The 144179-nt window shown below is 40.5% G+C and overlaps 1 protein-coding gene across 1 annotated transcript; it reads left to right on the forward strand.

Annotated features, from left to right (window-relative positions):
* The first annotated feature begins 10832 nt into the window (after positions 1 to 10832).
* On the forward strand, positions 10833 to 113004 carry LOC122805607 (ependymin-like). The gene is made up of 6 exons (XM_044075848.1): positions 10833 to 11000; positions 17470 to 17504; positions 63469 to 63606; positions 79136 to 79322; positions 80430 to 80517; positions 112688 to 113004. Exons 1-6 carry the CDS (start codon positions 10925 to 10927, stop codon positions 112752 to 112754), a joined length of 591 nt encoding a protein of 196 aa, XP_043931783.1. The 5' UTR covers positions 10833 to 10924; the 3' UTR covers positions 112755 to 113004.
* The last annotated feature ends 31175 nt before the right edge of the window (positions 113005 to 144179 follow it).

The raw sequence follows: 144179 nt of genomic DNA on the forward strand, positions 1-144179 counted from the left end.
CCAGTCACTGTGCATTGGTAATGTGTTTGAGTGCATTGTCACAGTGTTGTACATGTCACTGTGTCCTTCTCCATATCTGTAGCTGTCATGTGAGGTACATACCGTGGCAGCCATTGTGTGGTGTGGAGGGGTACACTGACCTACATATCCATAGCTGACACACCATGTCTGCTGACACATACCATGTGCAGGTATTCCAGGAATAGTGTGCCACTGTGACTATAATTGGGGGGACTATTGTACACATTTATGACCCTGTTCACCCCTGACACATGCAGTGGTGGGCAGCCAATCACATATCTGGTGGTTACTGGTGTAGGTGATTTGAAATGGGGTATGGTACTCCAGTTTCGACACTGGTGTTCACTCCATGCCTTTGTCACCAGGCACCTGTTGCAATACATCTGTACACATGTGCCTCACTCAGAATATATATACATTTCTCTCTCTCTCTCTCTCTATATATATATATATATATGTCTATATATATATATATATATATATATATATATATATATATATATATATATATGTCTGCATACATATACACATATATATATCTCGATGTACATATATTGCTATAGATATGGAGAGAGGGGGGTGAGAGTGACAGAGGGGGTGGGACAGGGGGAGTGTGAGATCGTCATATACAGTCATATCTGTAGATAGTCAGATCTGTCTGTCTATGTATATGTATCTACATATATCTTTATCTGTATGTGTGTATTACATATATATGTTTCTACATATTCTATCTACATCTGTCTATGCATTCCTACATCCCTCTCTATGTATGTATACATATATGCATATTATATATATATATATATATATATATATATATATATATATATATATATATATATATATATATATATACATACATCCATATATTGACATACATACGTATCCATATGATAGGTATATCAACATGTTTGTTTACAAAACTGTATACACACACTAATATACTGCTAAACATACATAACTGTGAAACCTACTTTGTACATTGCACTACAACCTACATTCAACCTACATTGATATGTGCACATAGATGCCCTCACATACATATGTATGTACAGCCTTCACTGATAGTTGCTGTATGTCCCCTGCCCTATGCACATCTTCATATACATATGGATACAGACCAATGACACATATGGAGGGTTCACAGTATGTAGACTTTTAAAGTATTACTTTACATTACCTGTGTTTGTCACAGCTGCTTGCATTGGCATTTGGTTTGGTGTCCTGCTGCTGCTCCAGTTGGCAGATGTCAGCTTTCTAGTTGGTTTTGATGAGTGTTTTTGTTTGTGTATGTTTTGTCTCTCTCTCTCTCTCTCTCTCTCTCTCTCTCTCCCTACCACCAGAGGGTGCAATGAAAGTATTGCATGTGTGGACTGGGAGTACAGCATACTTTTGTAGGTATCTGCATATGTCCATGTGATGGCCTCTGCACCAATTGTTAGCCAGCATTTGCTAATTGCATGCAGCCAGTTGTGTACTGATTGCAGTTCTCACTGTGATTTTAGGACAGTGCTATAAAAAGGTATGTGAGATAGGCATAGCCCTTTCAGAGTTTAAGGGCAGGGACCATGCTGGTATGCTGTGAACACTGTTCTGTGAGTGTAAAGGTTAGTATCTCTCTCATATTTCTGGCTGTGTTGTAGATTAACATTTCTCCATTCATTTCTCCAGTTTCCTGTACTAAGTGTGTATGTACACTGACACCTAAGACTACTACTACTGTTAATGTGGGTGTGTGCTTTCCTGTGGGACATGTGGTGTAACTGGTATATAGCAGTGGCTCTTGCACTTTGTTGCTATGGCTTCAATATTTGCCCTTTACATTCACTACTTGTATGCCTGCTAGGTGTCTTGACTGTAGTGTGTTGCTGTGGCTTTCCTATTTTCCATGTACATTCACACCTTGGAATGCTTGCTATATCTGCTAGGGTGTTACTGCATGCAGTGTGGTCTGGCTATGGTGTGGGCCTTTGAAACGAAGCACTGAAACAAACAATGAATCCAAGAACAACGATAGTTGAGTTGAAAATACCTTTATGAACAAGACAACAAAGCTTTCAGGTTCAAAAACCCTTTCTCAATGTTTACAACATAATAAGCGCCCACTTTTATATACATTAAAATAGACCATATGACCTGCAGCCACCATCACATGACCATAAAATTTAAAAACATGTAAAGACTTTTTTCTTCAAAATATGCCATATGCAGTAATAGTTATGATGACATCAAACTATATAGATTTTAACTACACAAATATATGTATAGATTTTACACAAAACAACATGCACGTAGACTACTTATAACCTAATACAGAAATAATTTGACATAATGCTAAATATAAATAGCATACACAACATGAAAGAAAAATTATATAATAAATATATGCTATACATAAAATCAAAACTACTTTAATCTTGTTTGCTGTATTCTCTGCAATATAGGCTGTATTCATGCATCACCCAGGGGAGGGGATTTGTCCAATCGTTTAGATCTAAGGGAATATGAATGGATAATCAGATTGTCAGCTGACGCACCCCCTGGCTTGAATGCATCGGTATCATTAAAGCCTATATTGCAGAGAATACAGCAAACAAGATTAAAGTAGTTTTGATTTTATGTATAGCATATATTTATTATATAATTTTTCTTTCATGTTGTGTATGCTATTTATATTTAGCATTATGTCAAATTATTTCTGTATTAGGTTATAAGTAGTCTACGTGCATGTTGTTTTGTGTAAAATCTATACATATATTTGTGTAGTTAAAATCTATATAGTTTGATGTCATCATAACTATTACTGCATATGGCATATTTTGAAGAAAAAAGTCTTTACATGTTTTTAAATTTTATGGTCATGTGATGGTGGCTGCAGGTCATATGGTCTATTTTTAATGTATATAAAGTGGGCGTTTTATTATACCTGTTGTAAACATTGAGAAAGGGTTTTTGAACCTGAAAGCTTTGTTGTCTTGTTCATAAAGGTATTTTCAACTCAACTATCGTTGTTCTTGGATATGGTGTGGGCCTTGACATCTTTTAGGGTATTTGAGTATGCTGCTGAGCAGGCCCTAGAGACTCTCAGGTGCATCTTTTATCTGCCTCATGGAATGGTACATATCAGTGGGGTACACCCATTAAATTGCCTGGTATTCTGCAGTTGTGACTGTTGGTTAGCATGAGCATATGTATTACTACATTATTTCTGACGTGCAAGTGGTGCATACTTTCAGTACTTCATAATTACCATTGCATGTGTTGTAACACCTTTTTGCCTACTGTTTGTACATTTCACAGGGAGTCTGTGGGGCATCCCTGTAACTCAGTCACTGTTGCTATGTCTAGGCTCTTAACTATTCAAATATGGCAGTGTCAGACCTCTCAAGTGTACAGATATTTGCAGGATGTCCACATTTTTGCCTCATATTTTGGTCCACATCTCATAAACAGCTTTTTCTGGCAAATCACTCTGGGCTCAAGTCAGACTATAGTGACAAACATTTCAGTTTCAGACTTCATACCCTTCCAAACATCCAACATAATGTGAAACCTGTTACTCTCTCAACTGTCTAAGTTTGTTGGAGCAATATTTGGAATGTGTCCCTGTTTTTGGGCCTTTGCTCCACATTTTTTATTACTTAGTCCGGATGTGTTGCTGTAAGAGGTTGTGGGGTATGGGCAGTGATTATCCTGCTGTGAGTATGTGTGTGGCTTGCAAGGTGCTACAGTGACATTATTACCTACTAGCTACCAACTAGCATGGCTGTTTCTGTTCACACACTACTATTATTGAAATCCACTACATTTGACAGTAAATATACATGACATGCTTTGTGTACTACACATCCTATATTCCCTTTACATTCATTCCTACTATTACATGATATATTTATTGTAGCACAATGCTTTTGTATAACAGTCATGGCTTAGTGGTAAGTCATGCAGACTACTGTTTCCAAGGTCCTGGGTTCAGGATTGACAGTGGGATTTTATTTTGCTTTTGAGCAGACTACAGGCCTTGTCATTCAGAGTGACTAAGGCACTTTTAAGCAGTTATAACCGGGTTAGCGCTGGTTTGCGTGGAGCTCACGCATGCGCACTGGTGTTCAACTCTGCGCACACCCGCTTACAACTGCTTAAAAGTGCTTACTCTTGCGCACACCCGTGCTAATTTCTTTGAAAGAAATGAAAATGGGGAGACAGGAAAGTGGAGAAAAAGGGGTCACAAAGAGGGTAAGACAGTAGGGAAACAAGCTCGGGTTTTGCAGGAGGGATGTAGGTAAGGCCCATAGCTGCCCATTTCTTCATCAGCAACAGCTGTGCATATGTTTGTAAGTTGGTGTGACATTTGAAACCTTCCACCCCTGAGAGAGGTGTAAGGACAACAATAATACTTGTTGTACAGCCAATTGTAATTGACAGTTTCCATGTCCAGCAGACATGTGTGCGAAATGGGCAGCTATGTATGGGGTAATTTTTGTGGGTACAGAGTGCCCTTTTTTTTCAGGTGAGAGTGGTATGTCAGGTACAGGAAGTCAGTATAGCTGGGGAGGTAGGTTGGGTAGGTTAACAGACAAGACAAAAAGATGCATACAGGGGCGGTGTATGACACATGTGGGGGGGTTACACAATTGATGGGGATGGATGTTTGGATATCTAGAGCCCATGAGCCCACAGATGGCAACAGTGGAACTGATATCCCCACCCATGGGCAGTTCCACTGTGCCTTCACTGCCCAGGATGGGGCTGTGCTGGGGGCTGTGTAGGCCGGGCAGCAGGCATGCTCGTTATTTGTGCCACCCATGCCTCAAGCTGGTGTAGGGGCCCAAGAACAGCATCCCGGATCTCCCTACGCACCACAGTCCAGACATTACGGAGGGTGACTGGATGTTCTCCTCCGGCCACACTTGCAGAGGGGGGACGAGCCCCATCCCCTGCAACGCTTCCACCCGCAGGTGGCACAGGGCCACCGGAGGAGGGTCCGGCCTGGGCACTATTGCCAGGTGCACTCGCCAGCTGAGGAGGGAGAGGTGGGTCCGCTGGAACCCGCCTTCCCTGTCGTCCTATGTTTTGCATTATGTCATGACAGTTTGGGTTAGTAACGTACAATACCATTCACAATTAGTTGTAACAGCATGCATTAGTATTCCCATTAACCAAACACCCAGATATTCAAACCATTGAATAGCAAGCATAACACATGCATATTTTGAACAGCAATACACAGTCCAACAACATGCAGGGTTGATTGATGGCAACAGACCATCAGGTTTGGATATATGAACAGGGCAGATGCATCAACGTACATGCAAATATGTATGAACCAACAGGACAAATGTCCAGGGGTGTTAATTGTGATTGCACATACCAATTTCACGTGGAATGGATTATATGTGGTTATAGGGTAGGGAGAAGAAAATTTAAATAACAACTTCAAATACCAATACATATGCTGTACATTTCTAATAGCTGCAGATATATACACACTACAGTTCTGCCTACAGTTTCCTATGTGATAACTACTTCAAGTTGGTGATAGGAATGTTACTGCTACATCAATATACATTTTCATTTTTATTCATACACATTCATATCTGGCTCTGTTCAGCTACATCATCCTGCTACATTTGCTTTATATAGCTATAGACAACTGTGGATGTTTGGTATTTCAGACAACCATACTATCTGCATATTGCAGACTGAGAGCAACATATCCAGATTTTGGGATACACATTCCAACCGCGGTACAGTTTTCAACACATGTTACTGTTTGGTTCTGCCTGTCACATTCATTTCATTCTGTACTGACTGCAGTATACTTTATTCAGGAGTTATTACTACTTTATTGGTGGATTCATAACTCTTTCTCACACTCTCTCACTTGTTTTATTTTTACAATTCAGGATGGTACTTAATTCTAGGCTTTATTGACATGTTTTACCTGTAGTTCTAACAATCCTTTCCAACAGTCTCACTTCTGTCATGTTTCTGTATTTCAACAGGGATATATTTCACACATGTGTTTTACTCAGCTTCTGCAGCTGTACTTTTCAGCCTGCTGCAGGTTATGTACTATTATATTACAGGTGGGACATCTTTATTTCGGACTTGTTTCATTTTTATGTTTGGATTACAGGCTGCATCACACTTTTGTAATCAAGCAATATTTGCAAACCCTCTTACACTGTTACTTGCACATTTTATTAATTAGTGACTACACTGCACTCATTTGCTAACTGTCATACTTATATATTTATTTACAGTTACAGGGAGAGAATTACTGACCTGCCTGGTGGCGCAACCGTGCCAGCCTATCGCCATAGGCTCTATGGTTCACAGAACGGACACCTGCAGCTGTAATATAAATAAAGTAATATTGGAATACACATCTCCATAATATCAGCTAGGTTAATTTCTTACATAAATAATTACATGTAACTTACTCAGTAGTGGGGCTTTGGGCATTTGCCGGGCCTCCTGGATCCAATGGTTCAGTTGGTCCTGCTTCTGTCTCTTCAGGTCCGCATGGTGGTGACGGACCTGCTCACCAGTCCTTGGTATTCCTGTGGCTCTGGTGAGATCATGAGTCAACCGGTCCCATGCCTCAGCCCTATATGCTCCCCACAGGACCTGGCCCTGCATGAGTTGGGCCTCAAGATTGTGGACAAGGAGCCAAACCATATATTTGGACTCCTCAATGCTCCACCTCTGTGCTCGGAAGCAACTACCCTCACCTACACCTGACATTCTGGCTGCAAGTCGGTTCTACAATCGGTTATGCTGTGTATTCCCGCCTATGGGGCTTATATATGCCATTTTTCCCGCACTTATCTGTGATTGGCCATTTTGGAATTGTATCAGCTTCACAAAACCTGCTTTGTCATGCTCCTCTTTCTATTCATTCCTATATATATGCTATTACTGCATTCCTAAGTGCAACTGTCATGGCTTAGTGGTTCAGTACCTTGACTATGGTGCATGGTATCCTGGGTTCGAACCTGACCACTGCTTTTTATATTTTATGACTGTCTACACAGGCTAGGAGGTGTGTCTGTGTAAAGGCAGTTTTGTTACAGCTTGCTCAACGTTGCCCGTCGGTTAGCTTGTTGGTGCAGCGCGCAGCTCCGCACAAATGGGTTACACTGGTTTACGTGTCATTTGGCTGTCAGCACGCATATTATGCTCAGCTTAGCTATGGGCACACAGTTTCAGTGTGTTAAACCACTGCTCACCTACGGGCACTCATTTTATACCTGTTAAACCACTGCTCGCCTATGGGCAGATGTACTCAACTTGTTAGACTGTAGCTCAGCTATAGGCACATCTGACATTTTTTTTTTTTTTTATCTCACATTTCTTCAAAATACATGGCCCATTTCATTACATTTTACATAAAATATAATTTTATATGTGTACATATATGTCAGGGACTTGTTTCGTGCTTATTTCACTAAAAATAAAAATTGATGTTGTGGGGGCTCGAACCATGACTGCCTGCTCTTCAGCCAACATCTCTACCGCTACGCTATTGCTTTTTGGCTTACTTTGCATATTTAGTTCTTATATGCTTTTCCACTGACTGCTAACTGTGGCTAAGCTACGGGCATGCCCGCGCAAACGAGCGCACTCACGGGCAAACATCTTTACAATTTAAAAAAAAAATTATAAGATGTTCATTTCTACATTTTATGGTCGTAGTCTGTGGGGGTATGTGTTGTGTTGTGTTTATTCACATTTACATGGGCTCTGTCGTGGGGGTTTACTTTCGGGAATTTTACTCTTCTGGGGCCGTGTCCGTTTGCAGGGCTCGGCCTACGGACACGTCCCTACTGTCTTCCACAGACCGTGTTAGCCTTAGGTGTGATTCAGCATGCCCTCATGCATATACATGACATGCTGACGTCACACCGTTTAACTGCAGCCTCCGTGTAAGCCTTGTAACTCTTACTTGGAGGCTTCGTGAATCCTGCCCAATAACTGCCACACAGGAATTTCCTTTCTTAGCTCATTGATACAGTAGGCAGCACACGGCACTCCCAAAAATCTCTCAACATCTTAGCACAAAAATCAAGAAGAAAGTTAAATAATAACATTGAACTAAGGACCAAAATCAGGGACAAATATTTCCTTTACATACTTAGAAATTCTGATTCTAGAATAATAGGCTTAAGCAATAACTGATGACGTTGGTGTGGTATATTAAGATTTACCCATGGTTGGTGTGGTTTAATCATGAGGGCGAAGCCCGAGTGATTAAATAAAGCCAACTATGGGTAAATCTTAATATACCATACCACGGAGTCGGTTATTGCTATTATACAATGAAATTATTTAAAGAAAAAAATACTTACTTTTCTTAAATAATGTCTTTGTATAACAGTGCTGTGCTGTCCTTCCACGGCTGGTAGATATCCTGTTGCCTTTTTTATGTATGCGCATCCATATGGGACTTGTGTTCTCATGCATACCCAGTACATCAGTGCTTTGGAAAGAAAGCAACGGAGGAAAAAAGGTCTCCATTACTTCGTTTTTGTTTTCTTTTTTTTTTTTTTTTTAATTAAAAAAAATATTTTGGACAGTTTATGGGTAGGAGAGAGACAGAATGGAGGAAATGCAAGGAAAATCAGGTACGTATCTTTAGTTTTGAATAATGTACCTGATTTTCCTAGTATTTTCTCCGTCCTGTCTCTCTGCTATGTCCGGAGTACAGATTAGAGATTTTTTTTTTAATTTTTGTAAAAATAAATAAATAAATAAACGTTGCTGCATATAGCAATGGACTGGAGATCAGAGGGTCACCGGACCTTTTTCCATTGGTATATGCTAGGATTTACAACGGGCACGCTGATTGGTCTGACCAATCAGTGTGCTCGTTTTGGAATATTAATGACCAGTCATTGTATAATTTACATTAACTTGCTTTTTGTGAAGGCTATTAAAACTGAAACTGAAATGTCTCTCTTTGTTTAGTAACTGCAATACTTCCTGACATGACAGAACATCACACATTTTACTAGAAAAGAGATCACAATATGAAGCAAAATCAGGGACACTTTTACACTTTTGAGCTTCCGGCTTCTATGTCTCCTCCCACACATATTTCTATGTGTGTGTGTGTGTGTGTGTGTGTGTGTGTGTGTGTGTGTGTGTGTGTGTGTGTGTGTGTGTGTGTGTGTGTATATATATATATATATATATATATATATGTGTGTGTGTGTGTGTGTATAGATATATTAACATCAAACACACACAGACACACAGACAGTTTAAGTACTTATCTTAATACATGCTGGAAGTAGCAAGCAACATGCCTATGAAAAAATACTTCAAAAATGACTTCTGTGCTCAAATTCCTTCATTTCAGTCTCAGGCTGTCTCAGTCACCTGAGGCAGCCTGAGCCGTAGGCAGGGCTCCTCGGTGCTTCCTACAGCAGCCCAGTAAGCTGCTTTCTTGTGATAATTCTGCATTATAGAGAAGACAATAAGACTGTAATAAAGTGTGATTGCCTTATTCCTAGTGTAGAGTAGACACAGTGTGTGACTGGTTTGAAAACAGGCCAGCATGCAGTGTAAGCTGTTTTTTTTTTTCTTGAAGGGCACCTTGGAAAGTCTTGGAACTTTGTATATGCCTACCTTCTCCTATGGAGCAGCTCTAAAATTAAATACCCTGTTTTACTCCTCTCTCCCATCTACACCCCATCATTGTGAAGCATTACAGTCAAGCCAATACCACCTTACCAGGGTACAGCTGCTGGTTGCCCACTCACTTCTCTATGTCAAACTGTTATGCTCTAAACAATATCCTAGACATGTGCAGTCCTTCCAGTTTATAAAATTATTTTGTTTCTGCTTTGTAAAAATACCAGCCACCAGAAATTGCTGTGGTAAATCTGTATTTTTGTGATTGTAGGAAATCTACAGAAAAAGCTCCCCTTAAACTTAACGAAAAACTCTACTAAAGCAGTTTTCAATTCACTTTTCTTTGAAATGGAAATGTTTGTGTGGAATGACATAACATCAGAATTGCAGGCACACTTTTTCCTTTAGCTTATATTTAAATCCTACTGTGTGACCATTTAGTTTATCTTTTGCCTCTCAGTAATCCTGTATCTCCCATTTACTCTTTCTTGCTCATTTATTTTCAATCTTGTATTTGATTTTTCTCTTCTCTCTTTTTATTTTGTCTCTTCCTTCTCTCTTTCACTGTTAACCTCTTTATGCTGACACATTCCTTCACTTTTGGGTGACACCTCTTCAACCTTTGCTTGGATTTGTAGCTTTCATTTATAATGCACATTACAAAAAGCTGTTTCGTTTGTAAACAATAACATGTTTATTTTTTTTAATTTACAGATTACATTGTACTGGGATAAAACTTTAAATTATATGAAAGTTCTCACTTGTACCTGTAGGCTTTTGTTGTGTGCAAGATATTTCTTTCTTTACTTGCTAACACCTTTATACTTTACAAATTGATTTGAAACTAATCTCTGAGTTTTTTTGTATTCTGGAACTCCTCTGTATGGAACTCCACTGAAAATGGTTATTGTATAGTAGAAATGTTTCAGTTTAAATAACACATACAATCACACATGCAAGTACACATGCATATGACAGTGCAGAACACTGTGTTAAATGTTAACAGTGGAAATGCTTCCATGACAAGGTTATTCAGTTTGTCTTGTAAACATTGTCTTAACCTTGAGCTATTGAAACTATTATGCTATAAACCCCGCCCTTGTCATGCTCTTTCATTGGTGTCATACTTCAGTACCTAGTCATTTGAGTGAACCTTACCCTGAATCACCTGATTACTAGCTGGAATTTAAAGACAAAAGCTGAATTTCTTCAGCTGTTGAGCTGATCGATACTTGGACAGGCAACAAACTGAAACATCATGCAGGGGTTTACTGTTTTCATTATTTGCTGTTCTCTGCTCTTTGTGACTCACGGGCAACACCCCAGGCCATGTGGTAAGTAGTTACATATTTTTTTGTCATTACAAAAACTGAAATATTGAATTAATTTGTTATTGCTTTTGTTCCTGTCTCCAGTACTCTTAAATCTCACAGTCAGATGGAGGCAAGTACAAACCACAAACTCACCAAATCACAAGCACCAGTGGAGGAAATAAGGCCCAAGTCTTTTCTTTTTTCTTCACTTTAATGTAAATCCAAAGAACGACAAGTAAGTTTAAGGTTTTAGTGACATTGGATTCTTTGTGGTGCTGGAGTTACTTGTCGTTCTTTGGATTTACATTAAAGTGAAGAAAAAAGAAAAGACTTGGACCTTATTTCCTCCACTCTTTTAAATCTGCTTACTTTTTCTTGGTAAATTATAGCATATGCTTCAGTTTGGAAATATCTGTGCAACATATGAAAAGGTTTATTTGGGAATTATGTGTTCCTGCTCTGTGGTAACTCTACCTAACATGTCCTGTGATGTATACTGAAAGGTGTGACCTGTAGGAGGATGACATGAAGTGTACAACCCATTCTTCAAAACTATGTTTAATTGTAAAATTGCACCTCATAAATTATGTTGGAGAAGAGGAAGGTGTTTTACAAATAGACATTAAGCTGGTGTAAGGTCTACAAATGGAAGCCCTCTGAGGACAGACTGAATGCACTCAATAGATACATACTTAGTCTGCAGAATAGACATTGACATATGAGTCCCCCACAGCAGTGGAAAAAGTACTTGGGCAGAGAGTACTTTCAATCAAGATGAGCTTCAAAACTAGGAAGTTTGCAATATCTGTAGAACAGCGAATGTCAGAAAGAATGTGAGGAAATGTTGTGTTATTGATGAAACAGCAGAAGGTGGGACGTCAGTGACTAGCTCCAGGATAGTACCACATTTCACTTATATATAAGAACGCATGTTTTAGGGAGGTAATGGTTATATTTCTAGTTGTAACACCAATGAGTAGTTATGTGTGCTGACAGGACTACTTGGAGGACACACCAGGATTTGACTGGATTCAACAGCCACTAGATTTTTTACTTCCTTGGGAGGTGGGATTTGAGATATAATTAAAACAATGGGAGTGATGGAGGCCACATTAGTCTCAATATCTAGATGGGACATTTAGCTTAATGCTGCAACTTGTTGGGGAAGGTGTCTGCAAGTCCTGTTGCAGCTAGCTTGATGTTGTAAGAGGATTAGTCATTAGATAATCTTGCATCAGAGGTAGCACTTGGGAAACCAACTTGTGTCCTAATGTTGGGGGCCAAAAATATGATACTTGCAGCTGTGGAGCCAGAGCTTAGTGGGAGGCAAACTATTCAACTGCTTAGCATGACAATTCTGGATAAAGCCAAAGATAAGGAGGGAAACAAGGGCCCAAAATCAGCAACTGATTTTAAGCATTGTTCATTTTATGAGGAGCAGTTCAAAAAGATGGAAAAATCTAGACATTCTGAGAAAATCTGAACAGCTGAATGGTGTAGAAGGATCTGACCAGATACACCTGCTGAAATCAGGTAAGTGTCATCGCTTGATAATTACAATCCATTTCAGTATACAGTGGTGCTGGTGTCTAGTGTGTGTGTGGAGCTACGGGAAAACAAATTAAGGAAGCCTAGCATAAACAACTGTGCTAGGCCAGGGAGGCCAATATTTACCAGCAACGGCACTATTGTTACTAATGCATCTGCTATCCATTAAGGTCAGGGTTTCCACTTTCCACAGAAGTCATTGAGCATGAATCTGCACCAAGGCCCTTCCATGTCATTTTATCAATGCAAACCATAAACATAGCAACAGCAGTACTACCCTGCAAGAATCACCTGTCCATATTAGTACTCATGACAACAAAACATAAGAATGAATAGCACCTTTACAAAAGATGTGTACAGCTGTCAGTGATGAGCAGTAACTCATATCTTAGTAGCTCAGAGTGTTGTGTAACTTATTCAAATATAGATAGTAACTCAAATAGCAAGCATGTTAAACTATGAACCAGATATTTATTACATAGTTTTGTGGCTCTACTAAGGAGTTATATAACACAGGAGGAACTCGCCTTTAGATTTGTATTATGGACCTGACAGAAGAAAGGCAGGATGTGAGACAGGTGTCTTGCTCAGACTATATGGTTACTGATGAAAAGTATGACGTTTGCCAGGCAGGAATGAAAGGGTCAGTAGGGCATCTGGGAGGGATAGCTCAATGGTCAGAAAGAAGATTAAAAAAAAAATAATAATTAAGTTAGCCAGTTTTCAACAAATTCAACCAGAATTTCCACTACATGCATTCCACTGATGCATGGTGTCAAAGTCATGGTCTCAAGCTAAATGCAAAAAATTGCGTAGTAATCCCCTTTGGAAAAAACAGAGTACCCGCAAACTACAACATAGGAGGTAATCCCCTGAAATCTGAAGAAGAAATAAGGGATCTAGGGACCCAAGTAGATAGTCAGCTTTTCTTTGATAACCATGTTGCCAAAGTGGTTAGAAAATCCTTCTATGTGACCCATCTGATCACGAAAGGGTTTGCATCAAGATCTAAGGATGTAATGGTGCCCCTCTACTCTTCCCTCATCAGACCCATTATTGAGTACAATGCACCAATTGGAATGTACCTGGCTAGACATCTACAGCAGCTGGAGAGACCACAGAGGTACCTAACCAAGAGGATTACTGGCCTCAAACAGTTGCCCTATGCAGCACGATTGAAAAAGCTAAGACTGTTCTCTGTTGCATATCGCTTTCTCAGAGGCGTTCTCTGTCTAACGTACAGAGCCATGTCCAACCCAGAATTGTTGAACATGCTCCATCTTAGCAAAACCAAATCTACTCGAGCTACACACTCTAGGGATATAAACCTCAACACAACAATGAATAGGACATGCTAGAGGGATAGATTCCCTTCGCACAGACTTCCCTTACTATGGAACAGGGTCCTGATCTACATATTATTATTAGGGAAATAAAATGTTTTATTAGATCCACATATGCATAATTCTCTTTTTCTTTCTTGTGTCTTCCAAGTAGCTTATAAAACATACATTTCTAGTACTGTAACCCAATATTTGCATATTTTATTCTCTAAACATTATTTGCATAATTTTTGTTGCATTTTTCTACACTCTGAGATGTTGGATATGGCACACGTTTTACACTTTGTTTCAGTAAATGCAGTTTAGTGCTGAGTATCCAAATGGTCTTAATGGAAATATCTAAAATGAATGAGTCAATTATATTTGCTAATATTGTACACAAGATAACAGGATACAAGGTGATAAAAAGTACTGTCGCATAAATATTGCATATTAAATGTGTTTGTGTGTATGAGCCTGCGTGTGTGCATGCGCATGCATGTGTGTGTGTGTGTGTGTGTGTGTGTGTGAGACAAAGGGAGCTCATTCCAATGAAGATATTTTGTATGAGTATTTTTTACTGTAAAGTCATGTAACTTGAACATTTTGTGATTTTAATCAACATCATGATAATATACCTGAACTGTTATTAAATTTGCAATGTCAAATAGCATTCAAAGCTGCAGATTGTATTTTGTGTGAAGACAAAAGGGAAAAGAACCTAGATTTCAGAATTTATATGATGTAATACATGTTGACATGGCAGCAGAAATAATTCTTTGTCCTTCGACTAAAGTGGCTCCTAAGTCACCAACAGTACTTGGTGATATTATGCAGCATTTCTGTGTTTGCTTCTTTACAAATGAATTGTATAATAACAGAAATGCGCTGTACATCTGAAGTGTTGTGTAGTAACACCACTCTTGAAAGACACTGTGGCACTCAGCTTTGCTTAGGGCTCCAACTCCACCTCCCTAGGAGTGATATTAAAGCTCAGTCTCACATTATGGCTGGAATTCATAGACATGTACTTTGCAGCTGGATCTCATAAGGTGATGTGGCCTGTGGCCTGTGGCTGCGTTGCTTAGGTATGAATCAAGGATCAGCTGGCAGGGCCTTGGCTGAAAAATACTAAAACTGAGGCTTTCGTTTTACAGTTTTAGTATTTTTTCAGCCAAGGTAACCACTTTTATTTGTGTTTATGAATCGGGGCTCACATAACACTGGTAGTTGGCAAAATGAGTGCATAAGAAAACAGTGGAGCCACATTATGAGGACAAGTGCATTAGTCAGTCTCACTGGTGGAATCATGTTATCAAAGTATGCATGACAAGAGTGGGTGACATCACAGAAAGCATGCCGAACTATGTATTCTCACGTGTGCAATATCACGCTTCATAGCAGCCAAAGGCACAGGGCCAGACAGGAAAAGGAGGGCTATCACAGAAAAGTGCTCACCAGTTCATTATATAAATGGGGAGGAAAGGGGGGGTGAAAAGCAGAGGAAAAGACTCAAGGGTAACCATAAGGAATAAGTGTGTGGGGGGCAGATCATTTTTTTTTTTTTTGTGGTGCAAAGGTTCACATCTTTCATGTAGGAGAAAGATAGCTGGGAAAGGTAACAAGGAATAGTTGGGTGAGGGACAGGGAGAAAAAGGGAGGTTGTAAATGCACATAAATATAAAACACAGACACACACAGGTTTGATAGTACCAGGGGATGGACACATACTGACAGAGGTTGGATACTTGGTGATGAGAAGATTTGATGTCAAGCATGGAACAGAGTGACACATAAGGTGGGGAAACATAGGGATTTGCAATAGGTCATTTTAAATGACAAAAGCCACACTGGCACAGAAGCCAACTCACACAGAGCAATCTCCTTTATGACCAATACCATATGTAGGCTATAGCTCTGACAGCTCAATGATTAGGTCTGCCATTTGCACAACTCATCCAGCCATGCCAGATGCTCCACAGCTGCATCCAGCTGTGAACACAGCTCAGATGTAACCGGCCTATTCAGCTGACACCATGTGTCCACAGGTGACCCCTCTGGGTCTCTGTGAGAAATGAACCCTCAAGAGAAGGGGCTACAGATGCCACCAATACGTCTTCCATGTTACCTTTGGCAGGAAAACCTCCATTCTCCTGGTCATCCACTGATGCCCTAGCACCAGAAGCGTTGACCACTTTAGGCTATTTTTCCCATAATGTGACCATGCTGCTTATATCTCTGAATTGCATCCTCTCTGTACATTGTCTCTCTTCATGCTATTTTTCACAATTCAATATGCTAATTTTCTATGAATGTCAACCTCTGTCTCATTTTATTATTTAAATGATAAGCACAGTAGAGTCATCTTGTCATAATGCAATAGATGCCATAAAAATGTGTTATTGCTTCATCATATCATTCTTACATAGAAACATATCAAATTCCAATAAGTCTGGTTTTGATTTAAGTTGGGTAGGAAAACCCCACTTGTTTTTAGAATATGTTTTACATTTCCTATGCATCACGTGCTTATCACTACTCACATATCTATTTTCTGATCATTTCATTTTGTTGCGATGTCATACTAATGTAACATTTTTCTGCCATATAGTTGTATATTGCAATATTAGAAATGACTAAATCAAACCCTTTTTCAATTATGCTGACTGAGGGCACATTTTGTGTTTAGCCATATATGTTTTGTTTCTCTTGCTATTTGAATTTTTTTTACAGATAATGTAACACTTTCTCACATCTCTGTACCTCTGGTCTGGATCCAGTGTATGACATTGAATCTCACCCTTCTCTTACCTGAGGACCTAGTGGCCATAACAGCAGCCTGCTCCATGTATCAGGCATGGATACACTTCATTACTTATTGCCCTTTGAAAGGAAGGAAGGTGTATAAACCTGATTTTTATTAGGAAGGTATGCACCACAGCACTGCCATATCCACCGCACACCTGCATTTTCTCATTGTACTAAAATAAAATATTTACCTGCCAAGTAGTTCCTTTAAATGGGTTAACTGAGATCAGTGGAGTAGAAAGAAAAATGCATTGGTTATGTACAGCATATAACATATCAAAACTTGTAGGCCTGCTTGTTATGGGTACACTCTGGGTTAGTCCGAGGTCTATTAATTTCATTGTCCACCTATCCTACACATATTCACTGTCAAACAAAGAGACACGGCTAAGTATCACCCAGCAGATCTTGCATGATTTACTAGAATGACTCCCCTACTGCAGTCCTCCGAACACTGGCATGAAGATGGTAAACAGTACGAATGAACATTCCCCCACCTATGAACTGCAGAACATCTCTTTGACTGATCATTTCTCACAGCCAAGTGACCCTAAGATAAATCTTTAGCACCCAGCAGGACAGGCTGTTCTGTTGTCACCATATTGTGAGGTATCTTAAACAGAAGCTTCTAAACACTGTCATAACAGTATGTTTAATAGCAAGGAAAGATTAAAAAAAAAAGAAAACTAATCTACTTAACATGGGAAATAGTACAACAAACTTCAATGATGTACCATAATGAATGCCTTTAAAATTAAGGTCAACAAATACTTTCTGAACATCTTATAATGACATTATTTTTCTATTTTCAGCTGCTCCACCACTTTTTGAAGGCAGACTTGTAACTGTAAGTAATATTTTAAAATTTTGTTCTATTGACAGAATAAAGATAACTTCTGTTGTGCTATGGTTATCTCTCTTTGATTTCAGCTGGTAAGAAAGAAGGACTGACAACAGTTGAATACACATTGTAGATTAGCAGTGGTTGTGATCCAAAGTTTCTATTCTGGAAACATTAAACATATTAATTAATAAAACATGACAAATGTTAGCATTCTGAAATTAAATAAGGGAGAGACGTCTGGCTTCCTTCTAACTTAAATTACATGGAATAGCAATCTGGCTGCCCTAGCTTCTATTTCTAAACATCTTTTGAAGTTGAGAGATTTGCAGGAAATTGATCCTAACTGCAAGAGGTATATGGTACAGCTCCAATACACCAAGTAACCATAATTTCAAAGCCACAACAGCAAGAGTTAGTCAGCTGATCGGTAACAGACTACGTTAGGAAGTACTTTAAGTTTACATTGTATATTTAGATGAAGATATGTAGATATTTTAAGTTGCTAGAGTTTAGAATTGCTGAATATCATAAACTGTGAAAAATACCTGTTGCTAAAATCAGCTTGTCTGTTACTAATAAGGACAGGTGAGACATCATGATGCTACACATAATGACCAATGTCACAGAAAATGACTACAATTTAATAGAGACCCTGGGCAGGTGGGTTAGAAGGAAACTTCTGCAGTTGTCTAATACTCTGTAACAGAAGGTTATTAGATGAGAAAAGAATGTACAATGTTACCAAGCAAAATACACCAACCTGTTGTTAGATAACATGTCTTTATCTTACGAGTAATTTATTTATTTTTATTTTATTTTACATAGATAGAGAGTACGACTGGGCATAAAACCCTTTTTCAGCAGAGGCCCGGGGAGAAAAGTTCCATTGTTAGTAAACTATTTTGTTAGTAGAAAGAAAATTGTATAATACAATAAAGAAAAAAATAGTAACAGACATTCATAATGGTGTGTGTGTGTGTGTGTGTGTGTGTGTGTGTGTGTGTGTGTCTTTCGGCTTTTCCCGGTTAGGGGTCGCCACAGCGGAACTCCGGTCTGCTAATGATTGGCAGTTGATTTTTACGTACCGGCTTGCCAGGCCTGAAGCACAACCTTCAACGAAGGTATGCCCATTCATGCATGTCTCCACGCAGAAGACGCTCTAGCTGAGAATCGAACCTTACAGCGTCTTACTGTGAGGTGACAACGCTGCCGCAGCACCACCACAAAAAGACTAAAACAGAATAAACTGGTCAAGTGGGAGACAAGACCAATAATCTTGTATAACAATGCTTCTAGAAGACGGTTCTTACAGTAGTAGCAGGTAGTGACATTGTATATAATAAGAGTGCAATTACGATACTTAGTCTTATATACAGGTAGCATAGCAAACTGACTACTTAAAATCTGGTAGATATTAACAGTGAGAAAGAAGAAAAAATATAAGGTAGTCATATGGCTTAAATTCAAGCCATTATATCAAGTAATCCATTATAGATAACTGTCTGCACTATGAGAATCTTACATTAAATTACCGTCTGAAAAAAAGTGGCACTGTTTTTCATTACGGGTCAAGGGACAATGCAGTATATAGACTTCTGGAGGCTCAAAGACAACAGAAACAGATTCTAGGTCACTGGAGAATGAAAGTTTTTTTGACTCCCTAGGCAAATGCTTTTCTGTAAAACTAGATCTTTCCAGGGATCAGTGGAGTATGAAGACTTAAGAAAGAAAAGTACAGTATTGTAAGATCATGTGTTATAACAGATCTTTGAAAGAACTGATTGTAACCAGAGGGATGGCAAAAAAGTTTAGGCTACCTTTTCAAACTGTCAACTTGTGCATCACTGCAGTCAGCCAGTGGTGGACATTCTGTGTGACGCACAACTAAAACAGAAGGTAATACATATCACTGGAGAAACAAGATGCATTTAAGAAGTTTGTATCTGAAAATTCTAGGAAGGATCCTGTCAGATGTTTGAGACTAGTAATTATAAATCCTGTAAATATGAAACACAAAGTGGGATTCGTAATGAAATTCAGCAAATCTTGAAACTTATTGTAATGCTAATAAATCATTCATTCCCCTTCACACCCTTCAAGTACAGGGGGCTAGTTTGCTCCCTCCAAACACCCTGCAACTTATCTGTATCTGTAACAAAAGTGCAAACTGGGAGTAAACAAACACGGTTCTCTTGATATTAAATAAAAGACAAAACTTTTATTCAGGTACAAACTAGTGAGCTACTTGAGTTACTGAAGAAGTGCCAGGAGGCATGACAGAGCTCACTAGTTTGTACCTGAATAAAGGTTTTGTCTTTTATTTAATATCAAGAGAGCCGTGTTTGTTTACTCCCAGTTTGGACTTTTGCTACTGCATTTTGTTTTTTTTGGGAGAGCTTCATCCCCAGCTGCTTTTGGATTTGTGTTTTGTATCTATATCTATATCTATATCTATATCTATATCTATATCTATATCTATATCTATATCTGTCTGTCTGTCTATCTATATACTAATTCTGAGCTCATGCCATGTCACCTTTGCTTAAGGGTAATACTATATGCTTCTGTATTGTTTCTCTGTTCTGAAATTATAATTGTGGTCCTCAGAATTTCAACAGGAGATGTGTAGGGTGAAGTCTCCATGACACATATGCTTCCTAACAACAATATATATTAAAAACTTGAGTTGTTCAGCTCTTGCCTTTTTCTAAAAGCATCAAAAACTCTTAACAAGCCAACTAAAAGTAGTCAGCATGAAGGCATCATTGGATAAACCCTAAATATATCCCAGACAACTGAGGTTTATGTAACAGCGGTTGAAAGAGCTCACTGAGGGGGTGGAATGAGATGCACATGGCTGCTCTCATCCTTGGGGGAGGGAGGGAGGTGGCCCAGTCTGCAGTAATTACAGGGTCTGGCCTGTTGGAGTGCAGGTAGAAAACACCTAGGTACACAAAGACTTGGCTTTACCAAGCAGCTATGTATTATTCTGTGCCTGAGTCTTGACACAAATGTAGAAGCAGCTATGTACCACTATGTTGATGATGTTACAAACACAGGCCATCAGGTAGGAGAGATATGGATGAAAGGAAAAATATAGCAGAAGTTTGGTGACTTAATGTCCAAGCAACATATTTTTTTATAGAAATTGATTCAGCTTGGGAAATAGTGAAGTATTATGTTTTAACTTACTTTCCCAAGATGTTGTTTACTATGAGCGTGCTTCAGAAACTTAACTTCTGATTAATAATTCTGTAAAAATACTGAATATCTCCATTAGAATGATTTATCTTTATCTGTTTAAGTATTATGTCTAACATTTTGAGTGGAGCACTGTATTATAATAGCACACATTTTTCTGCATGTTCATAGGTTCATAGGTTCATAGGTTCATACTAGGCTATCTGCCCAAGGGCATTTATAAGCCTAGCCCATAGTTATGTGGCTTTCGCCACCACCTTTAGTTTGAATAAAAATAATTATTATCCTTTTTCATGTGTCTGTCAGTGACACTACACTGAAGTAATCCTCTACCATATCTGCGATCTCCCATCCATTGGTCAAGATTCCTCTTACTCAACCTCAGGTGGTGCTCTGCCCTCACATGTACCGGGATTTTGTTTTTGTCTGGGAGTCTCTGGGTGATGAATCTGTCCTCCAGCACGTTCTATTTATAACTATATCTAAGTCTTGTTCGGTCTCCGGCCTGTGGTTCTGAGTGGATTTAGATTTTGATCTAGATTTTTTGACAGGTTTGATATTGGCCATATTGTCCTCCTGAGTCAACTCGGTACTCAGCGAATAGAGGCTGTATAGAGCTGTGCAAATTCAGTAGTAAGAGACATATTTACAGGACCCTTTTTCCCCTTTTGAGACCCTTTTGAACTTTTGGCAAGCTTTAGCCAGGTTTGGGGTCAGGATATTCCGAGATGGGCATTGTACTCAATCTGGGTGGTCTGATGAGCAATGCAGAGGGGGATGAGTGATAGGGAGATGTGGTCTAGAATCCCTTAGGTATCATGATCCCTCCATGAATAGTTTCCTAAGCACAAAGGCTTAGGTCAACCCAAGCCCTTTGCTATCGCTTGGTCCCAAATCCTGACTGTCAACTTTCTGTGCCATTGCCTGGACTCTTTTTTCTGTGCTCAGTGGATTGCCACTCCATGCATTGTTTTGTTTTGTCTTTCTTATTATAGTCCTTTTAGCATGAGTCTAGGAACCTTTAAGAAGAGTATATTTTCACAGATGATATTTCTTAAAAGTTTTAAAAGGCTTAAGTATTATTCTGAGTCCAAGAAATGTGTGTTCAGAGCCCTGTTCTCTGACTGGGCTGACACTGATTTTAAAACAACAAATGGTGAAAATGAATGCTTTTGGGATATTTCTAGATGTGTTGGTACAAAGTCTATATTATATTTTTACAAGTCCTTATCTAAATAATGTCTTCCAAACCAAATATTACTCTTCCTTCAGGGTTTTAAAATCTGTCACTCTAGTTCAAGAACTCCAAGGTATTTGCTTACTACAATGGCTGTCATTTTCCTAGAGTGACACTAGGTGTGACGATAAGAGGTACTGCTAGCCATGCCAGGAGAAGTAAGGCACTGGATGCATGACTTGTGCCAGCACAGCTAGCTGGAATTTTGTAAATAATTATATGTCATTTGGATATCAAACTGATTTGTACAGATGCTTGTGCTTAAAATCTATTTGTGAGGTTTGCTTGTGTTAAAATGTATCAACAGTGCACCCTGCTGAAATGAAAAGAAATGTACATGTATTTTCCACTCCATCCTCTGCAAACCCTCCTTCTGCTCTAACATTTCCAACATCTTAAATTACTACCTCCCAACCAGAAAACTTAGAAGCACCAACCAAAACCTCCTTGACATCTATAAACCTAAAAAACACTCAAAAGGGCACCAAACCAGCAGCAGAAAAGAATAAAATCCAGTTGAGTAAAAGGATTTAATAACAGTTTCCACACAAATGATGAACGATCCAGCACATAAGTACACAAAGCACAGTAAAAAACAGTTCATATAAGCGCTTTCGTCTGTCTCAATACAGACTTTATCAAATCTAGCAATGCTTGTAACCATTGCAATTTGAAGTGTTACCAATTAACCTACCAAGTATTTAAAAATAAAGTGTCCTAATAATAATACATGAAAAGTGAAACATATAAAAATGTTTTATTAAACATGGGTTAGGAAGCATTTGCGGCTTTAAGAAATTAATTATTTAATTGATTAATTGAAGTAAATTAATTATGTAAATGTTTGGATGATTTATAAGTGGCTGTATTTTGCATTAAATTTATTCTATGAGAAGGCGAAGGCCGAGGTACCAGAATTCATTAAACGGATCTATTCATTACAGTCTGGCTGTTACTTTTGTTCATCGACTTGGTTGTTTTGGAATGATGTCCATTATCATTAGGGTCACTGGAAAAATATCCCAAACAACAAACTAAAACAATGAGTGAAAAGGTCACTTAAAACCAATCAGTAAAAACAAAATGAAAATGCCAGCAAAGCTAGAACTTCCACTGAGTGACCTCCCAAACCTCTTGTATCAGAGGCACATGGGATATATGCAAATGATCCTTATGAAAATCAGGTGTTTCAGCTAATTGGTGATTCTGAATGCCCATGACTTGTTTCATCGTTTTTATGGACAATTTCAGGCCAATAAAACCAAACCCCACTAGCTATGGATATGCATATTTCAGCCTTGTTATGACCTCATAAGCACAGCACAAACCGAGTGTTTGACTAAGCATAAGAAACACAGGGCTGTTATACCCAACTGATGTCCATTATCATTAGGGTCACTGCAAAAATACCCCAAACAACAAACTAAAACAATGAAGGTCACTAAATAAAATCAATAAAAACTAAATGAAAACTCCAGCAAAGCTAGAACTTCCACTGAGAGACCTCCCAAACCTCTTGTATCAGAGACACATGGGATATATACAAATGATCATTATGAACATCAGGTGTTTCAGCTAATTGGTGATTCTGAATGCCCATGACTAGTTTCATTGTTTTTATGGACAATTTCAGGCCAATAAAGCCAAACCCCACTAGCTGTGGATATGCATATTTCGGCCTTGTTATGACTTCATCAGCACAGCACAAGCAGAGTATTTGACTAAGCATAAGAAACACACCTGATGTTCATAAGGATCATTTGCATATATGCCATGTGCCTCTGATACAAGAGGTTTAGGAGGTCACTCAGTGGAAGTTCTAGCTTTGCTGGTGTTTTCATTTTGTTTTTAATGATTGTTTTTTAGTGACCTTCTCACTCATTGTTTTAGTTTGCAGTCAACAAATGTCAAATAAATAAATACATTAACTGTATATGTTTTAATAGTGGATACTGGGACAGTTCAGTTTAACCAGCTAGCTTATTTTAAGAACAATAAGGAAAATGTAAATGAGCTGTTAAACCATTAAAATGGCACTCACAGTGCTGAATAGGACTGGAAATGGTGGGTCTGGAAGAAGCCTTTGTTCATTAGCTTAGTAAAAAGAAGGGAGTCTCAAGGCACTGCCATAAACATTTAGATGTGTATTGTAGCTGTCTATGGTAAATTCCTGTCTCAGCTTCAAAGGAGGTACTGTGAGAACCTAGAGTCAGGTGACCAGATGAGGTCATTCTGCAAGTTATCTTGGATATTATATTTTGCAGACAGTAATCTCTCAGTACTGAGTATTCTGTTTTGGGGAACCTGACTAGAATGACTGCTCACGTATTTCATTGTGCCTTGCATTATCAAGTAAGTTATTAGGGAATAGTAATTCTCCTAGATTCAGTCAGGAATATAGTGAAGCTTAGTTTAGAGATTGCTTTTCTTTATTTGTACGAGTCTGTACATCATTGTTATTTTTGATATTTCCTGTGACGTAAACTCTGTGTTTTATAGTAAATGTACATTTAGTATTTTCTTGTTCTTTTATTATTTATTATTAAATATATTTAAACTTTTCATTGTGGCTGGCCCTTTTTAGAAAATATTTAAGCTTTAAGAGTATTTGCACATATTTATTTGGTGATAACACTGGCCACTCCTGAAAGCCTTGCTATTTGGTTATTACCATTCGTATTAATATTAACTTCACTCAGCATAATTGGATACCCTTTTAAGAGCCCTAAAGTAACTGACTGGTGGCAGTGTATCTATCTTTTAGTCTGAGCAAAGTTGGTAGAACAGGTAATCTGTGCCAGCCCAGGTGTGTGTGTGTGTGTGTGTGTGTGTGTGTGTGTGTGTGTGTGTGTGTGTGTGAAAATTAAATCTCAGAGAGTGTATGTGTCAGCTACTTGGGGGAGGGACACAAAGCACTGGTTTCACAGTGCCAGTGGGGAGCCTTATTGGGGACCTGGGGAGAGACAGATAGAGACACCTAAATCCTGGGCTGAGGTTGTGCCCTTTGTGCTCTTAAGGGAAATTCTTTTTAATGCAGAGATGTCTGCATCTCAAAATACTTAGTGTATCCATTTATATTCCAAGTGCATGTCCTTTCCAGTGTCAGTGGTGAGGATTCAGGCTCCTTGATTACTGGTCCAGCATGGGGACATCATACATTAGTGAGCAGTGGTGGGATATTTATTGAACTCCTGTAACCTGTAAGCGGTGTACTCTCAAGCAGCCACAAAGTAGACATTCAGATTTTCTATCACAATAGCTTTATTTATTCAGTTTTTGTTGGATTAGTTACTCAGGAGGTCAGCATAGGATTATAGCAAGCTGACAAGGAGCCAGTTGGCCGAGATGTGCCAAGCCAAAGGACTGGTGCATGCCAACCAGGAAGACAGAGAGGCTGGCATTGGAGATATACAGCTCTCATAAACAAGACAGTTCAACTTTTCCTCAGATGACTTACAAATCCACCTGGAGTTAAAGAGACTTGAACTGGAGGCCAAAGGTTTGGAACTAGACTCATCAGAGAGACTGTGGCATTTGGAAGCTGAAGAAAATGAGAGACTGTGGCATTTGGAGGCTGAAAAATGGAGAAGCAGCATCAACATTAGAGGGAGATGCTGACTCTTCACTAAGGTCATGGAGGTAATGGGGAAGGGAATAACTGAACCCCAAAAGCAATAAAGATCAGTACATTTCTTCCACAATTTACAAAGGGTGATAATTTTGATAGTTTTATTCATATATTTGAAAGGGTATATAAGCAGTTTAATGTTGACCAAGGGTTCTGAGTACAGTTCCTGACACCCTTACTCCATGGTAAAGCAGTAGCTGCTGTTTCTAAATTGTCTGATACTGATTGCTTAAACTATGATGCAGCTAAAAATGTTTATTGAAATGTTTTAAGTTAACACAGGAAGTTTACAGAAAACAATTTCGTGAGCATAGAAGCAAGGCAGATTAAAGTGTCTGTGATTATATTGCTGAGTTAAGCATGTACATTGCTTTTTATTTGTTGTATTTTGTATTACTTTATTGCCTTTTTATATTTTGAATACTGTGATTTGTTTTCTTTGCCTTGTATTTTACTTGTATTCTGCTTTTAACTGCATATTAAAACTTCAGAAGAGACCACAGCTCTGTCTCTTGTGAGTCAGGCAGCAATTTTTTTCTCACCCACCCACTTACTGTCGTGTTCTTAAATACCACTGTCTTTCTAGTTGCCTGCCTCTTATGTTAATTTGACCATATATTTAATTTCCTCTCTGCCTTCAATGGTTTGTGTGAGTAAGCACAAAATTATCACTTTGTGAAATCACTGCCCTTCAACTCTTTACATTTTTTGGCCATCCTACTGTATTCCATAGTACCAGAATACAAAAGTGACCACCCCCCTTCAATCTATCTTGCTGTTTTAAAAAATAGTGACTCTCCACTAAAACTTAACTTTTTAGACAAGTAAAACTTAAGTTACCTACTTTCACATCTAACTTATCTAGTGCACACTGCAGTGTTTAGGATAAACCATTTTTTTCATCTTACCTTTAAGCATCCCTGTGACTAGCACTTGCTCTAATACCTACTGGAAAGCACTAGGAAGCCTTAAACTGATACAAGCATTCACCTCTCCTTGCTAATAAGGAGAAATTAATCATAGGCACTAAACAGCCTATAATTGCAAAGTACCTTGCTAAGGCAAGGGAAAACATCCTGTACTTTACAAAAAAAGCACCAAACCAGGCATGTCCAAGGGTCAGCTTCTGGTGATTTCTCCTGTCCACCTGGTGAATCTGGGCATACTGGGGCAATGCAGCAATTGCCTCATGTACACAGACAACTCTCTCCTCCTACCACCCAACACTACAACCTGTGCGAGATGCACTTACATAGCCAAACTAGAAGCAAAGCTCTCTTCACCCAAGATTGTGCTAGACAGTCAAAAGGAGAAGGTTAACACCCGCACTACACCTCAAGCAACACATAGCCCTTCTAAACCCACACCACCAGCACCCACACATAGCAACATTAAATTCACATATGTGGAGGCCCTTAACTGTAACCTGTCCAAGCAACAAAGACCTCCGAAGCTGAAATGCAAACAAACATCAGTCACAACCAAAGTATCACATAGCTCACAACACCAGTGTGCCACCCAGCAATAGCCCTTAAGGCAAGACAACGTACCTAACACTTTAGTCATAGGTGATTCTATAGTCAGGCACACTGATATCCCACTCACCAGGCTGAACAAGGAGAAAATTACAGTCAGCTGCCTGTTGGGTGCCAGGATCCGCCACATAACGTATGCACTCAAGTCACTCCACATCAAGTACAAATATGACTTTGTCATTGTCCATGTTGGAGTGAATGACTTGAGACATACCTCCCAGGACTACATGAAAACAGCCATGGAAGAGCTCTCAGATCATGAGGCCCAGGCAGGTATGACCCTAGCCCTGAGTAGCATCCTGCCTTCGCCCAGAATTATACCACAATATAAAGACAAAATGATTGACTTCAACAATTGGCTAAGCTTCTGATGTCATTCAAAGGGGATCCAGTATCTGTCTGCCTGGGACGACATGATCGACAGACCACGATGCTTTGCCAGAGATGGTCTACACCTGTCTCCCCTGAGATTCAGGTTACTGGCTAAGGCTCTTGCCACCCCTATAGTGCCTTTTTTAGGCAAAGATCAAAGGACAAAACCACCACTGTAACAGGTACAAGCATGCAAATTCTGAAGGTAATGCTACTCAATTCTAGTAGTCTAAACCTCAAAATGCACTCTCTTGCGGCACTCCTAAAAATGGAGAACATCGATATCTGTGCAGTAACTGAGACCTGGTTAAAGGCTTGAGAGAGCACCCCTGCAATACCAGGCTACAACTCTTACCACACTTTTCGGCCACCAAACCAGGACCGAAACACTAGAGGTGGAGGAGTGTCCATATTCACCAAGGATATTCACACCACCAGGCAAGTTGCCCAACACAATGCATCTGAAATTCTCCAGGTGCAACTAACACTAGGTAAGACTGCAATCCAAATTGTAGCTTGCTACAGATCCCCCAGCATGCTCCAAGATTTTCACTACACCTTTCTAAACATACTAAAAAATATTAAGATACAACCAAACATCCTAATACTGTGTGATTTCAACTACCCTACCATTAACTGGGAAAACTACTCATGTACCAACACCTTTGCCCAATGGTTCTTGGAATTCATAAATTCCAACGCCCTGGATCAACTAATCCATTGTCCCACCAGAGGCTCCAATATCCTAGACCTGGTCATTACCAACATGGGAAATCGATGCTCCACACCTATGGTCACCCCCTCGTTGGTCAGGTCTGACCATAAGCTAATCACCCTTAACATCCATATCCCACCCCCACCCCCCAGTAAGGAACCTCCATAAAGAACTTCTCCAAAGCCAACTTCATGCTACTCAAGTCAGAAGTGACAAACTTCATGACACCCAGGAAGACGGGAACTGAAAGTTTGACTGCTGAATCCTACACTAAGGCACTGTACAAGCACATCCACTCATGCAAGAATTGTGCCATCCCAAATCAAACCAAGATGCTCTCCTCCAAAAAAAGGAAGCCAATCTGGTGGTTTCCTGCCATAAACAAACTTTAAAACAAAAGGAAGAAACTGTTGCAGAAAAGAGGAAAATCCCAGGATGCAAAAAACTCCCTTACCAGCCTCAGTAAGAAGCTGAGATCCTTCATAAAATCCTCCAAAGCTAATTATGAAAATAAAATTGCCAAAGATTCCAAAGACAACTACAAGGCATTCTATAACTATGTCAAGAATCTAAATGGCAATGCTCAGATCTGCTCTGAGCTACAACAGAATGGCATTAAATATACTGATCCCAAGGATATTGCCAATATCCTGGCAGATCAATTCAGTGCCAACTTCACCCCCTCTCACCCCCTAAATGGCCCATCTCAGTACTGGAAGATTGCCAAATTCCGGTAATAATGGCCACACAGGTAAAAAATATATTCTCTAAAGCTAAGAATACAGCATCCATGAGACCAGATGACATCCCAGCCTGTGTACTACATGAACTACAAAATGAACTGGCACCTCACCTAAGTGTCATGTTTAATCATAGCCTCACCTTAGGCTTTGTACCCACTGAGTGGCACACAGCTACAGTTATCCCACTCCACAAGGGGGGATCCACCTTCGATCCCTGGAACTACCACCCCATCAGTCTGACGAGCCTGATCTGCAAGGCCATGGAACATATTATCGTGGAACTTATAAAGAAAGACATTGGCAACCTTCAAACACTGGACCCCACCCAGTTTGGGTTCGTGAAAGGCCGATCTTGTCTCCTGAACCTGATTGACTTCTTCGAATCAGTCTCCAGAGCCGTGGACTAGGGCAAAGCAGTCCACACAACCTATCTGGACCTCGCCAAGGCCTTTGACACCATCCCCCACTCTGGAATTATAAATAGACTTACTAAGCTGGGCATTAATCCCTACATCACTCGATGGGTTGCCAACTGGCTTACTGACAGAACCTGCACTGTAAAAGTAGCCGACTCCAAATCCAGCTCCAGTCAAGTGACAAGTGGAGTACCTCAGGGTTCAGTCCTGGGACCGCTCCTGTTTGGCATCTACTTCTCTGAAGTACAGACCAACACTAAGGGACTCTGGCTAACAAAGTTCACAGATGACTGAAAACTGGGAGCCATTAATGAATCCCCAAATGATGTGGATACTCTACAAAAGGGCCTTACAGAAACAGATGCTTGGTGCCAGAGCCATGGGCTCAAGGTCAATGCCAAGAAATGTATAGTTATCCCCTTTGGGAAAAAAAATGTTCCCATGAATTACCACATAGGTGGCAGTACACTAAACACCGAAAGTGTGATAAGAGACTTAGACCACAGGTGGACAGCGGTCTCACCTTCGATAACCACATCGCCACAACAGTCAGGAAATCCTTCTATGTGGCACACCTCATCACTAAGGGCTTTTCATCCAGAAAAAATGGAGGTCATTATCCCACTGTACTCATCCCTTATTAGACCCATTATAGAATAGAATGCCCCGTTTGGCATGTACCTCTCAAGACATCTGCAACAACTGGAAAGGCCGCAGAAATACCTCACTAAAAGAATCACAGGCCTAAAGCAGATGCCCTACGCTGACAGCCTTAAAAAACTCCAGCTATTCACTGTTGCATATCGTTTACTCAGAGGCAATCTCTGCTTAACATACAAGGCCATGTCAAACCCAGAGCTATTGGACATGCTACACTTAAAGAAATCCCAATCCTTCAGAGCCATATGCTCCAGGGATCTAAACCTTGTCATCACAATAAACAAAATATGCTGGAGGGATAGGTTCCTGATGCAAAGACTCCCCAGACTCTGGAATAGACTGCCCATACATGTCAAGCAGAGCACCTCTTTGGCCCTCTTCAAAAGGAACCTTGATGATTGGATGGGAGAAAGAAAATTCACCCCGGGGATCACGTCAGTCGCCCTGCTAGACAGTGGTCCAAGGAAGTAAATAGTGTGGGAAGAAATAGCCAGGGAATTGTTATGGCTAGGCTTGTATAGGCCCTAGGGCTGATAGCCTAGTACCAACCTATGAACCTATGAACTTATTTTCATAGGTGGGTGAGTGGGTGTCATGTCACCACTTTTCAAGGGCTGACAGACCTTTTGGTGAGGGAACAAGCCCTTTGCCTGAGGACATAATAATCTGGTTGGCAGACAGGGAATGCAACTCTGCAGATGATCTGGGGAAAAAAAGGAGATCTGTACTCAGCAAGCACAGCATCACTGCACAAGAAAGGGATACTCAGTGCTACACATGGATATAAGGGAACCCGTGGTGGTCAGCTTAAACCACCCCAACAGAGTCTGCCAGTAACAGGGGAAGCCATTAGTTCAGGTACATGGCCAGGGTCAAAGGTTAAATATTTCAAATGTAACCAGTGGGCCATGTAGCATATATATGTCCACAAGGGTAAGGAGGAGAACAAAGGTAGGGGAGCCAGCAAGTGGGAATAACAAAATACCAGTGGTAAGTTGTCTGGAGACAAAAGGGATATCAAACTACCACCTGTCTTGATAGATGGAAAATAGGGAAAGAGAGATACAGCCTTTGATATAGTCATTCTGAAGCCTGCAGTGGTTAAACAGGAGCAGCATTTGCTTGGGCAGTCCACTCCAGTCAGTGCTTTAGGAGGGATCTCAATCCAAATGCCTTTGGCCACGTTTCACCTTGACTGGGAGGGTGGCAAAGGAAGCAAGTAGGTGTGTTTGAGGATATCCCTGCAGATGTCCTGATAGGGAATGATTTTGATCATGCTGTACCTTGTCTGCATGCAGTGACATGTAGTCAGGCTTGGAGACAGGCATGTGGGTCTGGTAACATGGGGGAGACCCAGACATATCACATCCCTGAAGCCAGGACTGGTGATGTGGCTAATTCAGTGAGGGAGCTGCCCTGTAGCAGTGAGCCTGAAGGTGAGCCAAGGCTGCTGGTAGGTACTGATGTTCCCTTGGACAGAGTGAGGGCAAGGGTAGAAGTGAGAGGTAGTACACAGGCTGCCAGTGAGGCACCTCTGTCAGAAGATACCAGACTTCCTGTGGAAGGGGAGCTGGGAAAAGTCACAAAGATGGAGTCAAGTCAGGCTCAGCTCTCAGACCCTACATTACAAGGCTTGAGGGAGGTAGCTAGGGAAGCACCTGATTCTCAAGGAAAGGGGGAATTGGTTTACTGGAACAAAGGGTTACTGTATTGAGAGAGGACCCCTGAGGGAAGGCTAGAAGGTGAGGTAATACAGCAATTGGTAGTACCCAGAGCATACTGTCTGGCACTTTTAGCCATAGCACATGACATTCCTTTTGCAGGTCATATGAGCATAAAGTGTGCAGAACTTTTATTGACCTGGGATTGCAAGGGATGCAACTGGGTACTGTAGGACTGTGAGCAGTACCAAAACATAGGCAAGGCAGGAGCCAAGGTCAAAGCTCCTTTGATGCCTTTGCTTGTGATTGAGGAGCCATTTCAGAGGGTAGCTATGGATATTGAGGAGCTTCTGAGTACCCCAAGTTCCACAGTGAAGAAGTATATCCTAGTGGTAGTAGCTTTTTCTACTAGATACCCTGAGGCAGTAGCTCTGTCCTCCATCGAGGCAGAGAAGGTGGCAAAGCTTTGCTAGAGGTTTTCAGCAGGGTGGGTGTCTCAAGAGAAATACTGACTGACAGAGCTGCCAGTTTCATCTCAGACTTACTGGCTTGTCTGTGGGAGTGCTGTGGGGTGAAGCATCCAAAGACAACCCCCTACCATCCCCAGACTAATGGCCTTGTGGAGAGGTTAAACTCTACATTAAAGACCATGCTACAGGCATTTGCAGAGCAGTTTAAGAGACAGCGGGACACATATTTGCACCATCAGTTGTTTGCATACAAGGAGGTGCCCCAGGAATCCACAGGTTTTTCACCCTTTGAGTTGCTGTATGGGCATAGGATGAGGGGACCTTTAGATCTGATTCATGATGAGTGCAAGGGTGAGTGTGAATCCCACAGGGAGTCTGTTGTGGTATATGTCTAAAACCTCAGAACAAGGCTTAGGGAGCTCATGGGTTTGGCCCAGAATGAACCTGGGAGTAGCCCAATAGCAGAGAAAGGTCTGGTCTGACAGGAATGCTCCAGTCAGAGAGCATGCTGTGGGACAGCAGGTAATGATGCCTTATTGGGGACCTGGGGAAAGACAGATAGAGACACCCAGACCGCGGGCTGTGTGTGTGCCCTGTGTGCTCTTAAGGGAAACTGTGCTTCATACAGACAGCTCTACATCTGGAAATACTTAGTGTATCCATTTGTATTCCAAGTGCACGTCCCTCTCCAGTGTCAGTGGTGAGAATTCAGGCTCCTTGATTACTGGCCCAGTGTGGGGATGCCACACTAGGCAGGAAGTTTAGATGACTAGTGTAACCCATTCTTGGATTGCACAACAATTTTCTCCTGTACCAAGAAGGAAATGAATGCTATTTTCTACTGCATCTTGAAGGAAATTAATACTATTGTTTGCAGCTCTTCTCTTTGCTTTAACAGAGCTACCTGACTATTCACCACTTGTCTGCCTGATTTTAGTGGTGCACAGGCTGTAGCAGTAGCATATTTACTTAGAAAACTAACTGACTATAGTTATTTTACATAAGCAAAAGTCTGAATATACTAATTTCATTTTATTATTACTTGGATTATTAATCAAGACAGATAAATCAGATTCTCCCCCAAAGCAATTGAATTTTGTAGCAATCAATCCATTCATCTACTGCCATCAAGTCACATCCAATTTCTAGACTGACCCTATGAACACTTGTCTCCTTCCACAGAGCTTACTAGGCAAGGAAGTAGAAGTAGATTGCCAGACTTGTCTTCTGTATTAACCATGCACGACTCACACACCTTCAAGAAATTTAAAGGAAAGGAAATTTACAGTTACCAAGGACCCCTTCTCAGGAACAGACTCCCCATCAGTGTGAAGCAGAGTTCCTCATAACCCAATTCAAGTGTAACTTGGACAATTGGATTTGGAACAGGAAATTCATCCCTGGTTTGGCACCTATCTCTGGTCTGTAATGGACACAGGCAGTCTGTAAATTGTTCATTTCCCAGGACGCTGCTTGTAAATGTTTCATCTTCCAAGCCCCTGCTTTCACTTATTAAGGATACCAGAACTTGTCAGAGATTTGGGAAGCATGGTTAGGCTTAAAAAGAGCCTTGTGGTTGTTAGCCTAGTAAACACATATGAACCCATGAATCTATGAACCTAATCCAACTATTACATGGTTTTGGGATGTGAAAGGAAAATGAAATACTGGGAGAAACACAGGAAGGACATGTACATACTGCACATAAAGCAACCCAGCTGAGAACTGCACCATTATGCCATGCTGTAGCAAAACGTCAGAATAATCCTTTTGCTGGTCTTCAGTCTCATTGGAAAATATGGCTGAGTTAGCAGATATATTGCAGCAAGACCTTCAATTTTTTTTTCTGTTAAATACATCACTGGTAAGTTAAGGCATTTTTAGCTTCTTGTTTTCACATATAGGTTCATAGGTTCATAGGTACATACTGGGCTATTGTGCCAAAGGCTAAATAAGCCTAGCCAACGGTTCCCTGGCTTACGCCACCCAAGAAAGTTATTTTCCTGTGCCACTGTTGAGCAGAGACATAGAAGTGACCCCCGGGGGGTATTTCCTATTTCCCATCCACTCATCAAGATATTTCTTGAAGAGTGCTAATGAACTTTGCTTGACATAGATGGGTAGCCTCTTCCATAGTATGGAAAGTCTCTGGGACAGGAATCTATCCCTCCAGCATATCCTGTTTATTGTGGTGACAAGGTTTAGGTCCCTAGAGTGTGTAGCTCAGAGGGATTGGGATTTCTTTAGGTGTAGCATGTCCAACAGCCCTGGGTTTGACATAGCTTTATATGTTAGGCAGAGATCACCTTGGAGTAGGTGATATGCTATGGAATAAAGCTGGAGTTTTTTGAGACAGTCAGTGTAGGGCATTTGTTTGAGGCCAGTAATCCTCTTTGTTAGGTACTTCTGTGGCCTTTCCGGCGGCTGCAGATGTCTTGTGAGGTACATTCCAAAAGGGACGTTGTAGTCTATAATGGGTCTAATGAGTGTCGAGTAGAGGGGAACAATGACCTCTTTTTTCCTGGATGAGAAACCTTTTATGATGAGGTGTGCCACATAGAAGGACTTCCTGACTACTGCGAAGATGTGACTATCAAAGGAGAGACTATTGTCCACCTGGGTCCCAAGGTCTCTTATCACACATTTGGTGTTAAGTAGATTTCTGCCTATGTGTTAGTTCATGGGAACAGAGTTTTTACCAAAGGGGATGACACTGCACTTTTTGGCATTGAGCTTGAGGCCATGGCTCTGACACCAGGCATCTGTCTCAGCGAGGCCCTTCTGTAGGATGTCCACATCATTTGGGGACTTGACTATGGCTCCTAGTTTGCAGTCATCTGTGAACTTCATTAGCCAGAGGCCTTCTGTGTTAGCCTGTACTTCAGAGAAGTAGATACCAAAGAGGAGAGGTCCCAGGACTGAACCCTGTGGTACTTCACTTGTCACTGGTTTGAGGTCAGATTTGGAGTCCTCAACTTTTACAGTGTGGGTTCTGTCAGTGAGCCAGTTGGCAACCCATCTTGTGACATAGGGATTTATACCTAGTTTAGTGAGTTTAGCTATAATTCCAGAATGAGGAATGGTGTTGAAAGCCTTGGCGAGGTCAAGATAGGCTGTGTGAACCATCTTACCCTTATCTACAGCTTTGGTGACTGCCTCAAAGAAGTCGATCAGGTTCAGGAGGCATTATCTGCCTTTCACAAACCCGAACTGGGTGGAATCCAGAGTTTGGAGGTTACCAATGTCTTTGTTTATGAGTTCCATGATGATACGTTCCATGGCCTTGCAGACCAGGCTCGTCAGGCTAATATGTCGATAGTTCCCGGGATCAGTGGTGGCTCCCTCTTTGTGGAGTGGGATAACTGTTGCTGTGCACCATTCAGTGGGCACAAAGCCTGATGCAAGGCTATTATTGAGCATGGTGCCAGTTCATGTAAAACACAGCCTGGGATGTCCCATGGATGCTGTGTTTTTGGCTTTAGAGAGTGCAGCTTATACCTGCATAGTTGTGATTACAGGGACTCTGCATTCTTCCTGTATAGATATGGGCCCTTTAGGGGGTGAGGGGGGTAAAGTTAGCACTGAACATATCTGCCAGGATGTTGGCAATATCAGTTGGCTCTGTAATTTTTGTGTCGTTGTGCTGTAACTCAGAACAGATCTGGGTGTTGCCATCGAGATTTTTGACATAGCTATAGAATGCATTGTGGTTGTCCTTAGAATTAGTGGTGATTTTGTTTTCACAGCTAGCTTTGGAGGATCTTATAAGGGATCTCAGCTTCTTACTGAGGCTGACCAGGGAGCTCCTCCACTCATGGGATTTTACTCTCTTTTGCAACAGTTTCTTCCATCTGTTGTACAGTTTGTTTATGGCAGGGGACCACCAGATTGGCTTCCTTTTTTTGGAGGATAGTGTCTTGGTTCTGTTTGGGATAGCACGATCCATGCATTCGTGTAAGTGCTTATAGAGTGCATTTGTGTAGAACTCAGCAGTTGTAACTGTATTGTCCATCTGCATGGGTATGATGAAGTTCACCACTTCTGTCTTAAGAAGCATGAAGTTGGCTTTGGAGAAATTTTTACAGTGGTTTCCTTAATGGGGGTGGGATCGGGATGTGGATATCAAGGGTGATTAGCTTATGGTCGGATCGGACCAACGAGGAGTTGACTTCAGGTGTGGAACACCAGTTACTCATGTTGGTAATGACTAGTTCTAGGATATTGTTGCCCCTGGTGGGGGTGTGGATAAGTTGATCCAGGGCATTAGAGTTTATGAATTCCAGAAAGCGTTGAGCTAAGGAGTTGGTACACAAGTAGTTTTCCTAGTTAATGGTGGGGTAGTTGAAGTCACCCATTATTAGGGTGTTTGGTTGAACCCTAATATTTTCCAGTACATCAAGAAAAGAGGAGTGGGAATCCTGGGGCATGGTGGGGGATCTGTAGCAAGCTACAATTTGGATTGCAGTTTTGCCCAGTTAGTTGCACTTGGATAACCTCGGATGCATTATGCTGAGCAACTAGCCTGGAGGTGTGGCTATCCTTAATGAATATGGACAAACATCTTCCTTTGGTGTTTCGGTCCTGGTTACATGGCCGAAAAGTGTGGAATGAGTTATAGCCTGGTAGTGCAGGGGTGCTCTCTGGAGCCTTGAACCAGGTCTCAGTCACTGCACAGATGTCTATGTTCTCCATTTTAAGGAGTGCCTCGAGTGAGTACATTTTGAGATTTAGACTTCTAGCATTGAGTAGCATTACCCTCACATTTTCTGCTTGCCTGTTCCTGTTACAGTGGTGAATTTGTCATTTGAACCTTGCCTAAAAAAGGCACTATAGGGGCGCCAAGAGCCTTAGCCAGTATCCGGAATCCCAGGGGCGACAGATGCAGGCCATCTGTGGCAAAGCATTGTGGTCTGTTGACCATGTCATCCCAAGCAGACAGATATTGGATCCCCTTAGAATGACACCAAAAGCTTAGCCAATTGTTGAAGTCAATCATTTTGTCCTTGTACTGCGGTATCATTCATATGTCATATGATCCAGATCTTGACTTCTGAGGCAGTCATCTCAGTTTATGATTCACATCTGACATCTTTGACAGTTCAAGGTATCTAGTCACCATTATTAAGTGTCACAAGCAGGCCTAGTTTTGGAACAATGAGGCACAAACACAAAAATACCATTCCAAGTTTTCTTTTTTGTTTGTTTGTTTGTTTTCCTCATTTCAAATCTGTCAAAGTTCCTGAAATCAATCAGTTGTCACCAAACATAAAATGACCTCACTGGTTGATCAGGGAAAAAGCCTCAGATTTCACTTATATACAATAACTTCTCCTTCACTTTCTTATAAACGTAAACCTTTGTTTCTTCTTCTAGTTATAAAATTTTACTTCAATACTTTGAACAAATCCCTACTAAGGTTGGGTGGCTCGATGCCAGGGTGTTTCTTTGGGCTAGGCTTGTAAAGACTCCAGGGTCATTAGCCTAGTACACACCTATGAACAAAGACTTACTATATATGCCATAATAGCTAACCAGGTTCCTTATTTTCACAGTATCTGCAATTTACACCTCATCATTAAAAAACTTTGTCTCAGAAGTTTTCAGATAAGTCCAGATTCCCTACATCTATATAGCAGCACTTAATGTGACCTGGCTCCCTATACAAATAGAAACCTTTTCTCTTTGTTTCTGTTTTTCTTTCTTATCCACACAGGAAGGGTTGAGTCACATCAAAGAAATGATTCAATAGATATAGCTATAGCTATAGATATAGATACAGATATAGATATAGATATAGATATAGATATAGATATAGATATAGATATAGATTTTTTTCCACTTTACTTCTGAATGTAGTCTGCCATCAGGACATTGACTTTGCCTGTCCCAAGGTTACAGTTCTGTTTTGGGAAAAAGTTGCTCCTTTATATCTCTTCCCTTAGTTTTTTTTCTTGTTTTTTTCTTTTTGTGTAATTACATCAGATAAATGTACTATTCCATGCTTATAACTTTTTTTTTATAAAACACCAAATTTTAGAAAATAAAATAGTTTGAATTATACAGGTGTTCTGGGCTTGATACATGCTTCAGCATGTGTGAGTTCTGATTTTTTGGTTCCTACTGAAAACAGGAATATTTTAAATTAGTTTTTGCCCCATTTTCTATTCCATATAGGCCGATTTGCTCGTAACTTCTGCCAACATCTAAGGAAACTGGGAACAGTTATTTGAATTAGATGACTCATTGTTATCATAACCATCACTTGCTGGGTGGTCTGGATAATTCTGTATGCCCTTACATCCCTCCCACAGTAGGTCCACCACCAAAACAGCACCTGGATATCTGGTCCAGTGTGTGTGTGTGTGTGTGTGTGTGTGTGTGTGTGTGTGTGTGTTTATACACACATCTTATATATGTATACATAAACACACATACACACACACACACACACACACACACACACACACACACACACACACACACACACACACACACACACACACACACACACACACACTTCCAGCAATAACTTTGCTGTACCGTTTAGAAAGGCTGACGTTTTCATCCTTGGTTCTGTTGCTAGTACTATACCATCATTTCTACACAAAGTAGCAGTCAAGTGGTGAGCAAAATTGCTTTGATACCCATATAATGGGTGAGAAATCCTTGTGATAAGAATCAAAGGAAATACAAGGCAATTTGAGTCTTATGATTATTTCCACCTTGCCAATATGCACCCCCATACTGAATTCCCTCTCTCAAGCCTCGAGGGCCTGGCTAGACAAATAAAATACTAATCCAATTATCTAACTCTCACTTAAAAGACGATATCACATCACGCTGCGTAATTTGCAGTGTGAGTTTGTTTCCAAGGTGGGGGAGGTGATGTGTTGTTGTTTTATTCATCTGCTGGTACAGATATAGGTCTCTAGACCTGGTGTTTGTGGGACTATTATTTGTTAAAATACAACAGTTCCAAGACCACTGGGTCCCTAATGGCTCATAAGGCAAGGCACAGATCTCCTCTTAGGAGTCTGTAAGCCTGGTACCATCCACCAACCTACTGTCCCCACCCCCTCAACTTTAAGTTCTGGAGCTGGAGCTTTTGTAGCAAACAGTAGCTCCAGTTCATGCACACAAGTAGTGCTAAATTGCTTCAGTTCATACTGAAAATGCAATACTGGCATTCATTTCTGAATGCTGGTGATGCACTGAAGACTGATTGACGTCTGTTGATCTTGCTCCTTAACACTTTGTGCCTGACGACTGCCCCCCCCCACACACACACACACAAACACACCAATTCCTCTGAATCTCTGTAGAAAACATGTTGGTTTTCCATTTTATTACTGTTAGTTTGCTTTTCTAGTTAAACTTTTAATTCTGGAAAGGTCTCCTCCTAGACCAACAAATCTGGACAAAGCCAAAAATAATGGTAGACAAATGTCCAAAAATAGGACAGATTTTAATTATTGCTTTTATAAAATTAGAAAGATGATAGAATAAAAGGTTTTTCATTAACATGCAGTTTTGAAAGATATAAAATCTGAAACACAAATGTCTGTCATTATTTAATAACTTTCTTTCTCAAAGAATTGCCAGAAAACCACATTATGAGGACCAGACTAAACATATCAGGCAGAAATCTGGACCTTTTTTGAATATCTGGACATTTGAGAGGTATGGAAGTGGAGTAGTGTTTATGGTATAAGTGGGGGGGGGGTTACAAAATGTGACAATATTACATGTTTTAACATTTATTTTGAGAGCATTTTAGTACATCAAATATTCACAACAATAAGTTCTTGCAGCAGGGCTTGGGATGTCCAAGAGTGATTTGGCAATGACTTCCAGTTTACAGTCATCCATAGACTTGGTCAGCAAATGGTCTTGGTTGGTAGTCTGGAGGTGGAAAAAGTAAAATCCAAACAAGAGGGGTCCCAGCACTGAGCCCTGTGGCACACCACTGGTAACTTTCATACTTTGATGATGCACCTGCTTCCTGTACTATGTGGGCTTTGGTTTTAGATAATTACCACACAGGTGTCAATTTCTAATGTCAAAAGCTTGCTGATTATGCTAGCATTTGGAATGGTATCAAACACCTTTGCCAAGTCTTGGTATGAAGTAAATATCGTGGGAAGAAATAGCCAGGGGAATTGTTATGGCTAGGCTTGTATAAGCCCTAGGGCTGATAGCCTAGTACCAACCTATGAACCTATGAACCTATGACATGTGAACCACATAAACACTGTCAACAATTTACGTCAATGAGATTCATCAGACAGGATCTACTCTTGATGAAGTCAAACTACTATGGGTCTAGCATGATGAGAATTTTAGTGTAATAGCTTATTAGATCAATTATAATATGTTCCATGGATTTGGAGCTATGACTTGCCAGTCTAATGGGGTTATAATTTTCAGGGTCAGTGGTAGGGCCATCCTTGTAGATTGGCCTCACCATTGCTGTGTTTCAAACCTGAGTGACAAAGCCAGTGACTAAACTCAGGTTAAATAGTTTACAGAGTGGCACTGCCAGGGTATGTTTAGTACTGTTTATTAAACAGCCAGGTATATTATCTCATTCTATGGAGAGAATACTTTTAGTTTTGGATAGTAACTCCAAAGCATGTTCTTTTGTGATGATGAGGAGTTTGAGATCATCAGGGATAAGTGGACTTTGGATAGTCATCTCCTCAGTGAAATTTGCACTGCATTCTTTGCCAATATAAACACAAAAACGCTGTTCCAGGTATCAATAAAGGCTGTCCTCCTTGTTCAGTCCAATGATTACAGCAGGTCATTTCCACATAAAACCTTTTTTATTTGAACTTACAGACAAAAAAACTTCTGATGAAGTCTCCATGTTGGAGATGAAAGCGCTCAATCTGTTTTTTGTTTTTGTCTGTAAGTTCAAATAAAAGAGGTTTTATGTGGAAATGACCTGCTGTACTCATTGAAATGAGCAATGAGAACAGCCTTATTGATACCTGGAACAACATTTTTGTGTTTTCATTGGTTTGGTGTTTTGTGTTGTGGATTACAAGTTTCTTTGCCAGTATGTTGGCAATATCTTGTGTTTCAGTAGCTGATGCCATTTTGAATACATTCTGTGCAATGTTTGGCATTATTTCTTAGTTTTTTTCCCATAATTACAGAAGGAATTATAATTGCCCTTAACGTCTGTCCACTCAACCTTAACTCCCATCTAACTACTACAAATGGTCTTGTTGAATTAATGTGGGCTGCAGGGGCTGAAGTCAGGGCTCTATCCCTGTGTGACACAGAGTCATCATGTGAAGCAGTAGTACACACATTACAAAACTATAACATTTTAGTTATAAGTTGGTAGTGTAGTGTTCTGGACCAAATCCTATATATAGTGAGAAAACTGCCAGGTTCAGTTTATATTTCAACACTTGTCAGAGTGACAAAATGTACAAGTGCAGTTATAGTCTCAACCATGTTGCTCTTTGCAAGTTGTTGGTATCCTGAATGTTCTAAATGCAACTCTTGAGCAATGAATATTTCATTTGAATATCTATCTTATATGAAAGTGGAACATAAGAAGAATCGTGAGCTTCAGAGAATATAACTATTTTAGTATTTCCAGTGAGGGCTAGTGTTTATCATTGCATTTGTTGTGGCACCATAGAAATACCTTCAAAACATAAACAAGATTATTTAGCTTTAGAAATGAAATCCATATTTTCCCAAGTACTATTAAATAAAACATTATGTGTCTAACATAAGTTAAGGCCATTCAAGTTTGTAAAGGATTAGTGCATGTAAATGGTTGATCGCAGAAATTCAATAAACATCAAGAAAAAATTTTTTAGAGAACAGACCACCCCCCTCCCCGTCTAGTTTCTTCCCCACCCCAAACTACTTAAAAATTCTCACTAATGGTCATCTCATACCTGGAAAGGGGAATGCTTATTTCCTGAAGTTGGTAGACCCCAGACTATACCTTAATGGTGGACTTTCAAGGCTTTATCGTTTAAATTCTGACTGCCATTTGATCAATTTTCATATACTCATCTACATAGAAACCATTTTCTTTTGCCTATTATATGCCTTTCATTTTTCCACTTAATTTCTGTAATTTCTATTTTTCACCTGGTTTAGCATGTTAAACATTTCAGTATTTAAATTTTCTCTTAGAATGTTTGTTTTATGTATTTGTTTAAGTCCTCTATATTATTTGCTGTTGTTTTCTGCTTATTGTCAACGACTCTTTCAATGCTTATAAAAAAATCAGTGACCCCTTAACATCGTGTTTAAAGATAAAATATGTTTTAACAATATCACACCATAAACATAAACCACTATGTTCTTTTCCTTCACACGTTTTGCACTTGTGATTTATTTATTTATCTACTTTAGAAATGTTTCGAAAGTTGTCTACAAACAACCCCTATGACAAGTGTCTATTGATCAGCTAATGGGCAACTTGTTGACTGCACTTTCAGAAGCATTCAATACTCTGTAGAAAGTCTACTCTCACCCCCCCTTATATGTGGAATCTTTGCTTCCACACCAAAATAAATGGATCAGTAACCAAAAATTAAGGGTAATGCTACTCAACGCCAGAAGTCTAAACTTCAAAATGCATGCAGTTGAGGCACTCCTCAGTATGCAGAACATCAATATCTGTGCAGTAACAGAAACCAGGTTTAAGGCTCCAGAGAGTACTCCAGCACTACCAGGCTATAACTCATACCATACTTTTCACTCACAGAACACGTATCGAAACACAAAAGGCAGGGGTGTATCCATATTCATCAAGGATACCCACACCTCCAAGTTAGTGGCGCAGCACAATGCCTCAGAGATCATCCATATGCAACTAACAATGGGCAAAACTGCAATTCAAATTGTAGCTTGCTGCAGATCACCCACCATGACCCAGGACCCCCATTCCGTGTTTCTGGAGACACTGGAAAATATGAAGGTCCTACCAAATGCCCTAATATTGGGTGATTTCAATTACCCAAACATTAACTGGGAGAACTACTGAAGTACTAACTCCCTTGCCAAACACTTCCTAGAATTTATAAACTCGAATGCCCTGGATCAACTGGTCAACGCCCCCACCAGAGGTGACAACATATTGGACCTGGTCATCACCAACATGGGCGACTGGTGTTCTACACCGGAGGTCAACCCCTCGCTGGTTAGATCAGACCATAGACTAATCACTCTGGATATCCACATTCTGCCCCCACCCTCAGTCAAGGAAACCACTGTGAAAAACTTTTCTAAAGCAAACATCACATTAATTAAGACTGAAGTGGAAAGGTTCACAGCCCCCATGCTAAAGGACAATGCTGTCCAAGCTTCCGAATCCCTTACAAAGGCACTCTATGAACACCTGCAAGAATGCATGGATTGTGCTATCCCAAGCAAAACCAAGACTCACTCCTCCAAGAAAAGGAACCCAGTATGATGGACCCCTGCCATAAACAAACTATACAATAGAAGGAGGAAACTAGTACAGAAAAGAGTAAAATCCCAAGAAGGAAAGACATCCCTGATCAGTATCAGCAAGAAACTACGATCCCTCATAAAATCATCCAAGGCTAGCTTCGAAAGAAAAATTGCCAAGGACTCCAAAGATAACCACAAAGCATTCTTTAGCTATGTCAAGAACCTAAACGGAAACTCTCAGATATGCTCTGAGTTAGTGCAGAATGGCACAAAATACACTGAACCGACTGATATTGCCAACATTCTGGCAGACAGGTTTAGTGCAAACTTCACCCCTCTCTTACCCCGTAAAGGGCCCATAACCATAGCAGAAGAATGTAGAGCCCCAGCAATCACTGATACAAAGGTTAGAACAGCCCTATCCAAAGCCAAAAACACAGCTTCATTGGGACCGGACAGTGTCCCAGGCTGAGTCTTACATGAAATCCAGAATGAATTAACCCCTGACCTAAACTCACTGTTCAAACTCAGCCTCTCTACAGGCTATGTACCCATAGAGTGGCGCACACCAACATTTAACCCACTCCACAAAGGTGGAGCCACAACGGACCCTGGGAACTATCGCCCTATAAGCCTGACTAGCCTGGTCTGCAAGGCTATGGAGCTCATCATCATGGAACTCATTAACAGTGACATTGGGAACCTCCAAACATTGGACCCTACCCAGTTTGGCTTTGTTAAGGGCAGATCATGCCTCCTAAACCTGGTGGACTTCTTTGAGACAGTTACCAAGGCTTTAGATGAGGGAAAGGAGGTCCACACAGCCTACCTAGACCTTGCAAAGGCTTTTGACACCATTTCCCATTCTGGTATTATAGACAACCTCACCAGCCTGAACATAAACCCCTACGTCACGAGATGGGTTGCCAATTGGCTCACGGATAGAACCCACATGGTGAGAGTTGCAGGCTCTAGGTCTGACTCTAAACTGGTTACAACTGACATCCCCCAGGGCTCAGTCCTGGGACCCCTCCTGTTCGGTATATTCTTCTCAGAAGTACAGGCAAGCACAGGAGGACTATGGCTGACCATGTTTGCAGACGACTGCAAACTGGGGGCCATAATTTACTCTCTGGCTGATACAGACATTCTCCAGAACCATCTCACTGAGACGGATACCTGGTGTCAAAATCATGGCCTCAAGTTAAATGCCAAAAAGTGCATAGTCATCCCCTTTGGAAAAAACAAAGTACCCATGAACTACCACATACATGGTAGTCCCCTAAATAAAGAAAATGTAATAAGGGATCTGGGGACCCAAGTAGATAGTAATCTCTCCTTTGATAATCATATTGCCAAGGTGGTTAGTAAATCCTTCTATGTGGGCTACCTAATCACAAAAGGGTTCACATCTAGAACAAAAGATGTTATTGTGCCCCTCTACTCATCACTCATCAGACCCATTATAGAGTACAGTGCCCCGTTTGGGATGTACTTTACAAGACACTTGCAACAGCTGGAAAGGCCACAGAAGTACCTCACCAAGAGGATTACTGGCCTCAAACAGATGCCCTATGTAGCCCGACTGAAGAAACTCCAGCTGTACTCGGTTGCATACCGCATACTCAGAGGTGATCTCTGCCTGACATACAAGGCCATGTCCAACCCAGAATTGATGGACATGCTCCATCTAAAAAAAAAAAAAAAACAAGTCCCGGAGAGCCACACGTTCTAGGGATCAAAACCTTACCACAACAATAAATAGGACTTGCTGGAGGGATAGATTCCTGTCCCAGAGACTCCTCATGCTTTGGAACAGGATTCTAATCTACATTACGCAGAGACCCTCACTAACTCTCTTCAAGAGAAACATTGACGAGTGGATGGGAAACAGAAAATTTACCCCGGGGATCACTGCAGTGGCTCTTCTGGACAGAGGCACAGGGAACTAATGGCTCTGCTAGACAGAGGCACAGGGAACTTATCTAAGGGGGCGGCGAAAGCCAACACATTCTGGCTAGGCTTACAGATGCCCTTGGGCAGATAGCCTAGTACTTACCTATGAACCTATAATTTGGTGTAAATATTAACCAGACAAAATGAGCAATCACACTTTAGTTAGGGCACATATCCCACTGTAGTTGAGGACTTAAGTGGCAACCCAAGGCATTTATTTTCCATTTCATTTCATTTACTTTTTTGCTCCTAGCCAACCTCAGTATTTTTTGTTTTTTGATATAGTAAACTGTAATAAATTTAGTTTTTATACTTCCTGGGTTTATGCTGAATATAATTTCAACTGCATTACACACATAAATCTGACAAACCACATTTGCCTAATAAAGTGCATCAGAAATGAAACAATATTAGGAGGAAAAACACAAACATTATTTTACTTAAATAACTGCCGCTGAGAACTCTACATGCCTACCTTGCATATTACTTACATTTCAGTACTTTATATTCCTTGATCCTCCCCCTGTTCACCAACATCCATTGCCCAGGCATGTTATGCCAGGCACCTAATGCCCATTATTCCAATCCCATGATGTGAACCTGGATTGTTTATGAACTGATCCTTTTTATAACATCTTTATTAAATAATCCCTTAAGACATTGGTGTACATATATTAATGGAAAAGTAAAACAAACTATATTACATGTGTTACATATACATATATGTTTTCTTTCTTTATAATAACCATCATTCACACCAGCATTACATACATTGTTCAGTTTCTGCCTTCCCTTAAACCTCAGTCCTCCTAAACATTATTTGGTATTTATTGTTATAAATTCCTTTTATGTCTATGTAATTTGCTCCCTTCATTTTCTAACAATCCCACTCGCAGTTCTTTTATCTCTAGCAATATTCAGTGCTCCAGTTACATTTGTTTTAAATTTTGACTTCCATTTTCTAGTAATTGTTTTTTGGGCAGCCCTTTATTATGTCTAGGCAATTCAGATCCTGTGAGCCAGATCAGAAGAATCATATCCATAATTATAGCTATTTGCTCCCTTGCTCCCCCAATATTTCTGAGTACTCTGTAGTAAAGTTTTAAAAACATATTCCTAGTTACCTCTCTGTTTTCCCATCACACCTCCAGCATTTGTTATCTACCCAATAAAAAATTATTTGAAGTCTGCTTGGGCTATAAAATGCCTATGCAAACACTTCCAAGCAAGAATCCTAAACCTTCTGGACTGTGTTGCATACTTAGGAGTCATACATATGTCCCACCGTTGCTCATTTGTAAATTGCTTTTCCAGTCTCTCCAACCTTTTCTGACTTTCTATGATTTATTCTTATAGCTATATTGCAATATTTTTATGTCCTACTAATTATCCCTTTTTAACAGCAGCTTCTGTTCCAGACTTGACTAAACACTCTACCAGAGGTGGTCTTTTACTTAGGACTCCCCTTTTCCTTTCTATATGCCTATACTCTGATATCAATCCCCACACGGAAAGGCAATCTCAAACCTGCAGTCAAAACTTCTGCTTGGCTTCATACCACTCTCTTACCTTTCCCTCTGTCATTATTTACTTCCAATACCTTGGTTATTTTGTTAGTTTTTGCCAGTAAATTCCAGCCTCATCTTGCCTATTTTCTGTACCCCTGCTTGCAGTCATCCCTATTGGCAAAAGCTTCTTTCTCTGTTCTCATGCTTAGTTCTAAGAATTCTTTCTCAGATTTCTGAATAAAATATTCCGTATGTTTGTTATTATCTTTAAGTACCTGCATCTAAAATCCTACTTTGTCCTTATTTCTTAAACTCCTTCCTTCTTCATCCCTTTCCATTTTAATTTACAATCTTCTGCTTGTAAACAAACACTATTTTATGTGTAGAATCAGGGCCCAACACAGTGATACCTTGTTCCAACAGTTGTTTAATATTACGATGTTTCTTATAAACAAAATTAGAGGAAGTTCCCAATACTTTTGTAATATCCCCATTTCTAAAATGACTCTCCAATTATCATAAATTATTTCCCATATAACAAAATTATCTAAACTCATATCTAGACAAACTCTAGGGCCTTCCTTGTGTTTAAAACCCTCCATTGATGGATTATCTTTACTAACACCTTTATTAACAAACCCCTTCAATAAAATCAGATGAAAGACCCTTTCATGCCTCAAAATAACCCAATGGGATATCCCATTTCCAAAAAGAAGTTAGAAATAAACTAAATTTTTTTTCTACAAATTGGTTTTAAATACCATTTTAAATCATTTGAAACGTAAGTGTATATTTTGTTTCCATCATCATACATGCATTTTATCTTTTTTCCACTTATTCAAAATGATGGTAATAACAATACTAACTAATTATACAATTATATAGGTTTTAGGGTTCATGTACACAGACCTGAAGAAGTCTAGAAGGACGAAAGCGATCTTTGTTAACAATAGGTTATGAAAATAGAAACTGATTTTTCCATGCAAAATGTATATGTATATATTTATATATAATTTTTGATCGCAAAATGAACTAAGGTTGATATATTTCCAGCCATGTAATATATTGCCTTGGATAAAATCACAGACTTAATAATCTACTTAATAATTTGGTTAAATAAGATGTACCATTAAAGTACATTAGGGCTATATATTATTATGACAGCTACTAGGTAGGGCAGGACCAGCTCGAATGTCACACTGATGGGGGGAAGGGATATGAATTTAACATGTGTACCAATAACACTTTGTTTTACAGCACAATAAACCACTCCCATGCCTGATAAGTATATATATATTTAGAAAGCTTGTGAGGAAATTATTACTCTATTTTTGTTTTACTTGGATCGCTTGTCTGTGTACTTAATAAAGGATTTTCGACTGGAAACAGATGGCCTGCCTTGCTTGGATTACTTTTGAATACTTAGTAATGCTGTAGATATTCTATTATTACTTTTTGACTTGACGAGTTTACGTTCGCTACTTCTACTACTATTGTCTGATCTGATTAATATACAGTGTTTAACTAGAAATATATGGACTGAAAATCTTCCACACAGAGAAGTTTATTACACTGTTTTTTTTTTTAAATAAACTGAATTTCATTCACAAAATCACTGTCAACAACGGTCATTCGTGAAGCTTTAATAAATTGTCCATTTGGAATATTCCTTTTCATAAACATGAGATGACTACTTTAAAAATGCACATAACTATTACAAAAAGTGTCTTTTTGATGAATATGATTAATGAGTTTCTTTTGTACATGGTCCCAACTTAAATCTACATCTAAAAAACAAACTTGGAGACTTTGTTCTCCTAAAAGGAACTTCAAAATATCTGTGCTTTGATTCAATGTACCAATTACTGCAGTTAGGTCTTAATTTTCTGCCGAGCAAGAGAGCTGACATTTCTAAGACATTCATTAAGTTGAGACTTTACACTTGGAAACTCAATTTAATTTTATTTTGAATGATGTTGATACAAGAAGGACATTAAGTAAACCTTTTAATTTTAACCCTGCTTTGCTGCATACTATTAAGACCTTTGAAACATATTGTGAAAGAGATATTAGGAAAAGTCTACAAAAAAAGAATGATTTTGTTTTTTATAATGTGAACTCATGTGAAAAGAAAGCCTTAAATGATTTAAGGAACAGAAAATATTTAAGTTTATGAAGGCAGATAAGGAGGGTGGGACTGTCATCATGAATCTAAGCCAGTATAATGCTGCTATTTAAAATATGTTTAAAAAGGATGATTAATATATTATATTTTTGTGACTAAGTATGAAGTATCGAAAAGTTACACATTTATTTACGTTTTGTATGATTTATTGTTGAATGGTGAGATTAGCCAAGAAACATTTGATTTTTTACATGTTGAAAACCCCAAGGTGGGAGTTTTGTTTGGCATCCTGAAACTCCATAAAAGTATTACCAATCCCCCTTTCAGACCTATTTTGTCAGCCCTTGGGAGTAGCACTGAATGTATTTCTTTATTTTTGGTCATATTTTTAATCCATTAGTACAAAAACCTGCCTTCTTATATTTCTGATTCCTGGGACTTTTTGAATGAGCTGATGTCCTTGTCATTGGATTTAAGTGATAACGTAGGAACTTTTTTCATGTTCACAGTCAATGCTGTTTCTTTGTTCACTTGTATTCCACAATAATAAGTGGTGGAGTACATTAAATTTTTTTTATGCAAATAACACTAGTAGTAAAAATATTAATTTGTATATGTGTCTTTTAGACGTGTTATTGGAAAATAGTTTTTTCATGTTTAATAATTTCTACAAACAGTTAAAAGAAGTTGCAATGGGGACTACAGTTGGACCGATCTATGCTAGCTTAGTTTTGGGTTGGTGGGAAAATGAAATTTTGCCCAGGATCCCCATCTATAACATAATTTTTTATAGATGGTTTGTAGATGATTTGTTTTTTATAGTTAAGAAAGAGGGTTTTGATATTTTGAATGTTATTGGTGCATTGAATCAAAGCACAGATTTTTTGAAGTTCCTTTTAGGAGAAATATGTCTCCAGGTTTTTTTTTTAATGTAGATTTAAGTTGGGACCATGTACAAAAGAAATTCATTAGTCATATTCATCGAAAGGACACTTTTTATAATTGTTATGTACATTTTTAGAAGTAGTCACCCCATGTTTATGAAAAGGAATATTCTACATGGACAGTTTATTCGAGTTTCCCAAATGACTGTTGTAGACAGTGATTTTGTGAATGAAATTCAGTTTATTTCTAATTTCTTTTTGGAAAGGGGATATCCCATTGATCTTTTAAAAAGGTCAGCACAGGAGGTTACTTTGAGGCATGGAAGAGACTTTCCTCTGATTTTATTGAAGGGGCTTGTAAATAAAGGTGTTAGTAAAGATAATCCACCGATGGAGGGTTTTAAACACAAGGAAGGCCCTAGATTTTGTCTAGATATGAGTTTAGATAATTTTGTTATATGGGAAATCATTTGTGATAATTGAAGAGTCATTTTAGGAAATGGGCTTATTACAAAAGCATTGGGAACTTCCCCTAATTTTGTTTATAAGAAACATTGTAATATTAAACAACTGTTGGAACAAGGTATCACTGTGTTGGGCCCTGATTCTACACGGAAAGTAGTAGGTAGGTACAAATGTTTTAGCTACAAGGTTTGCAGATTTGTACATGAAGGCCCATATATCTCCTTGACACATATTGATTATAATATTTCAGTTCCCGGAAGGTTAAACTGTGGCATTTCTGGGATCATTTGCATTGCATTATGTTCAGCCTGTCCTGCATTTTACGTAGGAATGACTACAAGGAGTTTAAGAAAAAGAATTAGTGAGCATCTTTATGCTATTAAAAGTAAAAATCTTAATAATGCATTGTATAAACATTCCATGAATTATATTGGTTGGAAAAAGTACACTTTTACTGTTGTAGAAGTAGTTAGTTAAGATCCATGGGGTAGTAACTATAAGAATTTAGTAGAGAAAAGGGAAGCTGAATGGCAGTTAAGTTTAGCTTCTTGTATTTATCAAGGTTTAAATGACAATGTTAACATTAAATGTTTTTTTATCAGATAGGAGGGTGACTATTAATAATTAAAACGGGTTATGCGTCTTTGAACATTGTATTGTTTTACTCAATATTTTTATTGCTACATTTTTTATTGTTGCATGTTTCTGATTGGTTCATTGTTAATTGGACTGATTATTTTAACTGAGTTGGCTTGTGTAACAGTGTTTCTGATAAAGTCTTTGTGATGAATAGTGATTATTAACGGTCTAACTATGCTAAAAACATTTATTTTGGGTCTTAGTCCTCAGTACCTTTCCATTGTTTTTAAATATTTTATAATCTTCTGCTTGTGCTATGAGCTGCATAGCTCTAAAACTGCTTTACAAATCAGGTAATCTTTAACCACCTTGTTCTATGGGGATGCTCAACTTATCCCACTTAACTGTAATCCTCTTTCCCTCCCAAATAAATTCCTTCAACTCTTTATTAATTATTGCCCACAACTTTTCCACTGGTTGGTAAAAAATATGCATGGCCTGTATATAAAACTAAAGGGGACTAAAAAATTCACTGTTTGTATCTCACTGGCTATATCCATAAACAAGAGCTTTTAGTTTTCCAGTTTTTGTATTATCTTTTGTTTAGTCTCTTCCCACGTATCATCTGAGCTGCTATAACAGGCTCATTTTTAATCCATATGCCTAAATACTTCATCTTACTGTGTCCCTATAAATATGGGTATTGCTGAAACAATTCAAGTGTCGGTACATAATTTACTGCAGCTGCCTTTGTTTTATTGTCATTCATTTTATATCCTGAAAACAATTCAAACTCTTTCAAAATGTTCTACGTTATTGAAATGTCCTTTTTTGTGTTTATCAAGTACAAAAAATTACTATCTTATCATCTACAAATAAAGACAACTTTTCTTGATTACCATACCAATTATATCATTGAATTTCTGAGTCCCTTATTTTAATTGCCAATGGTTCTAAATATAAAGCTAATAATAAAGGGGAAAGAGAACACCACTGCCTGGCACTTCTGTTCAAACTCAACTTACCAGTGGTGAACCCTGTCATCTTAATCCTTGCCTCAAATCCTCATATAGCCTCCTAATTAACCATATTATTATATCAGAGAATACAAATGCTCCCATTGCCCTTAACATAAAGTCCAATATTACTCTGTCAAATGCTTTCTCTTCATCAAGACCCACCAACAGCAGTCATATTTTCTTACATTCCACTCCCTCTGGATTATCTTTGTTTCATTAATGCTGTCAAATGTTTGCCTCCCTTCCACAAAACCACATTGTTCCATTTCTATCCATTTTAATAATACCTTTGCCCTTCTCTTAGCTAGTATAGATGTAAATGCATTATAATCAATGTTTAAAATTCAAATGGGTCTATATTAACCTGGATCTAATATGTATTTTCCCTCTGTGGGTAATATATCCACCAAAGCTTTCTTCCAAGATGCTGGTGGCTTCCCTGCTGTTCAAATACTATTAAACAAAATTTTCAGATCTGTATCACTTTCTTCGCTTCTAACATCCAAGTGTTCACAGGAATATCATCTGTTTATGTACACTTCCATGCAGATTGATTGCACATAATTGATTGCACATCATCATTTTTATGCCATCTCCTCCTGTCTTGACTATTAATTGTTGAGCCTTATCTTCCTCTACCCTTGCTATAATTAAATCTTCCATAAATATTTCCATTTGTGCTTTTTCTTGGGGTCCACAGTCTTCTGTTTTATACAAACTTTCAAAAATTCAGAAGTATCTCTAATACCGCTGTAGGAACTCTAGCTATTTTTTCTTGTCATAGGCTCCTTAAGTTTTGTAACAATCCTTCCTACTATCTTTTTCTTCTATGTCATTATGTTAAACATTTTTGTGCTATGAAGTTTTTATTAAAAATAGTTGTTTAACAATAATTTTCTAAACTTATGCATATTATCAAATGTTCCCTTATTTTCACTTTAGCACTTTGCTGTTGCTCCTCTTCTTGTTCTGTGATATTCCCCTTATTCTGCAATACTTTAGCTTTTGTCAGCCTCTCTAAACAACTCCTATTACTTCTTAGCCATATCTCTTTCTCTTTTACTTCTGCCATATTTTATACTCCGGTTTCATTTTATCCCACTCACTGGTTATTCCCTCTCAAATTTATATCTTCTCTAATAACACTCAAATAATTTCCACTACCCATTCATTAAAATCCTGCATTTTAAGAGGTAAGTAAGACAGTGTCAGTGTCATTTTTTCATTACTCTGTATTTGTATCTTAGTTTTTATCATTATTGTCTTTCTTTCATCTTCTATCACTGTTCTAATATTTCTAGCAATCAAATGTATTACCTGCTCATTCCTTTGTTCCTGATATTATGCTGAATAGCAATCCTGAATCCATTCTGTGTCACATGCACATGTTCTATTCAAATCTGTATCCTGTAACATTGCTATTTGCACCGTAAGCTTCTTAATATAATTCAATACTCTTTTTTTTTTTGTCAATGCCGCTAAGGTCATTTATCTTTCAAGATAATATGGATAGAGCAGCCACTGCGATAGAAATCTATTGCTTCTACCTGTTATACATTGCAACTCTTTTCTATGTGTATTTCCAACTTTTGACTTACATGCATTCGCTGTTTGCCAGGTTGATCTTTTATACAGTTGTTTATTCTCATCTCCATTTGAACCTATGTCACATTTGTCAAGACTTCCTGCTTTAATGAAAGCCCTCAAAAAGAAAAAAACTAAATGCATTTTCTGACCCCCCCCCCATTAACTTAGAATGAACATAAAAAAATGTACCTTTTCAACAAATGAAATTTAACCCACTAGCTAGGAGAAATTGTCACAAATCAATGGCTGCATCCACAGGCACTACCTAATCTAAAATTAGGGTTATCCATGCTAAAGGTCATGTTAGAACTTGTGTTCCCAATTACATTGTTTGCTGTCTGTACTTTTCTTATTTGTATTCCCATCTCAGATGTGAAAAGCAGCTTGCATACTTTCAGAAAACATTATCTTTTAGCCCTAAGATAAAAGTGCACTGGCTGCCTTTAATTAAAAATAAATTATGCAATGTTCCATTAAATGCTTTAAAGTATTTAAAGCATGGGAGGTTACTATTTCTTATTCACTTCCCCCAGACTTTATTTTTCACTGAACTGTTTGCTACTATAGTTTTCCATTTTGCATTTCTCTCAACAAAGAGCTCTCTGAGCTCTCAAGATTAATTGCAGCTACTCTGGTATAGTATATGGGTCTATGTTGAGTAACATTTCCATCAAATGGCTAAACATCTAACCCTAACCATCGAACTTTCATTCAGTGAATGTTCATTTGTTCACCAGGGAAAGTAACTAGTTAGCCAAGACTTCCCCATCTCACAAAACGCAGCATTTCAAACCTACCCAGGTTGGGGGGCTTTGTCCCCCATACACCCCCTACCAACTTTGAGACTACACTACAGTGGGGAAAAGGGCAGATGTAGAAGTGTTGCACAACTAGTTACTTTCCTGTTCACTGAAATGAACATTCAGTGGTTAGGGTTTGATGTTTAGCTGTTTGATGTAAATGTTATTTGATGGTTAAACATAGACGCATATTTATATATATATATATAATTCTAAATCTACACCATTTCAGACCAAATATTCTTATACTAAAATTAATTATTCAGGAAGTGTTTATTTTAAGAAAGAGTGAGGTGTAGTTTCCTATATATTTTTGCTTGCAGTCCTGAAACTGCTATTAGAAGGTGAATGTGTTTTAAGAGAGCATGGTTTGGTTGTGATGCAGTTCTTTTAAGTGCCTGTACAAATCAATTGAATCTTCTTCATGTTGTTGCTTATAAAGACTCTAGCTCATATATTAAATTTTTGAACCCATTAAAGATGACTGATTTTCCTTTCCAGCTATAACAATAATACAGTTAGAAGAGTAATGGCATATTGATTACAGTGACATAGGAACTGCATTAATGTAGCCACACACATTAGACTACAGTGCAGAATGGGAAGTGTAATTCATGTACCAGAAGGAGGAAAATGAAACACCAGTTAAGTGCTCTGCGTAAAATAATGATGTGGAAAGAGTATTAGATATTTTGGTTTACTATATGTAAAGAACGGTGGTTTCAGGCTTATGGATGAAGATGGTGCATTTTGTAATGAAGAGCAGTATCAAGTGAGACTCTGAAGAGCAAGACCCAGTTAGAATGATGATTTACCCATTAATAAGAGCCTTGAGAAAGCTGCTTGCTGCATTTCAGTACCAAATGTTTGACAAGTAAGAAACGAGTAGACTAGATTTTGAAAATAAACAACCACACGAAAGTAGAGTAAAATATCTAAAAACAAAAGCCAGTGAAATATACAGCCATGACCATCTTGAAGTGGAGATATACCTATGGAGGATGACAATAAATGGAGGAAGACAATAAAGACATTTCCTTTGAGACAGACTGAGAACCAGAAAAACACAACTCTGATAGTACATTCTGATATGGTGTTGTCAAAAGGAAGTGAGCATAGCAAATCCATAAATATTAACTAAGTTAGTATTTTAGAAGACAGAGACAGAAATAGATGAGAAAAGGTTAGCGAGCTGTATGAAGGACATGTACACTACTGCATGATGATCAATCTCTCTTCAGGGAGACAAAAGATGCTTCAGGTAATAGCAGCTGTTTGGATTCTGACTCCTTGTCACAGGGGATACTTAAATAGGTCTTCAGATTAAGGAAACTGACCAGCTGCTACTGGTGAGTTAAAGTGAATAGCTACAGTAGCCATATGATATTTTTTTTTATATTCATATGCTCACTTGCTGTGAACTAAGCTATCCAGGATAGAACTTCTTCAGCTGAATTAACATATACATTATACAGGGCTTTTATTACTCGCAATAAGATAAGATTATTTCTGTATACAGTTTGGCCCCTTAAATAATGATGAGAGGATAGCTCTCAGAATGTCCTCTTTCAGAGTTTGTATTATGTATTTAAGTTAGGATGGACAAGCCCTATTGAAATGAATAATATAGTCAGTTACAATCTGACACTTTCCATTTTATGTGTGGAAAACTTATACGAATAAATGCTTTGTCAACACAAGTAATGTACTACGAGTGGTATTCAGAAACACCTAGCACAGTGTGCTACATAAAATATCATGGTGAGTGGCGACCTGCAGGGAGGGTGTGGTAAATCAGTGACACAGATAGTTCAACCATTCTACTTGGAAAACAGCAAGGGACACATCACATGCAAATGACTGCAAAATGGCATGCAAATCCAAGAAAGTATGGAAATGAAAGCCATCATGTATTCAAATAATCACATCAAACAAAGCAGAGTGGTTCAGAGTTGTATAAAATTAGCCTGAGAAGTTGCAGTGATCATCATTTCACTTGACCAGAATTTTTCAGTGAATAAGCATACCTGTTGTGATGAATTGCTAATAGTAGCATCTGAAGTAGCCAAGAAGCATGTACTGGTGTCCATGGTGTTATATGAAATTGTATGGCATTGTCCAGCTTGTCACAGATGGGTCTATCATCAGCTAACATACTATCACTTCCATGACCAGGACATAGTTGACTGCAGCTAAGTAGACAGAGACTGCCTTTCTCAGTGGTCACTAATTTCTGTGTAGCATCAGCCACCCTTGCTATGTGAAATGTCCAGCATCTGAGAGTGGACAAGTTAGGAGTTTTTCAGGCATCTGCCTCACATATCTTAACACCATGTTCTTGAGATGACTTTGTAGCATGTGGAGGAACATATTTGGTTCACACAAACAGGAGAAGAAATAAAGTAGTTTGGGGAAGTCAGGGGTTGGATCTTCTAGGGATGGGGTAGGAAATTCAGGAGAGGAATGCTGCCTGGCTGCTTTTGGTGGCCCTACCTCCCTGAATGGGAATACATACCATCCAAATGGGAGATGTAGAACTTCAGAAGCATGTATGGGACCCACCCATGGACCCTTTTGTGTTAAGGTAGTACAGTGGCAGTGTCTATGTTCATCGTAGATAGCCATGTAATGGTGATGCAGTCTGTGCAACACCTGGAGGTATGAGTGTGCAAAACTGCATGATCTGGAGCAGCTGGTCATGTGTTCTACCCACAAAGGAGCCAGAGGAGTACAGGACATGCTCTCTGAGAAGTGGTGAGGGGGTTCCTGAAATGGTGTAGAACTGCTGTGTATGCCTGGCATGTGGTCATGGAACATGCTTCTGGCTTCTGGCAGTGTTACAATGACCATTAGCCAATATCCTGTGGTAGGTTTCAATAGTTGCCAAATGGTTAACCACTTCCCTCAGCTGGTCTGTCTGCTCCAAGTCCCTATATGACATATAATTGTGCAAGCATTGCAGGCTATCACTCATCTCCTCATGTATGCCATGTAGCACAATGACTACTATCTCTGGTATAACATATGTGATAGTTGTCTTAGCCTGGATCACTGACCTGCATGTCTGCTGACTGATGCTCATGGTGACACCCAGCTGAGGGAATATGCAGAAGGAATGCTAGCAATAGTCACCTGCTTTGTGTTGTGTGCACATACCTCAATACCTGACCCAGAGACTCCCCAGACTCTGGAATAGATTGCCCATACATTGGCCCTCTTCAAAAGGAACCTTGACGATTGGATGGGAAAAAGAAAATTCACCCTGGGAATCACGTCAGTTGCCCTGCTAGACAGGGGTCCAGGGAAGTAAATAGTGTGGGAAGAATTAGCCAGGGAATTGTTATGGCTAGGCTTGTATAGGCCCTAGGGCTGATAGCCTAGTACCAACCTATGAACCAGTACCACTCTCTGATACTGTCTGAGTAAGTAAGACATGTGCACCTTGGGATGGGGTCACCCTTCACTAAACATGGGGGAAACCAGAGGTGCATCTTAGCCTGCACATCAGCACTTGTGTGTGGTATGGCTTCCATCACTGTTTTGTGTGCTAAGCGTGCCCCCTGTGTCATTAGACCATGCCATGTTCAGGATGCCCTCATCATCAGCCACTGGTGATTCACTGACATCAGACATGTCCTTTGCTGGACCCTCCACCATTGACATCTATGAAAGCAGACAGAAAATACGCCTGTGGCAATGCAGCAGCATAGGTTTCAATCCCACCACCATGTGCTACAGGCATTACTATGTGCTACTTGAGTACAAAGTCTAAGAGCACATATATACCTTATGGATATCACTTTGGTACCCATGATGTAGATGGAGAGCAGATATGTGGATGTGTCATATCAGTGCAGCACTGACATTAGTCAAGCAGAGACCTAAGCATATGGGACATGTGTTGCTTAGTGCATCCCCAACAGATACCCATGGCATTCTCTTCAGACCAGACCTCACATCCAGGCCATCTCCTGGTATGAGTGTTCGCTTGCTTTCCCCTAACAGGGAGAGCAGTAACTCCTTGGTGTCTGTAAAGGTTCACTGCATAAATGGTCTGCCCCTTGTGACCATCCTATCCTTTCAATTTTCTGTATATGCAGGATCTTGTTGGCTACCCCATGACACATCTGTTATTGCATGCTATTATAGCCATACAGAGCAGTGATGTCCCACACCATTTTTTACACACCTTCTCACAAAAAGCCTTGCATGCAGTGCCATTCTCCAACATGTGCTTGACATTAGTTCAAAACACCTATAGGTGCACCTCGCCTGTAGTGATCTTTTTGAAACACTGATGATTCTTTAGTCCCATGACATTGCCACTAAACATGAGGATACAGCAGTAGATCATTGCATGTATGCAGAGATGTCCCCTGTCCTTTGTTAATGTCCACAGCCTATACTGCTGCTATGCCAACTCCATGATGAACAGTTGACACAGTGTAGCTGCAGTGCTCATATCACCAATGTATGTCATGTATTAACACTTTGCTTACCATACCAGCTGTTACCTGTGGAACGTTGGCTTCATAGCATGTCTTATAGCCTGTGTGCTACTGGCATGCTGCTGCAAACCATGCACATCTGAGGCCATCCCGATCCTTATCTGTTACCCTGGCCTGTAACCTCACCATCCAAAGTACATTCAGTCCTGTCCTATGCACCACACCCTCTTGATGTCCTGCACCCTCTATAATACAACCTCTTTCTGTCTGTCCAGTGATTCCTGTCATTATGGCCACCCACAGCAGATCTGCAGATAGCCCTGCCGTGTACTTTGTACTTTGTCATTGTTCCCTTATGTCCTGTACTCAGTCATGCACGCTTTTGGAGTAAATAACCCCTGCAAGACATGTCTCTGTTGTCTGCCTGAACTCTTGCATGCCCACTGCAGTTCTGTAAGCCATTATCAGATATCCTTTGTGCCATCAGTTTGCCTATAAATCCATAATAGTGTGTGTACTCCACTAATGGAAATCCATCCATTATTCACAGTAATGCAATCTTCAACAAAGTGATGACTGAGTTATATATCATGCCATAACAGGCCCAGTAGCGCCATTGGTATGCAAATGAGGGTATTTAGTGCAAAATTTTCTGAACTGCTCTCAATACAAGAAGCAGTATCAGCCCTGGTCCACACTGCAGTTCTTGTGCTTAACTGTGAACATGCTGGTAGTTCCATGTACTGGGCTGCCATGCACAATCACTCTGACAGCTGTCTGAACTACTATCATGTCATGTCACTTTGTATGTGGCTGTATCACTACTAGTTGAAACTGTGATAATACGTATGGTGATCACATTTCTGCAAAGTGACATCATGTTACTATGTGTAGTACTGCCCAGAGATATCTCTCTGTTATGTGTAGTGGCTGTGCTACTGCCCAGTAGTGTCCTGCACATTTGAAGCCTGGTCACATTACTGGACATAGCCATTGTACTACTGTCAGTGTGCATCATGCTGACATGCTACCCATCATTGCACATCATGTGGTGTCCAGTACATGTGGCAATGAGCACTGACCTTCCATTTTCCTTCTGTCATCCTTATAAAGTGCACATTGCCTCTTCAGGCACTCATTTTGGCATAGATTCAGCATGGTGCAGCAGAGAATGAAGGATTATCTTACACCTGCTGCACAGGCACTATCATGAGCCCCTCCTGGGCACATATATTGTCTTCCACAAAGCTGATGCTTGACAGTAGCCTGCCTGAGATCTGTGTAGTGCCACTGGCATCACTCTGCATAACAATGCCATCACAAATCTAGTGACCTATGGGGAAGCCACCCAGACCTTCTTTACAATAGGAATAAGAGGCAGTGAGGGAGAGACACCTTCTTTTTGTAAGTAATAGCACTTTCATTTGGAACTTTCCTTTATGCCTTGCATCTAACTACTGTATTGCTTTCTGCTTTTCAGTTGCCCAGGAGATCAAAGCTAATAGGGTGGTCTGAGAGAAGATACAGTCCAGACTATGATAGGATAAATGCAGGGTATTGCTGGAAATTCTGTAATACTTAATCAAGCATTCCATGCATGCTTATGCACTGTTTTTGCTTCTCTTGTTTTTGTTTTCTATTTTTTCTTAAATGTTAGGATTTCACTTTATTTTTTTTTGTATTTCTCCATTTATTTTACATTTTTACAAGATCAGTCATGATACAGGCAGTGATGAGGCAGTAGTGACTGTGCTTTGCACATGCCACTGCATTGACTGTTGTGTCTTCAGTGGTCCCCAGGCTCATCTCCTTGCCTGATGACTTGGAGGGATCCCTGGTGGCTGCAACAGTCACCTTTCAGGACAGGGGATAAAGAGAGTGGCATGGAGAACCCCACCTGGGGAGTGGAGTGGCTTCTGTGGGCAAAAGTGAACAGGTGAATGGATGTCTATACTGGCACCCTGGAGCCTCTCCTCATGTGACTAGTGGTATACTCTCTCTGGCTGTTTCAAACTGTTGGGCCACTAGATGCAGTGCCTCCCTCTGGCGTTAGCAATGGAGATGATATTAGAGTGGGTTCATCTCTGAGTTGGACTGACAGACCATCCTACACTTCCTTCACCGCCATCACTGTTTCACTGCTTGTGTGTCCCTCCTCATTCGCTGTTTGTTATCCACAGCTCCCTATCATCAGCTGTCCACCCTTTGTCAGCCTGTGTCACCCTTGTGTACCACCATCTCCCTTCTCAGTCTGTCTGTCTTACCTGTTTGTTGGAGTGCCCCTACCACTTTCCCTTATACCTCTCACATCTCCCTACTACCACCCCCCTCAAAAAAATCCCATCTTCCCTATTTCCCACATTCCAACCCTTCTGTATCTTCCCCTGTTTGCTATTTCCCATGTTTGCCTTTTCCATCTCTCCTTTTTCCAATATATATGGGGTCACTGAATTTCATTGGCATACCACAATATTGACGAAAAGAATGTCAACCACAAATAGTCAACAACAGAAACATCAATAGTCACCTGCACATGTTTGAATAAAATCCTTGCTGCACGCAACCAAAACAAAAAAAACAAAACAAAATAACACCCCCCGCACCCCCACATCACCTACTCATTTTATTAACTCCAAGATTTCTTACTCCCCAGGGAACGGGAATATTCCCACACCTGGGGATTATCAATCTATAACACATGTCAGCCATCTGCATATGTTGACCTTTGTGGTCACTCAATCAGCCATTGACATTAAGGTGTTTCGATGTAATACAGACACACACATGTGTGTGTGGTGTGTTTGTGTGTGTGTGTGTGTGTGTGTGTGTATGTGTGTGTGTGTGTGTGTGTGTGTGTGTGTGTGTGTGTGTGTGTGTGTGTGTGTGTGTGTGTGTATATATATATATATATATATATATATATATATATATATATATATATATATATATATATATATATATATATATATATATATATATATATATAAATAAAGATATATATATGTAGATAGATATAAAAACATACTGATCTGACATGCCACTGACATGTGGTGCCCTTGCATTGGGCTACAGACAGTATGCAGATAACAGAGATGTGATCATTCATTCCACATGTGAGTGGGCATTGTGTTGGATACATGACCACCATGTCCCTCTTCCTCTGGATCATGTGACAGCCATAACGTGGTCTCTGTTATAGCTTGATTCTTGCAAGTAGTGCAACTGCAAATCATTTCCCCCTTCAGCCTGACCTCTGACATGGTTGCAATATATATGTTCTTATGTTTGTATAACCAGCACTGGATATCATTGCACTATGTAATGTGTGATATTTATTGCTGAATAGCTGCATTATACATTTTTCTGATTTTTTTCAGAAAAACAATGAAGGTAGGAACTTGAGATGTCTGATCAGATATTTAAACATCTTACAAAAATGCTTTCTTTTTGCTAATGCACTCGCTTTGGGCACCCATATACACTGATGTCGCATATTGTTGTCATTGTTTTGAATCACCTGGTATAACCAGAGCAGGCCCTAATATGGTTTCCCAGGATATATTTATTTCCATAGTCCTCACATTCTCGATGTAATACCCAGGATAAACAATGAGTTTAGCTTGTTAGACCAATACTTTTGTTCACATGATCCATACACAAAGTATAATTTATTTAGGACAAATTAAGCTATCCCTTTTCAGTGGAGACCCGGAAAATAATGGCATAATATCATGTGGTGTTTTCCTGTGAAGGAAGATCCTCAAAGATAGATTGTTTATTTATGTAAATTTTTAGATAATATTTTTTTCAGTAGTATCTTTGTCCCCTCCCCCAATCCCTTCAGAGAGAGAAAACTGACAAGAAGCTAACTTTTAAGTGCGTTTTGTAGTCTGCTTTTTAGACTTCCTGTTAGAGAATTTGTTTTGAAATCAACTTTGTTCACCTGTTATGAACTGTTTAGGGGGGTTTGTTTTGTTAACCATGTTTTGGTGTTTCAATCTGTGCAGCTGGTATTGCTTGCTCCTGCTCCATGTTTATCATAAGCATGGACTGATGTATGCTATTATACTAAATGTAGGGTAACACATCACTCTTGAAAGACGTGATCAGCTCTGCCTCTGAACTGTATCTGTGGAATCTCTTGGGGGAGTTATCATACTTGTAATTCAACATCTGCAGTTTTCAGTAGGATATTTTGTCAGCCCCATTTGCTAGTTAGTTATTAATACAGTACTTCAGATGTCAATGTGCAGTTATGAATAATTATATACTGCATAGGTATTACATTTAATCTGTGATACAGTTTTCAGTCTTCTTCAAACTCGTCATTTTATAAAGCACTTAGACACACTGTATATGAAAGGTATAATATGATGCTGTTCAAGTCCATATTGAGAATGATAGTAACAACAATAATAATAATAATAATAATAATAAATTATAACAATAAAATTCCACGAATAAAGCATGGGCACTCTGGACACATAATGCATTTGTTGACCTGACTGCGTTTCTTATATTCCAGATTGATCCAAGCAAGCATTTTGAATTTATTGCCGCATTTTCCTATGATGCATTTGAGGAGAGAGAGCGTCTTGTGGGTGAAGTTATTACTGGTCCAAATCAGACGATTATTGTGGGCACAATTCTTCTTTACAAACAGGTTGGTTCCATGCTATTTCTGGTTCAGATATGCTTCTACTATGCAGACAACTAGCAATCAAACAATTGCATGAAAATATACTCAAGTAGTAAATACTCATACAAAAGTACACTGTAATAAACTTAAATATAAGATCAGACACTGTTTCTGTTTGAAAAAAAGACAACAAAATCCTGCCTAAGAATTATTTTTAATCTTTAAGTCAAAAATATTGGAAGAGATGGCAGAGATTACTAGTGATGTGGTGCACGAAAAGACAGGAGTCAAACCAGAAGAGCATCACACATATGTCATGTGATGCCCCTGCACTGGCCCAGTAATCAAGGCCTCAATCCTCACCACTAGCACCAGTGAGAGACGTGCACATTGGGAGGATGACAAGAACACACACAGTAAAGTACAATTTCCCTTAAGAGCACACAGAGATCACAGTCAGTCTGGGGCTGGTTTCTCCCTCTTTCTTCACATCCCCAATAAGACTCCTCATTGGCACAGCTATAGGGTTAAGATTTCAGCTGAGTGGTCAAGCCAAAACCTCCACCAGCTTCTCTGTTCAACCAGTGCTTCATGTCCCTGCCCAAGTCACTGATGCACACGTTTTGAGATTTGATTTATATACAAACACACACTCCTGGGAAAGGCTGGCACAGGTTTACTAGCTATGTCCCCTTCTGCCCAAACTAAAAGGTAGTTATCACTGCCACCAACCAGCTCTTTATCAGCTACTATGAGGCCCTTACAAAGGGTGACCAGTTCTACTGTGTAATGTTACTATTATCCAAATGGTAAGTGTGACCAAGACTTTCAAGGTTATTGGCGTGGCCCATACAGCGTCACCAAATGCATATGCAAGTACTCTTAAGACCTTAAATATCTCTAAACAAACCAGCCACAATTAAAAGGTTTAAATATATTTAATAATAAATAATAAAAGAACAAGACAATACTCAATAACTCAGCACAGTGACTACAGAGTTCAGGATCGCAGGAATTATTTTAAAATGACATTGCAGGACAGTCTCAAATAAATACAGAAAACATATAAACTAATCCTCACTATATTCCTTTCTATATCTAAAAGGAATCACTTTTACCTAGTTTTTCTATATCTAAAAGGAATCACTTTTCCCTAGTTACTTACTATTAGCAAGACACAGGCAGAAGTGCTTATGAGTGGGATGTTTCTAGGTCCAAAGACAAATACAAAATGTACAGACTTTCTGAGAGAGCTCTTAAATTAATATCACATTTTACTGCTGGGTCAGCTTGGGATGACATAGGTTTATAGGTTCATAAGCTGGTACTAGGCTATCAGCCCTAGGGCATATACAAGCCTAGCCATAACAATTCCCTGGCTATTTCTTCCCACAATATTTACTTCCCTGGACCCCTGTCTAGCAGGGAAACTGACGTGATCACTCTTTGTCACCTTCTTTCTGTTCCCAGGCTAACAGAAACTTAGGATTTAGCACTTCTGTGTCAAAAATACATATCTCTCAGAAGTTTGCCTAGAACTGGAAGTCATAAAACAGTTAAGCACTTTTACATTTTAAACCTAGTAATTATTTCTGTTTCAAGACTATATTAAAACACCTAGCTCTAGACATCCTGTCTTCTTGCTGAGCTGAAACTAAGATAACACTATTGTAAACAATTTCAACTTATTTACTTGAGGGTTTGCAAGTTAACTCTGTATGTTCCAGCTTCTACCATCAAAACATATATTTGCATAGGCATATAGTTTATATACATTTGTGTTCTTTTCCAGTAGGGTACACTGTGCTTACATTCTTGAAGCTCAGTACATAACATACAGTTCAACACACACTTCTGCACCAGTAGTTTAATAGCCACATAACGTATAGTTCTCTTACATTTGTAAGACAAGCATACAAGTCATATTAATGTTCGCAAATGACATAGAATTATTTACAAAATTCCAGCTAGCTGGGCTGGCAGCATTTTGGTTTGTTACACTTCTCCCCTCCCCACGAGAACTCAAACTAGTCTTTCAAGCGACCCTTGGAAAACATTGCTTGAGAGGGTTGAGCCTATTTGGGAATACCTTACCCCATTCCCTGTCTTGAGATTCCAGCTGCCTTGGCATTGCTGACCCCAGTACCGTGCTGCACTGTCACATCATATGCCTGCAACCCTAGGCTCCACCATAGTAATTTGGGATTTGGCTGGCTGGTTCCCTGTAGCCATAGATCCCCTGCAGACTCCTCCTGCCTCCTATTGTTAATACTTAGCACAAGGGTCTCCCCATCATGGTAACGTTTCATTGTGTTAATATGGTACAATTTGTGACCCTGCTTCCTGCCTAGCAGTTCTACCATGTATTTAACATCACTGACCTTCCTTACCACCTTGTAGGGTCCCTCCCAAGCTGCCTGCAGCTTGTTGTGTCTGACAGAGATGAGAACCATTACCTGCTGCCCTACAGAATATTCTCTAGCTTGAGTATTCCTGTCATACCAGACCTTTTTCTGCTGTTGGGCTTCTGCCAAGTTCTCATGGGCCAAGCCCATGAGTTCCCTGAGCCTTGTCCTGAGATTTAGGACATATTGCTCAACAGACTTCTTGTGGGATTCACAATAGCCCTCCCACTCATCTCAAATCAAATCCCCTCAGCCTATGCCCATACAGCAATCCAAAGGGTGAAAAATCTGTGGATTCCTGGGGAACCTCTCTGTAAGCAAACAACAGATGGGCCAAATATTTGTCCCACTCCCTGTTAAACTGGTCTGCAAATGCCTGTAACATTGTCTTGAGTGTAGAGTTTAACCTCTCAATAAGACCATTACTCTGGGGATGGTAGGGGGTGGTCTTTAGGTGCTTCATCCCACAGTATTTCCACAGACAAGCCAGCAGGTCTGACATGAAATTGGCACCTTTGTCAGTCAGTATTTCTTTTGGGAAACCTACCCTGCTGAAAATCTCTAACAAAATATTTGCCACCTTTTTCTGCCTCAATGGAGGACAGAGTCACTTCCTCAAGGTATCTGGTAGCATAATCTACTACCAATAGGATATACTTTTTCCCAGTGGAGCTTGGGGTACTCAGAAGCTCCACAATATCCATAGCTACCCTCTGAAATGGCTCCTCAATCACAGGCAAATGCATTAAAGGAGCTTCCACCTTGTCCCCTGCCTTGTCTACCTTTTGGCACTGCTCACAGATCCTGCAGTACCCTGTTGCACTTCTGGAAATCCCAGGCCAATAGAAGTTCTGCATAATATGTCTCTTTATACATTTTATGCCCATATGACCTGCAAAGGAAATATCATGGGCTATGGCTAGAAGTGCCATACAGTAGGCTCTGGGCACTACCAACTTCTGTATTCTCTCACCCTCTAGCTCTCCCTCAGGGGTCCACTCTCTATACAGTAACCCTTTGTCCCAGTATACAGATTCCCCTTTCCCTTGAGAATCAGGTGCTTCACGACCTACCCCCCCTCAGGCCTTGCAGTGTAGGGTCCGAGAACTGAGCCTGTCTCAACTCTCTCTTTGTAACCCTTCCCAGCTCCCCTTCCACAGGAAGTCTGGTATCCTCTGAGAGCGGTGCCTCACTGTCAGCCTGGTACTACTACTACTACTCACCTCCGCCTTTGCAGTCACTCTGTCTAAGGGGACATCACTACCTACAAGCAGCTGTGGCTCACCTTCAGTCTCACTGCTACAGGGTAGCTCCCTCCCTGAAGTAACCACCTCACCAGTCCTGGCTGCAAGTGTGTGGTCTGTCTGGGTCTCCCCCAGGCTATCAGACCCACATGTTTGTCTACAAGCCTGGTACTGTATTATCAAAATTATTCCCTATCAAGATATCTGCAGGGTGTTAGTTTGGTACCCTTGTTGTCTCAAAACAACCTACTGTTGGTATTTTGTCATTCTGACTTACTGGCTCTCCCACCTTTTTCTCCCCGCCTTGCCTCTGTGGACATCTATATGTTACATGGCCCCACTGGTTGCATTTAAAACATTTAACCTTTGGTCCTGGATGTGTACCTGGACTAGTGGCTTCCCCTGCTACTGGTAGACTCTGTTGAGGCAATCTGGACTGCCCACCATGGGTTCCCTTAGACCTATGAGCAGCATTACGTGTCACTTTCCTGTGCAGAGATGCCCAACTTGCTAGGTATAGGTCTCCATTCTTCCCCAACTCATCTACAGTAAGGCATTGTCTATCAGCTAACCAGATTCTCATGTCCTTAGGTAAAGTGCTAAGGGCTTGTTCCCTCACCAAAAGGTCTGTCAGCCCTTCAAAAGTGGTATCTTGACACCCACTCACCCCACCTATGAAAATAAGTGCTCAGTTCAGCAACATATTCACACACACACACTTTCATCCTCCTTGCGTCTATGCTCATGAACCCTTTTCCTATAAGCTTCAGGTGTTAACCTAAAATATTCTAGCAAACAGTTCTTTACAACATTATAATTTAAACAGTCAGTATCAGACAGTTTGGAAAGAACAGTTACAACTTTACCATGGAGTAAGGGGGTCAGGAACTGTACCCAGAGCCCTTTGTCAACATTATACTGTTTACATACCCTCTCAAACATATGAATTAAACTATCAAAATTATCACCATCTGTAAATTGTGGAAGATATTTACTGACCTTCGTTGCCTCTGCGGTTCGGTTGCTCCCTTCCCCATTACCTCCATGACGCTGGTGAAGAGTCAGCATCTCCTTTTCATGTTGTCAATACCTCTCCTTCTCCTCAGCTTCCAGGCATTGCAGTATCTCATTTTCCTCCACCTTCAGATGTTGCAGTTTCTCTGCTGCTTCTATTACCAAATGCTTGGCCTTTAGCTCAAGTCTCTTTAACTCCAGATGGATTTTTAAGTCCTCTGTGGAAAGTTTGAGCTGTCCATTCTCTGAGAGTTGTACATCTTCACAGCTAGTCTGATTGTCCTCCTGGTTGCTATTCTGTGATGCAGCTGTTACTAAATCTACAATCATGTCTGCTTTGTTCAGGTTGGCATGCACCAGTCCTTTAACCTGGCACATCTCAGCCAACTGGCTCCTTGTCAGTTTGCCATACTCCTCTGCTGATATGCTTGCCTGATCTTCCTGACTAATTAAGCTAACAAAAAAAAAATAAAACAATTGTGATATGAACTCTAATGTTCACTGTGTGGTTGATTAGGAGTACAAACTCCTTTGGTGACCACTGTACACAGGCTACAGGAATTCAATATCCATACCACAACAAGCTAATTAATATTTGATGTGGCTATCTCACCACTATCACCCAATTAATATGTGATTTGGATACCCCACCACTGCCAAACAATTAATATGTAATGCCCCTGCACTGGCCCAATAATCAAGGAGCCTCAATCCTCACCACTAGCACCAGTGATGGACGTGCACATTGGGAGGATGACAAGAACACACACAGTAAAGTACAATTTCCCTTAAGATCACACAGAGATTAGAGTCAGTCTGGGGCTGGTTTCTCCCTATTTCTCCCGATCCCCAATAAGACTCTGCACTGGCACAGCTTTAGGGTTAAGATGTCAGCTGACTGGTCAAGCCAAAACCTCCAGCACCCTCTCTGTCCAGTCAGTGCTTTGTCTCCCTGCCCACGTAGTTGACACACACACACACACACACACACACACACACACACACACACACACACACACACACTTTGAAATTTGATTTATATACAAACACACACACACTCCTGGGAAAGGCTGGCACAGGTTTACTAGCTATGCCTCCTTCTCCCCAGACTAAAAGGTAGCTATCACTGCCACCAACCAGCCTTTTATCAGCTACTATAAGGCCTTTACAAAGGGCGACCAATTCAACTGTGTAATGTTACTATTATCCAAATGGTATGTGTGATCAAGACTTTCATGGCTATTGGAGTGGCCCATACAGAGTCACCAAATACATATGCAAGTACTCTAACTCTAAGAGTTTAAATATCTCTAAACAAACCAGCCACAATTAAAAGGTTTACATATATTTAATAATAAATAACAGAAGAACAAGACAATACTCAGTAATTCAGCACAGTGACTACAGAATTCAGAATCACAGGAAATATTTTAAATGACATTGCTGGATAGTCTCCAATAAATACAGAAAACATCTAAACTAATCTTCACTATATTCCTATCTATATCTAAAAGAAATCACTTTTTCCTAGTTACTTACTACTAACAAGACACAGGCAGAAGTGCTGATGAGCGGGATGTTTCTAGGTCCAAAGACAAATACAAAATGCACAGACTTTCTCTCTGAGAAAGTTCTTAAATTAATATCACATTTTACTGCTGGGTGAGCTTGGGATGACCTCACTCTTTGCCACCTGCCTTGTGTTCCCAGGCTAACAGAAACTTAGTATTTAGCACCTCTGTGTCAAAAATACATATCTCTCAGAAGTTTGCTTAGGACTGGAAGTTGCAAATTAGTTAAGCACTTTTACATTTTAAAACTAGTAATTATTTCTGTTTCAGGACAATAGAAAAACTCCTAGCTCTAGACATCTTGTCTTCTTGTAGGCTGAAACTGAGATAACACAATCATAAACAATTTCAACTTATTTTCTTGAGGGTTTGCAAGTTAACTCTGTATGTTCCAGCTTCTACCATCAAAACATGCATTTGCATAGGCATATAGTTTATATACATGTCTGTTCTTTTCTAGTAGGGTACACTGTGGTTACATTCTTGAAGCTCAGTACATAACATTCAGTTCCAACAAACACTTCTGCACCAGTAGTTTAATATCCACATAACATACAATTATCTTACATGTATAAGACAAGCATACAAATCATATTAATATTCACAAATGACATAGAATTATTTACACAATTCCAGATAGCTGGGCTGGCAGGGTCACATTTCTTTGTAAATCATATTAATATTTTCAAGTGACATATAATTATTTACAAAATTCCAGCTACCTGGGCTGGCAGTTTTTCGGTTTGTCATGTGTCATATGATAGTAGGATGACAATGGCCTCTGATGACCTCGCTTTGCTTAAAAATGCATTATATGATGATTAAGCTATTCAGGACCCATATATATATTTTTCAATCAGTAACTGTCTTCCTATCTGTCCCACAAATTGATTGCCATTCAGCCCACATTTAGCACTTCTCTTGTCCCTTGCATTTGCCCTCTATATTCTTAACTTTCTAGCCTTTCTGTTTGCCAGTGATCTGGCCATTGCTGGTATATACCACTGAATATTCCTTGGTGTCATTGATGTGGTATATACCACTGAATATTCTTTGTTGTCACTGATGTGGTATATACCACTGAATATTCTTTGGTGTCATTGATGTTCTTACTTTGGGTCTTTCCTTTCCTAGGAAGTCAAATCCTTTTAAAGATAGTTAGCAGAGAGAAATGTGGGAGTCCTTCACCCCAGTGGAAGACAAAGAGAAAGAGAGATAAAACAAATGTGCGTGTGTGTGTGTGTGTGTGTGTGTGTGTGTGTGTGTGTGTGTGTGTGTGTGTGCGTGTGTGTGTGCGTGTGTGTGTGTCTGTGTGTGAGAGTGTATATATTTGCGTGTTTGTGACTATGTGTGTCTCTGTATTTGTGACTGTGTGTCTATGTGTAGATTTGCTGGTGTATCATAATACAAAGTTCACTGGTAATGGGATTTGTTGGGGGATGCTTGGTATAACATAATTATCTAGAATAGCCAATCTCCTATTCTGTAGTTTTATGGCATCTCACTTATCTTTCAAGGTGCCTTTTTTTTCTTTGCAGGGTGCTGTAGGACGTGGTATGCCTTATACAAGACTGCACTTGTCTTACCTTTAAGTCACACTTTTCATCTGATGGTGCTTCTTTGCTCAACTGTCATGACAAAATGCTACTTGAGGATAACAGTATCCATGCAAAAATTTTGCTAGGTTCCATTTGTATCTAATGACCTAGGTTTATGTGGCCTTGCTTGTCTGGGCTGCTCTGTTTAGTATGTTATCTTTTCATAAAGAGTGACAGAAGCTATGCTACTATTTATTTATTTAACCTGCTTACCATGGTAGTATACTGATTATAATAGACCTTTGTCAGGTACAGCCTGGGTGAAGAAATTCACAAAAATGTAAAAATAAACTATTTCACAAACACAGAGTAATCACAGTAGGTGCAAAGGTCAGCAGATGATTGAAATAATGAGCAAATATTATTTTCAGAGAAAAAAAAACAAATATGGATTCATTTTGGTAGTAAATATGAGAGGTAAGCAGCAGTTTTCTGTTGATAACCTGCCACACAGGTGGTCGAGCCCACCTCGACAATTCCTACGTCCCAAATGTCGGAATGTCGAAAACTGACATTACCGACTGTCCAAACTTGCACCCTTTCTGGACCCATAGTAATGTTTGTGGTTTGGAGTTTTGGGGTTTGGTATTTATTTTGGATATGTCACTATTTTGTGTTCTGACTTTCATGGCACAGTTTTGGGCATTGGTAGACTCAACTACCTGTGTGGCAGATTATTGACTGGCAACCATAAACAGCAGGTGAGGACAGAGGGTAAAAGTAGAAGTGATGCAGGTGAAGAGAGTGTTAGGGGATGTGGCCAGTGGAAAAGCACTTGCAGTCAGATTTTTGATGGCGATGTCTTTTAACTTGTACTCTGAAAATGGAGAAAGAGGAAGTTTCTTTTAGGTGAGGGAGAAGGATTGATAGAGTTTGGGTGCAAGGATGGATAAGGAGTGTTGTTAAGAGGTCAGTAGGTAGGGAGTCACTTGGGAGAAGTTGTGAAGGTTGTAGGGAGTGTTTTTTTTTTGACAGAGTTTGGAAGGAAGAGGCAGGAAGGCACTTAGTATGAAATAGTTGTAAAGAAGAGACCGGTTTACTGTTGAATGTCCGAATGCAAGGCGATCAAGCTTGGGTAGTTGAAACATTGTTTTCCAGGAGATTGAATGCCGAACCAGGTAACATCAAATACACTACAGCGAATGGGTAGTGTACTTCGATTATCTGAGTTCAGCATTCTGATTGGAGATTGCGGGACAGTGAGGAACAGGGAATGAACCCATTTCCTCACTGTAGTGTGATCTCAGAGTTGGTATATTTAATATGCAGGGGGTGTGGGGGGTGCAGGGGAGCGTAGCCCCCCCTCTGCAAAATAGTACCATTAATGTACTATTGACTTGTGAATATAATGGAACGTTAATGTGCACAGCACGTCACCTACTGCTATGTTGAACCCGTCAAACCAGGAAGATCGGATATGTGTTTCCGACATTTTGCCTTTTAGGCATGTTGGAAATCAACATTTTGGATCGACATTCTAATAATTCAACTGACCCATGTTCAATGATATGATAGTAAACCGAAGAGACCATAGGAGTAGCTCAGCTCTGTAGAAGACTGGTGCCATCTAGTTTCTAGAGGGTGGTGCAGTGTTATTCCTGAAGGGGGAGTTGAAATGAGTCATTAGATTTTGTTTACAGTGGACTGTAGAGTGGATGAGGTTTTTTTTTAAGAAGCTGTGGCTTTGATATGAGGCCTGCATTCAAGTTCAGCTAGGAGGACTCCTTTGCCTATTGCAGCTCTAGTTGGTCTGGAGAAAAAGGGAAATATTTTCCAGGACCGGAATAACAGATAGATGACCTTTTTCCTTATGTTTTCAGTGTGGTTATGGATGTTAAGTGACAGTTTCAGCCATAAACAATTTTTTCAGCTTCTGTGAGGCTCCAAATATCATCCTTCTTGCTCTGGAGGAGTTTAGGAGTAGCTTGTGGTTGTTTATCCAAGATTTAATGGAGTGGAGGTCAGAATGAAGTTGAGTTTGACTACATGAATGTGAGTGAATGATTCTGAATACTGGCCTTTGAATTGTCAGATATGGGCTGACAGGATCATGTGAACAGACATATAACATACTGAAGTAATTTAGCACTGTTACTCAAATAATGAAAACAAATAGTAAATACACAGAAGCAATGCTTTTGATTAGCGATAAGGCCCACTCATTTAGCATAATCCATAATATTCCATTACTAATTGAATAAGCTGCAAGGCTTTCTTAACCCCTATCTTTCTACCTTTTCCCCTTCATACAACTAGGCTTTTGACTGTCCTTAAACAACTGAATTCTATTACTATTTTTAGTTCTTGTGACTCTTTCAGAAAACTGTGAATCATTCTTGGTCTTTTCTGTGTAAGGAATACTTAATCACATCTCTCCTAAGTCATATAACTTGTATTTTCAGATTGTGTCTTTGTTCTCAGCTGGGTACTTTTCCCAATTTAGTACTACTAGTTCCCTCCTACTGTGTGCTGGTTTACTGATTTAGTTTTTTCCAGGTGCATTATTTGTATTTTTTTACTGAAATTAAGCTGCAATAGGTAATTCCTTCAGTCTCACTCATTTGTTTATCATTTCACACTTCCTTGTGCTTCATCCCTGTTTCATAATCCTTTGTTATCAGTAAGAAAGCAACCCCAGTACAGAGCAGTTTATTTATACTATACTTAAAGGATAGGGGGCAACAAATTAAGTTGCTTAATGTCAGTGTTCTTTTTACATATTATTTTGTTCTTTCCTGAGTTAGTTACATTGACAAAGGCAAATAAGGTTTTACTGGATAAACATTTTTCCCACTTCTTGTCCTTATCCATCATTAAAACTTTTCATCTTGCAGACATCCATGGTGGTGAGGCATGTTTACTGCTAAAAGTTTTTGTTCTGATGTATCACAATGAAGTACATCAGAAATCATTCACAACATTTATGGTTGGGAAATGATTCAAGGGATACCAGTCAGAATTCATAATGGCTTGGTTAACATTATTACATTCAAGACTTTATAGTTATCCCACGTGGATATATTTCAGAAAATAGGTCATTTTGCCTAATAGTCAATGGCAAAAGTAACATCATAGTCAGTAATCAACCCTGCTAGTGTTCCAACAGAGCTAATGTTTGAAGGGAGAACTGTTAGTATCTAATTATCAAACTTACCTTTCTTGCTTCATGCTTTCTCAATTTTAGTAGGCAGACATGCCAAATAGTTAAGACCATGCATCTTTACAGTGTCATGAGTACAGTTGTCAGTGAGTCTGTTCCAATCAATGCTGCAGGACCTAAGTAGATAATTTCTGACTTTGTGCATTTATCAATACATGGAAATCTCTTGTGCTTTCAGAAATACAGGAAAGGGTATCTTCCAACATGCTGCTGAGTTCTGTGGTTGTAATGTAGACCCAATACCAATGTGTATGACGTGTGTCTTCCCAGAAGGATCCTGTCAAGATCTTCTCTACTTTTTTTAATTTCTACAAGTCTTTTAGGTTTCTAATACCATGACAGGAATTGACCCCATTTCTATGTCAAAGTATGATTAAAGATTAAGAAATTAGTATTGTTTTGTTAGCCAGACATGCTCTTTGCAGCACCTGCAATGTGCCCAGTAATGACTCCTTCTGCAATTCATATGGAGTTACACGTACTGGTAACATATCTACATAAGATTGTAAATTTGTTTTATAAGACCCATTGCTCCTACTACTATTGGAACTGTATGGATAACCTTCTTCCACATTACCCTCATTTCTGCCTGCGAAGCCTGGCATTTTGTGATTTTGTGTCTCTTTGTATGTAAGACACTGTAGTTAGTGGGTGTAGCAATTTCAATGATCAAGGCTACTTTTGTCTTCTTTTCCTGGACTACTATATCGGGTTTTCTCACATCTATTTTTTGAACTGTTGGTAATGGGTGATCCCATGTGATATAAATGTCATCATTTTCTATAATGTTTTATGGCTCGTGTTTCCACTGTTTTTCAGCTAATTCAGTATTATAATGTTTGAACAATCCCCAGTGCAACAGTCTTGCCACATTACTATGCCTTTCAGTATGCAGTCCATCTGCCACTAGTATATCATAACCAGCAACAAGATATGTGACTGTTTCCAATTCTGTTTTACAAAACCTACATTTGTCTGGTTCATCGGCCCTACTATCCAGCCTATTTGTTATATATTGTAAAAAAAATCTCAGTGATGTTAATTTTTTTCTATCCAAAATGTTAATTTATATGTACTTTTTACCCCCTATTGTACCTCATACATCTGTCAAATGCTATTTTTAATTATTATTAATTTGATGTTAAATGTTTTACCGCCTTTGTTAACTTTTCTAATTACTGCTGGAGCTTTTCTCCCCAGGCCTTTACTGAAAATGTGTCTCTGACCCAGTCGGACTTTCCTGGTTACCAAATGTCAATAACTAAATAAAATAAATGTTCAATGAACTTTGTAAACCAATGTGTGTGTAGTCCGCTGTCTTGGGCTGCCATTATTAACCTTTCATCTTTTGGTTTAAATTCACCTCCATTCCTTCATTGGATCCTGATCAATGTGGGGTTGTTCAAAAGTTTTCTATAATTGCAACTATATTTATGCATTTTCCACATTTCTTGCCTTCTCATGTACATATCTAATACAAGGCATTAAATTCACAGTCTTTGGCTCTATTCTTTAGAATGAGAAAATAAGAATGTAAATGTTCATTTACATGTTGGTTTCTTGAGAAGAATAAATGACAAATAAATGGAATAATTGTTTCTAGACTAACAGTAACTCCTGAAATTCTCCCTTATTGCTGCTGTTTTGTCTTTTTTCTTTTCTTGAAAGGTGAATTTATCAAATACCTGCAAGACGTCTGCAACATGCACAAATGTGTTTCCTGGGCTCTTCTGCTCACAATAAAGAGAAAATTAATTCCAGTATCCCTGACTTTCATTTTGTGTTAAATTACCCTTGCAGAAAGAATTTCAGATGCTTGCAGCCAAACCATCTTTTCTTGAGGGCTTTTAACGGGTTAGGAAAATGAAGGCTTGTGGCAACTTTTATTTGATAGAAAAAATAGTTTTGAATTACAAATTATATTTCTGCATTGCAGAATGATGCATAATTTAAAAACTAATAAATATTTTAATTTCTGATGTAACATTTGTGTATGTGTCAGGATTTTTCATAAAGACTCAGATACCTTGGGCGTTTGTCCAGCCACCATGAATCTTTAATATGACTTATACCACATGACATGCATTTCCTGCCTGTGAGCTCTCATGGTCTGTAGTGAGACTGCCTCCTAGGAAAGAGATGTACCACATGACATGAATTTCCTGTCTGCAGGCTATATAAAATCTAAGGATTCATTTCCCTTATACTAGGACTACAGTGCATTAAATTCATTATAATAGGATAAAGCTATTAAGCAGCTAATAAACCAAAAACACAGCAAGCAATAAATATAATCTAAGAGAATGCATTGCACAGAAAGCAAAATTAAGTGAACATAAGTAACAGATAGAAGCAGTTATGAATAATCTCCAGGCTACCAGAATGATCAGTGTTGAAAATAGAAAAGTAATTTTATAGCTAAATCATTAAAGATAGCATATGCATTGATATAGAATTATTAACAGACAGCTGTTAGTATGCAATATATCAGATTAAAAATGAATTACAAGATAGTTTACATAACTGAAATAATCACTTTTATGATTTAACGGACAAAGTAATATGACATCAAAGAGATTGCTGAAAAAGACTTAAATAATTCATATTTTAAATGTCCTCATGTATGTAAGAGGACTATGATGTATGTGTAAATAATGTTGAGTAAATGTATTCAGATTATTATTTCAGGTTGCTTTATTTTTTAATGGTTAACTACAGGATTGTTTCTAGAGTCTAAATACAATAACAATGGCTCATTACGAAACATTGTTTGTCTTCAAGATGACTAGTGGAAATTATTTCTAGTTATACAACAGCTTTCTATGTGGAATGAAAACAGAATGCATTTTCATTACTCTCTAATAATGATAAAATACTTAAATACGTTTTATTTATTTATTTAACATATGTTTACTGGGAAAGTCCGACCTGGAACAAAGGCAATTTTCAACAGACGCCTGGGGAGAAATGCTCCAGATGCATGTCTTTCTAACATATATACTTATAACTTATATAATTACAATTCTTAGATTTTTAAGACCTATTTTATAAAATGATGTACATTATGGCATTATTATATATCCGGATTTTTATGCTGTTGCCCTGTCATCCTTTTAAAATGATAATCTGTATTCTGATTCTTCTACAAACCTTGTGCCCGATTAACTTAGCCCATTGCTGGAATATTTATCTTGCTTCTTCATCAGAAACTTCTGTGTGTTGCTACTTCTTGGTCTTGCTTTGTCATGATTTAGAAAAGGATGAAGCTGAGCATAGTGCAGCTTGTTTCTAGTTACCAGGGAGATGCTTTCCTGCTTCCCTCATTATTATAGCAAATTCAGGACTTGTTGTTAGATATTGGTTTAGAAATGAAGTGACTGTGGGTCTGTGATGAGTCTGTCCAAGAGTTGTAGCTCTTTTGTAGATGTCCTACCACTACCCAGCCCAACTCTCTTTGTCCCTGGAATCCAAGCATCCTTAACCCTGTCTGTTAACCTTCACTCTAACGTTGTATCTGCACAGTATTCCAGGATGCATCATCCTTTTCCTTGTAGCTTATTTCTGTAAGTTTGTTGTGAACCAGTCCCCATGGCCTCTAGGTCCCCTTCTCCTACCTCTTTTTTTTTCATTTTTAAATCTGGCCCTCCCACTTGCATTCCAGCAATATGAAGTGTCCAAATGTCAATACCCCATTTGCATCTGCCTTCTTGTATATACATGCCAAGGTCTCTTACTCTTTGAATCCATCACCTCTTTGATGGCATGAAAACCTCCTATTTGTTGTTGCATTTTGATTTATGATATCCATAACTATTTCTTATTGTTGTGTGTTCTACACTGAAATTATCATACTAATAGGCATATTAGTCTATTTATGATATGTGAACATGACGTGTGAGGCTAGACCTTCTGGTATCTTCCTCTGCATATATACTCATATTCTAGTCCATGTAGCAGTCTAGTCAAGCTCAGACATGGTTATTATATGCACACAATGACAGTTATCACTTCCTCAGTATATAGGTAATGCAAATGTAGTAGTAGGAGCCCGCTATAATGCCCTTTATTAAAGGGATTGTATCCTGACTCATCCTCAGTGATGAGCTGCCCTAGTGTGTCAAGGGCAAATGCATATTGTGAATTCCACCAGACAACCATTTGTGCAAAGATGGTGCCAAGGTTTATCAATGACATAATATTTTGTTTGCAAATACATTTAAATTAAGTCTTTATCTGGTCCTACATAAATGAAGAAAACATTTATGAAGCTCCTCTGTTTCTTCCAGGATGTAACAGAAGTGCTGATTCGCTTCAGTGCGGCTTATTAATAACAGCTTGGTTCAGACAGGATAGCTAACAACATGCCCTCAATTCACCTGTGTGCTGAGTTATATAGTGTTATAGGAATAAAACATGAGATAACTATATATGTTCTAGAAATCTATAGAGAAATAATTGTGCCTGTTGTACTTAATCAGTAAGTTTGTGCTGTTTTGTATAGCATGAATCCATTTCAATTCATTATGATTTCTATGTTACAATTCATGTTTTCTGTTTTCAGCATGCACTGTACAATATATTTTATCACAACAAAACATGCAGCAAAAGTCCACTGAGTGCACCATTTAGGAGAGTAGAAGTTCCCCATGATGCCCACTTTAATGGTCAGTTTGTCATTGGAAGTTCTTCAGCTCCTGGAGAGGGACTGCTTGCTAACTCCTGGAGCGGGGAGGTGAAAGAGCAAGGAGGTAAGAATGTGAACAAGAAATCAGAAATTAACATCTCTATATGATAAAAATTAAATGCACATCTTAAATTATTTGTTTTGAATTTTAGATAAGTAAAATGAAAGAATGCAAATTAATGTGAGAGATACAGTACATATGAATTACTAAAAAGTCTACATTTTATTGTTAAGGCGATATTTTCTGAAATTGATACCTCTGCCATCATAAAGTCCCGTGTTACCACACATTTTATGAAAAGATACAGGAAAGAACCAAAGACCAAATGATATATGAAAGACTGTACATTATGTCATCAGTGTTGTGGACATGTTTAAATATATTTTAAAAGAAGATGGCAATTTACAAATTTCCCCTTGACATATTTTTTAGATGCAAAACTCTGAAGATTCTAAGTATATATCAATAGCTTATGCTTAACTTTCTACATACAAACCATGGGGTATATTACTCTCTCAGGTCTGGGTTTTCATAAAAAATGCACTCAAATGGCCTGGAATTGTTGTTTTTTTTTCTTCTTTTTTTCCAGCTCAGGTAGATGTAAGTGCTGGACTCTTACTCTTGAGTCCCCATTGATAATAAAACTGAATATTTTGTATATCAAAGATGAAGTATGAACACCTTAAATAATTTAACAACTTTAATAAGAAATCAAGACCTCATTTGCAACAGCAGCAAGCAAAAGCTGTATTTATGACTTAGTAGGTATGAAACATTTTACTAGATGCAACTTTATAGAGGTAGCCAAGTTAAACAGAATGATATATGGCATCAGAACCAGCTTGGCTGGAAAATAACCAAATATATTTACTTCATAGTATGTTTGCTCCTAAACAGTACCATTTAGGATTAACATTTTAATAACCATAACACAATTTTCTGCTTTCATAAAAATGTCTTGTTAGTACCAAAGGAAGTAGAAATGCAGACAGTTGTAGTTATACTGCTAAACACTGTGCTTTTCAAACAATTTGTCTTACATCAATAATTTGTGTTATTTGAAAGTACTTTCTATGTAACTTAAATTCAATATGAGTACATTCATTGTGAGGATGCATAGTTTTAACCCACTTTAACAGTTTTAAAATATCTTTTTCTGTTTTATTTTAGCTCGTTACCACTTGACTACCACAGAGATTGGATGTCTGCCAATAAATGTTCTTTATCACACTAATGAAACTGGATGGATTGTTACTTCGTAAGTAAAATTTGTTATAATTGTATTTAAAGTAGCAGAGAATTATAACTTTCAGCTTACATTTGGCTTGCACATGGCTTTGAAGTTGTTCAAATAATGCAATATCTCTACAGCAGCTCAGGCTGCTGCAGAGAGATTGACCTACTGCCAGCTGTGATATTGAGAAAAGATAAGTGTTTATTCTCATTTTTTGTGCATTTTGATTTAATATCTCTGTAATCTGTACAACTGTACTTATTCTTCTTGTATGTCCCTACCCACCCTCCCTGTTCTTGTTTTGTTGGCTCTGGAATTGCCCGCCCCTCCTGTAAGCCTGTATTTGAACACTCATCCTGAGTCCATCTCATTTGCTCACTTAACCAAATACAGTGAGATCATATTCTGAGTCTAGTGTTCACTCTACATAATACAGAGAGAAGATTTGAGAAGGCCAATCCCCTTAGGCTCTTCCTTCCTCTCTCCTTGCACTTTACTAACAAAAAAAAAATTCATCTGCTTTTACTGTATTTGTGTTTATTAAATTGTAATTGTTATTCTAAGTCTTTTGGTTTAAGCACTTGGGCTTCATACCGGTTGTTTTACATTAAGAAAGTTTGTGGTCTGCACTGTTGTGGCAGGACAGGTAGCTTACATCCTTCTAAGCTGGGAATTGCTGATTGAAAGCTCAGTGTCTGCTATTCTAAAAGTGTATTAGTTCTGATTTAAGCACTTGGGCTTCAGGCCAGTTATTCTACATTAAGAAGGTTTGTGGTATGCACTCTTGTGGGAGGAGAGGCTGGATTCTACTCTTCTGAGCTGGGAATTTCTGGTCACAGGCTTATTGTGCCTACTTATACTAACTGTTTCTTTCTGAAATTGGTGCGCCTTGTTGCTGTAGCATATGACCAGATTCAGGCCTGCTGAATCTGGCTTTGTGTGTATAACTTGAGCACTGATCCAGGCCATCTTTTTTGGAAAAGGTTCTCCTGCACCTTAGTAGCGAGCGTGTGCAGTTAGAACTTGTCTGATTGAAGACTGCTGGAACAGGACTCAGTTTTGAGTTTTTTTCTGGTTAATTGGGTAACTTGTTTAAATCAGATTGTTTGTTTTCTATTGTTTTTTATATAATATATATATATATATATATATATATATATATATATATATATATATATACATTTGCACTTTATTCATCTGCTTTTATCTGCGTTTACTGTGTTTCTTCCTACTTTATTACTAGGATCATTGACTACAACTCTGAACTGAGATATATAATAATAAGCATCTTTTTTATGTGCATTTAAAGTGTTTTTTGATTGTATCTGCTTTATTTTCTGAAAAAAAAAAAAAAATATATATATATATATATATATATATATATATATATATATATATATACTTGTTTCCCAAATTTCTAAGCTAGTATAGTCCATTTTTCAGGTTAGTGCTGAATTCAGGACTGTGTTACAAATCTCTGTGTTTGCCCATACCTTACTTGGATAGAAGGAAGTTTCTCTGTTCACCTGTGAGAGAGGGGAGCTTTGAGCTGCCTATCTGTCCCTGGAGGAGTGGTTTCAGCCCAGAAAGTAGTAGTTTATTGGCCATTTTGGGCTAATTTCTATCTCTTTCATTTCCCTGCTATAAAAACCGCATTTGCCCGTTCTTGCTCGCTGGGCAGTGCCGGTTAGCTAGGGTATAACTATTCCTGGCTCCACAAAGTCTCCTCTTTAATTTTTCCCTTGGAACTAGACAAACTTTCAACTTAAGCACTCAACCCATTCATTTCTCAGACCACCACTTGCTCAAAACTCATAGCAAGCACTTATAAACCCTAGCACTACAGAAGGACAAGGCTCTCTATTTGACCTTACCAGCCATTCAGTAAAACAGTTTATTGTACCTATCCAGGCATGTCCAAAGGGCAGTTTCAGGTGTACTTTCCAGTCCATCTGCTGAATCTGGGCATTTTGAGGCAATGTTACAACTGCCTTATGTACACAGACAACCCTGTCCTCCTACCACCAAAAACTAATACCTGCGAGATATGCAATTATACAGCCAAACTGGAGGCTAAGCTCTCTCAACTCAAGACTGGATCAGGCAGTCAAGAGGAGAAGGGAAATATTGGCATCACACCACCAGTCTCATATAGACTCATTAAACCAGCACCAGCAAAAAACACACGTAAATACATGAAAACATACTCGGAGGCTCTAAATAAAAATCTGCAAAAGCAACAGATCCTCCAAAGCAGACATCCAAGCAAACTCCACCCCCGAATACAAACCATGAAACACATACTTCACAAAACCAGTGTGCCACACAATCACAGCCCTCAAGGCAAAATAACATACCCAACATACTAGTAATAGGTGACTCTATAGTCAGGCACACTGACATCCCACTTACTAGGTTGAATAAGGAGAAGGTTACTGTTAGCTGCCTGTCAGGTGCCAGGATCTGCCACATAACATAAGCACTCAGGTCATTCCAGAACAAGTACAAATATGACTCTGTCATTGTCTATGCTGGTGTGAATGACCTGAGCCGTACCTCTCTGGACTACATGAAAAGAGACATGGAAGAGCTCTCTGATCACGTACCCCAGGCCGGTATGAACCTGACCCTGAGTAGCATCCTGCCCTTACCAAGAATTATACCACGGTATAAAAAAAAAATCAATTTCAACAATTGACTAAGTTTCTGGTGTCATTCAAAGGGGAGCCAGTGTCTGTCTACCTGGGATGACATGCTCAACAAGCCACACTGCTTCGCTAGAGACGGCTTGCACCTGTCACCCTTAAGCTTTCAAATACTGGTCACGGCTCTTGCCATCCCCATAGTGCCTATTTTAGGCAAGGCTCAAAAGACAAACCCACCGCTGTAAATAGCACAAGTAACAAAAATCTGAGGGTAATACTACTCAATGCCAGAAGTCTAAACCTCAAAATGCACGCACTTGAGGCACTCCTCAGTATGGAGAAAATTGATATATGTGCAGTGACAGAAACCTGGTTTAAGGTTCCAGAGAGCACCCCAGCACTACGCAGGCTACAACTCATACCATACATTTCAACTACAGAACCCAGACCGAAATACAAAAGGTGGGGGAGTATCCATATTCATCAAGGATACCCACACCTCCAGGCTAGTGGCAACAGCACGATGCTTCAGAGATTATCCACATGCAACTAACAACAGGCAAAAAGTACAGTTTTGTACCTACCATAAATGTAGATGTTCGAAGATCTACATTGCTGCAGTCCTAACACTTGGGTAGTCCGCTGTCCCTCGGTCGGCCCGAATATCAGAGTATAAGGCTGACGTCGGTCAGGGCGCATTTGACTGACATCAGAACGTCAGGGTACAAATGCGCATGACCGACGTCATATCCTCAGTCTTTTCTTGCCCCAGATGTCAGAAGACCCTAAAGAAAAAGGTCAAAACCCCTAGGCAACAGCTAAACAACCAACCAGCCTAACACCAAGAATATGTACAATATATACAATATATACAATAAACACCATATACCTCAGATGGATAACCCAACCCACACAACCACCTCAAACTACAGAGGGGAAGGAGGGAGGGTAAATTGGACTGCAGCAATGTAGATCTTCGAACATCTACATTTATGGTAGGTACAAAACTGTACTATGTTCTTCATCTCACATTGCTGCAGTCCTAACACTTGGGTAGAATCCCAAAGCAGAGGTAAGGGAGGATGGCTAAACTATAATGAAGCAGGAGCTGCCAGAATGCCCTGCAACACAGCAGTGGCAAACCCAGCCCTGGATTTAGAGTACAATGGAAGGTGGTAATGCCTAGAGAAGGTATGCACTGAACTCCAAGTGGCTGTCTCCAAAATATCCTTAGTTGCCACACCCCTCAAAAAAGCTGTTGAAGTGGCAGTAGCCCTAGTGGAATGAGGCCTAATCCCAGCTGGAATCTCTTTGCCATGATGGGAATAACAGAAAGCAATGCAAAATCCAATCCACTTAGAAATAGTTTGTTTTGACACGGGCTTGCCCTGAGAGCACAAAGCAAAAGAAACTAATAACTGCTGAGATTGCCTGAACCCTTTAGTTCTGTCCAAATAATATCGCAACTGCCTGTGTACATCTAAAGTGTGCAAAATCTTTTCCCCTTTATTTTGGGGATTTGCATAAAAGTAGGCAAATGAATAGTTTGGTTTAAAGCCACACTAGAAACCACTTTAGGCATAAAGGAAGGATTAGTGCGTAAAGATACCCTATCCTTATGGAAAATTAAGAAAGGCTCAACTGCCATAAGGGCCTGCAATTCAGAAACCCTTCTTGCAGAGGTAATGGCCAACAAAAAGCAGTCTTCCATGACAAATATTTCAACTCAGCAGTAGCTGCAGGCTCAAAAGGTTGTAGAGTGAGTTTCTCCAACACAAAATTGAGATCCCAAGCAGGAGTAGGAGCCCTTCGTGGGGGTCTTATATTCTTTGCCCCTCTAAGAAATTGCTTGAACAAAGGATGAGAAAACAATGGTGGGTCACAGTCGTAGTGAGCTGAAATTGCTGCAGCATGAATCTTAATAGAAGAGAAGGACAAACCTTTGTCTAATAACTCAGTAAGATATTGAAGAGCCACACTTAAATCAGGCTCAGAAACATCCAAATCCTTAGCTGCACTCCAAAATAAAAATCTCTTCCATTTATCTGCGTACACTTTCCTGGTACTAGGCCTTCTAGCTTCCAAAATCACATTCAAAACTTGTTGTGGAAGTTGAGACCCTCTATGGTTTAAAACAGAATATGCCAGGCTGTTAGATGAAGAGAGTGAAGTTTGACATTGAGCAAATGACTGTCCTCCTGGGACAACAGATGTGGAATCAAAGGCAAAGGCCATGGAGGCTTCCGCACTAGACTTCTCAGTAATGGGTACCAGTGCTGCCGAGGCCAATCTGGAGCTATCAAAATCATCCTTGGCTTGTCCTGTCTGACCTTCAGAAGTACCTTTGGGAGGAGAGGCAGAGGTGGGAAGGCATACACATGAAGATTTTTCCAACTGAAAGAAAGAGCATCCACTTTCCAGGCTGTGGGATGAAACCTCTTTGTGCAAAACTTTGGCAGCTGATGGTTTAGTGGAGAAGCGAACAGATCTATGTCTGGAGTTCCCCAGGACACTGTCAATTTCTGAAATACATGAAGATCCAGTTTCCACTCGTGGGGATCCATGATTTGTCTGCTTAACACATCTGCTAAGGAGTTCTGTGCTCCTGGCAGAAACCTTGCCTGAAGACTTAGTTGTAAACTGAGAGCAGTCTCCCACAAAATCATTGCTTGCCTGCATAGAGGATAAGAATGTGTTCCTCCTTGCTTGTTGATGTACCACATGACAGTTGTGTTGTCTGTTAGAATCAACACCTGCCCTGGAAGAAGTAAATCCTTGAAAGCTATTAATGCAAACTGGACTGCTAATATCTCCTTCAAGTTGATATGTAGATGCTGTAGTCTGACAGGCCACTTGTCTTGTATCCACTTTCCATTTAGATGAGCTCCCCAAGCTTTGTCCGAGGCATCTGTCGTTAAAATTTGACTCGCCTCTGGCCGGGTCACAGAGAGTCCCTTGTTTAGGTGACATTCCTGAGCCCACTACAAAAATTCCTTTTGAATGCAAGGTATTATTGGAATGACAGTGTCCAGATCCTGGCAGTGCTGTGTCCATACATTCTTGAGATACCATTGCAACTTCCTCATATGCAGTTTGGCATTGGGAAGCACCAGAATACAAGATGCCATGAACCCTAAGGCTTGAAGGACTGTCCTTGCAGTCAGCCCGGACTGAAGAGATAGATGATGGAAGTAAAGGGAAAGATTCTTTTGTTTGTCCGGGGTTAGAAAGGCCATCTGGGATGCTGTATTCAGTCTTACACCCAGAAAGCACATGTCTTGAGAGGGTACTAGACTGGACTTTATTTCGTTCACAGAATACCCCAGGCATATTAGCACTGCTATCACATATTCCAAATGACGAAGAAGCTCTTCCCTTCCTTGAGCCAGAATCAGGCAATCGTCCAAATAAGGATAGATTTGTATTCCTTTCAGCCTGAAGAAAGCTATCACTGGAGCCAGAACTTTCGTAAATACTCTGGGCGCAGTAGATAAGCCAAAGGGCAATGCAGAGAACTGATAGTGAGAAGTCCCAGTCCGAAAACGCAGATACTTCCTGCAAATTAGTCTGATAGGAACATGAAGATATGCCTCTTTGAGATCCAGAGTTACCATCCAGTGATCCTTGCCCAGCAGAGGTAAAAGTTGTTGTAACGTCAACATCTTGAACTTGGGAATGTCCAGATAAGTGTTGAGGATAGATAAATCCAAAATTGGTCTCCACGTGTTCCCCTTTTTTGGTACAAGGAACAGGCGAGAATAAAATCCTAGGCCTCTTTCTGGCATAGGAACCGGCTGTATGGCCCCTATTTGGAGTAACAGAGAAATTTGCTTGTGAGCCTCTATTCTTTGTTGAGGAGGAATGTCTGGCATGCCCTTGAAAGGAGGCAAGGTATGGAAATAAAACCTGTAACCGTGATGTATGATGTCCAATACCCATCTGTCTTGGGTAATCAACCTCCAATTTTCTTTGAAAAGTGCCAACCTTCCTCCCAAAGGTGCTGCCAGGCGAGAAGGTTCTGGCAGCTGAAAAGGTAGGTCATTGGGTTTGTTTACGAAAGGACTGACCCCTGCCCTCACCTGAAGACTGTGCAGGAGAACTCCCTGTCCTAGGCCTGAAAGAGCCCTGACCTCTGCCCCTGCCACGTCTAGTTCTACCCCTAGACTGGGAATCATAAGAAGGATACGTCCACCCCTTAGTAGGCCAATTTCTACTAAACTTTGGAGGCTGAACCTGTAAAAATTCTTTAACAGTCTGCATAGACTTAGCCTTGTCTTCCATTTTCTTTAAAACTGCCTCAACAGGAGAACCAAACAAGACATCAGATTGCAAAGGGGCATCCAAAATCCTAGTTTTAACATGGTCAGATAAATTTTGATCCCGCAGCCAGGCATGCCTGTGAAGAACTGACCCAGTGGCAGCCACCCTGGACGAGGCCTGTACAGCATCAAAACCACATTGCAAAGAGTGCTTACCCACCTGTTCAGAAACATGCACTAAATCTTGTAACTCTTTACAATCAATACCTTCCGCCAGAGCATCAACCTTAGATTTCAACTGTGAAAGGAGATAATTTTGATATTTCAACATGTGAAACTGGCAATTCAAAGCTCTCATGGCTAGAGTGGAAGAAGTATAAACTTTCTTTCCCCATCTATCCAAGGCCCTAGCCTCTTTATCTGCAGGAACCGGATTCTTGACAACAGAAGCCTTAACACCCTTAGGCCCCTGGCTAACAGTTTCAGGGTCTGCCCTAGGACTTTTAAAAGATACTTATGAGCTTCAGGTACCCTGTAATACCTATCAGGTTTAACAGGAGCAGGAGGCAAAGAATCAGGATTAAGAGAAGCCTCTCCAAATACATCTTCCACCACATTTAGAACAGGAGGTATAGCCAAAGGCCTATGCTGGGGTAAAACAAAATTCCCTAAGCCTTTTCCTGGAATCAGAGAAGTCCTGACCTTCCCATTTAAAATGCTCTCTCATGGAGTGAAGGGTCTCTGAAAAGAAAAATCCTCAGGAGGAGAAGCTGAAGGAGTAGAATCATCCACATCAGAATCAGAATAATGAGCATACTCCTGTAAGTCTTCAGCCGAAGACTCAGACACATCCAAGCCTGCTCCCAATCCCCCAACACTGGTTCCATCCTAGGCCTTTTATCAGGAGGGGGCATAGAGCCTCTAATTAAAGTAATTAAATCTTCTGCCATTTTAAGCATGTGCTTCTTGGGCACAGAACCTGAAGAACTAGGAGTGACACCCACAGAAGCTAAACTAGACCTGCCTCTAGGAGAAGCCTTGGAAGCAGAAAGAGAGGGCCTAGACCCCTTAGGAAGGGAGGGGAGTACAGTAATCTGAGAAGCCCCTACAGCCTGACCTGCCTCCTGGGAGGCCACATCCTGTAAAAGCAAAGTTTCCCCCTGAGACTCCAGAGAGGCCTCCGTCGGAACCACCGGTTCCACTGACACCTCTAAAGAACCGGCGTCCGGTTCGGACGACTCCTCTAACCTAGGTTTAACTGCCTTGTCCTTGCGCTTCTTTGAGGAAGCCGGCGTCGGAGCATCCGACGGCATTTTGTAATTGCACCGCTTCCCAAAGACCAACCTGGCACAATCCAACCTCCGCTTTATAGTGCGTTTATTAAACCTAGCACAGAAGCGGCACCCAACAACGTCGTGCTCAGGTCCCAAACAAGGTATACACAAATTATGGTAATCCCTATGCGGTATCTGTTTCCCACAAGAAATACAGTTATTCACTTTTTCTGACATCCGGTAAACCACTGAGGCAAGAAAAAACCAAAATATTCCCCAACGGGTACTTAACCAACTCTGACTTCGGTCTGAAACTCGACCGAAAAATTTCAGAACGCCGAATGGCACTTGCAACACTGCTTCTGCATCGGACCATGCGGCAAAAAAGACTGAGGATATGACGTCGGTCATGCGCATTTGTACCCTGACGTTCTGATGTCAGTCAAATGCGCCCTGACCGACGTCAGCCTTATACTCTGATATTCGGGCCGACCGAGGGACAGCGGACTACCCAAGTGTTAGGACTGCAGCAATGTGAGATGAAGAACATCTGCAATTCAAATTGTAGCTTGCTACAGATCACCCACCATGTCCCAGGGCCCCCATTCTGCATTTCTGGAAACACTGGGTAACATTAACGTCCTACCAAACACCCTAATATTGGGTGATTTCAACTACCGAAACATTAACTGGGAGAACTACTCAAGTACTAACTCCCTTGGCCAACATTTCCTAGAATTTATAAACTCAAACGCCCTGGAACAACTGGTCAACACTCCCACCAGAGGCGACAACATATTGGACCTGGTCATCACCAACATGGGCGACCGGTGTTCCACACCGAAGGTCAACCCCTTGCTGGTTAGATCTGACCATAAACAAATCACTTTGGATATCCACATTCCACCCCCACCCCTGGACAAGGAAACCCCTGTGAAAAACTTTTCAAAAGCAAACTTCACGTTACTTAAGACGGAGATGGAAAGTTTCAAAGCCCCCATGCTAAAGGATAATGCTGTCCAAGCTGCAAAATCCTTTAGTAATGCATTCTACAGGCACCTACAAGAATGCATGGATCATGCTATCCCAAGCAAAACCAAGACTCATTCCTCCAAGAAAAGGAAAGCAGTCTGGTGGACCCTGCCATAAACAAGCTATACAATAGAAGGAGAAAACTAGTACAGAAAAGAGTAAAATCCCAAGAAGGGAAGACATCCCTGATCAGTATCAGCAAGAAACTACAATCCCTCATAAAATCGTCCAAGGCGAGCTTTGAAAGAAAACTTGCCAAGGACTCCAAAGATAACCACAAGGCATTTTGTAGTTATGTCAAGAATCTAAGTGTCAATGCTCAGATCTGCTCGGAGTTAGTGCAGAATGGCACAAAATACACTGAACCAACCGATATTGCCAAAATCCTGGCAGACAGGTTCAGTGCAAACTTCACCCCCCCCCCTCTCCCCCAAAAGGGCCCATAACCATACCAGAAGAACGTAGAGCCCCTGAAATCACAGACACTCGGGTTAATATAGCCCTCTCCAAAGCCAAAAACACAGCATCAATGGGACCAGACGGTGTCCCAGGCTGGGTCCTACACGAGCTCAAAGACAAACTATTCCCTCACCTAAACACACAGTTCAAACTCAGCCTCTCCACAGGATATGTACCCATAGAGTGGTGCACAGCAACGGTTATTCCGCTCCACAAAGGTGGAGCCACAACAGACCCCCGGAACTATCGCCCTATAAGCCTTACTAGCTTGGTCTGCAAGGCTATGGAGTGCATCATAATGGAACTCATTAACAGAGACATTGGGAACCTCCAAACACTGGGCCCTACCCAGTTCAGCTTTGTTAAGGGCAGATCATGCCCCCTAAACCTGGGGGACTTCTTTGAGACAGTTACCAAGGCTATAGACGAGGGAAAGTTGGTACACACAGCCTGCCTAGACCTCGCAAAGGCCTTTGACACCATTCCCCATTCTGGTATTATAGACAAGCACACCAGCCTGAATATAAACCCCTACATCACAAGATGGGTTGCCAATTGGCTCATGGACAAAACCCACATGGTGAGTGTTGCGGGAGCTAGGTCTGACTCTAAACCGGTTATAAGTGGCATTCCCCAGGGCTCAGTCCCAGGACCCCTTCTCTTCAGCATATACTTCTCAGAGGTACAGACAAGCACAGGAGGACTATGGCTGACCAAGTTCACAGATGACTGCGCACTAGGGGTTATAATTGACTCACTGGCTGACACAGACATCCTCCAAAAGGGTCTCACCGAGATGGATACCTGATGTCAAAATCATGGTCTCAAGCTAAATGCCAAAAAGTGCATAGTTATTCCCTATGGAAATAACAAAGTACCTACAAACTACCACATAGGTGGTAGTCTCCTAAATACGGAAAACGTAATAAGGGATCTGGGGACCCAAGTAGATAGTAATCTCTCCTTTGATAGTCACATTGCCAAAGTGGTTAGAAAATCCTTCTATGTGGCCCACCTAATCACAAAAGGGTTTGCATCCAGATCAAAAGAGGTCATTTTGCCCCTCTACTCATCATTCATCAGACCCATCATAGAGTACAACGCCCCATTTGGGATGTACAATACAAGACACCTGCAACAGCTGGAAAGACCACAGAAGTACCTCACCAAGAGGATCACTGGCCTCAAACAGATGCCCTATACAGCTCGACTGAAGAAACTCCAGCTGTATTTGGTTGCATACTGCCTACTCAGAGGTGATCTTTGTCTGACATACAAGGCCATGTCCAAACCAGAATTGATGGACATGCTCCACCTAAAGAAAACCTTATCCCTTTGAGCCACACGCTCTAGGGATCTAAACCTCATCACAACAATAAATAGACGTGCTGGAGGGATAGATTCCGGTCCCAGAGACTTCCCATGCTTTGGGACAAGATTCATATCTACATTAGGTAGAACTCCTCGCTAGCACTCTTCAGGAGAAACCTTGATGAGTGGATGGGAAACAGAAAGTTTACCCCAGGGATCACTTCAGTGGCTCTGCCCGACAGAGGTGCAGGGAACTAATTTAAGGGGGTGGCGAAAGCCAAAACATTCTGACTAGGCTTATAAATGCCTTCGGGCAGATAGCCTAGTACCTACCTATGAACCTATGAACCTATACATATATATATATATATATATATATATATATATATATATATATATATATATATATATATATATATATATATATATAGATGTTTTAGTGCGGAGCGTGTATACTTCTACAAAATAAACTAAAAATATAGAAACTGCTGCAAATAATAGAAGACTAACAGTTTCTTTCTGTTTACTATTTCATCAGACTCTAGCATGTAAAATAGAAAAGGAACAGGAATAGAAATGTTTTTCATAAAGGATGTTTACTGACACAAAGAAGTTGAGGAATAAAGACTGCTGAGGTGCAATCAGTAGTCTGGGCAGTATATTTTATTTTTTAATAAAATCTGTAGTTGTCTTTAACAAGCTACCAAGAAAAGAGATGCAGGCCAAATCAATGCCAATTTCAAACAAAATACGACAGAAATGAGCACACAGATGTAAAACTGTTGGCGGTAATGGCAGTGCCACTATGAGAACTAAGTTCTTTGAAGCAGTGGCTAGGCTGAATTGCATCAGCATCTTATGTTAGCTGACTTTGTTTAGGTAGCATTGTGTGTAATAAATAGCAGTAATTTATTTATTTTTTGTCAACTGGGTAGGTAGATAGGTTAGTCTGAGGACCACTTTCCACTGGGACTCAACATTAGATAATAACAATAGAAAACGTTTATTACTCTAGCAAATCATTTTGCTGAATAAATACACATCATTTTATTGAATAATACCTCACATTACTAACAATTCATTTTGCAGAGGCACTTTGAGAGTACTTAAAACCAAATCATAATAGATGGTAAGCTATTGAAACATTAACAGACATCATCAGAGTTTTCTGGCGGGTAGAAGTATGATTAAAAAAGATAACAGCAGAGATAGGAGTGCAGCCAAACCTTTAAGCTTCTCTCTCCTTCTAGTAGTTTCATAGTATTTAGTTAGATGTTATCAGACCTTATTTAAGATGGTTGTGTAATTTTGCTAATTTGTCATCTTCTGTGGAAACATTCAATTATTAGGGCCATTTTTACTAAATACTGTTTCCCCTAGACTTCTGGTATGGTGACATAGAAGAACCGTCCCATTCCTCATGGGTAGTATAAAGTTAGAAATAAGTTCCCCTAGACTTCTGGTATGGTAACATAGAAGAACCGCCGCATCCCTCATGGGTAGTATAAAGTTAGAAATAAGTTCCCCTAGACTTCTGGTATGGTGACATAGAAGAACCGCCCCATCCCTCATGGGTAGTATAAAGTTAGAAATAAGTTCCCCTAGACTTCTGGTATGGTGACATAGAAGAACTGTTCCGTCCCTCATGGGTAGCATAAAGTTAGAAATAAGTTCCCCTAGACTTCTGGTATGGTGACATAGAAGAACCACCCTATCCCTCATGGGTAGTATAAAGTTAGAAATAAGTTCCCCTAGACTTCTGGTATGGTGACATAGAAGAACCGCCCCATCCCTCATGGGTAGTATAAAGTTAGAAATAAGTTCCCCTAGACTTCTGGTATGGTGACATAGAAGAACCGCCCCATCCCTCATGGGTAGTATAAAGTTAGAAATAAGTTCCCCTAGACTTCTGGTATGGTGACATAGAAGAACTGTTCCATCCCTCATGGTTAGCATAAAGTTAGAAATAAGTTCCCCTAGACTTCTGGTATGGTGACATAGAAGAACCGCCCCATCCCTCATGGGTAGTATAAAGTTAGAAATAAGTTCCCCTAGACTTCTGGTATGGTGACATAGAAGAACTGTTCCATCCCTCATGGGTAGTATAAAGTTAGAAATAAGTTCCCCTAGACTTCTGGTATGGTGACATAGAAGAACTGTTCCATCCCTCATGGGTAGTATAAATAAACTGATGAGTTACCAGTAAAAATAAACAAAACTGGCAAGAATGGGCTAGATGAGAAGTGGTGGCCAAGCTTTTAACCTCATGCTAGTGAGAAAAGAAAGGAGAAAAGTGCAAAATGCAAGAGAAAATACTCAACAACAAAACACATAAAAACAGACACTAAAACCGTAAGTGGAAGAATCCGCAAAAAAAAAACAAAGTTCCCAAGGCAAAATTAAAACCATACATGTCAATGTATTTTGAATTAAAGCACTTACACTTTATTAAATTGTGATCTTAATTTTGTCTCAAGAGCTTTATTTTTTTTTTGTTTTATTGTGGATTGTTTGGTTTTTACAAAGTTCTGAGTTTTTGTTTTGTTTTATATAAGTGGAAGAATGACTGTGATGGAAAAGGAGGGCACAGTTACTCTAAGAGAGTTTCTTGGAGATAACAAAAAGATGAACAATACACTAGAAAAATTTATGGAAGACACACTGGAGTGATCTAGAGAGGGGGAATTGCTCCTCAGCAATCATGCCGATGTGATTCAAGACAACATGGAGGAAAATGAAAAGTTGCTCTTATCGGCCTTCTAAATATGAACAGCCATAAAAGTATCTGCATCATCTGTCTCTACATCCCTCCAAGCAACAATACTAATACTCTAGAAGACATCCTCTCCTGGACTTCTTCTAATATTAATCTAGAAACCTTCATTTTGGGTGATGTAAATATCAATTGGGGCAAAATCTCTAACCAAAATCCCTCAATAACCATTAACCTATTTAATGTCTCCCAACTCATTAACTCCATAACCAGACCAAACAAAGCAAATCCTCCTGGCTCCATACTTGATTGGATTCTCGTATCTCATCCAAATAAAGTTATAAAATCTGACACTTCTCCAGACCCCTTAGGAGACCACCTCCCTGCCTATGCTATATGAGCTACCTCCTCCCCTCCCCACTCCCACCACTACACTCATACTCGGAACCTCTCTAACTTTAACCCTACTTCCTTCTCTGACTCACTTAAACTCCCCAACTGGAAACCTCTAAAACTATTACCACTAGATGAAGCCGTCCACTACTTTAATTCAACATTCTTAGCCGTCCTTAACTCCCAAGCCCCAACTAGATTTATAAGAGTTAAAGCTAAAACATCCGCTTGGCTCACCAAAAATACAAAAAAGTTAATGCTCTAAAGAGACAAAACCTGGAAAACGTACCATAAACACAAACAACCTGAAACACTCCTTAAATATAAGCAGTTAAGAAACCTAACCAAAAAACAATTCATTAAAGACAAGAAGTCTTACTACATCCAACTTCAAGAAAACCATGCTAGAAACCCAAAATGATTCTGGAATTCCATCAATTCACTCCTTAGACCAGGTACTAAAAATAACCCCTGTCCAGACACCAGCAAAACCGACCCCGAAATTGCTTCTCTATTTAATTCCTTCTTCACCTCTACCATTGCTGAGCTAAATAAAACATTTCCCAACAATCACCTCTCCCCTGCCACTACTCAGTCTTCATTAAACTGTTCTTACCCCTCTTTCAAACTGCAACCAGTATCTACCGACCAAATAAAGAAACTCCTTCAAAAACTAAAACATTGCTCCAACCCCCGCCATAACATCCCATGTGGCTTCCTAAAAATTGCGTCTGACTCTATTGCTCTTCCTATCAGCATCCTAATTAATAGATCATTACTTGAATCCTCGTTCCTTACTATGGCATAGCTGTACATCCTACCCCTCCACAAAGGTGGCAAAAACTGTTCTGTCTCAAATTTCCACCCTATAGCCATTCTCTCCTCTATATCCAAAATTCTAGAAAAATGTATCCACCTACAACTCCTGCCATTCCTTACTAAGCACCACCTTCTCTCTCCTACCCAACACTGTTTCCGCCCAGGTCATAGCACAAATACTGCCCTCCTCTCCTTTCTACACTCAGTCAACTCTGCCCGTGACTCCGGTAATTTAGTATCCACTGTCCTACTAGACTTATCTAAAGCTTTTGATACCATCTCTCACACCCACCTTCTAAATCACCTATCTAACCTCAACCTTTGCCCTGAATCCCTTTCCTGGTTCTCCAGCTACCTTTCTAACAGATCCCAAGCTGTAAAATGGGGCCAAGCCACCTCGACTTTTCTTCCGACCCCTACAGGAGTTCCTCAGGGTTCCATACTTGGCCCACTACTATTCAATATCTTCATAAATGATTTCTACAAAGCCATCCCTAGCACAAAAATTGTACAATATGCTGATGACTCTAATTTGATATGCTCTGCCCCCAACCTAACAGACCTCCAAGCCCTAACTCAAAGTGCCTTCTCTACCACTGAAAACTGGATGTTACAAAATCACCTCTCCCTAAACGCCAACAAAACTAAAATACTCCTTTTCTCTTCATCTAAATCCTCCTCCCTTGACAAAAACTCATTTCAAATTTCCAGCCTCAACAACTCCTCCATCGAGATCGTACCCTCCACCAAACTTCTTGGTGTCACAATCGACGATCAACTAAAATTTAATTCCCACATCCTACTAAACATCAAAAAAGCACATATAAAACTGGGTCTACTGTATAGAAACAATCACTTCCTCTCTCCTCATTCTAGACTAACCCTTGCTTCCACCTTCCTCCTTCCAACCCTCCTATACGGTGCCCCTGCTCACTAATCTCTCATCCTCTCTTACCACCAAACTAGAGTTATGCTATAACAAAGTCGCTAGATTTGCAACTAACGCCAAATCTTCTTCACATCACTGCTCCTCCCTTCACTCCCTTAACTGGCTTGAACTTCCCAATCAACTTAACCTCCTCCAACTCACCACAGCCTTCAAGCTCTTTCAAAACCCCTCTAACTGCCCTGCTCTTTTTTACATTCTACTCCCCTATACCCCCCCTAGACCACTTAGATCTTCTCAACAAAACCTAAACACTGTTAATAAACCCCAGCGCCCTGCTGGCCAGCTTCTCTTATCCTTCACCCTTGCTAAAAAATGGAATGCCCTGCCTTTGTCACTTAGGAAATGTACCAACATAAATAACTTCAAAAACCAGCTTCATTTCTACCTTTTTCAAAACAGAATTTGCAACTGCACTCTTCTGCCTATAAACCCCTAAGCTTTCTACTCCATTCGCCCCAGACTAACCTCCTCCTACTCTGCTTCTTATTCCTTTCTAAAGTATTACACTTAGTGAACAACATATTACACTTAGTGAACAACATATTACACTTAGTGAACAACATATTACACTTAGTGAACAGCATATTACACTTAGTGAACAACATATTACACTTAGTGAACAACATAGTAAAACATGTATTACTCATGTGATGCCTTTCGTACCAAACTAAAAATTGAAATTGTTGTATTTCTTTCTGTTGTAACTACCTGTTTTTTTTTAGTTATTCAGACTACCAATTAACTTTCCATGTTAATTGATTTCATTTTAGTAAACATAATATTTGAATTGCTAAAATTCCTTGTTTTGGAGCTTTTTTCCCCGGGCCTCCACTGAAAACGGGCTACCAATGCCCAGTGGACCCCCCGGTAATCAAACTGAAATAAATAAATAAATAAATAAATAAATAAATAAATAAAGGGTGAGGCAGCAGAGGCCAGGCTGAATTTGAGAGAGAAGCTACTGAGAGATCATCATGACAGGTCATGAAGAAATAATCTACATTTGAGTAAAATTCAGTAAGTTTTGGAAGGCAAAAACTATGACTAGTTTTTCAGTCAGTTGCTAGCAAAATGAACCAATATCCTAGCTGAGTTGATACCATTAGAAGTGAAAGGGCACACAAGACCCCCTGGTATCCAGGCAACCAGAGAATTTCCAGACAAATCTTGATTTTATTTGAATCTTATAAGCAAAAGGAAGTTCTGTTGTCACATCTATGGAAGGTGAGGACAAGGTGCAGACCAGCAAGAGTGTTTATAGACCATGACGTCTCTGTTGAGACAAGAAGGAGGAGATTGGCCTTTCTGTTGGTGATTAAACTAGCAAAACATAAGGGAATAAAAGTGAAGATACACTATCCAGCCACCTGTAAGCTGTTTTTACTGAAGGGGACTAGAACTACAGAGGACTCTAAGGAGACACTTATTTGCTGAAAGGTAGAGGAACAACAGCAACATCACTAGGTGAATCAGCACAGATGTTGTAGTAGAGGGTGTCTACAAATCAGCAGATGGACATGACCAGAACAAATAGCACTCAATCTGGGAGACTATTTGGATTACCAAGAAATGTCAAATTTTGAAGGGAAGAGTGATCGCAGAGCAATGGAGAAATAAAGCACCTGCTATATAGCAATAACTCTGGATTATGTAAATATTGCTCTGCAACTTGAAGAATTAGAACAAAAGTATAAAGGAAGAAAGAGACATGAGGTTGGTGGCAAGGAGGGAAAGATTAATATTAACGACTGGTGCCAGGGGCATCATGAGCATCACAGTATAAGGTTTGTTATTATCATTATTTTTGAAGTGGAGATAGAAACAGTAGCAGGAAGGTGTGAATATATGTGATGCTACTATACCACCTGACAAGGAGGACTCATGACGCAACTACATTTGCTGATTCTTGGTTTGCATGTAAAAGCCAGTTTCTGGTTGGAAATGTAGGGCCTAATCTGGGGATATTTAGTCCATGCCTTGGAAGTACTATGAAAATTAATGTGGATAATAGTTCTTTCTCATTAACAATTTATTGTATAACAGTTATTTTTTGTGGAAAACAAAGTGATACATCAGGTATCAAAATTCAGAAATCAGCAGTTTGTAGAATGGTAATAATTAAATATGTTTATACCTATGTGTGGGAGTCATGCTGTGTTAAAATTAAAAGGGTGAATTAACGCTTTTCTAACTTGTTGAGACAAGTTAATGCAGGTCTATGATAGCCCTTTAACAAAGATAAAAAAGAGTAGTGACGGAAACTTTGACATGGGTATTGTTGAGTTGGGGATAAGAGTTCAATGGATCAGATTAGAGTTCCTCCCCTTCCTGAAGGTATGTGCCCAAGTCTAAATAGAGGGCTCTGTTCCCACACACGGATGTGAATTTTTATTTCTTACTTTTGAACATAGCGAGAACTAGCTATCCATATTCTGGTACTGGGCTGAGTCTACTGTATAAAACAGAGTAGAAGAAGTAAGATGGGTTACTGGTAAGAAGGATCAATATAAGGACTGAAGAAGGAACAATATAAGGACTGATGAAGCATCAATATAAAGACAGAAGAAAGAACAATATAAGGACTGAAGAAAGATAAATATAAGGACTGAAGAAGGATCAATATAAGGAATGAAGAAGGATCAATATAAGGACTGAAGAAGCATCAATATAAAGACTGAAGAAGGAACAATATAAGGACTGAAGAAGGAACAATATAAGGACTGAAGAAGGATCAATATAAGGACTGAAGAAGGATCAATATAAGGACTGAAGAAGGATCAATATAAAGACCCAACCATCAGAACAAAATCAGTTATGCAGGCAGATTGCACATTTTGCTAAAGTGGTGAATGATGATTAATAAAATGTGGTAATTAAAAAGTCTGTTTCCCCTAGTTATACATACACACATAACTTTTATCTACAGTAACTTGTAAAAAGTGTTTTAAACTAACAAGAAGACATCACAATAATAGCTTTTTTCTTCATCCTCATATTTTATTGGGAAGACAACATGTTCCTCTTAACTATGGATGTATATATGTATTTTCAGCAGAGCTTACAAAGGCAACCACAGTATGAAAGCTCAGGACTACATTGGGAAGGCATAGACATCCTGTTTGAAGTAAGAAGGTGACATCAGTTTCTTATGGTTTTTCATAGTCTCTTAAATCAGTGTTCAAGCCCAAACGTTGTTGAGCAAGTCTGATTCATTAAAGGTGATGTTATGTATGTCATTCCCCATCTAAGTAATAATATTGCTCTTAAAGGTAAAAACAGTAGTTAATATGTCAGATATCAACAGGTAGTTTATTCCAGATCATGGAGACCACAACTGTTAAGTATTTGCCCTGCATGTTCTTATGACAATATAGTATATTGAAGTTTATGATATTATTACTAGGTGATCTTAAGGAAATGTTGAAAATATATTGAAGAAACTCATCATTATAAATGCAAAAAAATGTGTAGTAATCCCCTTTGGAAAAAACAGTACCCACAAACTACAACATAGGAGGTAATCCCCTGAAATCTGAAGAAGAAATAAGGGATCTAGGGACCCAAGTAGATAGCCAGCTTTCCCTTGATAACCATGTTGCCAAAGTGGTTAGAAAATCCTTCTATGTGACCCATCTGATCATGAAAGGGTTTGCATCAAGATCTAAGGATGTAATGGTGCCCCTCTACTCTTCCCTCATCAGACCCATTATTTAGTACAATGCACCAATTGGAATGTACCTGGCTAGACATCTCCAGCAGCTGGAGAGACCACAGAGGTACCTAACCAAGAGAATTACTGGCCTCAAACAGTTGCCCTATGCAGCACGATTGAAAAAGCTAAGACTGTTCTAAAACTAGAAGCATATATGGGTTCATACCGCTTTCTCAGAGGCGATCTCTGTCTAACGTACAGAGCCATGTCCAACCCAGAATTGTTGAACATGCTTCATCTTAGCAAAACCAAATCTACTCAAGCTACATGCTCTAGGGATATAAACCTCAACACAACAATGAATAGAACATGCTGGAGGGATATATTCCCTTCGCAGAGACTTCCCTTACTATGGAACAGGGTCCCGATCTACATAAGACAGAGCCCCTCACTATCACTCTTCAAGAGGAACCTTGATGAGTGGATGGGTAACAGAAAGTTCACACCGGGGATCACACCAACAGCACTACTAGATAGGGGCCAAGGGTACTAGCTGCTAGTACAAGGGTCTAGGGAACTACTAAAGGGGCGGTGAATACCGCACAACATGGCTGGACTAATATATGCCTTCGGGCAGATAGCTCAGTACCAACCTATGAACCTATGAACCTTTAAATGTAACTATTGCTTTATTCCTCATGTAACGATAGTGGATAGAAAATAATTTAATTATTTACACCTACCGCTATAGTTTACATTTCCAACAGATGGAAATCATTTAGTATATTTATGCTGTACTGATTCCAGGTTCTTTAAGTTTACCTTAGATTACATGCAGAAGCTAGTGTTATATTCCAAAACTAGAAGCATATATGGGTTCATAGAAGGTTACTAGGCTAATGGCCCTTACAAGCCTAGCCATATTTATTCTTGGTTGCCCCAGTTGTCAGTGGTTAGGTGAGTGAAGTTCGCAGGGTAAGGGTCTATGGTAATTAATACCAACTTCCTCTGTCCAGGATGGACATGGGCACCACACAAGGAGTGAATTTATAGTTACCCATCCATTAATCTAGGTTGTGTTTGAAGAGGGTCAGGGAGGGACTTTGTTTCACATGAATTGGAAGCTTATCCCAGATATGTGGCAGTCACTGGGAGATGCATCTATCTGTCCAGTATGACCCGTTCATGTCAAAGGCTAGGTTAAGATCCCTGGATTGAGTGACTTTCATGCAGTTTGATTTATGAATGTGCAGCATTTCTATCAGGGCAGGGTCAGAGACTGCTCTGTAAGCCAGGTCACCCTTTAGCAAGCTGAAGGATACAGAATACAGTGACACGGCTTTCAGTCTTTCCATGTAAGACTTGTTTTGTGTACCCTTTAATTTCTTGGTGAGAAACCTCTGTCGCATCTCCAATTATTGGAGGTGTCTGGTGATTACATGCAATGTACTCAATTATTGGTCTGATGAGGACCAAGTATAATGGAATTATAACATCCTTAGATCTAGATGCGATGCCTTTACTTATAAGATGTGCCAGATAGAAGGATTTTCTCACTACTGTGGATATGTGATGGTCAAAGTCCAGAAGATTGCTATAACCCGAGTACCCAGACCATGTATCACTGGATCTACACTTAGGGGGGTACTGCCTATAATCTAATTAGGAGGGATGTCAGCTTTCCCAAAGGGAATAATAATGCATTTTTTTGCATTTAGCTTTAATATGTACCTTTCGCATCAATCATTTGTCTGCATTAACCCTGTCTGCAGTATATTAACATCATTGGGGGACTTAACAATTTCTCCCAATTTGCAGTTGTCAACGAACTTGGTCAGTCACAGGCCGTCCAAGTTTGCCTGGACTTCTGAGAAATAAATTCTGAACAGTAAGGGGTCCAGCACAGAACCCTGTAATATACCACTGGTGACTGTTTTTTTGCTAGAGGTGAAGTCACCCACTTTGACAGTATGTTCCTTGTCGGTGAGCCAGTTGGCTGCCCATCTGGTAATGTAGGAGTTAATTCCTAATTGGGAGAGTTTCTCTATAATACCTGAGTGGAAGATTGCCGCAAATGCCTTGGCTAGGTTAAGACAGGTGGTATGCACTGTCCTTCCTTCATCCAGGGTCTTGTTGATGTTCACAAATAAGTGAACCATGTTTAACAGACATGATCTCTCTTTACTGAATTTGAACTGGATTGGGTCCACAGTTTGGAAATTACCTATGTCCTGGTTAATCAGGTCTAAATGATTCTTTTCATGGCCTTGCAGATGAGGCTAGTTAAGCTTATGACCCTATAATTCCCAGAATCTGTTGATGGTCCTCCTTTGTTCAGAGGCATTACTGTTGCTGTCCTCCATTCTGCCAGAACATAGCCAGTTTGCAGGCTGTGGTTAAACAGGGATCCAAGTGGGTCTGCTTGGTCATGTTTTAAGTTGTTTAATAGGCAATCTGGGATGTTGTCTGGTCCCATTGATGCTATGTTTTTGGCCTTGGAAAGCACTGATGACATGCTCTCATGAGATAATAGGGTCAGGAATGGTGGCATGTATACTTTGGGGGATGACTGGAGGGGACAGGTGGGTGAAGTTTGCTCCAAATCTGTCTGCTAGCAGCTTGGCTATTACGCCTGTTTGGGGGGGGGGGGGTTGCCATCCACAACCAGTTCAGCACATAGCTGGGTATTCCCTTTTAGATTCTGGACATAGTTAAAGACTGCCTAGTGATTATCCTTAGATAGGGAGGCTATTTTTACTTCATTATTAGCTTTGGAGGATTTGGCAAGATCTCTAATGTGTTTGTTTAAGCTAGAGAGGGATTTCTTCCTCTGCTGAGCCAGTTCCCTCTTGTTCTTGGACATTCATTTCTTTCTCTTGCTGTATATACTAGGAGTCCACCAGAGTGGCTTGTTTTTTCAGAAAGACCCGGTTTTAATCTGGTCAGGTACAGTCAATTCTATACAACTGCTTAAGTGGTTATACAGGGCATTGGTGTACACCTCTGCATAGAAATTGTGTTATCTATGTCCAAGGAGGCTTTGAAACTTCTTATACCATCACATATAAGGAAGTAATTTGTCTTTGAAAAATTCTTAAGCATTTTTGAGGTTGATGGGATATCTGGTCTTATAATTACATCAAATGAGACTGATTTATAGCCCAGTCTTACCAGGGAGAACATCACATGGGGTGGTGGATTGCTCTAACATGTTAATGAGTACTATGTCCAGGACATTTGAGCCTCTTGTGGGTGTACTAACTAGCTTTTCCAGAGCATTTGCATTGACAAAGTCCAAGAACCTCTGTGCCAGCATGTTTGAGGTCATGTATGCTTCCCCAGTCGATGGTAGATCATTTAAAATCACCAATTTGTAAGTTGTTGGGCTGTATGGCAAGTGACTCCATTAAGTCCAGGTATGCAGTATGCTTTTCCTGTTTCATGGTGGGGGACCTTTAGCTAGCTATGGTGTGGTAAGGGGCTTTGCCTATAGTTAATTGGATATGGAGTAGTTCAAGAAAGTCATACTGTTTGAGCAATCTAGAGATGTACTTATCCTTAACGAGGATGGCTACATCTCCTCCATTGCTTCTTTCATGCTCAGTTTGTGGTCTGAACATATGGAAAACATTGGTGCTTTCTATGCCTTTGAACCATGTCTTGGTGAATGCACAGACATCAGCATCTTCCAAAATAAGAAGTGCTGCCAGGGAGTGCTTCTTATTTAGACTCCTAGCATTAAGCAGCAGTACCTTGAGCTTGTCTGGAGAGGATTTTGTTATGCTATGATGAGCAAGAAGCTTGTGTGAGTAGCCTCAAAACTGTCAAGAGGCTGATGCTGTATAGGGCACCTCCTTGGTGCCTCTGAAAAGGATACAGAAAGTACTGCTGGAGGACTCTGCATTATGGTCATCTTTTGTAGCAGTATGTTAGTTCCTCTATCCTGGGAAGAATGATTCAAAGCACCATGAAAGAGAAACCAAAGAGACAAGTCCATCTAAAGAGCAACTCCAAGGGGGCAGTTTTAGCTATCCTTGGCAAGTGAAGGAGTCAGGTGTGCACATTTGACTCTGTATGGAATAGCAGCGATCTTCTCTGGACTGAACATGACAAAAAATGGAAAAAAACGGCAGTGGTGAAATGGCTATTTATCAAGAAGGAAAATAATTCTCAATAGTTAACCACTCCAGTGGAAACAATTAAAAACTTGCTTTGTGTTTATTACACTACAGAAGGATAGGCTTTGTAATTTATAATGTATGCACTGTATCTTACAAACATGCTGTGCTCTTGTATCAGGGTATTTTAAGGAAATGCTTTTCTATGCCTCAGTACAGGATTAAGTCAGCATCATGGTTGCTGTGACTAACTCGAAGCAGGTACAGGGCTTCTAGAGAAGAGAGCGCAAGTAAAACCCAAAAGAGTTACAAGTGTTGCAAGTTATTGATGGATAGATGATTCAGTGTATGATTAACATACCAAACCATAAGGACTCTACACAACATTAAGAGGGCTGCAAGAACTTGATATAAATGTGAGAGGGATTCTGAAGGTTCATCAGCACGGAAGAAGCACTGACTGCAACAATTTGTTCTGTATGACTGAGAGTTTCTCCTGTAGAAATTCTTCAACATAAATTTTAATTCAAATGTGCAAGATGTTTATAGATGGCTCGGCTGTTTACAACAAATGAGTTGAATTCAGTGATTTCACACAAGTTTAAGTGACCAAACAATACACTCATAAAACATACAGAAACATCTGTTTGCACCCTTAATAGTGAACAGTCTCATGAAAACTGTGTCCTTATCACATCTTTTTTTTTTGCAATTTACATTCTTTGTATTTAAAGGGCGTAGCATTAAATTTTACTGCTACTGTATTACCTGAAGGAGCAACAGGTCAGTAACGGAGATCTAACTCCGTTTTTCAGCAAAACTGACAGATGGTTATGTTTCACTACAAGCTGTTCTATATGGCATACATGAATGAATGTTTAATGTTACACTACTTGTAATGTTTATTTGCCTTGCCTTTTGTGAAGTTCAGCCTGCAGTGTTTTTAATAAAAATCATTAAGAAAGTATCTGCACAAATCAGCACATCCTCCTAGTAATGTATGTGATTAATACAAGCTGTATTATAACAATATAAAGAGCTGTTATTGGGTAATGGGCTTTGGTACTAAAATCTGCAATTTTCCTGCAGTTCTTACAAAACATCTTCATAGTTCTTGATAACATTTTCCACAATCTTCTATTACCTTGGTTATAATAGACGAAGACAGTAGGAGTGATGATAGAGATGAGTGAGGCAATAACAAAGATGTCACTGAATAAGATAACCGTGTAACAAAAAACACTGCAAAATACAGTTGAATACACCTGCATGGTTCTAATAATACTCTCCTTAATACATTATGTACCTAAAGGAGTTTAGGTGTCCATTCCATATACAAGATACTGTTTTGCAGTCACAAACATGAGAGAAATATGAACTTTCAGTAACAGGAATTAATGCACCATTTAAATGAGCAAAGAATACATATATGCTCTGTGAACATTAGTCAGATTACTGTGGGCAATGATTAGCACTCAAGAAAATCATTCATGTAGTAGTGACACACGCACTGCACAAAAATAATAAATAGATATTGACAGAAAGCTTCCATATTCTTAAAGGCAACATCAGCACCATTGCCTTAAATTATTTAACCACTAAGCACCACATAGAAACAATTTGAAACTTAAAAAGAGAGAGGAAACAGAGAAGTGAGATGAAACATCAGAGTGCATTAACATGTCAGATTTGGGCTGAATAAAGAGGACTATGATTGGGTCTCCAATCGTAACCATGCTATGTGTTTGAGATGTGAATGCCAAGCAATTCACCTTGAGAGCAAAGTTCAAGAGGTAAGCCTTTACATCCATGTCAAGAACACGTAATAGGTTAAGATCGGTGAGACCTGATCTTAACTCTTTGTAGTGAATAGAGTTTTATCTACTCTATGTACTATCAATTACAAAAGAAAAAAAGAAAAATGCAACATGTTTTACCAGTTCTGAAAGCCAGTAACGCACTTAGTGAGTGCTCTCTTATAGACAGCAAGTAAGGAAAAAGTCAGGGAGAGCTTTAAATACTGGCCTAATTTAAATAAGTTATTTACAGACTGCCATTTGTAAACTTTCGGCAATATATTAGGAAAGATATTCAGGGACTGTTGAGAGTGAAGGAATGTCTCTTCCCTTATACTGGATCAAAACGTGTTAGGGGATGTGTAACAAATGTTAGAATTGTTACACACCTCTGAAAGCACTGTCATGGTTAGGTCTTGCATTACAACAGCGAGTAACAAGTTTATCTTTTTTCTAATTCTGAAGCATAATCATGATGCTCCATGGACTACATGGTTTTATATTAACATTTAGATTGACAGTCATATGGAAACTGTATAAACATAACACAAGTTTTGAGAAATAGTTGTTCTTTTAAACAGTTTAAAATTTGTTTTTATTACTTACGAATCACTTTAAAACTGAAAAAAAAAGACATTAGATGGAAGATTGTACTGTGGTGTCTTGTGTTTACAAAGATATTAATGTGAAAGAAGTAAATAGCAGCGCAAGAGAATCTGATTAAGTCTGTTTTGGTATTAGCAAAAATGGACGTTTCGAGAAGTGGTAAAAACAAGAAGCTGTTTGATAGTGTACTGTTCCACTTTCTTGAAACAAATGTCAAATATATCTTGTTTTCTCAAATGGAGTTCTTGAAGTACTTTAATCTCCAATGGCTGTATTCTGAGATTTTTGACAAAATGAAGTTATGTCTTCATGTTTCAAACAAATGTTCTTATCTCTACAACCATAAGAATAACTAAAGAAGTGTAAACAGTCAATTAATCTTTCCAGTAGTAGTATTCATTATGTTCTAGGTTTTAAACTGGCTTTTTTAAGTCACAACAAACACTGTGAATATAATATAATATAATATAATATAATATAATATAATATAATATAATATAATATAATGGATCTACGTCACTTCGCCAAAAACGCATTTGACCGAATTTCATTTCACCGAGACCAAATCGCAGAAAGCTCAAATCACCGAAAACTCATTTGACCAAATCCCCATTTCACTGAAAACAGTAGTGGCAGTGTATATGCCCTTTTCTACACTGTAGTAGGATCCTGGAGTTAGTATATATAGTTAGAAAAGTGTAACCCCCCCACCTAGCTTGGTTTTATATTGTCCAGTTTCTATTAAGACAATAAGTAAGTAGTTTTTAATCAAGCTAGGTGTGGGGCTACACCCACCCACCCACAATGTGGGGGGCTGTGCCCACATCCCCTAACTATATATATTAACTCCAGGATCACACTACAGTGTGGAAAAGGGCATAAACACTACCACTAGTATTTTCGGTGAAATGGGATTTGGTCTAATGAGTTTTCTGTGATTTGTGCATTCAGCGATTTGGTCTCGGTAAAATGAAATTTGATGAAATGAATTTTCAGCGTAGTGAAGTAGATTCAATATAATATAATATAATATAATATAATATAATATAATATAATATAATATAATATTTTGTAAACAGTTTACAAAATATCAGTAACTACTCAACTACACACGTTTTCAACAGCAATTTATTCATTCAGCTGTAAACATTCATGTGAGGCTAAGCAATTCTTTCTGTGTCACTTGGTTGTTAAAATACTTATAGAAATATGAAAATCATGACATTATAAATAAATAGTATATGTACTTTAATTAATATCACTTTAGCTGCACTAGGCATAGGCCAGGTGTCATTGCAGTTGTACTGTTCATCTTGTAAGCTTTAAGCGGAAATATTTCAATATCTTATTTGTTGCAAGCGTTTGGAAATATGAGTGCAAATATGAACAGACAATATTATAACCTAGAAACATCAGGAGGATATAACTAATGAAATACTTGCAAGTGTCACTCGTCTTTAATGGGAAAACAGGAGAACTGAAAAAAGTTACAAAAAAAGTTTAATTCTGCCATTGAGGGGAGAACAGGTGGGGATCCAACCTGAGGCAGCTGGATTTAATTGCTAACTCAGCTGCTTACCTTCCACTTCTTCTGATGAAGGTCATGGTGGGATTAGGCAGCAGACCAAACTTCATGTTCCTCAGTCACAGATTCTGGGTTATCCTCAGAGCTTCTCAAGAGTCCACAGGCCAGCCAAGAATTATAATCCCTCTTGCATGTTTTGGACATATTCTAGCCCCCCCCCCCAATTCCTCTCACTAGATGTATTTTGAACAGCTCCTCAGGAGCCCTTGAGGTATATTTATAAGATGCTTGAGCTACCTCAGTTGGGTCATGTCAGTTCAAAGGAATAGCAGCTCTACTCCAAGACTCTCTCAAATCACCAAGCTCCTCACTCTCAGAACATAGAAATCCGTGACCTTACAGAAAACCCTCCTTTTCCGGTTTGTACCTCTGAACTTGTTCTTTTGGTGGTCATAGTTGAGGTTTGGGAAGTAGATGGATTAGTTAACTGAGAACTCTGTTTAAGAACCCATCTATTGCTTTACCATCAGAGATTAGTTTAGAACATGCAAACCTACACATTTGCTCCACTCTGCTTTTTTGTTCAGTTTTATACTCTGTCATTACTCATGAAGATGATACCATGGTACTTAAAATCTTCCACTGAGGGTAGTTTCCCCAACTTAAAGTGAAAAATCCTTTTATATGACAGTATCATGGCCTTATTTATGAAGATATTTTAATTTCTCCCTGCTATGTAGATACCATTGTTTTGTCATTGTAGTGGTACTTTTATGCCGCAGGGCATTCCAGAAGTCTCTCTGGAACATTCTTCTGTTTGTAGGGCCCGCCTTAGTTAACAAATCACATCTAATAGGACTGATGAAAAAAATGATTCACAGGAATGACACCTAGGAGGTATTTTGCTTTAGTTAATGAGGACCCTGCCACACTAAGCATTTTGGGATTTACCACTGCAGCCAGACCTATGGGTGATGTCTACCAGTGAGTGCCTGCTGGATGGGGCACCTAATGAGCCTGGCCAGAGATCAGTCCAAAATATCTATAGTATAGATATTTGACTAGATTCAGTACTAATAGGGTGTTAGAAATGAGGATATAGTTAGGCTACCTAGATTATTATGATTGAAAGGGACTTTTAGATCATGGAATGTCTCCTCATTTGTTGGAGAAATCCTGAGTTTGTGCAACAGGTGGAAAAGTACAGGCTAGATCCAAGAGGATTCATTTGTACTTATAGTATGGGCTCTGTTATCACTGAACTTCACTCTCTCTCTACCAAACAATAAAAGCTAGATGTGCTATCCAATAAGGTGCAAAATAATACAGTACAGATCAGGCTCTATTTACTCCACAACTGCAATAATGTATTGTACAATTTTTAATGCAGAATGGGTTATTTTTTCATTATGTTTTGTTAATAAGGATAGCCTATTGAAATTTTTTTCTTGGAGCTGAAAGCTCCTGCTATGACCTGCTACTCAAATTAATGCATAGGCTAAGTGCATTAGGAGGTCCTCACTTCCTAGAAAGACACACCGTCAACCAGACCTTACAGGTGGAACACCTTACATTGGAAACTAACATATGTGATGATGTAACATTGAAACCCCAATGAAAGTAAGAAACTTCTCTTCTGAAGATGTCATTTTTTTGCTTACTCAGAATGCTGTTCAGGAATCATTGCCAAATACATACAATGACATCATTTTGTGGGTGTAGTTTAGTGGGAAAACTGAGTAGACAATGACATTAAAAATTCAAACAGCATAGTATATAATGCTTTTGTTTTTAACCACTTGTGTCTGTAATATAATGCACACAACTTGTAATGAAATTAATTGTAAAACAAAAAATGCTTCACAAAGTTGCAATTTTTAAAGTAGTTCACCAGAGCTAGGGTTGTTTACTCATGCAGCGTTCTTCTTTAATAGGATAGAGATAGGTCATTGTGGTGAAGTCATTTCCTTATTGACAGACGTAAGTGTGATACCGCATAAAGGTCACATGGCTGCATGGCATTACCTTTACACAGTCAAAAGCATGACCGACAGTATTTATTGGATTTATTTTATTGTTTAATGTCAGAATCGCTCAGCACTTTCTAATTGTGAGGTCGCATAATCTCAGGAAAATGACTTCCTCTCCCCCTTGAGGGTGTGAAACTTCAGAATTAGCACAATTAAGTAAAGGGGATATGAGCTGTGTAGGTTGGTTGTGGTCTGCCTCCTGAAATAATTGCAAATGTGGGTTGTGAGGAGATTTATTTGGACTTACCTCTGATCATTAACTTTTTTGCCGACTAGATTACTAGTTGACTTTAATACTGTTGACTATGTGAATGAGATCTGGCTTGATGCCATGTCTTGGTACACTTCTATTATTTATATGAATCGGGGATAGCAGTGCAGGGGGAAAAGACATATTCTTTATTCTAAACCTCTCAAACTTGTTGAATTCCATTTGCAGACAAGATGTGGGAGCTAGAGAACGAACACAGTTTTGCAGACACAGAGCAGACTGTACAATGCAGGCAGGTTTTTGCAGACACATTATAAATTACCTGGGTAGGAAAAGAATGTTATTCCTGTGTGTTTGTCAAGGGAAAATACTTACTTGTTTGAGTAAATGGAAGTTATCCAAGTATACATTACACAAACTATTTTCTAACAGCCAGTAGGTACTTTCATTAGTTACAAAAGGAGGTATCTAGGTGATGGGAATGATCTAAATTGTTGGTTTCTCACCCAATCTCTTGCATATGTTTTGAAAAAAAAGAATGAAGGGTATTACAGAATGGCAGCTTGCTTGTGTGTTGTAACAATATTAGTTAAACATTAAGCCAATATTATGCAACTGTATAATGTCAGCTTATATTGTTCCTCTTCTATTAATCCTACATTTGTCACTTATATAGCCCAGATATTAACTGTTCATGACTGAAGAGCACCACTGCTGAAACACTTGAGCATACACTTCCAAAGGTGCATTTAATATAAGTTTATAATTGCCAGTACTAAAACTAGGTGCTCCAACTCCAAAAGTCAAATTCAGCTTTGTTAAATTGGTCTGGCCTTCAGTACTAAAGCTAGAGGTGTAGAAGGCATGGCAGTTCTGTATGTTCTAATTATTATAATTACTTAGGGTAGCATTAAAATAGTCATCGGATCGAATGTGGTCTGAAAGAAGTAAATTAGGAATAAACACAATAATTAGGTATTAACATGATTCATGTGTACCTGGAAAAATCACACAAACTGTATGGGATAGCATTCTCATTTCTATGTGTGACATGTTTAGTACTGGTCACATTTAATGTAAATATTATTGTGTAACATTGTAGCAATAAAAACTCAGGCTAGAAACTATAGTCCCCCCCCCACTGTGGGATTAATTTAAAATGAAAATATATATTATTAATGTGTACAACATAACTTGACTCACATTTGTTTCTTATATTGTTAAAGTGGAAAAAACTGTTATCTATGGCAATACAGTTTAATATGTTCCAGGAGGCCCAACAACAAAACAGGTTAGGTATGTTAAAGCAGAGATCTGGGAAAAGGGCGTTCATATAATTTATTGATCTGTAGAAGAAGTTAGTATTAGTAATTAGAACTAAAACAAAACTGAGGCAAATGACAAGTCTGAGGAGGGCTTCTTTGAAGAAATTTTAAACTATCCTAAACTAGTATAAAGCAAAATTCCAAAGGAAAACAGCCATCAGGCAAAAACATACAAATATAAAACTATAGACTCAAGTAAAACAAAGAAGTACCCATGAACAAGAGACAATCTGCCTTTCTCTGCTTTCAAGCATTTTTCTTGTTTACATTTAGTACTGGGTGCTGAAACTGACAGCAGCAGCTCTCACTCTGGTTCAAACAACTTTCCTATAGCTTTTATGTGGGAGATAGCTTCATGTTTTTGGTCAAGTTCTGCAGCAGTTATCCTGATGAAGAAAGAACTAGAATTGCTTCTTCTCTGAACTGCTTCCATTGCAGTTTTTGTAAAAGTCTGAAGAGTTTTAGAAAATGGCCTTGATTTTTGTCTCTCTACAAACCTCCAGTACTGGTAGCCATCAGTTCTCTGTGTCTCTTTCCCAGTCGCATACATCTGTACCTAAATGCGTACATAAAAGACTAGAAGTAAGAGAGTGAATGTGACACTGACTGACTGAGTGCGTGCATGTCATGTGTGGTACACTGTCTGTGTTATGGTTGACAGATTATGTAAACAATACTTCTATCAGTTTTCTGTGCCATAGAGCTAGTATGGTTTGTGGCCTGTAGCCATATTTAATCAATGGCCTACCATGATCACCTTTTATAATGATTCAAGCAGACATAATTTGAGAGCAATTATTTTTCTTATGACAGTGATCCTTTTAATGAAGAGACAGAGGTATGTCAAGTAGCACAGTAGAGGCACGGAAAAAGATGTGCACAGATGCTGGAACATCATGCATCTCAGTTGTATGGCCTTTATGATTTTAGAATGTTACATAGACTGTTAACTGTATATTCATGGAATTAACATTGTAATTAACTCTGAAATATATAACCTTCTGTGAAATGCACGTCATTTGAAAAGCATGACCCACCACCTTCACTTGTAAGTTTTCACTGAATTTTTCTCCCCAGGTACTACGACATAATTGATGGAATAAAGGACCCAAATGTGTTTGTTCCTCCAGAATTCTGCAAATAGTCAAGGACAAAGAGTCAAGAAAAAGAAAAATGTAGTATCCTACCTTGGCATAAAATGCAACCCAAGGATGTGAAATATATATTAATTATCTATAACACTGGAAAAGGTTTATTTAGTCTGAAATGAAGATTTGGAATATGGTTACTTTTATATTAGATTTTTCAAAGTCACATTTGTTTCCTTTGTTGAGAAATCTTATTATAAATATGTATTTTATTAATATTTTAATAAATTAATCCTACACTATCAATTACTTCTACTCACTCATTATTTGCGATAGCAATTAATTATAACTTTTATTTCTGTCTCTGCTTATTTCAGTATTTCATATGGAGTGTAGTAGACAAAAGGAGACTTTATTATGCGTCCCCTATTTCACAATGTATTGCTTCACGTTACTCTGTAACATGCAGTACATCCATTTTGTACTCTGCTCTTTTATGGAACACCTTTTCTTCAACTGATGTGCACTAGGTATCACTGAGAAGGCAGATGCAGTCAAAAACAAAATAAGTCTTTCAAAAGTTAAGAATTATTTCAAACTTACAGTGTCGTGGGAAGCTAGGTAAATATCCTATTCTTACATCCAAATAACTGTATACTTGGTTCACCATATTACAGCTGTGTTGGTATGCATATTTTAGTAAAATGGAATCTCATCAAAGAACCTTCCAGGTAATGGAAATTCCTTTCCTAATTCAAGCAAAACTGAGACATTCAAAATGAATGCCCTTTCAGAATTTTCATTTATATAACTAGAATGTTGTGGGACATCATGGTATACACCTCTGGCACCTGGCACAAATGTTACATTATCCCCATGGCCTATGAAGACATGTATTATATACTGCTGCTGGCATATTGTTGTAGTGGGAAAGGTCCTTTCAGTCACCCCAGGGATTCTGTAAAGTCCTATAGATTCTGTTGCATTGTTGCTATGATCATACCAAGCTTACCGTTTCTGCAATCCACATAGCTGAGGATAGCGATGCTTGTTTTCAATGACACATCCTCAAGTGTGCTGTTGTGCAGACTGGGATATGTCTTTACCCTGTTGTCCCATCACAACACCTGGAACTCAACAATTGTAGGTATTTCTTTGATGGGACATTTATTTATTTTATTTATTTTGATTATAGATTGCACATACTGTTGTGTCTCTGGTATAGTGCTGAATGACAATTGCACAGTTGTCTTTGCTTCACCCAACTTTTCCTTGCCTGCTGATGAAATCCTTGGATTGTAGTTCCAGTATTGTTGGGGACATGATAGTATGCAGTAGTTTTTAACAACACTATACTATCTGCGGTAGAAAGTGCTATATAACATCCTTTAATTCCTGTTCTTTTATTCATTTTGCCTTCTGTGTGTTATATCAGTAGTCATAGTTTTCATGTTGGCTGCTGGTTTGGTATGTGTGTCCTATTGTTGCAGATCCTCTTACTTATAATCTTGACATGTGAAAGGCATCTCGTACTTTTAGTGCTACGGGAGTGTAGAAACAATCACTACCTTGTGTCTCGCTCTTCTGGTACTCTAGGAACTTTCCTTTGAGCTTTGTAGACTGATGGTGGCTATTTTTTGTCTTGGTAAATGCACTGCAATTTGAATCAGTTGCTTTAAATGGAATTGTGTATATTGGAAGTGGAAAAATAAGATCGAATTTCCTTCGTGACTGATTGTTTGCTCTGGGCAACGTCTCAGTCACCTCTTTCAATGACTTCATTTCTAAATCAGTGTCATTATATCTCTGAAATTCTTTTAGTTTTTCCTCTATCATTGGTAACTGCACAATTAACCATAGAATCTCTAATCCATATAGGTTCACAGGTATGACTGGCTTCTTCTAACAAATACCAGAAAACAAAAATGCCAAAATAACAGGAAACAGAAGGAGGAATGTGTACGCAATTAAACACTTCTAAAAAAACAAAGTGCAATCACTTTCATCCTGTAACAAAATAAGAACAAGAAACTTAGTCAGATGGTGATACTATTAATTAAAAAATATGTTAATTAACTATCAGATGTAATAGCACAAGACGTAGCCTATTAACCAGAATACTAAATGTAGTATAAAAAGGAATGGACATTGTCACATAAATATGGTTAAACATTTTGGAATGTTCTGTAAAAACTCATACAATTTCCTCTGGATTTATAAGAAGATGTTTAAAATTAGCTGCTTTATTGCTTTATGTATTGAATTGCCAGCACAATAATGTGAGTCCGAGAAAGCAAAAATGCATTGGAATTTATGAGGTATTGAAGGTAGGTATATCTTAATACTCATACTACTTCAGGTTTGAATGAAACAACTACTTTCAAATCAAAATGTTAATGTTTTGCTTTGTTCTTCTAGTAAATCTTCATTTTTCTGTGGGCTCAACATTTACACGGTTTATTATTTGGTCTGTATTTTACTTTCAAGCCTTAATTTTGCAGACTAAGCAAAATCCCATGTAATCATGAAGGTGACTTGTACAAAGGTTTTCTTACTATAATCTGCAAGAGTTTATTATAGGTCTTTATGCTTGCTTTTTTCAATAATTGATTCATGGAATGTCTTACCTTCATACATCATTGCTAAGAGTTCTCTGCCTTTACAAGCCTAGCCAATAATACCCAGGATATGACAATATTGCATCTTAATTCCCAGATATGGGATTGAGTAGTATCGGGATAGTGAGTCTTTAAGTTTTAAAGCCTTGAGTCATTTTACAGAATGCCTCTGCCCATAAGGGACATGGACAGTAGTCTGGGAGCAAATTTACAGTTCCCCACCCATTTATTCAAATTCTTTTTGAAGAAAGTGAAGGACAGTCTTTGTTTTATGAAGAAGGGAAGTTTATTCATAGGTTCATAGGTTCATACTAGGCTATCTGCCCCAGGGCATTTATAAGCCTAGCCAGAGTGTTTTTGGCTTTCGCCACCCATTTTAAATTAATTTTGCTCTGCCCTTTTTCGAGGTTAGTATACTGTGCCTCTGTGTAACAGTGACACAGAAGTGATACCCGGGGTAAACGTACGGTCTCCCATCCACTCATCAAGATTCCTCTTGAAGAGAGTCAATGAGGGACTCTGCCTATGCTGGACTGGGATTTTATTCCAGAGTGAAGGGAGCCTCTGGGTTATGAATCTGTCCCTCCAGCATGTCCTATTTATTTCAGTACTGAGGTTCAAGTCTCTCGAGCACATGGCTCGATGGGATTTGGATTTTCTGAGGTGCAGCATGTCCATTAATTCCGGGTTGGACATTGCTTTATACGTCAGGCACAGATCGCCTCTGAGCAGGCGGTATGCCACTGAGTAGAGCTGGAGTTTCTTTAACCGGGCAGCATATGGCATCTGTTTGAGCCCTTTGATCCTCTTGGTGAGGTACTTTTGGGGCCTTTCCAGTTGCTGCAGGTGTCTGGTAAGGTACATCCCAAAAGGGGCATTGTACTCAATTATGGGCCTGATGAGGGATGAGTAAAGAGGCACAATGACCTCCCCTGATCTAGATGTGAATCCCTTCATGATTAGGTGGGCTATATAAAATGTTTTTCTAACCACTTTGGCCACGTGGTTGTCAAATGAGAGATTGCTATCAACTTGGGTCCCCAGGTCCCTAATTACTTCTTCTGTACTTAATGGACTACCACCTATGTGGTAATTTGTGGGCACTTTGTTTTGCCAAAGGGATGACTATACACTTTTTGGCATTTAGCTTGAGTCCATGGCTCTGGCACCAGTTGTCTGTTTCTATGAGGCCCTTTTGGAGGATGCTTGTGTCAGCTGGAGAGTCGATTATGGCACCCAGTTTGCAGTCATCTGCGAACTTGGTCAGCCACAGTCCTTCTGTGTTGGCCTGTACCTCCGAGAAATATATACCGAACAAGAGAGGTCCCAGGACTGAGCCTTGTGGGACACCACTTGTAACTAGTTTGGAGTCTGACATGGCTCCAGCAATTCTAACCATGTGGGTTCTGTCCTTGAGCCAGTTTGCAACCCATCTAGTGACATTGGGGTTTATATTTAAGCTGGTGAGCTTATCTATAATGCCAGAGTGGGGTATTGTATTGAAGGCTTTTGCGAGGTCCAGGTAGGCTGAGTGGACCACCATCCCCTCGTCAATGGCCTTGGTGACGGTTTCAAAGAAATAGACCATGTTTAAGAGGCAGGATCTGCCCTTAACAAAGCCAAACTGGGTAGGATCCAGTGTCTGTAGGTCCCCAATATCATTATTTATGAGGTCCATGATGATCCTTTCCATAGCTTTGCAGACCAAGCTAGTCAGGCTTATGGGACAATAGTTTCCAGGATCCGTTGAGGCACCACCTTTGTGGAGAGGGACCACTGTTGCTGTATGCCAATCTTTGGGTACATATCCTGTAGTAAGGCTGAGATTAAACAGTAGTTTTATGTTTGGGTTTAGCTGTTCTTGGAGTTCATGTAGGATGCAGCCCAGGACACCATCTGGTCCCATTGATGCTGTGTTTTTTGCTTTGGAGAGGGTGGCTCTTACCTGAGCATCTGAGATGTCAGGGGGGCAGCACTCTGCTGGGATAGATATTTGCCCTTTTAGTGGGGAGTGGGGGAGAAGTTTGCGCTGAACCTGTCAGCTAGGATGTTGGCAATGTCTGTGGGTTCAGTGTATTTTTTGTCATTTTGGACTAATTCTGAGCATATCTGGGAATTCCCACCCAGGTTCCTAACATAACTAAAGAAAGCCTTGTGATTATCCTTAGTGTCCTGTGCAATTTTTCTCTCGAAGCCGGCCTTAGACGATTTTATGAGTGTCCATAGTTTTATGCTAATACTGATCAGAGATGCCTTCCCTTTTTGGGATTTTGCTCTATCATGTAGTAGCTTCCTCCTTCTATTGTATAGTTTGTTTATGGCTGGGGTCCACCAGACAGGACATCTGCCTTTGGAGGATTGGGTCTTGGTTTTATTTGGGATTGCATGATCCATGCATTCCTGAAGGTGTTCATAGAATGCGTTTATAAAGGATTCTGCGATCTGGGCCGTATTTTCCACAGGCCCAGGGGCTTTGAAGGATTCCACCTCGGTTTTGAGGAGTGTGAAATTTGCTTTAGAGAAGTTTTTCACTGTGGTTTTCTGGGCAGGGGGTGGGGTCAGGATGTGAATATCCAGTGAGATTAGTTTATGGTCTGATCTTACCAGTGAGGGATACACTTCTGGTCTGGAGCATAGAGTCCTTATGTTGGTGATGATCAGGTCCAGTATGTTTTCCCCTCTTGTGGGAGTGGTAACAAGTTGTTCCATAGCATTTGAGTTTATAAATTCTAGGAACCTTTGGGCTAGGGTGTTGGAGCTAGAGTAATGCTCCCAGTCTATGTTTGGGTAGTTGAAGTCGCCCAATATAATGGTGTTTGGAGAGACCTTCATATTTTCCAGTGTTCTCAGGAAGGCCGAGTGGGGTTCCTGGGTTTGGTAGGGTGGTCTGTAGCAGGCTATAAACTGGAAGGCAGTTTTACCCACTGTTAGTTGCACATGGATAGTCTCTGATGCTTCGTGCTGTGCCACCAACCTGGAAGTGTGGGTATCTTTGACGAATATTGATACTCCCCCTCCTTTTGTGGTTCGGTCCAAGTTTTGGGGCCGAAAAGCATGGTATGAGGTTTAACCTGGTAGTGCTGGGGTGCTCTCGGGAGCCTTGAACCAGGTTTCTGTTACTGCACAGATATCGATGTTCTCCATGCTAAGGAGAGTTTCGAGTACATGCATCTTGAGGTTTAGACTTCTGGCATTGAGTAGCATTACTCTTAGTTTCTTATCCCTTGTGATACCTATGGAGGTGGGTTTGTCTTTTGATCCTTGCCTAAAAAAGGCACTATGGGGGTAGCAAGAGACTTTGCCAATATCCGAAAGCCCAGGGATGACAGGTGCAAGCTGTCCCTAGCGAAGCATTGTGGCTTGTCGAGCATGTCTTCCCAGGCTGACAGGCATTGGATCCCCTTTGAATGACACCAATACTTAAGCCAATTGTTGAAATTGATCATCTTGTCTTCATATTGTGGCATCATTCTTGGTGAGGGTAAGATGCTACTCAAGGTCAGGGTCATACCGGCCTGGGCTACATGCTCAGAGAGCTCCTCTATGTCTCTTTTCATGTAGTCCAGGGAGGTACATCTCAGGTCATTCATACCAGCATGGACAATGACTGAGTCATATTTGTACTTGCCTTGGAGTGACCTGAGTGCTTGTGTTATGTGGCGGATCCTAGCACCCGACAGGCAGCTCACCGTGACCTTCTCCTTGTTCAGCCTGGTGAGCGGGACGTCAGTGTGCCTGACGACAGAGTCACCTATTACAAGTGTATCAGGTGTGTTGTTTAGCCTTAAGGGCTGTGACTGTTTGGCACACTGGCTTTGTGAGCTATGTGTTGCACGTGTTTTGTTTTGGGGTAGCGGTTGCTTGGGTGTCTGCTTTGGAGGTCTCTGCTGCTTAGGCAGATTTTTATTTAGAGCCTCTGAGTATGTTTTGTGTGTTTATGTGTTTGGTTTGCTGTCGTGGTAGGTCTATGTGAGACTGGAATTGTAGTGAGTGTGGTTTCCTTCTCCTCCTGACTGGTTACGCCAGTACTGAGTTGAGAGAGCTTAGCCTCCAGTTTGGCTATATGGTTGCATCTCTCACATGTGTTGGAATTTGTTGGGAGGAGGAGAGGGTTGTCTGTGTACATGAAGCAGTTGTAACATTGCCTCAAGATTCCCAGATTCACCAGCTGGACGGAGAGGAGATTGACAACTGACCTTTGGACATGCTAGAATAGTATTGGGAATTCCTTTATAATTGAAAAAAGGGCCAATGGGGAACAAGGTACTCAAGGGGAGTTTGTGAGGGTGTAGTGCTTTTAATTTTTTAGTGCTGACTTATATAATTGCTTTAGTGAGCAAGTGCCAGGTAACTTAAATGCAATGTGTTACAGGTAACTTAAATGCAAAAATGACCAACAGTAACTTTCTTTCAAGTGAAACAAGGAAATAAGTACAGTAAGCAATGCAGATATCACTAGGGATCCACAGAAGCACTGAAAAGCCATGTTTTAGGTGGAATTAGCTTTTCAGGGAAATAACAAGCAAACAAACAACAAGCATACAAACAAAGCTAGATTCAGCAGGCCTGGATCTAGTCTATGCTACAGCAAACAAGGTGTACCAATTACAGTAAGAAGCAGTTCAAATATGCAGGCACTATAAGCCTTTAACCAGAAATTCCCAGCTCAGAAGGGCAGAGTCCAGCCTCTCCTCCCACAAGAGTGCAGACCACGAACCCTCTTAATGTAAAATAACTGGCCTGAAGCCCAAGTGCTTAAACCAGAACTAATACACTTTTAGAATAACAGACACTGAGCCCTGAATCAGCAGTTCCCAACTTGGAAGGATGTAAGCTACCTGTCCTGTCACCACAGTGCAGGCCATAAACCTTCCTAATGTAAAACAACTGGTCTGAAGCCCAAGTGCTTAATCCAAAAGACTTAGAATGATAGCTACACTTTAATCAAGTTACTACCAAGCAGTAATAAATACAATTGAATACTTTAAAGAATGTCTGGATTAGTGCACAAGTTATACAAACAAAGCTAGATTCAGCAGGCCTGGATCTAGTCTATGCTACAGCAAACAAGGTGCACCAATTTCAGTAATAAGCAGTTCAAATATGCAGGCAGTATAAGCCTTTAACCAGAAATTCCCAGCTCAGAAGGGCAGAGTCCAGCCTCTCCTCCCACAAGAGTGCAGACCATGAACCCTCTTAATGTAAAATAACTGGCCTGAAGCCCAAGTGCTTAAACCAGAATTAATAGACTTTTAGAATAACACACACTGAGCCCTCAATCAGCAGTTCCCAACTTAGAAGGATGTAAGCTACCTGTTCTGCCACTACAGTGCAGACCACAAACCTTCCTAATGTAAAACAACTGGTCTGAAGCCCAAGTGCTTAAACTAAAAGGCTTAGAATGAGTTACACCAAGCAGTAATAAATACAATTGAGTACTTTTAAGATGATGCAAAAACAAAATAAAGTAGGAAAAAACACATACAGTAAAAGCAGATATTTTTTTTTTGTGGAAAGAGAGAAAGGAGTAGCAGAAACTAAGCTGATTGGCCTTCTCAAATGTTCTCCCTGTACTGGGTAGAATGAGGTAATGACACTAGACTGGGAGGAGAGGCCCAGATCAAATTTACACTAGGTGTGGGCAACTGCAAAGCCACCAACTATAAAAACACTATACCAACAGAGAGGGAGGGTGGGAAACAAACTGCAGACATGTATCTCCCAGCTGAAAAGCAGCAGTGAGCCTTTAAATGAAAGTTTTAAACAGCTAAAGGAGCCTCTAGAAAAAAGAGAGTTCAACTGCAACAAGTTATCAGAAATAAACAACCCAACAGATGCTTAACAAAAGTGGACAATTTCCAGTTAATACCTCACACACAGTGAAACTAGCTAGAAAAATACACAGTACACAAAGTTCTATAAATAACAAAGAAATAAAGAACAAAATAAACAAAAAACAGGATACTTAATGTTATATATTATAGCTCCGAGTTTGCTGAGTGTCCTTCCTTCGATTAGCTGAGTGTAAAATGGATGAGGTAGCCTTTGGAATATGAATATGTCACTCCAGCAAGTTCTGTTAGAGTCACAAATAAGTTATAGGTCCATGGAACGTGTTACCCTCGTATACTTTTTCTTGTGAATATGTAACATTTTCATTAGGGCTGTATCAGAGAATTCCTTGTAGGTCCAGCATAACTCACCTTGCAATAAACAATAGAAGATGGAGTAAAGGGATAGGGCCTTTGGCTGTTCTGCATATGACATGTGTCTTATGCTTAGTAGATTTTTAGTGAGAAACCTCTGAGGCTGCTCCAGTTGGTGTAAGTGCCTAGTTAGGTACTTGCAGAAGGGAGCATACTCAATTATGGGCCTAATTATAACCAAGTAAACTGGTACTATGATTCCCTTTGACATTAATGTCATGCTTTTACTTATAAGTTGAGCCACACAGAAGGATTTCCTCACTACTGTAGCTACCTGGTGACCAAAGTTTAGGCTACTATTTATCTGAGTTCATAAGTCCCTCAGCACTGGCATGGATGCTGGAACCATAGAGCACAGGGGGAGGGGAGCCTCCCACTCTTGCAGATCATCCATACCTCTGCCCCTTTCATTTTCCATACGATGATGTCAGCACACCCATTTCCAGCTGTTTTTGCGAGTGGGAACAGATGAAACAGAAAGGCACCTATTTCCAGCTGTTTTTTGCAAGCGGGAACAAATGAATTTAATGGAGTGGAGTAGGGTGGGAACAACAGGATGTAACTCCAGAGTGAAGAGACCTGAGGCAGGAACAACTGCAGACTGCTACACACTACTTGGTGCAGGAACAACTGCAGAGTGGAGCAGACTGTTAGTCTAGCAGTGTGCGTTTGTGTGTGTGTGTATAAATGCCCCCGGCAGGATACATCTGGTGGCTAGAGGTTCTCAGGCTCAAAGCCTGTACCTTGGGTAGCTAGAGGTTCTCAGGCTCAAACCCTATACCTTGGGTACAGGTAAAAGGAGCCTAAAGTCCCTAACTACCATCACTTGTGAATTTATGCCTCACAGTTTTGTTCTGTTCCTCTGGTTTGCATGAGTGGTAAAACCTTTTATTCTAGCAATTTTCTAATGTTATAAAATCAGTATTTGAAATTTGTCCCTATTTTTGGGGCTGTATTCTCCCATTATTGGCTTTGTTCTGTATTTTTGTGCTAAGAGGTTGAGAGCTATGGTAAGAAGTGAGAACTGAATTCACTAAATGATATGATAGCCATTTAAGTTTGTCTTCCTGTTTTTCAAGAAAGTGCTGGTTTAGCTTAGTGGTATGTAGTTCTGACTCTAGTGCACAGGTTTCTGGGTTCAAGACATGGCAGTGAAATGCATGGTAGTAGCAACATTTTATGCAAGCAACTTTCCAAAATTATACATGCAATGTTTAAAATCTGTCCCTGGTTTTTGGCCTTTTGCCCCCCCCCCCCAATTGAAAATAAGTTCAAGAAGCTGTGCCACATGCCTATGGCTTATACTCTACTGTGATTCTGTATTTATATATTGTGTGTAGACGTAGATTGTTAATCATGGAAATGTTCTGAATAGGGCAGTTTTGTCATTATTGGTGCATGCATTTTGCTTCATTGCCTACTGGAAAATGTTCAAACAATAAATTTAAAATGCAATTATGTGTGGAAGTAGATTGTTATCATGGAAATGTTCTGAATAGTGCAGTTTTGTCATTATTGGTGCATGCAATCTGCTTCATTGCCTACTGGAAACATGTTTAAACAATAAATTTAAAATGCGCTCTAACTTAAGTCTAACAAGTGTGCTGTATTATACAAGCAATATAATTTAATACAATCAGGGAGGTGAATCAAGGAATGCATACATGTATGCATGGCCCTAAAAATGTGTTTGAAGACAGCCCAGAGAAAAGTGTGAAAGGCTCAAAATCATGGGCAAATTTTAAGCTTTACTCTTGTTTCCAAAGCAATGGATGAAGGTAAAACAGTTCACACCACATTACCTTGACCTGGCCAAGCCTTTTGACACAATCCCCTACTCAGGTGTAGTACAAAAAATGAATAATGTAGGAGCAAACACTTACATCACCAGTTGCATTGCCAAAATGGCTCACAGGATGCAGGAGATCAAAGCAGGGGAAGAGACCAGTCACCAATGGAGTCCCCCAGGGTTCGGTGCTGAGACTTTTTCTGATTGGCATATACATCTCAAAAGTAAAAGGAAATACCAAAGAGCTTTGGCCAGCTAAGTTTGAGATGACTGCAAGCTAGGAGAAGTTATTGAATCCCCAAATGACTTAACCATCATGCAGGGAGGTTTGTCCCAAATAATAACTGGTGTCAAAATCATGACAATGCCCTCTGAGAACTGATCCAATTGTTTGGCATTTGGCAACCTGTGTGTACAATGACCTAATTTTTGACCAACATGTGCCCAGAGTCATAAGAAAGCCTTTCTATATTGCACAGCTTATAAACAAATTGATTGTGACTAGATGTAGAGATGTTGTTGTCCCCCTTTACAAAGCTCTCATTATGTCAATCATGTTGTATAATGCCCACTTTGGTATGTATCTGTCCAGCCCCATGCAACAATTGGAATACCCTCAGAGATACCTAACTAAAAGGATACAAGTCCTAAACAATAGGTCTTGCATGGACCACCTCAAAGATTTATTACTATACTCAGTATCCTATAGAGTGCTTAGAGGTAACATGTCTGGCATACAAAGCATCCTCTGACATAATACAGATGGACCTACTGAACATCAGCAAGTCAAATGGCATCAGAAATACTCAGTCAAGGTATCTAAACTGAATGTTGTGGAGAGATGGCTATATATATCACAGAGGCTACCACGGTTCCGGAACAGACTATCCATAAAAATAAAGCAAAGCTCATCCATCCATATTCAAATGCAACTTGGATCTAAGGATGGGTAATAGAAAATGTACTCCAGGATTTCCCCTCATGCCACTAATGGATAGAGGCAGTTCCTAAATGCTACATCCGTTACATGGCCCACTCAAATTATCTATGGTATGATTACAGTTCTCACTAGAGCTAATATACAATTATCAGCCATGGGGATAGCTAAGACCAATCAGAAAATGTTAATTCAAGCACCAAAAGGGAATTGGCTAAGCTTAAAATGTCCTCCAAGTTAACCTATGTTGTGGTAGCAAATAGTTATAAAAAAATTACCCTTTTTAGTTCACTAAGTGCCCCTGTCACCCTCCCCCTCCCAGTCTTTAACAGTTTCTGGCGCCTATGAGCACTGGGTCTACTTTTAGGGATGTGCTATCACTATTATAATTTGCAGGGGATATCTGATTTACCAAAGGGTATGATTATGTATTTTGTAGCTTTTAGTCTCGGACCATTATTTTGGCATGAGTCATTTGTAATTTTTAGGCCTGCTTGTAGGATGTCAACATTGTTTGCGGATTCGATGATTGCTCCCAGCTTACTGTTGTTGGCGAAACTTGATGGGCCAGAGGCTGCCAGCACTGGCCTTCACTTCAGAGAAGTATATAACAAACAGGAGGAGTCCTAACCCTGAGTCCTGTGGGACACCCCTAGTAACAGTTTTCTTATATGAAGTGGATTTGTGTATCTGGACAACATGTGTTTTGTCAGTGAGCCAGTTTGCTATCCACCTGATGATGTAGATGTTTATTCCTAAAGAAGTAAGTTTATCTATGAACTCTGAGAGGGGGGGCTGTGTAAAAAGCTTTGTCCAGGACTACATAAGTGGTATGTACAGTTTTACCCTCATCCATGGCCTGCCGACTTTCTCGAAGAAGACCTCCCTTTGACAAAGCCAAACCAGGTCTGGTCCAGCGTTTATAGATTTCCTATGTTGTTATTGATCAGGTCCATGATAATTTTCTCCATGGCCTTGCAGATAAGACTGGTCAAGCTTATGGGTCTGTAGTTTCATGGGTCAGTTGATGGGCCCTCATTGTGCAGAGGGATGACTGTTGCAGTCCTCCATTCTGGAGGCTGTGGTTAAAGAGGGTTTCTACTGGCTCTGATAAATCCTGTTTTAATCTATTTAGGAATCATTATGGAATGTTGTCAGGACCAATGGAGGCTGTATTTTTGGCTTTAGGATTCGCAGTAAGTACCTGTTACCTCATAATGAGTGGTAGGGGAATGGTTGTGGGTATTTATTTGGGTGTAGTAGGAGGTGATGGGGAAGACTTTTGAACTAAACTTGTTGGCCAGCAGGTTTGCAATAGTTTCAGGTGGGGTGTGAATGTTGCCATTAATGATTAACTTGGCACATTGTTCAGCATTTCCCCTGAGGTTATGAACATAATTAAAACTATTAAAGTTCACCTGGGAGGCTATCTTTGCCTTGTAGTTTGCTTTGGAAGATTTGAGCAGCTCTCTAATTTCTTTGTTTAGACTGGTGAGTGTCTTTTTGCATTGTTTTTTCTGTTCCTTCTTGGCTTTGGAGAGGATGTTTTTCCTTTTTTTGAATAGCCTATTTATTTATGCTATTCTCAGAGATGTCCATAGAAAGCATTTGTGTAGGGGTCAGCATTGTGGGTTGTGTTTTCCACTGGCCCAGTGGGCTGAAAGGATACCATGTCACTGTTACAAAGTGTAAAGTTTGCATCTGCAATGTTATTCACTATAGTCGTTTGTGCTGGTAGTGGAGGTGGGATATGTATATCTAGGGCAATTAGTGTGTGGTCAGCTCACAGTAGTTGATGATGTAGGCCATACAGTACCTAGATACAACCCCCCAGAGTGAGGAGGTGCTCTGGACCTGAATCAGTGTTCTGACTGCTGGGGTTTGGTAGTATGTCGTATGGAGTGTGCCAGGTACTGTTGCACAGTTTCTGGCTGAGCACTGATACCTGGCCATTTACATGTGTATCCACCAATAGACAGACAGATGCTATATATGTGAGATATGTTGTATCATAACAGTCGAGTAGCATGTGTAGTATGTGTGCCAAATTCTGCTGACATATATTGCTGATATCAGGTTATTTTCTTTTTCAGGTACATGGCTCACCCGCGAAATCCCGCTTACTCTGCAGCTGAGGATGAGGAGATACACCAGAGCCTGGTGCGGGATTATGCAATACTCTTTTCCCGCACCAGTCAGAATCAGCAGGAGAGGGCTGCACTGTGGCAAGACCTGGTCCGTCGGGTAAATGACATATGCACGCATAATAGGACATATGAGCAGGTACGACATCACTGCAGTGATTTAATCAGAAATGTCCATCAGCATGTGTCAGATATCCACAGGCAACAGGTCACCACAGGTGGTGGGGTGGCTACACATCCCCCACTCACCGGACTGGAGCGACTACTCATGAGTGTAGTGGCTCCAGTCCACCAGCAACAACAACAGCAGCAGACATGCATTATGATGGAGGCTGGAGCCACACAGCAGCAAGACTATGAGTGTGCAGGTAATATGCCATATGTATAGTTGACTGTTGTGTACACTGGTAGTTAATGCATGTGTGAGGTGTGTCCTTGGTTTGTAGCTGTCATCATAGTATTTAATGTGCAAGTGTGATATCCTCAATATTAGCAGCTGACCTGTGAAAGGTGACTGTTGTACTACTGACCTGTATCATACTCAGTAACAATGGCGCAGTTGTGCCCACTGACATTAGTTTCCTCACTTCTGAAGGTCCCTCCGGTGTAACAGCAATGCAGCCTATCCATGCTGGTGAGTGTGTATTAACAATACCTGTAATAGTCTTGATAGTAATAGTAATATTAGGCTCACTTAGTAGTGCTCTTTGTATGCATGCAGGTGTGTCTGTGTCTGTGTGTTGATATCATACATACTGAGTAGTGTACAATTGTGTGCAACTGTGTGCATGTGTACGTGTGCATGTGTGCATGTGTGCACCTGTGCATGTGTGCACCTGTGCATGTGTGCATGTGTGCATGTGTGCATGTGTGCACCTGTGCACGTGCGCATGTGTGCACATGTGCATGTGTGCACCTGTGCATGTGTGCATGTGTGCACCTGTGCATGTGTGCACCTGTGCATGTGTGCATGTGTGCATGTGTGCATGTGTGCATGTGTGCACCTGTGCATGTGTGCATGTGTGCATGTGTGCATGCGTGTACCTGTGCATGTGTGCACCTGTGCATGTGTGCACCTGTGCATGTGTGCACCTGTGCATGTGCGCATGTGCGCATGTGTGCATGTGTGCATGTCTGGACCTGTGCATGTGTGGATGTATGCATCACTGGTAATGTGTAGACATTGTAAACTGTGTTTCCTGTTTCCCTCCCACAGGTTCTGGTGCTGCTCTGGTGTCATGCAGCAGGGAACCTGAATCAGGTGCCATGGGTACTGATAATGATGACATCTGTGTAATGGCACAGGAAGGTATGCCAGAGTCCATCATTGATCAGCCGATTGACAGTACACAGCTGTCAACTCCATCAATGCGCACAGTTATCCTGCCAATACACCCTTTGTCACCAATGTCCCTAGGTGATGGACAGCATACAGTGGACATTGACCAGGGTAATGTGGTATCTGTGGCACATGCCTCCCCACACAGCAGCCATGGGCATGGCCCTGAGATGGTACCACACAGACAGATGTCCAGGGGTTCTCATGGGGGCATCATTGGGCGTACTGCCCCTGTCAGATGTGCCCACAGAGGTCTTACAACCTCAGCTATGTTTCGGGCTGTCATGCAGGCACAGTCACATATGGAATGGTACACCAGACAGGGTCTGAGGGAGCTGACAGCATGTCGCACAGCCATGACTGACAGTATGCGTGACATTGCGGCTGCCATCCGTAATTTCACCGATGTCATAGACAGATGTTGTGGGGACATATTAGACCGGTTCCACAACTACATATCCATGAGCCAGGGCGATGGTGGACAGTTGAGGCATCGATGTGGGTGTATGCCAGCAACAGCAGCAGGTGGCAGTCGTTGCGGATGACAACAGGGCCACGGCCGCCCCCATAGTGCCAGCAGCAGCCCCAGCAATGCTGGGTCTGTGCTGTCATCAGACCATCCCAGGAGACCACGTGCACGTGGCTCTGGCCAGGCCCGACAGGGATCTGTGTCCAGTCAAAGAACACCTGCTTCTGATGACAGTACCCAGTCTGGGTTGGTACCGAATACGGTCTGTAGCACCCCTGCAAGGCACAGGTACCATGTCCGTGGCCAGAGACACTGATCTGTATGACCTGGCAGGTACAGTCTGTCGCTGTCCACAAACACCAGTATATGACAGCCATGAGGTGGAACTGTGTGCATCCATACACACATGCGAATTGACAACACCTAGGGCTACCGCATACATGCACACACTGCATCAACATTGCCCCACCTTGTACTGCTGTCCCTCACCAACACACATACACATACATGTCAATCGGTGGTATCGGTGGCTGACTCAGGCATACCAAGTTCACACCCTGTGCATATGATGAAACTGTGCCACCTCCTGCAATCTGTAACATCAGTGCAGGTACAGGTTAACATGTTGCTGATGCACAGGGTGACTACATAGACGTGTAGTAATAGTATCATGTTGTTAACAGTACTGTGTGCTGGAATAATTGTGGGTATATCACAGCATGCCTGATGCAGTAAGGGTGTGATTGTCATGTACTGTTGTCTACACCCATGGTAAGTACCATAGTGTATCATCTGCACATGTTGGCATACTGGTGGTAAGGATGTCAACAGAAGACTACATACATAGGTAGCACAGGGGATAAGGTAATGAATGTATTAATACGCAATGATGGACATGTAAACTGCAAGTGGCATGTTGCCCACACTGGACTCTGCAATGCGGATGTTTGAGGATGTTGATATGTGTGCAGTACTACACGACTGGTACAGGACACACAGGAGCACCCTAGCACTGCAAGATCACATCTCATACCATGCTAGACAGCCCCAACACACCAAACTAACTGTCACAGGAGGGAGAGTCCCCATACATGTCAGGGATACTGTGGTGGCAGGCCAGGTAGCATACATCCTACTAAGTATGGAACCACTGAGTGAAGGCTCAGTGTCTGTTATTTGACATGTGTATTACTGCAGGTATGAGCACATGGGTTTCCATCTAGCTATTGTACATCCTCACAGTACATGGTCTGTACACTTGTGTGCGCTGAGACTGGACCCTAGCCATCTGGCCTGTGTATTTCCATGTACATGTGCATAGTGCCTGCATATTTGCAGTGTTACCTACTGGAAGTGGTACAGCTTGTTTGTTGTACAATGGACTACATGCAGCCCTGCTTTCTGTAGCTTTGTTTGCATGCATGTTTGCTTGCAATTACCCTGTAATACTGATTCCACCTGCAATGCATAGTTACAGAGCTTCTGTGGACTCCTAGTGACATCTGCATAGCTTACTATATGTATGTCCATGTCTCACTTGACAGAATGTCACTGTTTGTCCTGTTCACATGTATGTTGCATGTGACACATTGCATATGACTTACCTGGCATTTGTCCATGTGAGCAGTCATATATGCTACTGCTAACTAATCACAGGCACTACACCCTCACATATTCATCTTCTGTTGAACCACCTGCTTCGCTAGGGACGGCTTCCACCTGTCACCCCTGGGCTTTCGGATATTGGCAAAGGCTCTTGCTACCCCCATAGTGCCTATGTTAGGCAAGGCTCAAATGACAAACCCACCTTCATAGGTATCACAAGGGATAAGAAAGTAAGAGTAATGCTACCCAATGCCAGAAGTCTAAACCTCAAGATACATGCACTCAAAACTCTCCTTAGCATGGAGAACATCGATATCTGTGCAGTAACAGATGCCTGGTTCAGAGCTACTGAGAGCACCCCAGCACTACCAGGTTATACCTCATACCATGCTTTTCAGACCCAGAACTTGGAACGAACCACAACTGGAGGAGGAGTATTGATATTCATCAAAGATACCCACACCTCCAGGTTGGTGGCAAAGCACCAAGCATCAGAGACTATCCATGTGCAACTAACAATGGGTGAAACTGCCTTCCAGGTTATAGCCTGCTACAGACCACCCTCCCAAACCCAAGAACTGCACTCGGCCTTCCTGAGAACAGTGGAAATATGAAGGTCTCTCCAAACACCATTATATTGGGCGACTTCAACTACCCAAACATAGACTGGGAGGACTACTCTAGCTCCAACACCCTAGGCCAAAGATTCCTAGAATATATGAGCTCAAATGCTATGGAACAACTTGTTACCACTCCCACAAGAAGGGGAAACATACTGGACCTGATCATCACCAACATGGGGACTCTATGCTCCAGACCAGAAGTGTATCCCTCACTGATAAGATCAGACCATGAACTAATCTCACTGGATATTCACATCCCGACCCCACCCCATGCCCAGAACACCACAGTGAACAACTTCTCTAAAGCAAATTCACACTCCTCAAAACTGAGGTGGAAACCTTCAAAGCCCCCGGGCCTGTGGAAACTACAGACCAGACCACAGATTCCTCTATAAACGCATTCTATGGACACCTTCAGGAATGCATGGATCATGTGATCCCGAATAAAACCAAGACCCAATCCTCCAAAGGTAGACGTCCTGTCTGGTGGACCCCAGCCATAAACAAACTACACAATAGAAGGAGGAAGCTACAAAATGATACAGCAAAATTCCAAAAAGGGAAGGCATCACTGATCAGTATTAGCAAATAACTACAGGCACTCATAAGATTGTCTAAGGTCAGCTTCGAGAGAAATTGCACAGGACACTAAGGATAATCACAAGGCTTTCTTCAGTTATGTTAGGAACTTGGGTGGTAATACCCAGATATGCTCAGAGGTAGTCCAAAATGTCAATAGAAACACCAAACCCACAGACATTGCCAACATTCTAGCTGACAGGTTCAGCGCAAACTTCTCCCCCCCTCCACACCGAAAGGGAAAATATGTATCCCAGCAGAGTGCTGCCCCCCTGACATCGCAGATGCTCAGGTAAGAGCCGCCCTCTCCAAATCAATACACACTGCATCAATGGGACCAGACAGTGTCCCGGGCTGTGTCCTACATGAACTCCAAGAAGAGCTACAACCAAACATAAAACTACTGTTCAATTCCAGCCTTAGTACAGGATATGTGGCCAAAGAGTGGCGTACAGCAACAGTGGTCCCTCTACAGAGAGATGGTGCCTCATAGGATCCTGGACACTATTGCCCCATAAGCCACACTAGCTTGGTCTGCAGAGCTATGGAAAGGATCATCATGGACCTCATAAATAAAGATATTGGGGACCTACAGACATTGGATCATACCCAGGTTGGCTTTGTTAAGGGCAGATCCTGCCTCTCAAACCTGGTTGATTTCTTTGAAACATTCACCAAGGCCATTGAGGAGGGGAAGGTGGTCCACACAGCCTACCTGGACCTCGCAAAAGCCTTCGATACAATACCCCACTCAGGCATTCTAGAGAAGCTCACCAGCTTAAATATAAGCCCCTATGTCACTAGATGGATTGCACACTGGCTCAAGGACAGAACCCACATGGTTAGAATTGCTGGAGCCATGCCAGACTCCAAACCAGTTACAAGTGGTGTCCCACAAGGCTCAGTCCTGGGACCTCTCTTGTTTGGTATATATTTATCGGAGGTACAGGCCAACATGGAAGGACTGTGGCTGACCAAATATGCAGATGACTGCAAACTGGCTGCCATAATCGACTCTCTAGCCGACCCAAGCATCCTCCAAAAGGGCCTCATAGAAACAGACAACTTGTGCCAGAGCCATGGCCTCAAGCTGAATGCAAGAAAGTGTATAGTCATCCCCTTTGGCAAAAACAAAGTGCCCACAAAGTACCACATAAGTGGTAATCCATTAAGTACAGAAGAAGTAATTAGGGACCTGGGGACCCAAGTTGATAGCAATCTCTCATTTGACAACCACGTGGCCAAAGTGGTTAGAAAGACATTTTATATAGCCCACCCCATCATGAAGGGATTCACATCTAGATCAGGGGAGGACATCGTGCCTCTTTACTCATCCCTCATCAGGCCCATAATTGAGTACAATCCCCCTGTTGGGATGTACCTTACCAGATAACTGCAGCAACTGGAAAGACCCCAAAAGTACCTCACCAAGAGGATCAAAGGGCTCAAACAGATGCCATATGCTGACCGGTTAAAGAAACCCCAGCTCTACTCAGTGGCATACTGCCTGTTCAGAGGCGATCTGTGCCTGATGTATAAAGCCATGTCAAACCCGGAATTAATGGGCATGCTGCACCTGAGAATATCCAAATCCCATCAGGCTACACGCTTGACAGACTTGAACCTCAGCACTGAAATAAATAGGACATGCTGGAGGGACAGATTCATAACCCAGAGGCTCACTTCACTCTGGAATAAAATCCCAGTCCAGGTTAGGCAGAGTCCCTCATTGACTCTCTTCAAGGGGAAGCGTGATGAGTGGATGGGACATTGTAGGTGTACCCCAGGTATCACTTCTGTGTCACTGTTAGACAGAGGCACGGTATACTAACCTCGGAAAAGGGCATGGCAAGATATATTTACAATGGATGGCGACAGCCAAACACATTCTGGCTAGGTTCATAAATGCCCTAGGGCAGATAGCCTAGTATGAACCTATGAACCTATGTACCTTGTTCCCCATTGGCCCTATGTGCTATTAATCACCATGGCAATCGCAATACTATGTTAGCATGTGCAAAGGTCAGTTGTCAGTCACCTCTATGGTACAGTTGTGGAATATGTGGGTCATGTGGCAATGTCACAGCTGCCACATGTACACAGTCAACCCTCTCCCCTACACATGGACGTACAACACATGTATGAGATGGAACCACATAGCCAAACTGGGCACTAAGCACTCTGAACCCAGTACTGGCATAACCTGTCAGGTGGCATGAAATACTACAGTGACTACAATACCAGTCTGATGTAGACCTACACTGACAGCAATGCAAGCATGTGAATACACTGGGCCATTCGTGGAGCCTAAGAATAGCATCCTGCATGAGCGGCAGACACCTCTGCAGCTGGCACACAGGCATACGTTATGCCTGAACACATCACGCATAACACATAGCACACAAATCCTGTGTGCCAAACAGTCACAGCCTGTATGGCTAGACAACACACCTGCCACAGTTGTGTTAGGTACCTTTATTGTCCGGTATAGTGAGGTCATGCTCACCAGGCTGGACAAGGTGAAGGTCACAGTGATATGCCCGTGGGGCACTATGGTCCACCACATAACACAAGCATACAGGTCAGTCAGAGGCATGGACACATATGACTCAGTCATTGTCCATGCCACATACCTTCTCCTGCTGTACTTATAGGGTGCTGACATCATCAGTGTTTAGAAAGGGGAATGTGCACCCTGTAGTGTGTTCTCCTAGTTGCCAAAAGGGACATTTCCCTCACACAAAGTTGCACACACACTAACCCCCCTCATCCAAACACACACATATGCCATTTGCAGGATTCAAACCACTGCCTAATTATGTTATGACACTCGAAACGGACGCATTAGCAGAGCGCGCTATTCACTTTACGGGGAGGTGTCCCTTCTCCTGCTATATTCATAGGGTGCTGACATCATCAGTGTTTAGAAAGGGGAATGTGCATCCTGTAGTGTGTTCTCCTAGTTGCCAAAAGGGACATTTCCCTCACACAAAATTGCACACACACTATAACCCCCCCCCCTTATCCAAACACACACACTTGCTATTTGCAGGATTCAAACCACTACCTAACTATGTTATGACACTCGAGACGGACACATTAGCAGAGCGCACTATTCGCATTACTGGGAGGCTTCCCTTCTCCTGCTGTACTTATAGGGTGCTGACATCATCAGTGTTTAGAAAAAGGAATGTGCATCCTGTAGTGTGTTCTCCTAGTTGCCAAAGGGACATTTCCCTCACACACACACTAACCCCCCTCATCCAAACACACACACTTGCAAGATTCAAACCACTACCTAACTATGTTATGACACTTGAGACGGATGCATTAACGGAGCGCGCTATTCCCATTACTGGGAGGTTTTCTTTCTCCTGCTGTACTTATGGGGTGCTGACATCATCAGTGTTTAGAAAGTGGAATGTGCATTCTGTAGTGTATTTTCCCAGTTGCCAAAAGGGACATTTCCCTCACACAGACTTGCACACACACCAACCCTACTCACCGAGCATTTGCAGGATTCAAACCCCTACCTATGTTAGGACAGACACATTAGCGGAGTGCGCTATTTGCATTATTGGGAGGTTTCCCTTCTCCTGCTGTACTTATAGGGTGCTGACATCATCAGTGTTTAGAAAGGGGAATGTGCATCCTGTAGTGTGTTTTCCCAGTTGCCAAAAGGGACATTTCCCTCACACACACACACTGAGCATTTGCAGGATTCAAACCCCTACCTAACTATGTTATGACACTCAAGACAGACAAATTAGCGGAGCGCACTATTCACATTACTGGAAGGTTTCCCTTCTCCTGCTGTACTTATAGGGTGCTAACATCATCAGTGTTTAGAAAGGGGAATGTGCATCCTGTGGGGAGGCAGATGCCAAGCACACTCTGGCTAAGCTGTCATTCCCTAGGGCAAACAGCCTAGTGTTGACCTCTACACCCATATGTTTAATTGTCAAATGCACATTATTTGTTGCTGATAGACTGTTTGCACATCTTTATTGCCATAGCATTCCCTGTTTGTATGAACAACTTGTGTATCTGTGGAAGATGTTTGCATATGGGAGGGATCCACTATATCACGTATGTCTCTGTAGTAATTTAACTGTGTGCACTGGGCAGATTGCTGTAATGTGGTTGGTTCCTGGAATAACACGTACAAATACCAGATATGTGTGGCCAACTGCTAAACTGAGATTTGGCCTAAGTGTGTGAGCATGCCCAGTTCAGCCTTCCCATGGCATGTTGTCTGACATACGTCTCATTTATCAAAGTGTGTGAGCATGCCCAGTGTGAGCTTTCCATATGTTGAACTCTGCAGCCCACCACATTTGTGGATGAGTGTGAACTTCAACAAATATCTCCCGTTTATGGTTGTGTGTTGTGTGTCATGTTGTGTAGTTACTGTCCGACTGCTTTGTATGTGAACACAACAGGGATTATACTGTGCCTGCAGGATTTGCATGGGATACTTTGCATACAGTTGTCAACATCCTTTCATACTGACCTAACACTGTAGTACAGTATAGTGTACTTTGACTGTGGTGGACAGTATCCTGGGCTTTAGTCCTATCACTGCTTTACATTTCCATAGTGAGCACAACAGTCTGGTTAGGGGCCAGTTGTGCACATCTGACCATGTTGCATTATGTTCAGATATGAACTACTTAAACCAGGCTTGTCCAACATTGGTAGTGTATTCCACAACTTAGGTGTACATTTGCAAACACTAGCGATGTGCACTAGGCCATTTCTAATGCTAGTCGGAGAGTGTGTTTGTCCTTCGACACACCTTGTAAGTGGAGTTTGCCATGACATATGTGATGGTTAGTATACTGTGCCTCTGTCTACCTGTGACATAACAGTGATACCCAGGGTAAACCTACCATCTCCCATCCACTCATCAAGATTCCTTTTGAGGAGGATCGATGGGTGACTCTATGGATAGCCTGTACTGGGAATTTACTCATCAGTGGGGGTGGCTTCTGTGTTATGGATCATGCAGTACAGCTTGTCCTATGTATGTCAGTGCTGGGGTTCAGGTCTGTCATGTGCATAGCTCACTGCCATTCAGATTGTACAAGGTGCAGCATGTTTATTGATTCCAGCTTGGACATGGCTTTATACATCAGGCACAGCTTGCCTCTGGGTGGGCAGTATGGCAGTGTGTGTAGCTGCAGTTTGTTTAATCAGGCAACACATGGCATCTGTGCAAGCTCTTTGATACTCCTGGTGAGGTACTGTTAGGGACTTTACAGTTGATGGAGGTGTCTGCTGAGGTACATCCCACAGGGGCTATTGTAGTCAATTGTAACGCTGATGAAGGATGACTGCAGAGCCACAATGACCTCCCCTTATTTAGATCTGACAACCTTCATGATTAGGTGGGTATATGGTATGTTTCTGTAAACACTACTGCCACATGTTTGTCCAATGCAGGATATCTATCACCTTGTGTCCCCAGGTCTCTCATTACATGTTAAGTACGTAATGGGTTAACGCCTATGTGGTAATTGGTGGACACTTACTGTATATGCACGGGGGTTGACTATACACTTTTCTGCAATTAGCTTGCTGACATGGCTATGGCACCAGTTGTCTGTTTCTATGTGACCCTTTTGTGGGATGCTTGTGTCAGCTGGTGGGTCATATATGGTGGGCAGTTTGTAGTTCTCTGCAAACATGTTCAGACACAGTCCTTCCATGTTGGCCTGTACCTATGGGACATATATACCAAACGAGGGAGGTCCCAGGACCAAGCCTTGTGGGATGCCAGTTATATCTGGTTTGTAGTCTGACATGGCTGCAGCATGTCTGACCATGTCAGTTCTGTCCTTGGTCTGGCTTGCAACCCCTCTACTGACATAGGGGTTTATATTTAAGCTGGTGAGCATATCTATAATGAACATGTAGGGTATTGTATAGAAGCCTTTGCAAGGTCCAGCTATGCTGTGTGGACCACATTGCCCTCATCATTGACCTTAATGACTGTTTCAAATGAGTCAAACATGTTTAAACATGTTTAGGGGCAGGATCTGCACTTAAGAAAGCCACACTGGGTAGGGTCCGGTGTCAGTAGGTCCCCAATACCTTTATGTCTGCAGTGCATGCTGATCCTTTCCATAGCTGTGAAGACCGAGCTTCTCAGGATTCTGGGGTGGTAGTTTTCAGTATCCATTCAGGCAACACCTTTGTTGAGAAGGACCACTGTTGTTGTACACTGCTCTTTGGGTACATATCCTGTGGTAAGGCTGACATTGAGCAGTAGTGTGATTTGGCATTCCATTCTTCTTGGAGTCCATGTTGGACTCAGCCCAGGACACCATCTCATACCATTGCTGCTGTGTGTTTAGCTTTGTAGATGCTGGCTGTTACCTCAGCATCTGCAATGTCAGGGGGCCAGCAGTCTGCTGAGATAGATAGTTTGCATTCTGGGGGGGGGGGGGGTTGCACTGCAGCTGTCAGGATGTATGTTGGCAATATGTGTGTGTGTTTGGTATGTTGTTTGTAATATTTGTGTGATTCAGAGCATATCTGTGAATTCCCAACACAGTTCCTACCATCAGTTGTGGAAGCCTTGGGATTATCCTTAGTGTCCTGTACAATTTGTATCTTCATAGGTTCATAGGTTCATACTAGGCTATCTACCCTAGGGCATTTGTAAGACTAGCCAGAGTGTGTGTGGCTTTCGCCACCCCTTGCTATGTGAATATTATGGCCATTTATGATTTGCTTTGCTGTGCCTCTATCTGGACTTGACACAGTGAAGACCCCCAGTGTAACTCCACGATCATCCATCCACTTGGCAAGATTCCTGTTGAAGAGTGTCAGTGAGGGGCTCTACCTAACATGGAGTGGGATTCTGTTCCAGGGTGTGGGGAGCCTCTGGGTTATGTATCTGTCCATCCTATTTCATTATGTGTTGAGGTTGACATCTCTCACTCTCACAGCTCCGATGGCTTTGAATTTTCTGGGGTGGAGCATGTCCATTACACCTGTGTTGGACATGGCCTTGTACAACAGACATACAATGCCTCTGTGTAGGCAGTATGTGACTGCATTCAGCTGGGGTGTCTACATCCAGGCAGCATATGTCATATATTTGAGACCCTTTATCCTCTTGGTGAGGTACCTTTGAGGTCTTTCTAACTGCTGCAAGTGTCAGGTAAGGTACATCCCAAATGAGGCATTGTACTAGATTATGGGTCTGATAAGAGAACAGTATAGGGGCACAATGACCTCTGTTGACGTAGATGTGAATCCTTTCATGATACGGTGTCCAATATAGACAGTCTTCCTAGCCACATTGGCAATGTGAGTGTCACATAACAGGTTACTGTCCACTTGTGTCCCTAGGTCCCTGATTACTCCTTCCATACATAATGGTTTACCACCTATGTGGTAATTTGTGAGTACCTTGTTTGGTTTTTGGTGGGACATTCATACTGTCCAGTGTCTTCAGGACAGCTGGGTGGGGTTCCTGTGTGTGAGAGTGTAGTCTGTAGCATGCTACAGACTGTACAGCAGTCTTGCCTACGGTTAGTAGCACATGGGTGGACTCCAATGCCTTGTGCATTGTCAGTTACCTGGACGTATGGGTGTCTGTGCTGAATATGGATACTCACCCTCCTTTTATGTTTTGTTCCAGGTTTTGGGGCCATAACGCATGATATGTGGTATAACCTGGTAGTGCTGGTGTGCTGTCAGGAGGCTTGCAGCAGGTTTCTGTCACTGCACAGACATCGATGTTCTCCATACTGGGGATGGCCTCGGGAGCATGCATATTGAGGTTTACACATCTGGCATTGGTCAGCATTACCCTTATGTTTCTTTCCACTTATGTTTTGTAGGGTGGTGGGTTAGTCTTTTCAGTCTTGCCTATCAAAGGCTCTATGGAGGTGGCAAAAGCCTTATCCAATATCCAGACACCCAGGGGTAACAGGTGCAAGCTATCCCTGGAACAGCTGCGTGGCTTGCCAAGCATGACATCCCAAGCAGACAGACATTGGATCCCCTTGGAATGACACCAGTAATTGTGCCACTTGTTATAACTGATCATTCAGTGTTTGTACTGTGGCATCATTCTTGGTGAGGGTAGGATGCTGCAAATGGTCAGTTTCATACCGGCCTGGACTACATAATCGGGGAGCTCATCTATGTCTCTTTTCATGTAGTCTGGGGAGGTACATCTCAGGTCATTCACACCAGCATGGACTATGACTGCATCATATTTCTACTTGCTTTGGGGTGACCTGCATACTTGTGTTATGTGGCGTATTGTAGCAGCCTACAGGCAGCTTACTGTACCCTTTCCCTTGTTCAGTCTGGTGTGCGGGACAGCAGCATGTCTCACTATAGAGTCACCTATTACAACTGTATCAGGCATGTTGTTTCTCCTTCTGGCCTGTGACTGTTTGGCACACCAGCTTTGTGTACTATGTGTTGCATGTGCTATGTTTGGAGGCTGTTTGATTGGGTGTCTGCTTTAGAGGCCTCTGTTGGTGTGGTGTGTTTGTAATTCGGGCCTCCGGGAATGTTTTTCTGTGTTTATGTCTTTGGTTTGCAGTTGTGATAGGTCTATGTAGGACTGGGTTTGTGGTGTGTGTGGTTACCTTCTCCTCCTGACTAGTTTTGGGAGTACTGAGTTGAGGGAGCTCAGCTTCCAGTTTGGATAGATGGTTGCATCTCTCACATATATTTGTATTTCTTGGGGGGAGTTGGGGGTTGTCTGTGTACTTGGGGCAGGTGTAACATTGCCTCAAGATTCAACTTGTTGTGGCTGGCCTTAGTGGATTGTATGTGTGACATATTTTATTGCCATACTACTGATCAGTGATTACTTCTTTTTTTATGTTTGCTCTATCATGTAGCAGCTTCCTCATTCTCTTGCATGGTTTGGTTATGGCTGGTGTCCACCATGCCAGATGCCTGCGTGTATGGCATTGTGTCTTGTTTTAATTTAGGATTGCATAATCCAAGCATTCCTGGCAGTGTTCATGGAATGCCTCTATAACAGGTTCTGAGGTGTGGCCCATATTTTGCACCTGCACAGGACCTTTAATGGATTCCACATCAGTTTGGAGGAGTGCAAATTTTGCTTTACACATGTTTTTCACTGTGGTTTTCTGGCCAGGGACTGTGGTCAGGATGTGTATAACCAGTGTGATTACTCTATGGTCTGGTCTTACCAGTGAGCAATACACTTCTCATCTTGCCATCCAGTACCCATGTTGCTGATTATCACATCCAGTATGCTTACCCCTCTTGTGGGAGTGGTACGTTGTTCCTGGGCATTTTGGTTTATGGATTCTATGAACTTTTGTCCTACAGTGTTGGAGCTAGTATAATGCTCCCAGTCTATGTCTGGGGATTTTCAGTCACCCAATATAATGTGGTTTGGAGGACTTGATATATTCATGTATTCCAGCATAGGCCAGGTACAGTTCCTGGTGTTGGGATGGTAGTCTGTAGCAGGCTATAAACTGGGGGGCAGTTTTAGCCACTGTTACTTGACCATGGCTAGTCCATGCTGCTTCTTGTTGTGGTACCAACATGGGGGTGTGGTTATCCTTGACAATTATTGATAGTCACCCTCCTTTTGTAGCTTGTTCCATGTTTTGAGGCTGTACAGCACAGTATCAGGTGAAACCTGGTAGTGTTAGGGTGCTGTTTTGAGCCTTGACCCAGTTTTCTGTTACAGCACAGATATCAACATTCTCCATACTGGGTGAGTTTAGACTGCATGCATCTTGCTGTTTAGACTTCTGGCATTGGGTAGCATTACATCTAGGTTCTTATCCTTTCTGATACCTATGGAGGTAGGTTTGTGTTTTGAGCCTTACCTATTCAGGGCACGCTGTGGGTAACAACAGCCTTTGCCAGTATCCATACGGCCTGCACTGATATGTGCACGCCAGTCCTAGCAGGTGGAGCATCATATCATGCTCAGCATGTCATCCCAGGCTGGCACACATTGGATCCCCTTTGACTAACTGCAATACTTCAGCCAATTATTGCACTTGATCATTTCATTATCATATTGTGGCATGATGCTTGGTGGGGGTAGGATGTTAGTCACGGTCCTCAGGCGTGCATATAGTACATGGTGTTACATTGCTTAACACATGGCGTTCATGCCTCAGGTGGTGCTGCAGGGCTGCCTCTGTCGGATGCACATATTACACTCCCTGTACATGTTTGTGAGCAGGTCATGTCATTTTAGGCATCCCTGTTATTATTTCAGTGAGTCAGAGGGGGTATCATTCCCAGGGTTCCTATTGAGCCAGTGTATGTGCTATGCGTTGCCTCTTTGCCAAGGCCAGGGCATACTGGGCACGCCTCCTTCGGCCTACTGGGGCAGGCTCAGGTTGTTCCTCCTCCGAGTCACGCTCTGCCTGTGATGGCCTTGGCAATGGTGGGGGGCTGTTTGGCCCAGCCCTATGCTGCTCCTGCTGCAGCTGTTTTTGCAAGATCATATTATGTAGCATAGCACATGCCATGACAATTTGAGTACATGTAGTTGGTGTGTACTGCAAGGCTCCACCAGATGTGTCCAGACACCAGAACCGTGACTTGAGCACCCCAAACACGCGCTCTATTACATTACGTGTTTGTGCGTGTGCCTCATTATGGCGTTCCTGTTCAGGTGTGTGTGCATTTCTGATGGGTGTCATCAGCCACGGCTCCAGTGCATAACATGCATCCCCCACTAGGTGTCCGTGTGGGATGTCCCCATTGTCAAATGTTTGGTACAGCTGCGTCAAATGCCATATGTGGGAACCATGGTAGCTCCCAGGGCAGCCAGCACACACATTCGTTATTATTTCCTGGGCATCACACATGACCTGGCAGTTGATGGAGGGGAAGCCCTTGCGGTTAATGTAGGCCCTACCCCGCTCACTGGCTGGTGCTTTGATGCGTATGTGCGTGCAGTCTATTGCACCCACTACCTCAGGGTATTCCGCTATTTGCTGGAAGAGACGCATATTGCTGGCCAATACCTCACGGGCATTGGGGAAATATACATGATCACTGACATGTGCTGACATGGCATCCAGGAACTGGTGCAGTACCCTGGAGGTTGATGCCTGTGATATCCCCATCATATCACCAGTTGGTCTCTGGACGGTACCAGTTGCTAGTATTCTTAGGCCAACACATACCTTGGTTTCCACTGGGATGGGTTCCCCTCTGTTGGTTCTGTGTGTGAGGCGTGGCCTGCACAGCTCCACTATTTGCTGCAGGAGCTCTCTGTCCACTCTATAGCGCTCTACTATCTCCAGCTCATGTAACCCATGGTAGGTGACCCTGGGCCTGAACACTCTTCTCTGTCTCCTCACTTTAGGTTGTCTGGCACCATCTGCATTGTCACCACCCTCAGCAAGTCACCTATGTCTCATTATGACAGCTATGGCAGCCCCTAACATTTCTGCTCTGAGTTCAGCTTTTTCAGTTTTCACTTCTAATAGCTTACTCCTGTTTTGCAGTGTCTCTTGAGAGAAACATCTTGCACTGCTGTTTGCAGAGTTTTAAGTGTTGGGCTGAGCTACTATTCTGCCTGTGTAATTGCCTGCTTGTAATTGTTTTCACCTGCTAGCTCCAGCAGTATTCCCTGCTAGCTTCCTACTAAAATCTGTTGCTTCCTTTTTCCTTTCTGTTTCCTCAGGGGGGAGCCGTGTGCATACCAGCAGAAACACGCTCACAGTGGCTTACATGCGCGCACACATGCTTACACGGTTCAGAATCTGCTTATTCGGGTTAAAACGCACGCACACCCACGCAAACAGTGTTAAACATCTCCCAACACGCTCCCACATGCTCAGTCTGCCTTACACGAGCGCACACTGTTTTACTCGTGCCTCATGGCGCGCACACGTGCGCATGCACGCCCAGCAAGAAACTTTGGTGTAGGCAACAGTGTACACCTTCCATTTCTTGACTTTCCCATGCTTATGTTGTGGCACTCCTCTTTCCATGATATGTGTCTGACATCTGTCATGTAACCCTGACCTCCAATGAACTGCATTTCTTTCTGCCATTCCCCCCCTGTGATGTCACCTATCTCCTACGCTATTCCTCCCCCTTATGTATCTCTTACACTACTCAGAATGTGCTCATTTGCTATGTGACAGTGGAATTCAGTATCCTAACACTCATTTGCATCAGATTGCCTACTAATGCTTAGTTACATCTCTTAGACTCAGCTTCCCCCATTAGCAACCACTAAACGGTGGCCATGTTATTTTTGGTCTGCTGGTCCCTGCATTGTAAAGCCATGTATTGCATAAAACCCACATTTGTGGGTTTATAACCTTCGTTTTTATGTTTTATATAGCGCAGCCCATTTGCGTGGGGCTGCGCTGCGTTTAAACACCGGCGATCGCCGAAAAAAAAAATATTTATTTTTCATATTTGCATTGGGGTACCTTGCCAATGGCCACATATTTGGCCATTGGCATGCTGCCTGACACATATGCACCCTTTATTTGGAGCTGACATGGCTCCATTGTGGTTTTTGCAGAAACGTACTCAGTTGTCAACTGAGTACATTTCTGCAGCTAAAACAGCTCTTACATGGGCTGCTTTGGGCTTCCTGGATCGCTAATCAACCTCATTTGCATGCTATTCGGCTGCAAGTGAGGTGATTCGCTTATCCACGCCCACTCCGTGTAAGAGACGTTTTAGCTGGTCTCTTACACGGACTTTGGGCTGTTCCTGGATCGCGAAGGCTGCATGGAGTCTTACACTACTCTTAGACTCCGTGCAAGCCTTTGTGAATCCTGCCCAGCATTTATTCTTTACAGAGTATAGTTCAGCAAATACTGTTGCATAGCAAAATCATTTAAGAAGACACAACCAAAACAACAAAACATTTAAATCACATTTATTTGTTGAGGTGGTAAGTATACTAAAACATAAAGGGCCATTTTCGGGCATAGCCTAAGCCAAAAGTCAAATAACATACTATGTGCAAATTTATTGTGTGACACATATTTCATTATTATAACTTTAAAGTGGATGCAGATACATTAATACTGAAGAAATCAGAAAATAATGAACAGTTATAAAGATAAAGATGAGATAATTTTTCAATTTGATGCATTCCTGTCTCACCTTTCTTTGAGAATTATTGAACTAAAGGGCAGAACAGTGGAGCTACAAACATA

This window comes from Protopterus annectens, chromosome 6.part1 (genome assembly GCF_019279795.1).
Source record: "Protopterus annectens isolate FY-2018-M chromosome 6.part1, PAN1.0, whole genome shotgun sequence".
Taxonomy (NCBI): Eukaryota; Metazoa; Chordata; order Ceratodontiformes; family Protopteridae; genus Protopterus; species Protopterus annectens.

Bases quoted from the DNA above. Each gene is read 5' to 3' on its own strand.
- LOC122805607 (XM_044075848.1), top strand. From the start codon at position 10,925: ATGCAGGGGTTTACTGTTTTCATTATTTGCTGTTCTCTGCTCTTTGTG. The intron at 79,323-80,429 runs GTAAGAATGTGA...GTTTTATTTTAG, and splicing joins GGAGGTGAAAGAGCAAGGAG to CTCGTTACCACTTGACTACC. The intron at 80,518-112,687 runs GTAAGTAAAATT...TTTTCTCCCCAG, and splicing joins ACTGGATGGATTGTTACTTC to GTACTACGACATAATTGATG.